This window comes from Lycorma delicatula, chromosome 10, assembly GCF_047948215.1.
Source record: "Lycorma delicatula isolate Av1 chromosome 10, ASM4794821v1, whole genome shotgun sequence".
Taxonomy (NCBI): Eukaryota; Metazoa; Arthropoda; class Insecta; order Hemiptera; family Fulgoridae; genus Lycorma; species Lycorma delicatula.
The window spans coordinates 23,729,747-23,873,925 of record NC_134464.1 but is presented as its reverse complement, the minus strand read 5'-3'; the positions used below and the strand labels follow the sequence as shown (position 1 = coordinate 23,873,925).

The 144,179-nt window shown below is 31.2% G+C and overlaps 1 protein-coding gene across 1 annotated transcript; it reads left to right on the top strand.

The window, feature by feature from the left end:
* The first annotated feature begins 33,384 nt into the window (after positions 1–33,384).
* LOC142331346 (uncharacterized) lies at positions 33,385–126,340 on the top strand. The gene is made up of 4 exons (XM_075377180.1): positions 33,385–33,980; positions 107,321–107,385; positions 118,564–118,794; positions 124,202–126,340. The coding sequence occupies exons 2-4, from the start codon at positions 107,335–107,337 to the stop codon at positions 124,619–124,621; spliced, it is 702 nt and encodes a 233-aa protein (XP_075233295.1). The 5' UTR covers positions 33,385–33,980; positions 107,321–107,334; the 3' UTR covers positions 124,622–126,340.
* The last annotated feature ends 17,839 nt before the right edge of the window (positions 126,341–144,179 follow it).

Sequence of the window (144,179 nt, the reverse complement as noted above, 5' to 3'; positions counted from 1 at the left end):
CGAAGTTACATACGTGCACCAAATTTCATTGATTTTCATACGATAGATCAAAAGATATAGCAGTTGAAAGATTTGATTATAACTAAAGCAAGTTAAATAAAAGCTTATAAAATAAAAAGTAACGGGTATTTATTGAAACCTATAGAAACCGATCAAATGATGCAATCAATATTTCATTTTAGGGATACATTCGATTACAATGATGTAGCATGAAGTAAGAGACTGCCAAATCAACATCTGACAAGGAAAATTCTTTGGATGTTCTATTTTATACCGTAACAAAAATCGAATCAAATAATTACAGAGTACCTCCTATATTAATCCTTGTTCGTATATTGCATTAAATATGTAATGCGTTTGATATACACCCGCAGAAAAAGGTAATAGATGATAAAATGGTGGCAACAAACAAGACTTTAAGGAAATAGTTATTGACTGTGATGAGACTGTGATATATGAGACGACAGATTACAGTAAACAAGCATTTGAGATAGGTGAACTTTCCAGACTCTTCGATAACTACTTTTCCCGTACATCATTCCTTGTTCGGCCGATGTCTGTTTACGATATCTTTTTTACACCATATTTTTTGTAATATATTTTTTATTTCTAAAAATATATATAAGAATTTTTGACCTTAGAATATTTGACCTAAGATTTAATTCTTGCCTTGACGTAGACAGGAAATATTATTTCAAAGAAAGTTTTTTTTTTAAGGTTGATGATTAATTAATCACAGAAAGCTATTCATAAACCTCTTCAAACAACTATTATACTGTAATTGTTTGTTATCTTATTATTTTTTTTTTTTTGTTAGATCCGAAAATCCTTTCGTTGAGTATTTTATTTTGCGTAATCCTTCTAAAAAATTTTCTTGTTATATATTTTTTTCTAATGAACTTTAAAAAAATCTGATGTGGTCACAACATGATTTCCTTGTACGCCTATTAAATTATATATACACAATTTTTTTTTTTTTAATGAAAAGTACATAAAATTTTATTTCACTAATAACTTCTGAAATATAATTTTTTATTGTTTTAAGTGAATTATTACTTATTGTAAAACTTTTTTACCATCAGACTAACAATTATTAATAAATCAATATATTTAAATTAAAAAATAAAGTTAAAAAAAGGAGATGAAGTCGGATTTGAACGGATGTGCGTTCCCCTTGTAAGATCCAACTATTTCATTAATTAAAATTTTATTTGGCTATAACTCTGGAACCGATGAAATTAAATACCACTTATGATATATGGTTAAAAAGCTCTCAATGAGGGCTTATTACTGTAGTTAAGAAAAAGTCCAAAATTCAAATTTGTTTGGATTATGGGCTTTTTTGGGAACTTTTGGTTCAGTCAATTGCAATCAAAAGGGGAAGTACACAACTAGATGTCACAACCGTCCTAAATCTAAAATTTCAACATCCTACGGCTAATCGTTTTTGAGTTATGCGAGATACATACTTACGTAAGACGTCACATCGGAACTAGTCAAAATAGATTCAGGATGGTCAAAATGGATATTTCCATTGAAATTTTTCGCGATCACAATACTTCCTTTACTTCGTACAAGGAAGTAAACAAAGAAGTTTTCAATTCAGTTCGTATATGTATTTTAATATAAGGATTATGCGTTTACTAAATGCACAATTTTGATGTTTTTTATTTATTTTATTATTACATTATTTTTTTTAGAGAAAATTCATGTGATGTTTTCGTAGTAATTTTATTTTATATATATGTATATATATAAATCTAGTAGTTTCTGTGGGTCTGTTACGCCTTCACACAAAAACTACTCAACCAGTTAAGCTGGAAATTTGCATGAACATAGTTTTTATATTTTGGAAGAACACAGGACTATTGCTCGTTACGAAATATTTCACAATTTCAAGATGATGCCCTTTTTAATGCTTGCGGTAACAGTCGGATTATGTTCGTTGCCGATATTCAAGTTTATTATGGCCAAACCGTTGATCAAATCGAATTTATAAATCACTTGCAGCATTTGAAATTAATTTTTCAAAAAAAAACCTTTTCGATACTATTTCGGTTACCGAGTAGATACTTTTAAAGGTGTGACGGTGTATGGCGTACATCGCTTAAGACTTACCGTTCACTTTCAAGCGTGTCCACTTAAAGTCGCTTTTTTTATGACAATAAAAAAGTAAGAAGGGTAGACGTTTCAAGGCTGATCTTCGCTTGGGCACGGGGAACTGTATGTTGTTTGCTCCAGAATCTCCTGTGGGAACAGTCAATATATATACACTACAAAGAGAAAATATGTAAATATTGTATACAAGTTCCTTCTTTAGATTATGCTATTCACAAACTGTTCTACAAAAAAAAAAAAAAAAAAAAAAAACGAATAAAAGATGGGAAGGCGAGCGAAGCGGCCCTGGTCGGTTGGTTATAGATAACATAAGAGAAAGATTTTATTTTTCAAATGAATACGTTGTCACAAAGATATTCTTTTATTTATTTGTCGTCATCATTAGATCAGTGTCGGGTCAGGCTATTTACTCGGTATTTTTCTGCATCTCTTGTTATTTTATTTAAGATGTAGATTTCTGGCTTTTTATATTTCTTGCAAAAGGTTTTTTGTACATACAGAGGTTTCAGTAAGCCATTACAAATGTCATTATCATATCTGGCATGATAAAAATTTTGAATTTTTTTTATAAAAATACAAGAAATTCGATAGGAAAACTTAATATAAAAATAAGGTAATATATAATTAATTTCACGTTACTTAAACTTTAGCAAAAGCTCGGTGGTATAATACAGGTTCATAAACGAAAGCTCCAAAAATTGGTAGCTGAAGGACGATTCTCTGGATTTCTTCTCTTACATTTATCAACATGCGATTTAAAAAAGTAACAGATAATTTTCAATTCCTTAAAATTAAATCAAATTAGTGATTACGAAGTTGTCAGTAGTTATTTACAATTTGGCACCGATTTAAAGATGTCGAAATTTGAAGACTTTTTAAAGTATTGTTTTTTTTTTTTAAATGGGGTTTTTTAAAAGACGGTTTTATAATTTTTTTTTATTGTTGCGGTATTGAATAGAAACCGAAATTGTTAAAATAATAAATAAAGAATTATTCACAACTAATTATAATAAATTTAAATATTTTCATAGAAATAACTTCGAGAAAGAAAAACACGTCTAAAAATCATGGAAAAAGAAACGTGCTCCTTATTAAATTTCTGATCAATATTTTGTTTTTGTTTATGGGGGGGTAGGATGGGAGGGAATTATTTTATAAATTTACAGAACAAGATTAAATAATCTTCAAAATCGATGTTTAATTCGAAAGCGAAAATAAATAAATTAATATATAGATAAAATTTGTTTACATCGTAAAGAACAAAGAAATGTAATAAGTCGAGGAAAATTTAACTTAATATAACAGAGGATTATTTGCATTCTGGTTGGCGAAAATATAGATGTCAAATTGTAATGTTGGGAGGGGCTAAAGGTCACTAGTTTTTTTAATAAATATAATAGCGAGCGTGTGTGTATATTTGTATGTATGTCGGTCTGCCTACTCGTTTTATAAAGTATATTACTCGCGTTTCACCTACTTAAATAAAACAAAAAAAATTTAATTAAGCAGTTTTGAAGAGATATTGTATACGAAAATCTTTTACGATTCAACTTCTCCGTGTTTGATGCTAGGCCAGATAAATTCTTTTGAAAAATTTCAGAGCTAGGCGGTCATAAATTACTTACATTACTAAATAAAGTAAAAATATTAAAAAAAAATAAAAATAAAAACAATAAAATCAACTTAAACAAATATCAAAGTGAGGCTTTAAATATCTTTTCTAAGCAGATAAATGAGCTCAGCCAATTTTTTAATGCTTAGTTTGAACAGGAGCGTGAACAGAATCCGCTCTGTTGTCATACAGGAGGTAATTAATTAATGGATTAATTTGCAACAGACGGAACATATTCTTTTCAGTTGTCCATTATTTTATGAATTTTGTGTTAAAAGACATTTTTACTTTTTTCGTCTTGAATGTGTTTTAATAAAAACAGTAAGAACAATGAAACCACTTTAAATAATACTAGAACTGATAACAAAATTCAACTCTCTAAAATGTTCCAGAAAAGTTGCATTCACAATGGACGTTTAATAGTTTCCCGGAATAGCGATGAAAAACGTTTTTTCGACATAATATCAGTTTTGCATGATATGCTTAATTCAGTATAATTGGAGTTTAAGATTTTGATACTTTAGGAAAATACGTTAGGAAAATTCAAATAGTAGAAACCTGCAAGATATAAGTTTGTTTCATCGATTACCTTATTGTTTAGTGCAAATATCTTTTCAGCAAGCCATTTTTTTCATGTTCATTAGCCGATAAATTTGGAAATATGGATACGTAAAGAAATTCGTAGCATAATTCAAGCAATTTCGATTTTATAATTTCTGCTGTTTGAAGTGGTGCATCTTCATGATTACAAAGTACTTTTTTTTATCAAATACGGTCGTCTTTCTTGATATCATCGTTCAACAGATTTAATCAAGACACATAATATTCTCCTGTGATAACTTTACCTCTTTCTAGAATAATTCATAGATTAATAATGTATCAGAAAAAACACTCCCCGTATCGATTTCAGCCGATTCAATCATTTTTATCTTCTTCGGAATATTTCTACTCGTTTTTATTTATCGTTTCGATATATTTCTCTGCATTTTTGAAGTTTAAAGATGAATTTGTTCCATCGAGGTTACGAATCAACGCAGAACTTCATTTACATTACGTTTAAACATCTTCAAACGATGCCTAGAAGAATCAAAACGATCGCATTTTTGATCGATTGTCGCGGTATCGGTCTTGCCGATACCTTTTTCATATACAGATGTTTATATAAGGTAAGTAGACATTCAGTCGAGATGTTCACGGTTTCGGGGATTCGCCTTTATTCGATAGTTTTCCAAAAGGATATCGTGGATTTTTCAACGATTTCTGTTGTCGTTATCCCATTCGGATATTTTTTTGTGCTTTACCTCTTTCAAATCACCTATCCAAGTTTTTTGGTGGTTTAAAATAACTATAAAGATTATTGAGCTTTGTAATGATTTATCAAACGTTAAGCCTAAAGGCGTTTAAGCCGTAAAAGGCTTAAACGTTAAGCCTTTTCAAAATCGCTACAAGATATTCGTAATTTAAATTTAAAAAGTCGTTTAGTTTGATAATATATATAGACAGATAATATAGCCGTTAATGTCATGAAAGTTTTAAATCCGAAATTAAACTATGTTTGGTACTTAGTGCTGTTGTTTTGGGATTTAGATTATCTACTCTCCTCTCCCGTAGCATTGGGCCTAATGCTATACGACACCATTGCCGATGAAATAACAAATATTTCTTCATCTCTTTTTAAGAGAAAATTTCAAGCGTTCTAAGTCGATTTAGAAGATCTTGAAAAGATGTTTAAATCTCTTCAATTGTCCCATCGCTGGTTAAATATAAATATTTTTCCGTTAGTGTTTTGGATCATATTTATCAGCAATATATTTTTCTTCCCTCCTATTGGAAATGGCTCCTCTTTAATTTGTGTCGATCGGTTTTGGATTGATTATCGAGTTGAACTAAACTGAGTCATGCTAATTATATGACTTTTTATTTATTATTTTGTATATCATTATTGTTATTCATACGTGTATATATATATATATATATATATATGTATGTGTGTGTGTGTGTGTGTTTTCTTTATGTGAGTTTATCTTGTTGTGATTATTTATGTTTATATATATATATATATATATATATATATATATTAATACATATTTTTTTCGTTCTTTCTTTGTATCTTTATGTATTTATTACTATTATACCTATTCTTTTAAATTGTACTATAAATCTGATCATTCCTCCCGGCGAATGGGAATTAATGTAAATGTAATTTCCCTTACCGAGGAGTTTGTTCTCACTTACACGTCTTTCCCTTTTACTTTTTTATTGTTATGTACAGTAATTTTTTATTAAGTGTATATATTACTATATTGTGTAAGCGATGTAGTAAGCATTGTACTGAATATATGTGTTTATTGAATAAGAATAATAAATAAATTCTTCTTTAGACGCCAAATTAAGGGTTAGAAAGTTTTCTTATAGTTATTTTAAATTGTACTGATTTCTATAAGTAAAAAAATTAAGAAAAAAACAAATTGAAACAGTCTTCAGATGTATTTTATTTTCTTAATGTGTATGTTGCTATCATAGCTAGTGAACAGCAAGCAACCTACCCCCTTTCTCCGGTCCATTAAGATGAAGATGATATGTATCACATATGACATGTAATTGCGGTGTAGTCTTGTACAGACTCAAGCCGACATTTTCTGAGACATGTGGTTAATTGAACCCCAGCCACCAAAATATACCGGTATCCATAGTTTAATATTCTAATCCGTATAAAAGCGACTAACTTTTACTAGGATTTGAACCTTTGACTTCAGCTGTTAAACAACTTGTTTGCAACCAGTTAACTATTAGACCAGCCCGGTGGGCTTGTGTTTAAATTTGAATGATTTTAAATTTAAAAGTAAATAACAAAGAGAAAAAGTCAAAAGTCGTTCTATATAGTCACTTAATTTTTTTTTAATATGGGTAGGCCTATAGGAAGCAAACTGGTTTTCAAGAAAACCAAAAGCGATAAACCTGCGTCTTAATAAAAATAAGAAAAGGCATAAAAAAATGAATCTACGGACAGAACATGAGTTAAGCTCTAAAGAACACAACAAAAATATCTTTACTTCGGCAAAAAAATCTGATGTGGATACCACATGACTTCCTTGTACGCCTATTAAATTACTTACACACATTTTTTTCAAATGAAAAGTACATAAAATTTTATTTCATTACTAACTTCTGATATTTTTTCATATTTTTTTTTAATTGTTATTATTGAATTATTATTTAACGTAAACATTTTCTTACAATCAGAGGTTAATTCATAAATCAATATATTTAATTAAAAAAAAAAAAAGTTAAAAAAAGAGTATGAAGTCTGATTCGAACAGATGTGCCTTCCCCTTCTAAGATCCAAATATTTCGTTAATTAAAATTTTAATTGGCTATAACTCAGGAACCAATGAAAATAAGTACCACTTATTATAATATGTCGTTGAAAAGCTCTCAATGAGGGCTTATTACTGCACATAAGAAAAAGTCCAAAATCCAGATTGTTTTGGATTATGGGCTTTTTTGGACACTTATGGTTCAGTCGATTGCAATCAAAGGGGAGGTGCACAACTAGATGTTACAACAGTCCTAAATCCAAAATTTTAACATCCTACGGCTAATAATTTTTGAGTTATGCGAGATAAATACGTAGGTACAGTGGTCACGCCGAAACTAGTCAAAATGGATTCAGGGATGGTCAAAATGGATATTTCCGTTGAAATCTGAAAACCGAAATTTTTCGCGATCAGAATACTTCCTTTACTTCGTACAAGGAAGTAAAAAATAAAAAAATAAAATAAAATCGGGTTGAATCGAGAACCCTGTTCATTTATGAAGTCGATTCAAAACTAGTTTATTTAAAAAAAAAAAAAACAAAAAAAAAAACAACGTGAACTGATGAATATTCTTTAAAAATCTGAAACCAGACAATTCATTAAACAGAATGACGTGTCGTAAATAAAATTAAGTTCCGCATTATTGTAAATAAAGATAATTTATTGTCGCATCTGTTGTTTTATGTAGAGAATAGACGAGTTTCATACCGCTTGAATACATTACAGAATTATTTCTTTCGTCCTCCTAATTCAATAACGACTTTGATCGGCGATTATCTGAAGGGAAAACATAAGAATGAAACGGTTGAAATTACTATTTCCTAGCCGAAAAATCCAAATCGTTTGAAACTCATGAGTCAGGGTAGCAAATAAAATCGGATTTCCGGGAAAAACAATTATGCGTTACAGCTATTTATAAAAAATAATAAAAAAATAAAAAAATATATTTTATTAGGAATGATAATTAAAAAAATATAATACATCCGAATTAAATGTTATGTAATAAATCAAATTATGAAAATTTATATATATAAAAAGGTTATACGCCAGGAAAAAAAAACTTGAATCCTTAAACTCGTTTGAAATTACTAACCAGAAAAAAACCAAAAATAGAATTATAAATTAAATAAATAAAAATTTATAATTGAAATATTGTTTGAGATTGTTTATCAAAATTTGAATTTTCATTTGACTACGACATCGAAAACTTAGTTTATGTTATAAATAAAACACCGGGTAGACGCCATTTTGGAAAAAAGGTGTACGTCTTTAAAAGTAAAGGCTACGATAAATATATATATCCGAATAGCCATTTCTGGGATAGAGAAACCTGTAATTATAAATATACGGCTATCTTCCGTTTCTTTTATAAAAAAAAATAATTTACTTGTATTTTTGTTAGATATATCGATATACATAAATAAGATTGAGCATATTTTAGGAAGAATTTAATAAATTAACTTCAGTCGATATTTAGTGTAACACAGGAACAAACTCCCTGCGTCATTTTGCAGGATTTCTCCACCGAATCACACCGAGAACGGACTTTACATACCCTGGCACGTTTGGAAGAGTAGATCTAATAGGTCCGAAGAATATCTAGGGAACACAAAATAGATAAAAAGGATTCCAAGGATAAGGAGTGAACGAGAAGAACGACAATCTATCGACGAAGGAATCACCGTACGAAACAAATAACAGTATCCAGAAGAAAGTCTAATTCGGGGAAGGGGATATAACCAGCGCCCATATCCCCCTCAAATTCTATCGGAAGAGCGAGGAATTTTTACTCGGATACTATTAACTGATCAAGCTAGGTGGCTGAAATATGAATTGTTTTTCTTTCAGAAAATTAACGGCCGACCGAGGGAGGGGCAGAATTTGAAACGTGACGACTTTCAGAATTGTGTGATGTATGAAACTATCAGAGCGAATTAAATATTTTTCACCCGTATATCCCAGCGGAGGTAAAATATAAAAATATCGGATTTATTATACACACACACACACACACACACACACACACACACACACACACACACACACACACACACACACACACACACACACACACACACACACACGCGTGTTATCCAAAATAATAATGATCCACAATGCAATATAATAATATTACATTATTATATAATATATACATTATTTGATCATTCTGGTATATATTATCAATTATCTGGATAATAAAATTAAGAAAAATAATTTTAAAAATCCAACAAAAAATATTATTTATTTAATTTCTCTCATTACTGATTTATATAATGACAATCATACTCAAAAATCATTTATTTATTGATAAAATAAACGAAATCCTTCTTTTGTTTTCTTGAAGCCGTTAAACATTCATTCTTATTGATTTAATTAATATATATATATAGTGTGTCTGTGTGTATGCTCACACACACACACACACACGCCATATACACACCAATATAGAGCGCTATATTGGTGTGTGCTCTATCTCTCTCTCTCTCACTTTCCTTAATTAAAAGGTATGAATTTTATTTAAAAATCAAATAGGGAAAGTTAGTCAGAATGAATGTGATGGCATTTAATTTTGGAGAGTGCCTTGATTACATTTGAGGTTTTAGTAAGTTGAACAAGTGGTGACGTCTCTTTATAGGTGTGTCTTTTTAATTTCATCAGCTTCTATCCACTTTTTAATAATAATAATAGTAATAAAAAAAAAATAATAATAATAAAGAATATTCCAGATTATACCAGGTAGTATTAATAATAGTAGGAGTTGGTCGGTCGTCTTTAGGTAGATGCGCGTGCGTCAGTCATCTTCGTCGTCGACGACGACGTCGACGTCGAAGTAGTCGTCACGATGGTCGTCGGTAGTCACGCCCTGATGTCCTTGACATTTCCACAACGATCCTCTCTCGGGCGGATTCGGAACAAGTCTTGACTTATTGCTCCCGTTTCAAATAAAATTATTCGGCAAGTTTCGCGGCTCGGTTGCCTACACCTTAACAAAATTCTACGACCGAGTGTGAAATATCTATACCGACCTGTTCGATACTGTTTGGTGGCGTGTGCCGTAACGGTCACTGTGTGTCGTTTTTATTGCGGTCAATTAAATAAACGTCGGGCCGAGAAACGATTTATCTACCTGAACCGTCACGCTGTAATGCGTATTTGATAAGTTACGTTATCGTAATTTTATATTGTTTTAACATTCATTTGTGTACTCAATAAATTTTCCAAAAAATCATGAATGTGAATATAAAAAAATTGTTTATTTACAACGATGAGAATAATGATAAGGTGTAATAAATAACATATATTTTATACGATCTCCAAACAACTTTATAAATTGATTTACGATTCTACATTCGGTTACAATAAAAACAGCCTTTTGATGCATAATATACTGATATTAAAAGATTGAATATAACAATTTGAAAGAAAGACTGGAAACGGAGCGACAATAAAATAATAATAACCCAAAATAATAATAATAATAATAATAATAATTAAGTAAACAAATTAAATAATAGTCAACATAAAACAAAAGAAACTAATTACCGTAAACCGCACAGTTTGAAAAAAACTGAAAAAATGACAATACACCGAGCATAAATGTTGATAAAGTTGAATTTTTAAGTTATTGTTCGGTCTTTTCCTTTTTTTTTGTAGAGGTAGGGAATCAATTTTGCAGACGCTATATGGCAGTGTCGGGGTCTCGCTAACAGGTTCCGCAAGATGTTGTTAAATGCGTATGTGGACCTGCGCACTACCGACTTAACCTACACCTCTGGCTACTCGCCCTACCTGGAATTGCTTAAAGAAGCATTACTTTAGGAAAGGGTATGATCCGCCAACACACACATTCATACACCACAATGCAATACATCACCGTCCAAACAATACATAGCAATAACATTACGTCAAGAAAACGCATCGGACGACAGACGACAGACAATATAAATCATGATCAAACAAAATCAAATCAAAACAAAACATATATTCATATTTATATACAACAAATCTAACAAAGAAAACTCAGACTAGTTCATATCAAACACACATGAACAAAGAACATAATTGCAGACAGTACATCAAAACTTATCAAATAAGCTCCTTTCAGAGGTACAAAGTCCCTCTTAAGTATATGTACAAAGTCCCACGATTATCCAAACAGATTACAATAAGGTTCGGTACAAAGAAAAAAAAAGATAACGTAATACATCAAAATAACATAATACATTAGCATAATACATCGTCATAGTACATCAACATTAATTAATTAATTTTGATGTATTAACATCAAAAGGGATATGTCAATCAGATCAATCAGTGTTCGGTCTACCTAACCAGTAAAGATTTTATTCTCTTTGTTTGAATAAGGATACGAAATACAATGCTATTCATAAAAGGGAAGTCGGAAGTAAATAATTTATTATTTCCTAATTTTATCGATTACTTTTTAATTAATTACATGTTAGATAAAGTTTCCTCGACCGATAGAAAAAATTAATTAATCTTCACCGAGGACTATATATTAATTTATACCTTTGTATCATCCCTTACAATATTTCTTATAACTAACGCATATTCGAGTATTACAAACCTCAGGTTTGAGAGGAAATAGTTAACCAAAATAGCTTTCTATGAGAGTGATGACGTTCATATCGTGGTGTATTGAACGAAGAATATCACTTACAGCGCTGAAATTCACCTTTTTTTTACCTCCAGGACCACCGTTAGGTGTTGCTTCAGAGGATGAGATAAGTAGCGTGTTAAAATGCCATGCCTGACCGGGATTCGAACCCGGGACCACCGGATGAAAGGCCGAGACGCTACCACTTGCGCCACGAAGGCCGGCGCCTCCGAAATTCACTTTTTTTTCTTTCTTTTTTTCTCTGCTCTTCTGGGTCGGTATAACTCCATCCAGAGGAGTGTCTGTTACTCAAACGAGCCTCCCCACCTACCGGCTTTAAGTCCGGCATGGCAGGTCCGGTCGAAATTCACCTTCTTCTTTCTTTTCCTGTTTAACTTCCGGGAATTACCGTTCAGGTAGTACTTCAGAGTATGATTGAGGATGATATGTATGAGTGTAAATGAAGTATAGTCTTGTACAGTCTCAGTTCGACTATTCCTGAGATGTGTGGTTAATTGAAACCCAACCACCAAAGAACACCGGTATCCACGATCTATTATTCAAATCCATATAAAATTAACTGCCTTTACTAGGACTTGAACGCTGTAACTCTCGACTTCCAAATCAGCTGATTTGGGAAGACGCGTTAACCACTAGACCAACCCGGTGGGTTGGCCGAAATTCACCTGATTTCCTCCAACCTTACGTTACCGAAGAGCGATTATATATTCGGCTCATCGAAGAAAACGTTAAGAAACCACTTAATTCTTCGTTATCTGAATAAGATTGGCACGAGATAATAGCTATTTTTTGAGAACAGCTATATCATTTTTAGGATTAAATTTTGCCTCGACTCTGATGACCGACAACTATCAATACGTTTAAGTCAGCTGACATTATTCAAACAGTAAATAAAGATAGCTAAATTATCTTATTACACGTAATTTTATGAAAAAGGATCTATATATATCTTGACTTTAATAAATTTATGAACATTTTAATTACTTAATAAACATATGAAAAAAATATCACAAAATAAAATGTACTTGAAAAGTTAATGATAAAACTAATTATTAAAAGACTAACTAAAAAAGTAAAAAAAAAAAACTTAGTAGTAATTTAAATACTGTACTTCAAATTTCATTTGAAGCCACCAAAACCAAATTCATTGGTGTTGTGGTCGACGCAAATTGATAAAAAAAGATTTACGAATAATTAATTTTCACTTAATTAAGCGTTAATTCTTTTTTTTTTTTTTAATTTATTTTATTTTATATTTTCTGTTTCTATTCTCATTTAAAATACGGCTGGACAATATGATGACCCTGACGATAGGAAGAAAAAAAATTTTCATCAGAATCACTAAAGGCGAGAAAGCTGTTTCTTGATGTAAACTAGAAAATTAATGCAGAGTAAGAAACAAATTTACGTAAATAGAATTACGAGTTCCACTTGCACACTACTTCAGAATGTGAGCTTAGACTAAACTATTTTAAATAATCTATATAAACTATGTAATTTTTCTTTAAAAAATTACCTTCTCATGTTTTATAGAAAAAAATTTGCTGCTGGACCAGCAGAAATATTTCTTTACAACCAAAATTATATATACATAATAAAATTTCATCAAAAATAATATATATATGTTATCGTGAAAAATAAATATCTCGCAAATGTCGATATTCTCCGGTGAATGTCGACACATTCGATAAAATACCGAAATATTTGCTTATTCGGAATTCACCGGTATATATCGACAAACAGAGATAATCTCTGGTGGGGGTCGAAACCATAACTGGAAATTAAAAAAAAAAAAATCACACGATACCAATCTCTAAGTTAATAGATTATGAGAAACCCTCGTAAAAAAAGGAAGTTTAAATTTAAGCTAGACATAACCTACGCTCGCTAGCCTCGTCTAATTAATTAGATATAAAAATTATATATATTATTCTCCAATACTGGGGGCGATTAATCAAATTACCGCATTTATAAAAAAAACTTATCATATTTCCATCATTCTATAAATTGAAAGGCCAATTAGGATATACAGAATATATTTAACTACATGGATGAACGATAATGATACAAATAAATGGTTTGCTCTTTTTCATTTCTTTTTATATCTTTTTTTTTCTTAATCAACTTTCACTATCAGTGCATGCTGATGCAGTGAATTTGGTTAATCGCCTTCAGTGTTTGAGAATAACTTTATAATTTGTATATTTAACGTTAATTAAACGTCGTTAGCGAGGGAAGGTTATGTTTGATTTAAATGTACGTTTCCTTTTCTTATGAGGGTTTCTCGTAATCTATTTACTTATTGGTATTGGATGATTTTTTTTAAATTTTTAGTTATCGCTTCGACTTCCACCAGCGCTTACTTGTGTTTGTCGACATATACCGGTGAAGGTCCGAACAAGCAAATATTTCAGTCTTTCACCGGCGTATTTGGTAACTGTCGACATTCACCGGAGAATATCGATATTCTCTAATTTCAGTCTTTCACGGTAACATACGAGGGTAAGTCAATTATTATCCGCAATGAAGTTATAAATTTTATTTAGACTCATCATCATGTGGTATTCTGCCTGTTGGCAGGTCCCTGGCACCACTGTTCTTTCCATCTGTTTCTGTCCCACGCTTTTCTTTTCGTCACATCATAATCTTTACTACCTTGTACCGTATTAATAAAGTATGTTCAAAATATTTTAAAATTTACGATCATTGTGGAATTCCCGTAATTAATAAAAAGAGGTAATAAATAAATATTGTGTTCCTAACCTGACATAATATAAACATCGTACTTCTTTTTTTAAATTATTTAAAAATGATTAATACATGTGTAACAAAAGAGTGAAATTCTTTGTTACAAAAAATTAAGTTTCTGTGCGTGCGTGCACGCGCGCGCGCGTAACACTAATACGAGATCGAGCAAAACAATTTTTATATTCCAATAGATGACTAAAAATGACATGATGACACCAATTGGCACTTTGCACCAAACTTGTTAGTTTTTGAAATTATCGAAGAGGGTGGTATCAGATCATCACGGGAGAACCAATCGATCGATTGCTTTCAAATTTTCAGAAACATTCATATTATCCCAAGGGAGATTTTAATCCATAGATCGAGGCCCTAGCCTCCTTAGGAGGGGGGCGTGAGGGAGGTATCAGAGCTCTATGTAAAGAACAAGGGAAACGTTGGAAGAAAGACAGCTTTTCAGGCTTTGTTATTTATTATTATTATTCTTACAACCATGAGGGTTACGAACACAACGGGGGTCCAACTGGCTAGACGGAAGGGCGAGCAAAGCAAGCCCTACCGAGTATTATAATTTAACAAATTTTAATTAATAAAAATAACATTTATATATAATTCATAAATTATTACTTAAAAATTTCAACATGAAATTACAAACGATCAACTGTAACATTTTTTAACGAGTAGTAAATTACCTTCGGTTTCTATGGACATTAACGATCTAGAAGCATGTTTATGTACTCGCTTTACGCGGTATATCGAAAGAATTAATACTAAAATTTATATTTTATTTTAATTATTTTCATAAACCTGTTTTTAGTATAAAAAAAAATATGCATTAAAATTTAAAAAGGTTCTATAACGCAAAACTAAATTAAAGAGATATTTATTTTTATAATGTTAATACACCCACTATGATATATTCCACGTTTAATAAAATTCTATAAGAACTTTGTTTTAAATTGATTAGTTGATGAATAAAGAAATTTCATCTATAAGTTTTATATCATATTTCTCTGAAGAAGGTATGCAGGTAAATTAATCATTTAAAAAAAACCATTAATCTTATATAGCACTGAAACATTACACCTAACCGACCTCGGAAAATTACTCAAGATCAAAAGAAGTTTACTAAGGTTAAACAGAGAAAGAATACAGACTGAAATCTAACAAGAAGATCTAGAAAAATCAAAAATTCCTAGAAACAGCTATAAGGAAAAGAAAGTTAAATCTTCTATAGCATTTGATCAGGATGGATTCCAACAGATTAAATTTACAAATCTTTGCCGAGCTGAGGAACATGAAAAGCAAATAAAATTACCTGAAGTAAAGGACTTCCAAAAGATTGTCTTGAAAAAAGAGGGCTGTTGAAATAGAGATAACTTCCGGAATATAATTTACTGTAAAAGGTTATTGTTGCAGAACAAAGGAGAGGAAGAAAATGGATAAATGAACAAAAACAAAGCTATGCCGAAAAAATAAGAACTCGTGGAAGAAGATAAAAGAAGATAGAAAGAAGAGATATTATGTGTGATCCTAATTTGTCCTAAATTCACAAATAACTTTCTATTTACTACGGTCTGCCTAAAAAAATTTTTTAAATTTTCTACGGCCTCAAAACTTAATTCATCATATTTCAGCTACTTAGAAACAAAATATTTTTTTTTTTGTACAGCACCTTATTACTTATATGCGACGACACCTTAAACATTGGTTCAAATCTTTTATCTTTGTTTTAATTCTAAATCAATAATACTAAAAATACAAATAAAGTAAAAAAAGTTTTAAAAATTAAAAAAAAATATCTATATTTTTAAACTTTGAATGGCTTCCCAATTTCTAATATTGCCTCCGAAGTATTTTTTTTTTTGGGGAGGGTGGGTCACTTGGACTACTACTATTCCTATGAAGACAAAAAAAAGTCGGTTAAAATTATGGACTAAATAAAAAGATAATTTTTTTGGGAGATGGAATTTTGGGGCAAAATTCTTTTTTAAATGATAATATGAGCATGCACGCCTGAGCTTAATACAAAGTAGGGTTATGGTTGCAAAATTTTGAAAAAATTAACCCCAAGAAACTATCTACCTCACCCCCTGGAGATACTGATTCCAAAACCTTACCGTCAAATTGTCCTACCTACACGAGTTTCTGTATAAAGTTTCATCAAAATCGGTTTGTCCAGTAAAAAATTACTAAATTTCAAACACCTCAACACACATACGTACGTAAGTACGAACATTACTCTCCCGCATTTTTTTGTTTTTTTAGATCTGTGGATCATGAAACATTGAGAAATGTAGAAAAACCCCATATACCCCGTTTTTGAAGTTATACTTCTTTTTGCGCATTAGGAGAAACTGAAATCAGAGTGCATTTTCAGCAAGTTACGGAAGTTGCATGCGTCGACGTAACACACCATGAAGATTTGCGCAGGCCCAAGTGGATTACTTTCCACGCACATGGGTGTAGTGTCTAATTCAGTCAGTCGTCCAATGCAATTAAGTGATTCGCACGCGTTGTAAACATAACAGACATTGAGTTGTAATAAATATATACTTACATACACGGATTTCTGAAGACGGATATTATAAACTGTGAATATTGCTGTTCATATTCATAAAATTTTATTTATATTGCAGCGTACATTTATTTTTTGTGAAAATTGTGTTTCAAGATTTGAGGTTATATTTATTTAAGTATTGTTTTTTATGAGTAAAATTATATTTTTTAATGACACAGAAAATAGCACACATCAGATAAATCTTGATTTTGCATAAATAATTTTAAATTTACCAAAAACAACATTTTTGATAAAATACACTATTATACAATAAAACTATTTGTATTATATTTTTCATATCATAAGCCGCTGATAACCCTCGTGCCTATTCAATCGTCATCCAAAGAATTAATAGAACTAAACTAATCGAATATATTCGATGAACTTTGTTTTATATGACAATGAATACTACAATACGTTTTAAACTGTATAAAATAAATATTTAATTTAATTAAAGTATTATTTATTCAAACTTTTATTCACGGTATTTAATGTGGTCTATCGATCGTTTGACTCAGTTCAAATTTGTTTGAATGGGTAAAAACATTCTTTTTTTATTCACGCCAAAGAAGTATAACTTCTTACGTGCGTACATAAGTACACACGAGTTTTTTTTATTGATACCATACTTTCTTTCTTGGAGCGAAGCTGTATAGCTATGATACAGAAAAGTAACATAAATTTTGAGATAATTTAATTAACCAATAAATGTAAAAATTAATAAGAATGAATGAATGAAATGTTAAATAATTTTTAAACCGAACTGTTTCGTTTCGCTTTGAGGCTGCTTAATAAAAACACTAAACGTGTCACCATTATTATTTATTATGCTTATATATGAGTATATTCCCTTCTGAAGTATGTCAACTCTTTTGGCTTCCCAAAAATTCAGGAGTTTTCAAGAGATAAAAACGCTTCATTCTTCTATCACTTGTTGACGCGTTTAGGAACCACTCCATTGTCAAAACTTATTGTATTAGTGCTTTTAAATTTTTGTTAAACTTTATATAGCCTTTAGTCAACGCCCCTCCCTATATTTGACGTCATGCCTTATCTGGCCTCCTTGTTATGTGTTATTACTGTATTTATTTATTGTTTATTTGTTATGGTTGTATTTATCTTGTGTGTGCGCGTGCGCTACATGTATTTGCAAACACGTCGCTCATCAAATCGCGCTAAAACTTGTTGGAGGATGAATGCTCCATCAAAATATAGCAGAGACCTTGGGACCTTTCTTCCGGTTAGGCATTGACTCCTTAGCCCAGCGAGCTGATCTCATGGTTAACTCGTCATCGCAAATCAGCTGATTTCGAAGTCAAGAGTTCTGAGGTTCAAATCCTAGTAAAGGCAGTTACTTTTATACGGATTTGAATACTAGATTGTGAATACCGGTGTTCTTTGATGGCTGGGTTTCAATTAACCACATTTCTCAGAAGTAGTTGAACTGAGACTGTACAAAGACTGCACTTCATTTACATTCATACATATCATCCTCATTAATTCTCTGAAGTAATACCTTACGGTGGTTCAGGAGGTTAAAAAGAAAAAAAGAGAAGAGGCATTGATTGATTCCTTGTACATTATCTGCTAGCGGACCCGTAGGCGAAATCTAGTGATTCGGATTCACTGGAACACTCTGGATTCGGTTGACCGTGAGTGTATCTGATGGATATAAAAGTTAGATTTCAACCTACTAACATACTCCGTTTGAATCATGAAAATCGGACGAATGGTTGCGGATATATTATAAGAGTACTCTCCCCAAAACAGCGTCTTAGAGGTACCTAGATGTTACCAGTTAATCGTAGATAAGAAGATCGAACGGATTTTCAAAAGAGAGTCGAATTTTTTTTCTAAGCGCTAGGATCAACCGTTTTTGAGATATATGCAATTTTTGAAAAAATATAACCGATTGAACTCCCGGTGTAAAGGACTTGTGAGAGGCTTCAATCAGGTGCAGTGAGTACGATTAGGATTTATTTAGGTATTTAACAACTCTGATTTTATTATTTTCTCCGTTATTTTCGACCAACTACTTAGCTAATAGGACGGTATTTGGAAGGTATCTTTCTGTCGCCAAATTTGAATAAAGGAATCCCATTTGGAACTTTAAAATCAGATAGCCAATTTCAAAACTTTTTTTATATTGTATACATTAAAGGTTTTGCAATAAAAGGCGATTTTTTCAAACATACATTGTTTATTTTATCAATACCTTAAGCCGATTGTTTTTTAGTGACTCAATTATTTGAATTATTTCATTTGTATTCGTAGGTTTCATATAAAACGAGTGAGCGAAATTAATTTTTGGATCTAAGTGGGTGGATTTAACAGATAACTTAAATCCTTATTTGAAAGTTTCTCAGCATTTGCATTCCCCACCTCTAAAAATGTTCATTTAAAACATCAGGATCAACTTCATTACGATATGTGGTATGTTTAATATCTAGCATCTCATTTATATAATCCAAAGTTTTGTTACCTTTACATCATAAAATTTTTTTATCGTAATAATCCAATTTAGATATTTTAATGAGTATATTAAAAAAATCTCTAAATTTATTTTCTCTTTCTTTGAGTGTAATAAAAGGTTGACTTTTTTAAAAGTTTTTGTGCCTTTTGTCTTGTTTCCGTTTTGATCTAATTAAATCAGAAATTTTCCAAGTTTTTAAAGGTTTTTATTTTATTAGACAGAATTATTACGTATGACGCGGTTTTTGTATGGTTTTGGTAAAAGAGGTTATAGCCAATTCTAAATATGAAATGTCATCATACAAATTGGGCATTCTTAGTTTATCAGTTTTTAACTGTTTAGTTAGCTTAGTTTATTTTATTTTTTAAATAAACCATTAACTAATTTTTTCAATAACCGTTGCTGAGGTATAGCCTTTTAAAACTTCAGTTTTTTAGTGGGGGTGGACGGAATTATGATGGCGGAAGGGTGGGTGCAAAGTGGCAAAGTAACGAGGATAAAATAGTGGCAGGGGGTAGTAAGATGGCGGAGGGGCGGGGTCAGCGTCACGTGACCAATTTGACCATTTTTTAATTTTAAACTTTTATAACGACAAACTGAAGCTTATTGTATAATGAGAAATTTATATCAAAAATTAATTTCAAAACATTTCGATCTCCTTTGCGAACATCCTCGGCGACTCAAACATCATCTGAATAATCTTGTGGAGGCTGCAAAAACTGGTGAAAAAGTTTTACAATTTTGTAAAACTTTTGTTTGTCGTCATAAAATATAAATTAATATCCCGATCGTCGTATAAAAGAGCGTAACAGATATCAGAAAAGTATTTTAACAACTAAGGAGAGTTATTGTGAAGAAAGAAATCTTCTAATATCAAAGATAGAAAGTAGATAAATTAGGTAAAAAAAATTGTATAAAATGAAAAAAACGATTTTTTTATAGCAAAACATGGTGGTTGGGAAGTCAGGACAAAAAAAATGACTAAAAATGTTGCTACAAGAGAATGTTGACAGTTAGGTGCATCAATGAAGGTTTTAACACGAACATTAAGGGAAGAATCTTGTAAAAAGAACAAGGTTAGTGGGCCATATATGAAGGTATCCAAAAACAATATAAAACAAGAAGAAAGCTTTAAAAATAAAAATTGTAAACGTAAATAAAGAATCTGATAATTAAGGGTCAAAGATGTAAGAATTATGTCGAATATAAATTACAGGCACAGGATAGAAAGAAATGGAGTAGTGCAAAACACCAGTCGAACGACTGAATAGCCAACTACCATCACCCAAAAAAGGATAAAAACTTGATGCATTTTAAAAATAAAATTCTTTTCTAATACCTTGTATTAGAAAAGATCCGGTGTAAAACAACAAGGTGAAAAGATAAAGATGCTACGATTTACTGATGATACAGTAATTCTAGCTGAGAGTAAAAAGGATTTAGAAGACACATTGAACGACATGGATGAAGTCCTAGGCAAGAACTACCGCATGAAAATAAACAAGCACAAAACGAAAGTAATGAAATGTAGTAGAAATAACAAAGATGGACCACTGAATGTGAAAATAGTTGGAGAAAAGATTATGGAGGTAGAAGAATTTTATTATTTGGGGAGTAGAATTACTAAAGATGGATGAAGCAGGAGCGATATAAAATGCCAAATAGCACAGGCGAAACGAGTCTTTAGTCAGAAATATAATTTGTTTACATCAAAAATTAATTTAAACGTCAGGAAAAAATGTTTGAAAGTATATGTTTCAAGTGTCGCTTTATATGGAAGTGAAACTTGGACGATCGGAGTATCTGAGAAGAAAATATTAGAAGCTTTTGAAATGCGATGCTATAGAAGAATGTTAAAAATCAGATGGGTGGATAAAGTGACAAATGAAGAGGTGCTGCGGCAAATAGATGAAGAAAGAAGCATTTGGAAAAATATTGTTAAAAGAAGAGACAGACTTATATGCCACATATTACGGCATCCTGGAATAGTCGCTTTAATATTGGAGGAACAGGTAGAAGGAAAAAAAATTGTAGGCAGGCAACGTTTGAAATACGTAAAACAAATTGTTAGGGATGTAGGATGTACCGAAATGAAACGACTAGCAATAGATAGAGAATCTTGAAAAGCTGCATCAAACCAGTCAAATGACTGAAGACAAAAATAAAATTGTCAATAACTTATGAAACTGGAGGAAGCAATCAAAGAAAACGGTCAGAATTGGCAAATTGGAAGGGAGTCATGTTCCAGCAAGGCCTCAGTCATAACTTGTGAAATATTATTGGAGCTTAGTTGAGGAATGATGTTTCATCCCCAATAGAGTCCTGATCCTTAACCATCAAGTTACCATTTATTTCGAAGTTTACAAAACGATAGTAAAACTTTCATTAATAATGATGACCTGAAATCGCAATCGATTCAGTTTTTTGTTGCTAAGAACCAAGAGTTCTGTGAATGCGTTATATTTAAGTTACCAGATAGATGACAAAAGCTTATCGGACAAAATGGAAAATATATGATCGATTAAATTTCATTTTTTATATAAAAATATTGAATTCACATTACAAAACGGAAATTAGTTTCTTCCCAAACAGATTTTTAATATTGTTTAATAAAATGATTAACAATAAAAATAAAAATAATAATGGAAATAGATACTATAGAATATATTTAAATTGACACACTGAAAATTTTTTAGACAAATATTTCAAAATTAATAATAAAACTAAAACTTAATTATCTTTCTAAAAAGACAGAGGTTAAGCGGGTGAAAACTGTAGATGAAGGTAAAGATTAAATATATGTAAAACAGATAGTTTATTACAAAGCACAAGTGCTAAAATTAAAAGATCAGGGCCGAATATAAAGAAATGGATATTTGCATTTTATTGATCGAAAAAATTCTTTCTCTACTCTCACGTAATGTGTATGCATGAATATTAAAATGGTGCGGAACGAAGTCCTCAGGTCCTCCGGTCTATGCCCAACTAAGTAAGCATCATTAGATTTATAGTACAAAAAAATTATATACATAAATTATAAGAAATAAATAAATTAAAGTGAAATTGATTTCACTGTTGAACGATGTCGGTTCAAATAACATTTTGCTAAAAGTCGTATGACAGGGTGTAATGGTTTTTTTTTATTAAAATTCTAAAGATAATAGTAATAATAAACTTGTTTACGACCGGATTATCGGTGGATAAGTGAAGATAAATGAAAGGAACATCTAGTTTCGGTTGCAGTAACATGCGCATCTCGATCGCACGATATCCGTGCTCCTCTTCATATCGATTCGGTTATCCGATGTTAACCGGTTATTATGTAATCGGTAAATAAAAATCTTCTGATGTCCTTGTTTGTTACACTGTCGACACATCTCATCAGCGATGTTGTTTCTGCGGAAAGGTCATCGGCTCGGTCGGATGGATCCCATGCGTTACAGATGGAGTAATACTCGAAAACTCCTCATCTGTCGTCCCGGCCGCTCGACAGACCGCTTATCACAAACCCGTCGCTAAGCATTTGTCCATCGATATCTGTGTTAATAAGTCGAGGATTCCTCTTATTTCTTAATGTGAAGAACCCGACTCGTCTCATTCGAGTTAACTTTTTATAAGCTATTGCTAATCAACCTCTCCGTAATTATTTCACTGATTCACCATTAAGTATAGATCGATGATTTCATATATTTATTAAGCGTGTTAATGTACATTACATTAGCATAATATATAATATATATATATATATATTATTTTTAATAAATATTTGTCGAGATTTATCATAGCTGTAGAATATAAATAAATTGTTAATCACTTATTTCAATTACAAATATGCTTTTTTTTAGGCTTTCTTTTTCTTTCTCAATAACGCTTTCGCAATATCAACTACATCATACGAATAGAATCAATGAATTTTTTTCTATTTTGTGGTTGGAAAATGTTTTTCTTTTACATTTAAAACTAACTTTTACTCAATTGGACGTGTATTTATTCATCTGATTAAACGATAATAACTGCGAAGAATTATTGAAGATTAAGTTTTTCAATGGTTCTTCAATTTTTAAATAAAAGGCAGTAAGTGAAATAATTTATTAATAACATGCATATCCTCCATTTTAAAACGTGACAAATGAATAAATTCTATAACTAATTAGTATAATTATACAAATGTGGACGTGTCTAGTTTTATAAATATAAAATGAACAAGTGAGCAATTTGTCACAGATAGATCCAAAACTGATATTAATAAAGTGATATTATGATAAACTGAGATTAGAAACTGATATCATATTAAAAAGAGTAGAGGGATTAAGGCTTTAGTTCACAGATAATATATATATATATCATATATTTAATCCTATTCTTTGCTCTTCTTTTATGGAAAAATATAAAAAGTTTTTTCCACCAGTTTTTTCTTTATTATGAGTTCAAAAGTTTGAAGAAGAAAAAGATTAAAGTCGTAGTATTTAAAATGAACGATTTTTGTCAAGAAATTCTTTTTTTAATATGTTGTTTTAATATCGACTCCGAAATTGGTCATTTTTATCATAGAAAAATGGTTTTACATTCATATATATAGTGTTGAATCAAAAACCTTTATAAGGATTAAATTTATAGAACACCGAATAAATTTTAACAATCCAAATATTTTAAATACAATTTGTTTAAAAGAATTAAAATTTTAGGCCGTTTTTGTGATCAGACGTAAAGTATATCTCTTGTTAACCGGTTCTAAATAAAGTTAACTGTTCACTATGTTTTAATTGACGGCTGTTTTTTTTTAATAAAAATCGATTGTTTTACTATTTCAAGAAGATATATATGAAATCATATTCAAAGATGCGAATGTAATTCATAATAAACTTTTTTCTTTGCGCAGGGAGGTGGAAATGCATTTACGCACGGAGTGGCGGGCTCCCACTGTTAGTTTTATCCAATCACCATCAGCAGACTACCGACTAAAACCACCCCTCCAACTCGACCCGGAACCGTTTAACACATTACTTCCGGTCGAGTCCTCAACTAATAATCAATAATAATAATACCAATTAATATGATATGGTATTTAAATAAATAAATTTGTGCAATTTAAGAAGGTATCTAACAACGGTAGTCTATATATTAAAAACAAAAGATAATGAAAAAAGTGAAATTAGATTTTTCACGTTAAAAAGAGTTTATACTGTCATCTGCTGTAGATAGACGAAAAGTAAGATACTTCATTCATGAAAATTATAAAAAAATTAAATCTATGTTCAAACTGTACTTATAAGTTAAAATGTACAAAAAATAATATCGGTATTTTAAAGCTAACTTAATACAGTTTTTCTCTTACAAGAGTTTAATGTGAGCGAACACCTTTCCCGATGCGGCACACGTCCAGCCGATAGGAAAGTTTATCCGATATTTTAACCAGCCTATCTGGAGTATTGGAAGGGACAGCTGTTCCAATCCTGTGCATCAAATTGGATAGATCAGTAAGTAGCAGTGACACATACAAAAAATCCTTTATAAAACCCAAAAGAAAAAAAAATTACACGGGATAGGAGGCCACCGGAAAGAAGCTCTAGTATCGGATCCATGCCGATCATCCAGCGGTCAGAGAAAACGCCATTCAATCGATCCTGTACATAGTTATGCAAATAAGGAGGCGCACCAACTTGTTACCAAATAAAATTCTCTGTTCCATCTTGCAGCCGAGGAAAGAGCCAATATATCCGAATAAGTAACTACTGTTACTCTCGCTTCAGCGAAAAAGAACGGCCCGTAAACTTACCATCGGGATATAGCATAGAAAATATTTAATTTAGGGATGTACCTTTCGCAAAAACGTTTCCTTAAAACATTCCACATTTTCATCTTCGGCATCGCTAGTTCGCGGTTGGCCGTCCTGACACAATTTTTAGGACTACCAAGGAAAGATTAATGCGCTCAACATTTTCTTCAAACACTCTCGATTGTTCCGTACTTTTCCCTTTATAAAGATATGCGGTCGTTTTAAACCGATTATGGCATCGACAAACGATAGTATCGATTTATTCGGAGGATGGCAATTAAACGTTTTACGAAATGCACTTCATATTGTAACTAGAGTTTCATATTTATCAAATTGCAAAAACACAGGAGACTTTCTGTTTAGAAGCTTCCATATTTTCTAGTGGCGTTGTCAAACAGAAAGATAAGGAATTAATCTACGACCATGCAGGCAACTAAAACTGTCCATTTCGCTCTTTGATTCTTGCCTTAAGTCAATAATTTACATCTCATTAAAGAAATATAACAAGTTAAAACCTCGATACTCTTTTTTGTACATTCCGTATATCTCGTACTGATTCAAGCAGTAGAGAACGGTGTCAGTGATGTTTACATCATTTGAAGGCAGCAATAAGTTTGCATTGTTAGTTCTGGTCTTTGTTATAGTTGTGAACGCATGTAAAGCGTTTGACGTACAAGAAGCTCTAGTTAGTGTCGTTGTCTCCACGAATTAATTTACATTTTAAGAGCGGTCTATGCAGCGAGCAGAATGAAGATATCACCAGTAAAGCTGAGAATAACCTGTATTTCGGTGAATTCAGCACATCGATACGTAACCGTATGTTTGATTAAAAGAAGGAAAAATCAACGCTTTATTCTAAATAATTTTATTTTTAAAATATAACACACAAACTACGTAGGCTGTTGTGCAAGCAAATTTTAAGACGGATTTAAATTACAGAATTCTGTAATATTTTATTTGATTTTTGTCCATCATTAATGCCGGAATAGTAGCATCTCTGGCTTTGATACGGTAGATATCGAGTTCGAATCCCAGTCAGACTAGGCATTTTTTATACGCTACACAAATTCATCTTTCACCAGTAGGTGTAACTGGGCAGTTAACGTGTAGTTATTTTAAAAAAATAATAAATATTTTATTTTATACTATTAAATTTAAATCTAAATATTTTATTTATTTTTTATTTAAATATTTTATTTTATTTTTTATTTTAAATATTTTTATTTATTTTATTAAATTTAAATTTTTTATTTTATATTATCTCAATATTATACTGTTAATGATAATTAGCCTGATGTCTTTCTGTTGTTATTTAAGTTAATTCAACAGAATATTCAACAAAATTGGTAACTGTACTAGTGGTTAAAAATAATTTCCCGTATTCCAACCACAGATATAGACATAATCTGTGTTAACTTTTCTCAGTAAAGTTACAGAAACATCCACTCATTATTAAACACAAAATTATCCGGTAGGCTTCAAAACCTGCAACAGCTGTAAACGACCATTTTTTAAGGTTTACCTAAAATTTAAATAAAATAAAAAAGTAAACGAATAAATAAATAAAACCGTCTTCAAAAAAAATTGTTTAGATTTTTCTTTGAATTTCTACTTTTTAAATAAAAATAAAGTAAAAAATAGAAATAAAGTAATTTCTTGGAAGGTGTTTATTTTTAATTCGACCAACTTCAAAGAGTTAATATTTAAGAAAGAAATTAAAATAATTAATTAAAAGATTTATTTTAATATTTAAAAAGTTATTAAAGCCGGTTTTATTGATTTGTTTTTTAAAGTTTATATATTCGAATTTCACTTTTTCTTTTGAAGGAAAGATATAAGAGTTTCAGTTGAGGCTGAACATTTTAATACGTGATCATGTTTAAATTAATTCGTGCATAAATTAGACAAATCAAACGATGCATGACACAATAAACTACGTTTTATATATTTAGTATTTCATTCGATTAATGAATTATATGATTTTTTTTTAATTTGAATTACAAAAGAAATAAAAAGAATTCCATGTTACGATAAGATTAAAAAGGATTAGTATCTGTCTTAATATTTAAAATAAAACTTTATATATAATATATAAAATAGAAAATAACATAAGGAAGTTGGATATCAACATTGGGTGGTCTGAACCGTTTGTAGTTCAATGGTATACTTCCTGGTATGATAGAACTTCAGGGACGATCGATGTTTCTTTCAGTAATCTAAGTCTGCTACTGTACATCTCTTCAATCTCTATAAGAAAAGCAAATTTTGTCTCGGTATTTTTAACTCAAAGAGCAGTGTCGTATGCGTGGATAAAAACGCCTCGATTTCTTCACGGATTTTTGTACAGGACAATAAACCACGCGTGTTCATTTGTTTCACGCGCTACCGTTCTCTCGCGAATCAATCGTTCTTTCCTGAAATCCAATACCTTTCCCTGTGATTGATTCATTTTTCCCGTTTCCGGTTTTTTTAGTTTAGGTTAGATCTCGTTAGTTCCATCGTGAAGATTTTAAGTTTCGTAAACAACAACAACCCTTGTTCTCTTGTCGGCAACCGATAACTCGTGGAAGAAGAAACTGCAGATCTGCTGTGACCGGACATTATTAAAGATTAACGACGTTTTGATTAATGACAAAGTGATTATCTTCGATTTATCGGGGGAAACAGCCGGGATAACACTTAAGAAGTCGTCCTAAATAAAAACAAAAGTAAATGTAACTATAGAGAAAAATTATAAAAATATTTTGTTTATTTCAATTTTGTTTAACCTCCGGGACCATCGCTAAGTATTGCTTCAGAGGATGAGATGAATAATTTGTAGCGTGTGTGAAAATGCCATGTCTGACTGGGATTCGAACCCAGGACCTCCGGATGAAAGGCCGAAATGCTACCACGGAGGCCGGCTGTTTATTTCAGTTAACAAACTTCAGAGATTATCTTGGAACATTTTAGATTTATCCGAATTTATTCCTAATAAACGGTATTTCAGTACCATTTACTCACGTTTATGATAGTTTCATCGATCTTTATATAATATCGAATTAATTTACCTTCAAAGAGAAAAATTGAAAATTAAATTAAATTTTTACAATACAATTTTTTTCGATAGAATGAAATCGATTTAGTAAGAAGATCCTCTCCCGGAAATGGAGTTAATGAATTCCAATTCATCGAAATAAAATGAAGAAAAAAACGGTAAAATCCAGAATTCTATTCCTTCTTTTAATTTAACTTACAAACAAGAGAGGCGATTTTACTAGGCCTTTTTAAGCGAGTCTCTTCGAGATGAAAGCGCATTCACCGTTCATACAACTAGGTCCCCATTATATACTTTCCTGCCAGACTGAAAAGTACTGGCACCGAAAGGCAGACGGTAATTGTACCAGGAGAAAACGCAATATTTTTGCAATTTCTCCCAATGTTAATCCTAGTATAATATTAAAGACCCATGATCTAAAAGCATCGAAACGCAATAAAAATCCACCCGTTTTAAAACAAACAACTCTAATAGATATCTATAGATAAAAATAAACTACCTTTCCCCTATTTAGAAAGATCCAACAACATGAGATAAATTTCTAGGCTCTGTAAAAATAGCAGGAGAATAAATCTTCAACCGATATATTAGCGATCCGTTCCGAAATCCATTTGTTATGACATGGTACGCAGCCAGCCCTATCGTGATTATTTTGGTCGGTCATTGTTTTTGGATTATTTCTGCTTTTATGAATTTGCCTTAAATAAGATAGGCTTACTCTTCGGCGAATTCGTCTCAGAGACAATTCGGGGGGAAAAAAACGGATTCGAATGAAATTAAAAATAAATATTTTTCTACCTAAGGTGATTGGTTAACTGGAATTTCACCCGCCACCACTCCATTCGGTCGCCCTAGAGCATAGACCAAATGTCCGTGCCAAGAAACGGCTACTGTAACTCTAAAACAGTTTAGCGACCTCGTTACCTACAAGCTCCTAGTGAGCTACCTATCAGCGTGAGCGGAATAAGCTGGGTGCTATACACCACCCGCTTATGTGTCCCAACCGCTCACTTGTCAAATATAAAACTAGATCGGGGAGACGCACCCCTTGTTACTAATAAAACTAATGTAATGTAATGTCGTGGTGTGCCATTCAAGCTGCCATGCCTCCATTGCGAGGCTCCATAGCCTCTTCCGCAGACCTGAAATGGGCACCTGATCGAAATTTAGATCCGGTGCATTGTGATCGCCGTTCCGCTCCGGTTCTGGCCCGGCTCGAAACCGCATCCCAAATGCCTCGGCTTCCCGACCTCTTCGCAACTTCCACATGGCTGCCCGAACTTTCACCACTAAATCGATTGGGAGAGCCTTTCCCAATACGGTGGTAGCCTCGTAAGAGGTTGTTTTAAAAACACCAGTGCATACTATTAAGGCTCTACGCTGGGCACTCCTTAAATTTTGAAGCAGTGCTCTATTTCTATCCAACCTATGCGCCCAAATTGGCGCCGGGTATGCGATCATGCTCTCGAAGACACCTCGGTACACCAAGTACATTTGACGGCCCGACAGCCCGTAATCCTTCCGAGCAATCCTTCTAAGTTTGTGCATCACAGAGACAGCGTCCGCCGCAACTTGCTTAATGTGGTTACTAAAAAGCAACTTTTTATCAAACAAAACACCTAGGTACTTATGCCTTTATACTTAATGTGGGGTTTACGACTTCTTGATAATTTGTCTGCACCCTTCAGAAGCATAAACTTCGTCTTGGGCACAGAAATCTTTATATTTTGCATGTCCATCCAGCCCTCGGCGGTTGACAAAGCCGCCTGCGCCCTATTCTCTAGCTGCGGTCGTGAATTACCACGAACTAAAAGGAGATAGTCATCGGCGAAAGCCTGGGCCGTAACCCCTTCTGGGAATGTCAACCCCAGAAATCCATCAAACACCAGGTTCCACAGCAGGGGACCGAGAATGGAACCCTGCGGGCTTCCCCTGGTTACGAATTTTTCCACAACTAGGTGCGCATCCTTAACAGAGCCGTGCGATTAGACAAATAGTCCCTTACCACGGCCTGCTGGGCTTCGGGAACATTGCGGCGTTCCAATTCATAGAGGACAGAACTCCAACACAAGGAAGGAAATGCTGCCTCTATGTCAATAAAAATTTCCAAAACGTATTTGCAGTCGGTATTACTACCTAAGGTGATGGCCAAATTAAGTTTCAAACTAGATCAATTCAAAGTGGAACTTACATGATAAAATTAAAATCTTTTTTTTCTTTTTCCTGTTTCGCCTCCGGTAATTACCGTTCAGGTATTACTTCAGAGGATGAATGAGGATGATATGTATGAGTGCAAATGAAGTGTATTCTTGTACAGTCTCAGTTCAACCATTCGTGAGATGTGTGGTTCATTGAAACTCAATCAACAAAGAACACCGGTATCCACGATCTAGTATTGAAATCCGTATAAAAGTAACTGCATTTATTAGGACTTAAACGTTGGAACTCTCGACTTCCAAATCAGCTGAAGACGCGTTCACCACTAGACTAACCCGGTGTGTAAAATTAAAATCTGAATTTTTATAATAATTATAATAGTAATTCGGACTAATAGCTGTAGAAGCCCGCTCTTTCATAAAAAAAAATCCATTATTGAAAATGAGAAAGATGATATTAATTGTATCTGAAATTTCTAAATATTAACTTTTCATGTCAGAAATGTAATTTTTACTAAAGAACGGCTAGCGAATTCAAAGATTAAAAAGTGCTTATATACTCGTACTTTAATCGGGTAATTGTATTCTACTCTTGTTGGAAGCGATGACAAGGGCTAACAATACGACTTCTATTGAGTAACATAAGCGATAATGAATAATATTACCGTTGATAAAATATGAACGATGCAATCCGTACACCGAGATATGTACAGATGTAAGTACGTGCGGGACTTAAAAAATAATCTGAAGGAAACAATTAGGAGGAAATGTCACCCGTCGTAAAGTATTTTATAACTAGCACTTCTCTGAACGGTAGATCTCGCTCTTTTTGCAGCGAATTTAACAAATCGGCGATAAACTTTTAATTTAAGGTAAAATTAATAAAAAATAAAATTTTAAATTTAAAAAACCCACGATGAAAAGGTGGTTTTCTAAAAAGATTGAAATAATTAAATAACTGTATTTTTACCTTATTGTCCTCTGTGACGTGATATTGTTTTTAAAACAATAAAATTTAAGATTTTGATTGACCGTCGTGCGTGACTGCATAGATACATTTCAGTTATCATCATAATCATGTACGACGGTTAATCAAAATTTTTAATATTATTGTTTTAAAAACATTATCACAATATCACGGAGGATTACAAGGTAAAAATACAGTTATTTAATTATTTCACTGTTTTTAGGGGACTACCTTTTCGTCGTGGTTTATTAAAATTTTAAATTTTATTTTTTTAGAGATTGGTAGACCTGTGTCCAACAGTGGGACGTTTATAGGCTGATGGTGATGATGATTAAGAAAGTTTAATGTACTTGACCAGCGCAAATTATTTAATAATTCACTTAGAAAAACGTTTTTTCTCCTGTTTAGCCTCCGGGAATCACCGTCAGGTATTACTTCAGAAAATGAATGAGAATGATATACACGTATGAGTGTAAGTGAAGAGTAGTTTTGTACAGTCTCAGGTCGATAATTTCTGAGACGTGTGGTTAATTGAAACCCAACCACCAAAGAACACCGGTATCCACGACCTAGTATTAAAATCCGTATAAAAGTAAGCCTTTACTAGGATTTAGAAAGACTTTTTTTTTAGAACATTCAAACGTCGTTATGAAGAAACACATCTATTTCAGCGCCCCCTGATGGCCTATAACCATAAAACTAATCTGCAAACCTGCTTTGAGGTTATACCTACGTAATGTAAAAAAATCGCATAAAAATCGGCCTAGCAGTTTTAGAGAAATAAATCTAATGCAGTGCCCCCTGGCGGCTTATAACCGTAAAAAATCTAAGAACCTGCTCTGAGGTCACCCACGCGCGCGCGCGCGCGCACACACACACATACACACAATCTCTTATCCCAAACGCATATACTGTCTCCTTTCCATCGTGGGTCAAATAAGTAAAAGAACGGAACTTTCGGTTGTAATTGAATGCCGATGGGTGTTTTCGGGAATACCAGATATCACACTGATCGATGATCGTCGAAAATTTACTTTCGCTAAATTCGCATTTATTTTTTTAAAAGTAAAGTATAAGAGGAAAACGATAAATACTTTCGAAAAAAAAAGTTATTAGTATCACTGAACTACGAGAAAATACGGTTTCAAAGACAAAGGTTAGACTTTGACGATAAGATGGAATAAAATGTAAAAACTGAAATGCTTATGCAGTAGACGCTGAAAGACAGACTTGAAATTGTGGGTGACAATAAATCACTGAAACAAAAAGAGAACGAAAGAAGAGGAAGACAACTTTTTGATTACCCTCCCCCTACGCGTCACTTCGTTTTTTTAAAGAAAAATAGCGGTCACTAATATGAAACTTAACGTTTACAAAAAATCGTAACACTTCGATTTCAATATAAACGACTTTCAGCGACGATGTACTTTATTACAAAATTTAATCAAATCAGAAATCCCATTTAGTGTCATAAACATGCGCAGATAATTGTCATAAGATCGAGTTGAAAAAAATTAATCGATTCAATTAAAAAAAATTCGCTGTTTAAATTATTTGTTTATAGATTTCAAGTGGAAAGTAATAAGATTTTTAATTTTTACTCCTCTTCGGAGACGCTAGGTTTCGATTATTCGGTATTTCGAAATATTTCCGGTAACAGGACAAAAAACAATATATTTTCGGACCACGAATTAAGTCTAATGGATGAGGATAACTTGTTTTGAAGACGGTCGAGGTCGATATAAGAGATAAACACAAATTACAGGTGATATTTACGATAAGTTATTAAAGCGAATAATATCGTTGTAAATTATTTTCCGAGAGAAATAATTTAATAAAGAACAATAAGAAGACGTAGGAGGAGGGAAACCGAAGAAGCGTGAAGGGGTGGTGATATACGAAGATGAGTAGGGGTTATACAAATAACGAAGAAGTGGGGGAAATGGGAATTTGTGATAGCCAGGAGATCGAACGGACAGTTTTATTGTGTGTGCGGTTCACGCGTCGATAAATCACATTCTATTTATCGTCGGATGAGTATAAAGCGATAATTATTATTTTAAATCTGAGATTGTCTTTTTACAGCGAAAGCCGAAGGTCGCTGTATTTAAGAAAAATTATACGAGACAGAGAACATACAACAACACCTAAATATCGCATGCTCTCGATAGAACCGTGAGTCCGGTAGCCTCCAACTTCTTCGTACCGAGACGACTGCGGTCGTGGATGTTCTAAGTCGTGAGTTCAGCGAAGGTACTGCGGTGGAAGGAGACGGAGAGTGGGTCGAACTGTGGGTGATCATCTCATCACACACAAACACACGCACACACATACACGATACCAGCTGTACGACCGACCTGGCTCATTGTCAGTGTCCCTTGTGCCGTCTCTCGGTCCGCCGCTGAGTCGCGTTTCTAGTCACACCGGTTCATCTGATTCTATCGTCAGCAACCAGTCGCGCATACGGCACGACTACTTGACGTTTGTTTTTATTTTGAAATCATTTTTATAATAATACATTTTATGTTCATAGTTCTGGCAGTTACAAAATTTTATTCGTATACGACGTTTACACCCGCAGTAAGTTTATTTATTATTTATATTTTATCTTATTTTTTTACTCTAAATCATAAAAAAAAATATTTCGGCTAAGCTGAAATTTTGTATGAAATATAATTTATTAAACAAATAATTATAAAAACGAAAAAAATACTGTATTTATTATATGACAAGATCTAAATCTTCGTCATAATTTTTTTAATTATTTTTATTTTATACCCCTCGTTGACAAATTTTTTAAGACACGTTTTAGGATAAAGGATAGATTTAAGATGACTTTTAACTGGTAATTATAGTCGTTAAACATTTTTTAGTATATTAAACAGTTTTCTTTTTGTACTCTTTCTTTTTTCAGCAAAACAGAAAAAAGGGGAAAATCATTTATTCGCTGATTGTATTTTTTTTTGACGTCGGTTTATTATATTAACTTCATTATTTTACAATTTCGTTCGGCTTTCTATTATTGTTTAAAAAACTTTTATTTATATTCTATTTAAAATTTAAGGAGTGCCATCTTAGCGAATGACCTTAAATCATAGTTTAAAGAATGTTATTTATAATTTTATTAATATTCATTTTTATTTACATTTTGTTGTTAAATTTAGCATTTAATTAACATTTTTTATTTTGTCAATAACTTTAGTATTAGTTGGATTTTTAATTTAATTTTACAACCGCTTATCGTATTATCAAATAAGAAATAATACTATCATTTATCCGTTGTGTGAAAATTTGTTAACGTTCGAAACATGTGAAATACGATTCTCAATAATACATCGACTTTAAAGATTATTGAATGAACAGGCTATAATAAAATTATAAAAATATGATGCATAAAATATATATATATTTAGTGTGTGCGTGTGTGTCAATTGAGTTCTTTATAATTCCATCAGGATTACTCTTGGTTAATGTCTTTATATATTTTCTTACAGCTTATTATTTAAATTACTTTATTTTTAAAAATATATATTTGTTTCGTATCTTTTTCTTTAATTAATTAACTTTTATGAGATGGATTTTTTTACACTCATTTCTACTTTTCTTCTGTTATGGTAGTAGTATCCTTTACATTTCCTTAGATTTTTATCGTTATTTCTGCATAATTGGACGATTATTTTAATTAAATTCTAGAGTTTTACTCTTTGTGATAACAATCTTAAAGACAGGTAAATTTTACAAAAAAAAAAAACTTACTTAATCATTACAATATAAACAAAAACTCCTTTCTAGAAACGTATTTAATAAGTAAATTTTGTATTGTGTATGTAATTTAGCTCGTCTAAGTGGTATCCGCGGTATGTAAATACAGGTAGCATGATTGCCTGCTACCCGATTTCCCCCGTTCAATTCCCGGTTAGGACAAAAATTCATAACATATCAATCTTGACGTTCCAAACTCATAGCTGACGACATTATTAGTTAATGGTACTTAAAATATATATATATATTTATATATAAAATATGTATATCTTGGGTCAAATTTATTTGCTTATAACGGTTGGGATATGTAAATTCTTCTACTTTCTATAACAAACTTACTGCAGAATAGATCGATTTGTTATCGTCTTGAATAATTAACATCGGGATTACTATATTATGTTATCAGTTTGAACACGTGTTTTCCATAATTTACAGGTCGCTGTAAATTCTTCATCAAAATGTATGATCTTTTTTAAGAATAAATATCTATTATTATTTGATAGTAATAAGATAAGGTAATTATTTTATTACAACATTTGATATATTTAATATCTATCCCTGGTATAATATATTTTAAGTGTTGTCTGGAGGATAACTTGTTACAAGGCAGACATAATTGATCGAAGATATTTTTGTGTAATAGAGGTAGAATTAAGTCCAAGTCTATGAAAGGTCATATAAAATAATAATAAAAACCAGATGAAAGCATGTATTGGTTTTTTTAATTACATTCTCTTCGTGCATTCTCATTTTATATAAAATATCATTAATCGAATTAAAATCAGAAAGTTGAAAAAACGATTCAACTCAGTAATGCGTCAGGATTACTAATCCTGACGGATGCCATCAGTAAGTTTTCAAAATGAAATACTGAAATTTTGGGATATGTAAAACCACCTTTTTTACTTTCATACAAATATGATTTTAGCCTTTTACACCACTGTGATTTCATATTTTTAGAAATAGAAATTTTCTAATAGAAGACTACAGTTTACACAGTCAAATGGTCACACATACACACACACACGCGCGCGCGCGCGTAAGTAAGCTAACAGCTTCTCAGAGAAAAAGGTATAAGCTACTTCCTTGGAATGTTTTAACAAAATTTACGAGATTAAGTCATCGATGTTAGCCTACAAAAAAAATTCTTAAATACCTATAAAAAATGTCTACGCTTTTATAATTTTTGGAGTTTTTGATCACTTAATCAAAAATAAGAGGTCAAAATCTAGTATTCAAATCCATATAAAAGGCACGTCTAGTGCTAGTCGTTTCATTTCAGTATACCCTCTACATCCTACATCCCTAACAATTTGTTTCACATATTCCAAACGTGGCCTGCCTACACAATTTTTTCCTTCTACCTGTCCTTCCAATATTAAAGCGACTATTCCAGGATGCCTTAGTATGTAGCCTATTTGAATACTAGATCGTCGATACCGGTATTCTTTGATGGTTGGGTTTCAATTAACCGCACATCTCAGGAATGGTCAAACTGAGACTGTACAAGACTGACTGCACTTCATTTATACTCATACATATCATCCTCGTTCATCCCCTGAAGTAATACCTGAGCGGTAGGTAATTTCCGGAGGCAAAACAGGAAAAAGAAAGTGGTCGAAATCTAATTTTTTACAGAAATAAATTTTTCCTGCTAATAATCGATAAACTGCACCGACATCGACTTCGTAAAATGAACTGTAAAATAATTATTTTATTGTTCATTTATTTATTTATTGTTCGTAAATTTAATAATCTTTTCAAAGGTAAGATGACACTACTAAAAAAGTTTGACAATAAATGAGTTGAATGTGGTTTTTGTATACGTACGACGTATAATGGAGACCTATAAATTTTCAACCACGACCTTCAAATCAATTCATAAGAAATGAACGCAAAGATTATTTTAAATCTTTTTTATTTTTATATTTATTCACCTAAAACGTATTTTACATGTTATTAATAAAACTTTTATCTGTTACTAAAAAAAAAGTGTACTTCAATTTTAAATCTTTTCAAACAGGCCATATTAAAAGTTGTCCTTCGAAGAAAATATTTGTTCACTTTAATTTTTGAGTACAGTGGTAAATATTAAACTTCAAGTATAAGATGATCAAAAGTTACATATTAAAAAAAGCAAAATATTTCCGTTGACAAAATAATTTACACAGGTAATACGAAATGAAATATCATGAACATTTCTTGAACCGATTTATTCACAAGAAATGAATATTTATCGCGATAAGCGAAATTTGTACGGGACTGTTTAGCCACGGAGACGCCCTTCCTCATTAATCACTCACCATTGCGAACGATTATACTCGTAGGATAATCTTAGTTTACAACAAACGTGATTCACCGATTGCGAAACAAGCCTCGAACATTTATTTATTTATTTAATATCCTAAGAAAAAATTGGTGGTTACAAAAAATTTCTCTTTCAAGCTGTTTATAAAGTAAACATTCCATAATTCTAGTGGTTATTTGATGCTTTATTACGACGATAAGAATTATTTTTTAATTAAGGAAAGGCTAACTATCGAGGAGAAGGAATTAAGCCCTTGAATTTATTACTACTATTACAATCTGAAAATACTGAAGAGGAAGTAGGCTTGTACCATACACAATACGTGACTTTATTTGCGGAAATTCAATACACCAGCACACACTCTCTCTCGCATGCGGGCGCACAAATTAGTCGGTGGATAGTTAATTTTATGAATAACCCTCATAAAATGTTCATCTATACATTCGAGTTGTACTATTTATTGACATATGATAAAAAAATATTATACTGGTATATACATTGTAATTAATTTTGAAATTTTGCATTGTTCGCAGTCTAACTATTTGCAATCTCTAAAAATTTCATTATTTTTCAATCTGATTTTTTATATTGTTATATTTTCAAAATTATATTTATAGAAGAGTGAGCAAATTTAATTTCACAATTTGTTATTTAAAGGCACCACTCGATCTCGGTCGTTTATGAAGTAAAATAATTGTAACCATACGACCACGTTACATCGGATTTTTAGCCGTTAAAATTATATTTAAGCGACTACAATGGGCTACTAGACTCGAACTAGGATCCTACGACATTAAAGAAGAATCGACTTATGAGAAGCCGTTTTTTCGTTTCTTGGATTATTTAAATAATAATTCTCCGGGAGAAAAATTAAAATTTATTAATTTTTTCAGTAAATTTAGTTAAATTTTTTTTTCAATTTTTAAGAGAATATTCGTTTAAAATTTGAATCGATTGCTTTCCTTTATGGTCTAATATGAAATATAATACATACATTTTAGAAATAAGATAAAGAAACGGGTTCTAAAAGAAAAGTATTTAAGACTTATATAAACTTACGCTCCTGTCACCATAGGTGGCCATATGTCGAGTTTCCGACTTATCCACTCGCCTGCCCGCGTCCAGTACCTGTCACCACCATAGGCGCGACCACGTAACACGAATTAGTTCTTTTAACTCAAATATTATTTGATTTTATATTATAAATATAAATATCATTTATTAAAATTAAACATAAATTTGGAAGTTCAACTTTAATTAGAAACAAAACAGACAAATTGGATCGGAAAAGTGATACGATTTTAAACAGAACCATTTGCATACAAATGCTAAAAACTACAAAAATAAATTTGAAAGATATCGTTCTAAAACATTAAACAATTTTTAACTTTTCATAGGTTGGCAATAACAGATGATCACCAATTAAGTTTACAGTCTAGCATTTGAATAATATTTTTGCTGTTATTGTTGGGTCAGTCGTTCACAATGGGTGATACCACAAATTTGTTTTCATTTGGAGAGTTGACGGAAATGTTGTTAGTTTATGGTAAAATAAATAAAAATTATTTGGCTGCTGTGCGTGAATACCAGGAAAAAAATTATCCAGATCGAAGATTACCGGATCGTAAAACATTTGAGGCTTTGAAGACGCGAGTTGGAGAAACAGATATGCTTAAATTACAACGATTCATTACTGGTCGTGAACGTTTTGTGAGAAATGTCAACGCTGAAAAAGCAATATTGAATGCAGTATCTTCCACCTCAAGCACTAGAAGGTTGTCACATCGCTTTCATGCTTCGCAATCAAGTGTGTGACGAACGTTACAAAAGCAACAATTATACCTTCCATACAACACGTGTACAAGAATTATTATCACTTGAATCTGATAAACTGATGAAATTCTGTCTGTGGTTAATTAGAGAATGTGAACATCATCCCGGATTTACTAAGTAACATTCTAATTACTGATGAATCCTGTTTTATAAGAAATGGCATTGTAAATTATCGAAACACTAATACTTGGGCAGAATAAAATCCCCATGAGACTGCTACAAGTCATTTCCATCACACGTTTTCATCTAATGTATGATATTCTCTTCTTGGTGATATAGGCTTTTTTTTCTTACCTCCAAGACTCAATGGAGAGTGGTACGTGCATTTTTCAAACATTTCTGATGGAACTGTGGGAAGTTATTTCTCTTGCAGGTAGAATGCACATGTGGTTTTACAGTATTGGCGCACTATTCAGTACTGTCGTGACGTAATGAGTCATTTAAATAACAAATTTTCGTGTTTAAAACCGTTTCGTGCTTACTCAGTTTTTTCTTAAAACCTAAGTGATGTGGTCTGGGACCAGCTTTATTCAATTTCTTAGATCAAAAACCATAAAATGTACCAAATTTACTCCTCGATTTGTACCTCTAGAATTTTAATACTTTTACGATCACAGAGGGAGCAGAAAGCAGGGCTAAATATTTTGCCAGCCGAAACCCGTCAACTAACCGTTTTCTGACTTATATTTATATGAATATTTTAAAAAATTTTTGACTATAGAATCACCTTCCGATAGTTCGTCGTAGAAATATAATTTGTTTACATCAAAAATTAAATTAAACGTCAGGAAAAAATTTTTGAAAGTATATGTTTGGAGATATGTTAGAAACTTTTGAAATGTGGTGCTATAGGAGAATGTTAAAAATAAGATGGGTTGATAAAATGACAAATGAAGAAGATGTCGCGGCAAATTGATGAAGAAAGAAGAATTTGGTAAAATATAATTAAAAGAAGAGACAGACTTAAAGGCCACATATTAAGGCATCCTGAAATAGTCACATTAATATTGGAGGGACAGATATAATAGAAAACTTTTGCAGACATGCAAGGTTTGGAATAAGTAAAAAAAAATTGTTAGGCAGGTAGGATGTAGGGGGTGTACTGAAATGAAACGATTAGCATTAGATAGGGAATCTTGGAGAGATGCATTAAACTAATCAAATTGGACTGAAGACCAATATATATATATATATATATATATATATATATATATATATATATACTGAATATACTGTATATATATATATATATATATACTGAATATATGCTGGTCCCAGACCACATTATATATATATATATATATATATATATATATGTTACTCTTTCTTTTTCTGTTTAGCCTCCGGAACCACCGTAACTTCACCGTACTTCAGAGGATGATATGTATGTAAATATAGTAATCTTATACAGTCTCAGGTCGATAATTCCTGAGATGTGTGGCTAATTGAAACCCAACTACCAAAGAAGAAGGAGAAGGTCCGTTCTACCCATTTATTATTATGTACGTTTTTTAACCTTTTTTTATGAACTTTGATCTGCTTTCCACTGAAAGCACTGATTTCGATAATATTTACTTGATTTTAAAGAGGAAGTTTTAGTCTGGCCGTCATATTACAATTTCATTCCACAAAAAAGCTGATAACAAATTTGTTATAATTTCATGGTCTTGGGGACTTATTCTTATGTAGTGGAAAAATAATGATTCGTGAAAAATTTTTAAAAAATCCAAAACATCTCTGTTTAATTTTTTCTCCACTACATAAGAATTTAAATTCCAAATTTAAATTTGGAGGAGGTTCCTCCACCTCCAAAGAAATTAGTTTGATATGTTAAATGGAAGTAAGTAAAAAATATTCCACTGATAAATGTAAAACCAATAAAAAATTACTTAAGATTTACTTTTTTGGTGGTGAGGGTGAATTACGATAAAATTTTATGTAATATTATTATTAAAAGTTTGACAAACCAACAAATTTTTTGAAATTCCAAAAAAATTGGTATTCTTAAACTTTGATCGTCTCCCCCACCAACTTCATTACTCCCGAATTTTTTTTGAGCCATCTGCACTACTACTATGATTAGAAAAATATAAAAAAATTTCGGTTAAAAAATATGTAATAAATAAAAAGATAGCTTTTTTGATTTTTGGGAAAGGGGAGAATGTGGGGGGATACTTTTTTTAAATTGGTAAGATAAGCGTGTATGGGTGTAAAATAAAGCTTTATATAAAAAGTAGGATTATATTTGCAAAATTTGAGAAAATTCTTCCCAAAGAAACTATCTACCACACCCGGTAAAAGTATTGACCTCAAACTTTTTCCAACGAATTGCCCCACTTACACGAGCCTCTGTACCAAATTTCATCAAAATTAGTTCATCCAGTCAAAAGTTATTAAACTTCAAACAGGCCAACACACACGTACATAAGAACATTACCCCCATTTCAGTTTTGGGGTCCCAGGGTCATGGAACATCGAAAAATGCAAAAATGTCACACCCGTTTTTTTGACTGTACCTTCCTTCTTGAGCATAGCTTTACAGGTATGATGGTAGGAAAGTAAAAGTGATAATTTAGAAAATATTTTTTGAATTATGAAATACGGTAGCCATTTTTCAGGCTAAGTAATCCCACCAATAAAAATCAAACTTTTTCTATTCTCCTTTTTTTCATTAATAATTAGTTTACTCCATCGATGTAATTTATGAAGTAATACTGATTTTTAATATACCTATATCAAAATAGAAAAAAAAAAATTATATACATACGTACGTAGGAACATTATTCCTCCCCACTTTGTTTTTTGTTTATTAGGATCCCTGGGTTATGAAACCTCACAAACTGTATAAGAGTATATACCCAATTTTTTTATGATTACCGTACCTTTTTTCTTACAGCGTAGCTCTAGCGGTATGATGCCAAGAAAGTAAAAATAATGGAAGATTTATTTAAAAAAAATTAAATCTTTTCAGTAGACGATTTGAAAATGTTTTTCATTATTTTATGGTCATAAATGGTTCTTGTTATAAAATCTGGTATGGTTCGAATATAAGAAATTTTTTGAAAAATTTAGATAAAAAAGTTTTATATTCTCACATTCCAATCTGCCTAATCTCACTCTCAGTGCCACGTCTCTTTATCTCTTAATTTATTTTTTTATTTTTATCCAAACACAGGTTTTTTTTAACCTCCGGATCACCGTTAGATATTGCTTCAGAAGATGAGACGAACGATTTGTAGCGTGTGTGAAAATGCCATGCCTGACCGGGATTTGAACCCAGGACCTCTGGTGGAAAGGCCGAGACGCTACCACTCGCGCCAAGGAGGCCGGCAGGTTTTTTGTCTTATTATGAGCAGCCAACCTTACCTATCCTAAGAGCGTGTCGCCTAGCCGACCGAAATCTTAATTGCTTTAAGTAATACATTTGTATAAACTAGCAATATAACTTTTTGTCGTTTTGAAACTTTAATTGTAAATATGTATTCGTAAAGATACTATTAAATGTATAGTTATGTATTCGTCTGTATTTACATCCATTCATTCGGGAAGAAGTTATACTTTTTATGTAGTTTAAACTAAAATAATCGCTGAATTTTAGTTTAAACTTATGAATCATGATTTGAAGTACAACGAAAAAAAGTCTTTACGTCGACGAATGGCCATCAATATTTTTTTGTCTCTGTGACTTTATATATATATACGCTACAGTAGTTTTATGTACACTACACTTCCCTGCAAGTGAATAATGTAAAAGGTGCAAAATAATAATTACTTCAATAACAATAAAAATAGGAACATTGTTATTTTAAATTATTATTTTTATTGTATGTATATTTTTAACTATTGTTGTTATAAGCCTATCTAGCATAGATTAATTTCACACATTGCTACAGCAATATTACGCGTGCAGTCAGACACACACGCACACACACAACCACACACACACACTCACTCACTCACTCACTCACATACATACACACACGTACAGTATAGACTAAAACGACGAAGTTATTAGTTGTCTACTCTGCTATCCGTTATCCATTCATAACATGAATAGTAACCACATTTTTTATAACACCTAAAGTATTTAATAACACCCATTCCATTATTACTATTATTATTATTATTATTATTTTGTAGTTGTTTTGATAATATTTCGACACGTGATATGTTTGTAAGTTATTTAAAAATATTTACCATTATTTATGCACGATGTAGAAAATAAAATTATTTTATTGTTATTATTGTTAACAATATATATTCGTCTAAGAAAAGAAGAAACTTCGCAAAAGAGCGAAGTTTTTGTGGTAATTACATTTTTATGTAATTTTAATTATTAAAAAGTTACTTTGGATGTTCTCAAATTTCAAATTATTGTTTTCATGTGATTACTTTTCAACTGGTAATTAAAAATCGTTGAAATTTTTTACTGTCATTTTTATTATAAGAAAAATAACAAAATTGTAGATAGATATGCGTTTTCTATTAAGCGTTTCAAATCAAAAAAAGGTTTTTTCCATAACATTTTGAATAATATTCGAATTCACATCGAAATGTATTATTACAAATGTTTCGGTGTAGTTTTTATACAGTCGCTACAATAAAAGTATAATGAGATAAAAATTATTTTAAAAAAAACCGTTCCAATCCGTCAGTTCACCGGGCTGGTCTAGTAGTAAAACTCGTCATTGCAAATCAGTTGTTTATCAGCTGATTTTCGTAGTCGAAGGGTCTCATATTCGAATCCTAGTAAACGTTGGTTGCTTTTATATGTCTTTGAATATTGGACAGTGGATACCTGTGTACTTTGGTAGTTGGGGTTTATTTAAACAATCACACATCTCAGGAACGGTCGACCTGAGTCTATACAAGACTACACCTCAATTACATGTCATACATATTCTCATCTCGTTGGGCCATGAGAGGGGTTTCTTATTGTTCATTAGTTGAACAGATTGCAACGTACAGATTAGGATTAATATTGTGTGTTTCCAAATGAATATCGGGGTTTAAAAGCTATGTAATTATTCTCAAGTTTTACGTATATAAATTATTTATACATGACATAAAAGAGCAACTTAAACAGTTTTAGCTGTGTCTAAGCTCTAAAATCTACAGATTATAGTTTGTGTGCTCGTTTTGCAAATGAAATGATGCACCGTGACAATGAAAACTTTCTTTATCGTGTCGTATTCACTGATGAATCAACATTTCATGTTAATGGAAAAGTCAATACCAATAATGTGCGTATATGAGGATAAGAAAATCCTCACGAAATATTGCAGTGTAACCGAGACTCCCCAAAACAAAATGCTTTTGTGCTTTTGTATACGGACCGCCTAGGAAGTTTGATCGGTCGGAGGTAGGCGCAATGGCATCGATCCACGGTTAGATAGTATTAGTGGGTGACTATTTTTGATTGTTTAGCTGTCGGCGGAACGGCGACTGCACTGTCTAGGGCATGGGGTACCATGCAGCCGAGAGGTGCAGCGGCGTTTTGATGGGGGCAGTTTTGAATGAGCACAAGACACTGTCGGCGGGATGGCGACTGCACTACCGAGGGCATGGATCCCATGCAGCCGTGTAGTATAGCGGCATCTCGACGATGGTTGAAAGCAAGTAAATATCACGCGGGACTCTGCGATGGGCTGAGTGGAATTAGGAGGTCTATCCGTCTCTCCCTTGTAGACCAGACCGGAGTCCATAAATTAACCTAAGTCTGGGGTATGAACTAAAGTTGAGTTCATTAAGGGAATTAAGACTAAATTTCGTTGTTGCGAACAACATTTTTGGTGGTATGTTGTTATTATGTATTAATTTTGATAAAACTTAATAAATATTACGTAACTTTAAAACCCCGATATTCATTTTGAAACATACAGCGGCCGTGTTCATCCGGCGGTTCATATACTGATTTATGATTTTCCTGTAGCTTTTTGCGGGCTATATTATTTAATTTTGCAGTTTAAAGTTTTTATTGTTACATTAAACGATAAAACGACTATCTAAATTTAATTTTAAATTCTACTAATCTTCAATGAACATATATGTTTCTAAAAAGGGTTACATTTTATTATTATTAGTCTCTGTAAGGAAAACTATGTTACGTTAAATGTAACATCTGAAAGCGGCACACACATTTTCAAGAATAATCGGCATCCCGTTCCAGGCTTACAAGGGAAAATAAGGAATGAGGCGGTTTCCTGTCCTCTTTTCACTGAACCTAATTTACTATCAAATATCGGTACGCCAAACCCATTGAAATGCAGGTAGTACTCAGCCCTATAATTAATATCTTCAAGCTGTACACCAGGCCGTGTAATTTTTTACGTCATTACTCTTAGAGAAGGACATTCAGATTGTGTATCGGATATTTTACGAGTATCGCAGCAATGAGAAAGATCTAGCCGAACACTATAAAAAAAAGAATTACAGTTACATGTTCTAATAAATAATGCATTATATTATTATATAAACTGCCACAACATTTTTTTTTAATATATCTATAAAACAAAAAGATTGTGTGAGATGTTTCTTATAAAACATTTTTTAAAGAAGGGAGTGACTTCATTTGAGTGAGTCATTTCAAGTATTTATATTTAAAATATTTATTCAGTTATTTATTATAACAGTATTATTTATTATTAAGACAGATTATAAATTAAAATTTTCCTTTTAGATAATAATGAATTTTATTCCACATAATGAAGAACTTAAATTTTTTTATTTTTTAAGAGGGGAATTTACAGAAAATTCTCCACAATTTTCCTGAAAATCTTTTAATTACTTATTTATAGATGCAACTTACTTAACTTTAAAAAAATATAAAACAGAAACAAAAAAGTAGTTATTTTAATCCGGGAAGAGCCTCTTAAGATTTTGAAATAAAAAACCTTATCATTCTCAGTAATTTCCTTCTTTTACCAAAAAGGTGGTCCTAAAATTTTCCGAGCGACACAATTATCAAAACTAAAATTAAATTAACCTGTTTTTTGACACATATTCCTTTTTATCGCCCACATTTTTTCCTCGGTTAAATATAGATTATTTGTCATACATCAGTAAATTATGTACTCTTACATTAATATATATTTAATATATCGTTATCTTCTTTTTCGTTACAATAAATTACATCTATTTTATTTTTAAATTAAATTTGTTTTCTAGGAATTAATTTTTTCGTGATAATTAGTTAACTTTCAGCAAAAATTAAATCCGATTATGAAACCAATAAAACATAACATTTTTTTTTATTAAAAGTAAAATTCTAAACAGTCTCACACAAACTCACAAAATAAATAAAATCGGTCTTTAAAAAACAGGCTAAAAAGGAAGAAAAAATAATACAATTCAATTGCTTTTAGTATTTTTTTAATTTAGAGCCGCTGACAAATTAACTAATAAATAATTATCAAGGACTCGGTCTTAATTTGTCATCGAATAAATAGAATTTTTTTACTTTTTTACTTCATTTTTGTTTGGAGACATTTTTTAACGTTTAGGATTTTAAAAAAATATATACATCTATACTATTATAAAAAGACGAAGAGGGTTTTTGTTTGTTCGGGATAAACAAAAAAAAACTACTTGATCAATCGAAACCAAATTTTTACCCTTGTTTTTTTGGCATAACTGATAAGGATTTTAGATATATATTTTATCTCGAAGAACCAACCGATCGATTGCTTTCAAATTTTCATACCGTAGAAGATTATTTCGTATTATTCCATAGCAGGTTTTAAACCACAGACCGAGGTCATACCTTCGTTTAAGGTTAAAATATTAAAGATATTGATTATTACCTCACCTCCAACGAGTGTGAAGTTCTAAATTAAAGATATTAAGGGAAAAGATTAACCCTTTTATTACTTCATTTTCATTTTTCTGTCTCCATGGCAAACAAATAAGTTATGAATTTTTCAGCGTCAAAGATTTGAGTACTTTCGTTACCATAGTTACTATTATTCTGTCTTTTGTAAACCTGAATAGTGTATTGTTATTTATCAGTATTATTCTCACAATTATGAGGATAACGAACAGTGCAGGGATCCAAGAGGCGTAGCCCTCTGGTAGACGTGAATGGCGGCCGAAGCGAGCTCTGTGGGTGTCCAAGGCGCCGAACCCCTGCAACACAGGAATGACGAGCCATGCGAGCTCTGCAGCCCTTGGGTAGGCCTCGAGGAGCCCCTGAATTGGCTCCGGGGTTCGCTTGGTGGGCTGACCTGGGCTCTGAGGGTCCAGGCTCTGGCTAGACGGGCTTGAACATATATATATATATATTTAATTCTGAGAGAAAGATTTTTAAAATTTTAAGGTTACAAATTAATGCAAATAAAAGCTTTTTAGAAGCTTTTATGTAAGATAAAATATACTTTTTGTTTTCTTTAACCAATTTTCCAACTATTGCCGGGTCTGGGTGTGTGTGTATAGGCAAATACAATTACCGCTAAGCTTGCCAGGCCTGACGTAGTTGGGTAAGTGCTTACCGGTAAACATGTAGTTGAAACAGACTCCGGTCGACTATTCCTGAGACGTGTGGTTAATTGAAATCCAATCACCAAAAACACGGATATCCACAATCTAGTATTGAAATCCACCCACATAAAGCAACTGTCTTAACAAGGACTTGAACCTTTGAACTCTCAACTTTTAAAATCAGCTATTTTGCGATGACGAGTTTAACCACTAGACTAACCCGGTGGGTTAATATAAAATATATTATACAGATTTATTTATTTTTTGTAATGGGTTACAGATCTTCAATTTACAATTGAGAGTTTTATATATATATTTTTTTACATTCTTTGAGAATACATTTTCTCTAAACACTGCAAGGATTAAAGGAAATAAAAATTAAACTGACTTTTATAGGTGATATTTTTCAGGATTACAATTATGTATTCTTTTCTAGGTATTTTAAGAAATATGCAGGATAATTGGATTAGAATAATATAAAGTTAAAAACAAAATAGGCTACGAAAACGCGAATTTTAAAATACGAAACCTAGCTGTCTGTGGGACCGTACAATACAGCCTACATATTAATTTTTCAAAAAAATTAATCTTTTTTTTCTTTTTTAATAAAAAAAGTGAGTTTTGTAAAATTTTATCGTCCGTTCTTTCCAGTTTCTGAATTAGGCATTCTTTCCAGTTATAAATCGTTATAACTACAATTGGACGTACTTATTTTGAGTAATTAATTTCACGAATTAATCGTTGAAGGTTGAGATGACCTCTCCGCTTAATTAACGGTAGATATGACTATTGTCCTTCCTGCATTGTACCGAGGTGTTTTTTATTCGTGATGTTCTCGGTACGCTTCGGCTACTCGTTTGACCTCGATCGCAATTTTCTACTTCCTTATTTGTAAGCTTGTTTATGTCTACATTCTTGCGAGGAGTTTTTGTCTTTCTTGTTTGTCCTCCGTTAATTGCCGTTGTCCATCGCGACCGTCCATCTATACGTTATTTATTATAATATCTGACAATAACATTACGAGATCGACATCATTGTCACCGCCAGAAACCTAATTGCAGTCGGCATTGTTCGTTCGAAATGTATTCATTATTAACTATGCTTTTGGTAATTATAATATTTGTAGTCGTACATAAAGATTGCGCGCTCGCGTGCGGTTTTTCATCGGTCGATGATTTCATTAACAGTGTTGTTTTATCGTAAAACGTCGAGGTTAAAGATGAGAGGAGGGGCGCGTGTTTCAGACCTTGTGTCACTTTGCAATCTGATGCGCTGTGTGCGTCGGTTATCGGACTCCGAGCGCGATCATCAGAAGCGTACGAAGGCCGGCCGAACGTAATTCTTCATCGGCCAAATTTTAAATAATATTCTTCTGTAATAAACAGACTTTTGCTTTGTAAAACCTTCATTACTACCGTATATAATTACTAAAAACATACGTAACGCATTCATGTTTAGTTCGGCGAAGGAGTATTAAAATTTGAACAATTATTCCTCTATTTAAACAGCGGTTTTTAAGAATAAAATTTTATTTATAAGTAATTACAATTATTTTGTAAATAATAGGCCATCGATTAAAAATTGTTTGAAAATTACTGATCTTAATATGAAATGAAATTTTCAATTTATAAGCAATAAAAATAATAAATAAGAAAATTCGTAAGAACGTTACCGTATAAATATTTTTAACTTAACGTTTTGGAGAAAAGGTACAAATTTAGACGTTTTATTCAAAAACTGGGAAAGTCTGATAATATTGTTGCCAGCTCATATATATATATATATATATTTTTTTCCGTTATGGCCTCTTTGGATCGCGTTGAACGTTTTGCACAACAGATGTCTTCCGTCTGTTTTCCCAGTACAATTTCATTTCGTCTCGTTTAATTTGTTTCTGTTCATCAGTCCACTGCCTTCCAGTTCTTGTCTTATCTGCAAGTTTCCGGAAAATGTGTTTATTAATTTTATCTCTAAACTCAGTTCTGTTATACTCATCGCCTTCGTTCAATTGTAGTTCGGTGAGATCCTTCTTAACTTCGACGACCCAATCCGTAGTCGCTTTCATATTTGTTGAAAAACTAAAGACGTGCTTCGTTAACCTATCATCCGTCATCCTGAGTATATGACCGTAGTACTTCACCCTTCGTTTTCTCATCGTCGACGATAGCGGTTCGTTGTTCCCTTTATAAAGTTCTTCGTTACTTCTTAGTCTGTAAGATCCGTCTTCTAATTTTCATGGTCCCAATATTTTCCTCAAGATTCTTCTTTCACGTATTTCCATTTCCTTCAGTTCATTTTTTTTCCTGAGTATCAAACATTCTGATGCGTATCAAACACTCTACTCCGAATTCCAGCTCATATATATATATATATATATATATATATATATATATATATATATATATATAATAAACTCCGCACCACCGTTAGATATTACATCAGAGGATGATATGAATGACAAGTAGCGTATGAAAATGCCATGCCTGACCCGGATTCGAACCCGGGACCTCCGAATGAAAGGCCGATGATACGCTACCACTCGCGCCACGGAGGTCGGCTGCCAGCTCTTATTTGAATTATAAAAACTAAACTTCACTTCAACCTAACGTAACTCCATTTTTTTTAATCTGTCGTAGATAAGCCTTGCGGAAAGAGATTGTCCAGTAATATATGCGATTTTTAGAATAGAAAAATATATAATTTTAAATCGATTATTTATTTTTAGCTTTATGGTTTGCGGTTATCGAGATAAATACATTTAAAATTATATTCTACGAGACAAGATAGGATTATTAACAAGATAGGATCGAATAGATCTCTGGATTTATATAATAAAATTGTTATAAAAATAATATTACAAAACATATTATTTAGGCTGTGATTATCGTTTCGCATAGCGATATAATTTATAAATTACGGATAGGTAGATGTTGATGTTAAACCAGGTAATGTTATGAGTTTATATTCTCGGCGAGGTTAGTAGTGATTCATGTTATTATGATGGCATTTTTAAAAGCTTCTTAATTCTTAACCCGGTTCGTCTATTCGCTTCATTTAACGACCGCTCTCCAATTCTAGACTCATGTTATATCACAGTATTTATTACGCACTGCTTCAATTATTTCTCGATGTTCAGCTCTTCGCTATTCAGTAATCTGTAATACTCCATTCTCTTAATAGAAAAATTGTATCTATATCCTAATAATAGTAATCTTCAATTTGGAAAAATCATTCGTAAAGATTAATTTTAAGTTAAACATTTTTGTAGAACTCTAGGGTTTTGTAAAATATATTTTCTTGGATATATATTTTTTAATATAACTTCAGAAATGCAGAATATATTCTCAGAACAGTCCAAATTCCATGTAGTCCTGCTAGAATAACCAAAATAATCAGTGACGATCTCAGAAAAACAGCCATACCCAAGGGAGCGTTCTAGCACATCTTCTTTTGTACATTTTTACCGATGATCAGCCCATCAGTCAAGAAACAAAACACTTTATCTATGCCAATGATAAATGTATTGGCAGCACAAGAACACACCTTTGACTAAATAGAGAATAAGTTTAATAGGTCAATGAAAGGATTTGCTCTATACTAAGACTTAAACCATCTCAAGCTGAATCCTAGCGTAACACAGGTGTGTTCTTTTACCTAAGAAATAAGTAGCGAACAGAAAGCTGCGAGTAACACGGAAAGGAAATGATCTGGAAGACTATACTTCGTCATAATATCTGAGCCTGAAATTCGACAGAATTTTTATTCAAGCGACAAGCAGGGATACGAAGCTCAAAGTCTGAGCAAGAAACATCATCAAGAATTGTCAGTAAAATCAGAGTTACCCAGCCAGGCGTCCTCCAAATCTCAGTCATGGTTCTATTTCTATCAGCCGCGGAACAAGAAACGCCAGTGTTTCAAAATTCGATCCGCACAAACAAGTGGATGTGGCAATTAATGAAACGATTCGGATCGTTTGCTGATGCCTTATACCTACGCTTGTTGGCAAAATCTACCCTCTCGAAGGAATCGACCTGCCACAAATACGAAAAGATATAGCCACAGAAGGTGAACAGTTAGTTAATTTCCGTATACAGAGCGCTTTAGATTTGATTCTTCCAATACTCGTCTACGTAGATACCTTTATCGTTGCTCGATATCAGGTCGTCACGGACAAGAGTAAATCATCAGAGGGCGTGCTAGGAGGTGTTTGCAGTCCTGGATTGATCGGCAGCGCCATACATACGTACATACGTATGTATCTGGTCACATAACACAAAAACGATTAGCCATAGGATGTTGAAATTTTGGATTTAGGACTATTGTAACATCTAGTTGTGCACTTCCCCTTTTGATTGCAATCGACTGAACCATAAGTATCCAAAAAACTTCATAATCCAAAACAATCTGGATTTTGGACTTTTTCTTAACTGCAATAATAAGCCCTCATTGAGAGATTTTCAAAGATATATCATAAGTGGTACTTATTTTCATTGGTTCCAGAGTTAAAGACAAATAAAATTTTAATTAATAAAATATTTCAATCTTGCAAGAAGAACGCACATTGGGTCGATTCAGACTTCATCTCCTTTTTTTATGTTTTGTGTTCGGTATTAGGTGTCGCAATCTAAATCACTTTACTTCTTCAGAACTACTCGACCGATTTTGAATAAAGTTGGGCAGATTACTTCTGGGGCATTGATGCCATTAAATTTTCAACTGAAAATGTCAAGAAGATGAGGCTGTACAGCAAGGTCATTCTTGGTATCTCGAGATTTCGCCTAATTAATATCTTTTTTTCTTAGATACATTTGTTAACAATTAAAACATAATAATATTTGGAAAAAAAACTTTTGCAAAATTAAATTCCCACCCCAAAAATGCTCTAGATAAACTAGTGGCTAAGTGGTTATAATGCTTCATTAGTACCCCCTCTCACCACAAGGAGCAGCCCATGTAGCCAACTGTTGTAGTCGGCCGCTATGTTCTAACGTCACAGTTGAGCTGTATAATTAAATATATGAATAATATTTGAAGTGAAAAAAATTTTTAAAGTGGCTGCTAGTACCGCCACACCCGTGCGAATTAAATAAGGTATGCGCGCGCGTTTTAGTTAGAATCAATGAATTAAATAAACAAAAAATATTATATTTAAATAAAATTATATAAATTTAAAATTATGTGTGTGTGTGTGTGCGCGCGCGCGTGTGTGTGTAAGCGTGCATCAGAAAAAAGCCGCGTGGCAGGTAATTCCTACAACTGTGTTGTCAGCTTTTTTTAATATGGAGATTACAAATTTTAAATACAAACCGATTAAATATATATACATTCAAATATTCTACTTTGAATACAAATTTCCGTGATGCTATTTCTTTTTTTTAATTGAGATATTTTTCATCCGATTAAACAATATAAAAATATATTTTTTAATTTGTTCTGTAACATGTTTTCCTTTTTTAAAAGGTTACAGGTAAACCGTAGATTGCATGTTATTATAAGATTAGTTACATTAACGAACGAATGTATCCGTAAATAAAAATACACACACATATATATATATTTAAATTTAATTACGGATTATATAATTATAATTGCAACTATGCAATATAGGAATTAATAATCTCGAAGGGAAACCCAGATATTTCTATTCCCATATTTTAACAATGGTGAGTATAAATCTTATATTTTATTCCACGTACCGTTGTTTTTATTTGTAATTGTTTTAAACCTCAATTTATTTTATTTATTTATAATAGGTTGAATAACATCTGGTTTTCTTTTGGGTAATATCTGTTATTGATTTACCTATAAAGAAACATTTACTTAAAATTCCAAAGAATATTTCATACGAAAAAGCTTTTTCTATTTTATAAATTTCAAGATTAATTTAATAAAATGTATCTGCTTCAAAGTAAATTATATATATATATATATATATATATATATATATATATATATATAATTTACTTAAGAAACTTTATTATTACAACAAGAAATTTTTATTACAGTCGCATAAAAACTGACTTCAAAAAATGATCAAAATATTAAAGAAAATTTAAAATTTGATTTTATAAAATCAATCCCAATTAAAAGCTCAACAATTAACCTTTAGTTGATTTCAGATTTCAAAGGATTGAAATTTAAAGAGGAATTAAATTGTATTTTTTAGTACATTTTTGAACTCGGTATGAATTAAATTTTTTTTTTTAGAACACTACTATAGAACGTGAGTTAAAATCCATTATCTGACTCTAAACTGTTATTTCTATACTCAAGTCTTGAAAGAAATTTTCCTTAAAAAATACTTTTAATATCAAAATGAGTTCAAGCTATGTATTTGGTAGTAAATAACAATTATGACAAAAAAATTTTTAAATCCGTCTATGTAAATTGATAAAAATTTTTGTTTGTAAAATTCTCTATGTATTTCTGAAAAAAATCTATTAGTAACACTTCTATTTAAAAAAAAAAAAAAAAAAAAAAAAATCAAAATCGGTGAATTTGATTGTGACAAGGCATCTTTTCATTATACAAAGTATCTTTTTATTACACATGAAATAAAAACATAGACATGTGGGTCAAATTAGAAACCGTCTATTTTCAAAAAAAATATATATATATATTTTTATTAAATTATTTAAATTTTTTTTTCAAATTTTCGACCTCGTTTTTTAAAAAAAAATTCATTCACATTGATTAAATTATAAAAAAATATTTAACTGGGTTTAATTCTCGATCGAAATTGTCGAAAAAACACCTTTATAAGAAAGTCATTTGAAGTATTTTTTCTTTTCTTCATTAAAGGTTTTTCAATGAAGGTACCCTAAAATAAAATTACAAAGAAGGAGACGTTTGAAATCAAAAAAAAGTTTCCTATGAATGTTCCTGAAATTTAAAACAAAAATCTTATTTACATCTATTCTTATTTCAGAAAATGTTTTATACGCATCATCTGTGAGTAAAAACATTTCATTTCAGATGGTAAGTTTTAATGCTGCGTTCTCTTTTATAGTGGAAATTGATGGAAACTTTACTGGCGTCAATTAATTTTTCTTTTTTTTGAAAATTAAATTTTTACGAAAAATGATATATATATATATATATATGCTAAAAACCCCCGTATCTTTGCGGGAAATAAATATTTTTCCTGTAAAATGTTTTGAATTTCAAAAATAAATAAATATTTTTGAATTTTTTGAAATTTCAAACGTGTTTTTTTCCTCTTTGTAAAAATTATCTCAGGGTATCATCATTCAGAAATATTTAAAACTGAATTGTTTTATTGTAATGTACATAGCTTGAAGTCATTCTGATATTCAAAGTAAATATTAAAATATTAAAAAATATTTTGAATATATATTTTTTTGTATTTTTTAAAGAGCATTCAACAAGGTTTCTTTCAAAACTTGAGTAGAGAAATAACAACCTAGAATCCAGGCATTTAAAATAAATATTCATTATTATAAGTAAATTGTACTTTTGACATTAAAATTTGAATTAGAAAATATTACGGTAAGCTGTTGTGAAATTAAACGTAACCATACAAACTGGCAGAAATCGTGTTAATTTGATAGTTTGTTTTATGGATCGTAGACAAAAAATCAATGTCATCGAAAAAGGTTGCAGCAATTTAAAAAAATCGTATCTCAGAAACTACAAGAGATAATCAAACGAGCATTTTTTAAAAAAAAATCACCAACTCAAAAAGGTTTTTACATATCTTAGAATGTTTCAATATGAGCTCCTTTGCGCGATCGTTGGTTGCGCGTCGAACGCCTAGGCTAAGATTTGGGGGCGCCAAATGAACAAGAAAGTAACGTTGCTTTAATGTTTCTACAAGATGGAGCGCCCCAATACTAGGCGCGCTCCATAGTCTAGGTGTTCGATGCGATCTCAATGAAAGATTCCCTAATCGTTGGATAGGTAGGGTCGGTCCTGTGCTTTAGCCTCCGTGAAGCCCATACTTGACACCCTTAGACGTTTTTCTGTGGAGCTACGTTAAAAACATTGTCTACATTAAAAAAAATCAGGGATGTACAACATTAAGACAACGCCACAGTTACGCCTGCGATGATCCAGCGGACCTGGGCAGAAGTCGATTGTCGGCTGGATGTTGTCGACCAACATTCTAAGTATGAAAATAAACCTTCTGAGTTAGTGAATTTAAAAAAAATATATACTCTTTTGATTATATCTAGTAGTTCTGTGAGACACGATTTTTTTAAGTTGCTGTAACCTTTTACGATGACTGTATAATTAAAAACGTATTCCGCATATTCCGTACTACAACTAACAGTTGTATAAACATGCATTTTAATATAGATGATTTATGACTATTCTCTTTATTCAATTATTTGCGTTGCAATTTTCTACTGCTTTTATATGCGTACGCTTTGTCGTCTTGTAAAAATCTATAGTTACAAAAAGGTAAGTTGTTTATGAATCAGTTTCTTTTACAGACTAGTATTTATGAGTATTGCAGGTTCTTCCATTGTTATTGCTCTCTCCACCTGGATTCAATGTTTTCACATGACTGTTATTAATCGCAAAAGAATGTCTGACATTTTCATTGTCCATGTACAACTAATTGTGCTCCTAAACTATTATTTACGGCTTATTAGTCCTTTGTTTATTTATTTATACTGGTGTTTTTTTTTTATATAGATTTATTCACAGATAATATTTTATTTTTACAAAACAAGATTTAATTTTACGATGCTCTTTTTATGAATTAAGTAACTATTCATGACGGTAAAAAGATCGACGTTGAAATTTCGATATATTTAAACCTTTTGAAAATGTCAGAATCGATCCGTACTAGAACCTAGTTAAACAGAAAGTTAATTTAAACAAAAGCGATATGTTCTCATCGAATACAATAAATTTAAATGACTCAGTTGAAATGAAAATAGGTTAAATTCTAAGTTCTGAAATGAAAGACATTTATTTTGTCAAGTCACCGACCTCTGTGACGGAGTGGTAACGTATCTTCTTTTAATCCGAAAGGTTCTGGGTTAGAATCCTGGGCAAGTTTGGCATTTTCTTCAGACACTACAATTATAATTCTTTGTATAATTTTTTTCGATATCGATATTTTTAGTATTTTTTAAACACACGAGTCAGATTTAAAAATTTACAGTAAATCATTTTTCTCTTCGCGTAGGATCTAATCTGATTGGAAATTAATCTTTTATCATAAAAGAGAAGTTAAGATGACTGTAATCTGGTATAGATTTTCAGATGTTAAAGTGAGAATAAATAAATGATATTTTACAATAATCGATATCGACATCACTGATATTAATAAAAATTTATCAGTATTATGAATAATTAATATAGTACACTACACATAATGTGAAATGGAGACGGTTCATGATAAGCGCTATTATATTACGTTCAGGATGTTTATTGTTAAACAATTTCATTTTTAACGATCTCTATTTTATATATATATATACATATTTTGCTCGAATGAAGGACCTAAAATCGGCTAGAATTTAAACTTTGCGTAAATTATTTACAGCATGCCAAGTAAAAATGTCTATTTATAAAGTTAAACGATTTGTAGGCATTTGTATTTAATTAAAAAATTTTTTCACTTAACGATTTGATCTAAAATAGATTTTTTACTCGACCCAAAATTTACGTGATACTTGAAAAATTTAACTCAGAGTAACTCAGAAGATCTGCCTTAACATTAAGGGATAAAGCTATTCTCAAAAAGAAGATAAAATTGTTTTTGTAATTTTCTTTGATATTTACATTTTTATAGTATTTTCGAAATACACGAGCCAGATTTAAAATAATTATAACAATAATTTATAAATTATTTTTCTGTTCGCTTGAAATGTAATCTATTGAATTACACGCCTGTATTTTCCTAGGATCTCGACTTTGGTATGTGTAATAGTTTTACAAAAGTTAAAATCAATTTTATTCAAATTTTGTTCGCGTAAAAAATGAACCGTTCAACAATTTGAGTACTTAAAAAAGATAATTTCAAAGAAATCCACTTAAATTTTTTCTTTTAGTTTTATATTAAAATTTCGGGCGCGAACTTTTAACATTTTTTATGTCTTACACTGATAAAACTAAATTACTTTTTCTTATTAATCATGATTTTTCAAGCATATAATAATAATAATAACAATTTTTTTTCGTTTTGTTGTTCTATCGCAAAATTTAAAAAGAAATGAATGATAGTTTGAAATATTTTTCCGTGAACTGAAAAATTCTTGTAAAATTCAGATTTTCAACTTTCACATTTAGAAGAAAACGTTTATAACGGGTGATTAAAAAATGACTTTACAACTTTAAAAGTATATAAAAATTTATTTAGATAACTTACTGATTCGGTTGAGGTGTCATTTCATAGCAAAATCATCAAGTTTTGACTCACGTAGTTCATTAGTACTGAATTCGGGTACCAGACCTGTCACCAGTATTGTTAAAAATGAATACATTTATTGGTGCCGAACGTGCTTGCTGAATGTGTTGATTTCATAATTTTCAGTCAGCAACTGCAGATCAAAGTAATTTCGTAAAGAGTTCTGTTGGCAGTCTGCTAGTAGGCATAAAATTTACTCTTGGCACAGAAGCTTCGTTGAAACAGGTTGTTCTGTTAAAAATACAAAATCACCAGGACGCTTACGCGTCCCAGAAGCGGCTGTAGAACAACTCGGAGAAAGCTTTGCAAGTAATCTGAAGAAATCAACTCGACGTGCGTCACATAAGACTGACATTCCACAAACGACTGTTTGACGCGTATTATGTAAACGATTGCACTTGAAGCCGTATAAAATAACCGAGGTTCAACACATTACAGATGACGACAAAGTTGCTCGGCAGCAGTTTTGTTTGGAAATGATGAATAAAATTGCAGTAAACAATACATTTTTATCCAATGTAATCTTTAGTATGAGTCTTCCTTTCACATCAGTGGCAGGTGAACAGCCATAACTGTTAAATAACGGATAGCAATAACCCTCATGAAACTTTGCAGAGCATTCAAGATAGTTAAGGTCAATGTTTTTTGTGCCCTAAGCAAACAAAAACTGTAAGACCCGTTCTTCTTCCAGGAAGGAACCTTAAATGGTATCGTTTATCTGGGCGTGCTTCCACATTTTCAAAATTCCTCACTTACACAATGATGACCAAAATGGACGCCATTACTATCAGCAATACGGAGCACTACCGCCTAAAGTCTACCACCTAGAAGTCCGAGATTTTCTTAATATTCGATTTCCAGGTCGGTGAATCGGTCGTGAGGTCCAATCGCATGGCCACCTCGCTCTCCAGATTTGACCCCGCTAGATTTTTTCTTGTGGAGTTTCATTAAAAATCGGGTTTATGTACCGCCTTTGTCTGCCGATCTTGTTGAGCTAAGACTACGAATTAACGCCGCAGCTGCAGAGGTAACGCCCGACTTGATGGCTATAATCTAGAATAAAATCGACTTTAGGTGGGATGTATGTCGCATTACAATTACAAGCCATGTCAAACCAAAGTGAATGTTGAGTGACAAACTTGATGTGTTTTTCTATGAAATGAGATCTCAACCGAATCTGTAAGTTATTTCAATAAATTTTTATATAATTTTAAAGTTATGAAGTCCTTTTTGAATCACCCGGCTTATTTAATAGAAGTAACCGATTAAATCAATTAAACTTAGTTGTAATAAATTATAAATGAAAATAGAGATAAAGGTATATATTAATGTATAAAATAATACAATATATATCACCATCATAAAAAAAGGTAAATAAGAACATTAAAAAGATAAATTGTAATATTAAAATTAAATGAGAATGATTTCATTGTAATAGAACTGCGGAATAACTGACATAAAAGAACAAACATAATATTAAAAAATAAAGCGACTTCGAAAGCTTATTTATTATAAAATGAAATAAAACGTAACAAAAAACTTATCACGCCTTAAGAGGACAGACTGCTTAATAATTCAATAAACGAACCACAGTTACAAGAAATATGCGATCTATTTATATGTAAACGATACAGTATAAATTTCATTCTATACTTGTTTACTTACTTGATAGAACTTTCGTTATTTCCGATGCAAATCGATTGATAAAATAAAAATGTTAATATTAGAAAAGGAATTTTAATAGGTTTTTGCAAACGTAAACACTAAATATAAGAATCATCAAAAAAATATGCCTTTTATGAAAATCAAGAAGACATAACCAATGTAATTACCCAAAAATACAAAATAAATCCTTATTTCAATTTTTTTAAATAACAGCTACCTTAAAAAGTTATGGAAATTTAGTAATATATACCTTGTTAATTGGACTCTTCATTTTTTGGAATGAAATCGAGATAGATCCTTTTAAAAGCTGATATTCAGCTTTTATAAAGCGGTCAAAAAATTCACCTTTTATAAAGCTGAAACAAGTTGTACATTTCAACATTTCCATGAAAGGCAATGAAGAACATAAGTTACTTTTATTGACGGGAATTTTCATGACTAAATATACTCGCCTTGAGACCGATCGTATAAATTTAATTCGAACCTTGACAACGGTATATAAATATTTAAATCAGCCAAAACTTCTGATGAGTCATTAATACCATTAAAAATGATTTTAAATAGAAAAGAAAAGAGAAAGAGTGGATATTTTATCTGGAATTAAGGATAAGTATTATCAACATTAAAAACAAAACTTTTCATCACTTTAAAATGTTAATAATTTACTCTGTGCACATTTATTTTATTATATTTTCACAGCAAAATGTGGATTATGGATGACGGAGCATTGTATGACTGACATACAGAGAGACAGGACGCCCTAACTGCTCCGGTCAAACGATCCAATTTAATAACGTCATCTCGTAACATTATTTCTAAGATTGCGTTGTTTGTATTCTAAAACTGTTTAATAGCTTTTCTATAGATTGTTCCGGGAAATCCACCGGGTTGGTCTAATGGTGAACGCGTCTTCCCAAATCAGCTGATTTGGAAGTCGAGAGTTCCAGCGTTCAAGTCCTAGTAAAGTCAGTTATTTTAACACGGATTTGAATACTAGATCGTTCTTTGAATACCGGTGTTCTTTGGTGGTTGGGTTTCAATTAACCACACATCTCAGGAATGGTCGAACTGAGACTTTACAAGAGACTTCACTTCATTTACACGCATACATATCATCCTCATTCATTCTCTGAAGTATTATCTGAAAGGTAGTTACCGGAGGCTAAACAGAAAAAAGAAAGAAAGATTGTTCCGGGAGATGCTGACCAAATTTAAAGGATTGATTTAGGACATAAAAATAAAAAAAAGTGTTCATGTAGAAAATTTCCTATTTCATTTCATTTTTTTCTGTACGCCATTTTGTTTTTTTTTTCAATAAATATTTATTTGTATGTTTTTTTTCTTCAGTAATTGAATTAACTTCTATAGATTGTTCAAAGACTGACGCAACGTTATAGGGAAATAAGCAAGTAGAAGTAGTTGTTGGAAGTGGTCTCCATTATGCGATTCACATAGTTGAATACGATGTTGCATGCTAGTAATCACATGTTATAACATTTATTGAGGAATTACAACGACGCACAGTTTAATTTTGTTCTGCAATTCGGAGAAGGGGTGAGGATGAGGTATCCCCATAAGAAAAATTCAGGTAGAGTTAAATCAGGAGACCGAGGGGCCACAACCACCTCCGAAAACACTTGTCCATGAAAACATGATCCAAGAAAGCCATAGGTTGTATGAGCCGTAGCATCATCCTATTGAAACCACGTTTACTCTAGCCGGTCTGCAGGTGTAGTATTTACAAATTGTTGCACCGTCTGTATGTAGCCTCCACTATTCACTGCGCCGTAAAAGAATGTCATGAAGATTCGCCTATGTGACATCACACACTAAACACCCACTATTTGTCCGCGCAGAGGAGACTCGTGCAGCTGATGTAAATTTTTCGTGCTCCAAATGCGTGAATTCAGTTCATACAAGTATCCATCAAGGTGGAACCATGCCCCGTCAGACCGAAACCTATCATCGAGTTCATTCCCGACTGGCGTTACAGAAGTTATAAACCGCTGACAGAAAGCTACACGTTTTCCATTGTCTACAGGTAACAACTCGTGAACAACACGAATTCTGTACAAATGCATTTTTAAAGACTTGCGCGATGACTTGTGGGCGCTACCGACACAGAGACCAGACCGACTAGACGGGCGTGGCACAGACTTTCGGTCGACCGCGTTTGGCTGTATGCAACATTCTTTGCCTCTTGGAACTTGTTGTACAGCCGCTTGATGGAGGACTAGTTTAGTGCATTCACACCGTACTTTTCTGTGAAGGCATTCTGGGTCTGGGCATAACTGGCACATCTATATCAAGATAATGAATATTCTTTGCAGCATTGTGTAACTCATTTTTTCCTCAATTAAACCTGCAACCAAACAAGGAATCATTCTTCCATAACGTTGCGTCACTTTTTGAACACTCTGTATTATTAATAATACTGGAACATAAACTGTCAGAATGCATAATTTTTAACGATCCATTTTAACAATTTCAGCCATATCACATCTGTTTATTACTCGATTTAAACAAATGACGTGTCATTTTTTTCTCAGTAAAAGGATTCAACATTAAACAAAATTCAGTATAATTAATATTAACGAAGCTTCTAGCGATTAAAAAAAAATAATAATGGCCGTCATTTTGGAATTTTCAAAGGTAAAATTTTTAAATTTATTTATTTTTTAAATTATATTGTCGGATAAATACACAAAATTTCACTTGACTGTTCTTAAGATATAAATTTTTATTGAAAAAGAAACCAAAAAAATGGCGATAAGAGGGAAAATAAAGCGACCTTTTGCTCGCATGGATTTTTAAAAAATTTATTTTGATGCTCTGAATTAAATTTGGCCAACACCTACCGGGAAATTCAGTTCTATAGTTAGGCTGTATTTTTACACCAGAGTTAAGAATTTATTTTGTTATTTACGAGTATAATGAACAGAAATATTCTTGTAAGATCGTAGGAATTCTTTTTTCTTTTTTATATCTTTAAAAATACCAGAAGCGTGCCAAGAAATAATATTTTTTGTTTGCTTTTTATTTATAAAAATAAAATCCAGTCTGTGATTTAATAATCAGTAGTATTTTATATTATATATGTAAAATATACGACCGAATCGTGATTCGATTGCCGGTGAGGATATATACACAATGAGAAAATAGCCTTTCGAAGTCTCTCTAACAATAAAAATCATTATATTAAAATTAAGATATAAGAACCATATGTTTTAGTTGTAGCGTAGTAGTATGCGGTTCGGTCTAAAAATTGAACACTGAATATTAAAAAGAGGCTCGGCTGCCATCTTATAATGACCTTGACTTGGCCTTGGTATGTCGTATGATGCGATTCGATCGACAACTTTCATGTTGTAAGGCTATATATTATATTTCTGTACATAAAAAATGACAGGTAAAACGAAGTAAATCTCCTTTTATTAAAACGTATTCTATTATTGTGACACCTAGCTATGTTATTTTAAATGGTCGTTTTAAACGAGGATGATCTGTTTTTTTATAAGAAATATCTTATTTGGACACCGTATGATTTACTTGTACGCGTATTAAATTACATATAACCATTTTTTTTTAAAATGAAAAGTCATAAAATTTTATTTCATTAATAACTTCTGATATTTTTTTCATTTTTTATTGTTATTATTGAATTATTATTTATCGTATTATTTTTTTTTACTATCACAGGTTAATTATTAATAAATCAATATATTTAAATTAAAAAAAAGTTAAAAAAGGAGATGAAGACTGATTCGAACATGTACCTGTCCTTGAAAGATCCAAATATTTTATTAATTAAAATTTTATTTGGCTATAACTCTGGAACCAATGAAAATAAGTACTACTTATGATATATCGTTGAAAAGCTCTCAATGAGGGCTTATTACTGCAGTTAAGAAAAAGTCGAAAATCCATTTTTTTTTATTTTGGGCTTTTTTGAACACTTTTGTTTCAGTCGATTGCAATCAAAAGGGAACGTGCACAACTAGATGTTATAACAGTTCTAAATCCAAAATTTCAACATCCTACGGCTAATCATTTTTGAGTTATGCGAGATAAATACATACGTACAGACATCACGCCGTAACTAGTCAAAATGAATTCAGGGATGGTCAAAATAGATATTTTCGTTGAGATCTGGGAACCGAAATTTTTCGCGATCACAGTACTTCCTTTACTTTTTACAAGGAAGTAAAAATCTTACTATTCTTCAATTATGTGAATTATATAATATAGTCCTGCTAATTAATATATTATTAAATAACAAGTATTATTTTTATAAATAATAGGCATTGTAATTAATAAAACAATGAATTTATTTTTATACCAGTTATCATATACATATTATCATTGTTAATTAAAAGTAAGCGGATAGTTAAACTCGCTTACTAACAAATTAAATTTTCAGTAATATTTTTAAATTTAATTTACTCCAAATTATTCATTAAAAAAAATCCGGCAGATCCTTTTTATGCTCGATTATTTTCCTAAGTTGTGTTTATAGACCGGGTTGGTCTAGTGGTGAACTCATTGCAAATCAGCTGTTTTCGAAATCGAGAGTTCTAAGGTTAAAAAAACTTCTTTCTGAAATAACATTTAGCTAGTTATTTTTTTTTTTTTTTTTTTGAGAGGGGGTGAATATTAAATTTTTTTGAAAAACAAAACATATTTCGGCCAAAAAAAACCCCATCCTAATTTTTGCAAAAATTTAATATTCTTCCCTGAAGATTTCTACCTTACAAATTTTGAAGAAAATCGGTTCGACGGAGCTTAGAGTTAAAAGATCAAATTCAGGCCAACATACGTATACCAAACGTCCGTCTGAGAAATTATTTTTTGCACTTCGGAACATTGAATATTTCCTCTTTTTTCGCAGATTTACAATTTAAATCTATTTTTTTTTTGTTTTGTTTTAAGAAACATCAGGAAAGTATTCTTTTACCCGTTCCCCGTCGGGGAAATTCTTTTGTAAATACCTGAAAGGAATAATTTTATTTGATTACTTAGTAGAGTAGGTGATCTTTCGTATAAATGAAAACTCAGTTTATTTTTTTAATGCATTATTTAAGGTAAAGGTGTTATTGAAAAAAAAATAAAAGAAACAAACATAACAGAAAATAACATTAAAATAAATCCTCGCTTTGGTAAGAGGGGATCCCCTGACTGTAGGTACTGTAGTATGTTAGACACACCTGAACATATTTTTTTTCGGTGCAATAGTGAGTGTGACGTTATCCGACAGAGTTTAGGGCTGAGTTGGCTCACCCCTGAATTGACCTGTAAATACATATGCTAACTGGAAGAAGACAGTGGGAGTCGGTTGTGAAGTTAACTACGTGGATTTTTGAGACTAAAAATCGGGATGCAAGAGAGTGGGACGACGTTTAAAAGGTAGGGACTTTGAGGGTAGCCTTGCTCGGGAGAACGCTACGGCTGGCTGACGTGGCCGTCTTTGATGAGCGACCGATCAAAGTTTTGCATACATTTTATTATAGAATTATAATTTAGCCTTAACTTCATCATAGTTTTTATGCCATTTTAGAAAAATGTAACTTTTTTCAATTAGTCAAAGTTCGTAAACTCTTTTATAATCTGATAGCAATATATGAGCATTTAAATCATCCGATTCAGTTTTAAAATACTAATGTTCCCCCTAATTCTGCTAATATATAGGGTTTCTACTTTAGGGTTTAGGGTTTACTACTTTTAGGGTTTCTACTTTTTGTCCTTAGAAGAGAATTTTTATCATTGAGTACAAATACAAGGTGTTCATTTGAAGCCCATAATAATATTTTAGTCCGTAAACCTCTAAATTAAAATTTGTTAAATTTTTTTTTAAGCAGAAATTTTTATTGAGCACTAATTAGCTTTGTCTTCAACGCTTCATGCATTTTCGATCGCTTCCTTAGCGATTCACACTCAGACGAAAGATCCTGGTAGTAAACCATCTTTCTTTTCGAGAGAAAATAACACTACAACATTTAACACTACACTACAATATTTCTAGTACACGATAAAAAAAAAACAGTTACTACACTTAAGATTCAATTCTTCTAAATTGTGTAACGATCTGAAAAATTTTCCACAGATTGATTTAAAGCCCTTTTATAAAAATATGATCTACCGACAAATTTTTAAATGAAACTAATAACCTAAACCAGAATTTTCAGCATATTCCTTTAATGTTATGTAGGTAGTGCTCAAATCTATTCCTGAGGTGATCTAAATAATGTATACCAAATAAAGGATTTTCTCATTTAGTGCGTGGAATTGTGTTCCTAATTTTTAAAAAATTATTATTCCACTCCCGCTATAGATTTGGAAGTTTATAATAATAACTATGAAAAAATCTGAAAACAACGCTTCCCACAGTGAGAAATCTAGAAATCTAATTCCTTAAAGATTTATTTACAATAAGTAATTATTATAATGATTTTTTAATTATTTTTTTAAGAATAACAATACTGTGACAGGAGCCGTACCTACTATAACAGTGGTGGGTCTGGCCACCATCAGGCAGACTGTAAGGAGAAATCAAGGTGTGTTTAACGTGGCAAAGCCGGTCACAGGATGGGTAATCGGGAGTGTTTATAATGAAGTGTTTATATATATGAATGCAAATAGGTGCTCAGCTGCTCATGATTTGATTTGGACGGCGACAGTGAAGTCTGGAATAAACTTTTTCCTGGTATCAGAACCGAATAATAGAGTGGTTGTTCACAATTATTGGTATGTAGATAAATGCCAGGAATAAGACCTCCAAGGCTGAGGAGAAGAAATCGACTGGTGAGCGACAGGGTGACAGACAGCCTCCTGTGGAGCCGTCGCGCATCCGCGCTTGCATGGATGGACGACAGTGATGATGCACGGGGACTCTCAATTCCCTGAGCACAAAGGCACCTCCTGATGCAGAGTTATGCTTAATTGCGGGTCCGGCCCCGGGAGGGGAGTTGATGAGGTAGGAGGTTTAGTCGGTAGGGCGCAGGCACACATACGCATTTCAACAACATTTGGCGGAACCTGTTAGTGAGCCCAACAATTCGCCCGTAACTGGAGTTCCTCCGACTCACGCCCCCACCCCCAAAAAAAAGAATTAACAATACTGAAAATATTGACTTTAAAAAAAAATTCTGTTTTTTTTTTTGTATTTTTCCTAAGATTAACATCGGATTTGGTTAAAATCTATATGGGATTATCCCAAAAGTATCAAAATCGTCTTACTAACGTCGGAGATAATGGGTAAAGTACATTTAAAAAAATACAGTCTAATTGTGATAACCTTCCTCGTTTTTTGAAGTCGGTTAATATGCAATAAATAGTTGACTCTTCTTCGTATATTTAGCCGATGCGGTGAGAAAGTTACTCTTACGTTTCGTTTGACAAACGTTTGTATGTTAAACTGACATGATGACCATGACTGTCTAGACTTTCATTCCGTAAGAAATCGACTGTTGTACGTTCTCATTTGTCAGAGTCTAATTCTCGTTATTGAGAAGTGATTAATAAACGATCATTCTTTTCTAGGCAACTTCTTTTGAGCAGTACGTTTAGTAGGTATATTCATATTTTAATTAATATATATATATCAATATATATTGATAGATCAACCGCAAACAAAAAATTTTTACCCATGTTTCTTGGCATAAATGAGAAGGTTTTTAGATACCTTTCCTCTCGGGAGAAAAAATATATGTAGTTATGGAGATTTTCCGGATGAAGCACAAAGTTTAATGAATTGAATTAATCTACTATAAACCGTGAGTCTCTAGGTGATAATTACTATGCGAGCTGGGTCTGAACTGAATGATTCCAATCAGTCGAATGAATAATATTACAAAACTCATTCTAAGTTCTAAGGCCCAAATAATTTGGTGGTTGGCTTTCAATTAATCACAAATCTCAGGAATGGTCGACTTGAGACTGTACAGGACTGCATTTCATTTACATTCATACATATACTCTGACACGGTGGGAACCACCGTGTCATAAATACCTTACGATGATTCCGAACGGTAAACAGAAAAAAAAAGTTGTATTTATAGAAATTTTTTTGATCTAAATAGATTTCGATTTTTTAACGACATTAAATAAAATACACAGAAGTGGAACTACTTGTATTAGTGTTTCTAAAAAGTTCGAGTAAAGAAATTTTATTTCGATTAGTAAAAAAAAAAAACAAAAAACTGAAAACAAAGTTGTAATACTTTACTGGCATTGTTTATTTATTCGTATTTAGTGGAAAAATAATTATACATGAAAATAAACCAAAAAAATATTTTAAAAAGTTCAAAAATTGACATTTTTATACTTTGATCGGCTCCCCCACTCACAATATTGATCCCATAAAAAATATTTTTTTATGGTCACTTGCACTACTAGTTTGCCTAGGAAGGCATAAAAAAATTGGTTAAAGATATCAGTAAATAAAAAGATCGTTTTTTCGATTTTTGTGGAAAGGGGAATTTTGGGACAATATATTTTTTTTGAATGGTAAGATATGCATGCACGCATTTACTGAGCTTAATATAAAATGAGTTTTTTTTTGCAAAATTCTGAGAAAATTTACTCCAAAATTTTATCAACAATTTTTCCCCGTATACACAAGTCTACAAAATTTCACCAAAATCGATTTGTCCAATCAAAAGTAATTGAACTTCAAACTCGCCAAAACACGTATATATATATAAGTACGTACGAACGTTCGTTCGTACGTGCTTATATATACGTGCTTATATATATATTACCCCGCTTACTTTTTTTTTGTTTCTGGGATCTTTAGGTCATGAAAGGTTGAGAAATGTATAAAACCCATACCCCACTTTTTGACCGTTACCATACTTTCTTTCTTGCAGCGTAGCTCTACAGCTATAATGCAAGAAAATAAAAAACTACATTAATTATTTGCAAAGGTAGACTATACAGAGTTAAAATTCATTTATAGGGAAATGCGATGCACCAATTGTTTTAACCAAATTTTTAATGTAGATATCGCTTACCAAAATTTCTGAAAATAATCTAGGCTAGCCCTTCAGAATCGCCTAAAATCAAACACTCAAAGATTGTTTCTAGGAACTTTACTAATTTTAATATTAATTAGAAATAATTTTATTATTGTAATTAAATTTAAAATTTGTACTATGTTAAAGTACACAGTAAGTTAGAAGTTGGATACGGTCTACTAAGATCTATCGTAAAAATAAGAATTACTATAATACCAGTATTAACTGTCCTTGTTAGACGGTTAGGCCGGTTTGCAAGTACCGAGCCTTATTTTAACCCATCGGGTTGGTCTAGTGGTGAACGCGTCTTCCTAAATCAGCTGATAGTTCCAGCGTTCAAGTCCTAGTAAAGTCAGTTATTTTTACACGAATTTGAATACTATATCGTGGATACCGGTGTTCTTTGGTGGTTGGGTTTCAATTAACGACAGATCTCAGGAATGGTCGAACTGAGACTGTACAAGACTACACTTCATTTACACTCATACATATCATCCTCTGAACGGTAGTTACCGGAAGCTAAAACAGGAAAAAACGGAGCCTTATTTTAAATACACGTTCGTTTGTGTCTGGTTGGTGTCTGTACACTACTACCGTCAATGATACTCAAATAAAGCGGCTTCATTGAGGAACTCTCATACAACCCTGCGGTACGGTTCGCGGCACAAAGCCTCACTGTTAATGAGAGGAAATTCTCCCGTCTTTAAATTCTATGATATAGAAAATTATTAAAGCGATATATTTATTCAATTCACATGATAAAAAATTGATGACAGTCATTGGATATCATATACAAATCTAGCATCTTATAAAAGGTTAACCAAATTCAGCGACCCTTGTTGTCGACGGGTGAAATGAGTGATCTCTGGCTTTGAAAATTAAACTTATGTCGTATATAGTGACAATATAAGCAATGTAAGGTGGTTATATTAAGAAATGTGTTTCAATATATATATATATATATATTTAGGTGTATTTCCGTTGTACTTGTGTAGATTGATTTCTTTAAACAAAATTTATAGTTACGTATAGGTTAATCTGAAGTTGAACTCACTTCAGTATCGAAGTAAACATTACCAGGCCATGGCCTACCATCAGTCTTCATAATCTTATAGTAACATGCAAAAATTAAAACGTCATGTTTTTTAAAAAGCCAGTTATGTTTATTACTCTGTCAATTGTTTATCCCTCGCCGTGCCTAGTTAACCATTCTATTTCATCGTTTCCAATTTAATAAGTTCATCCTGTACAAAATTATTTTTAATATATTATTTTTTCTTTAATTTATAAATACAGTATAATATTTTCCCCAACTGTTCTAATTTCATGCTGTTGCGGAAGCTAATTATTATTTTTCTAATTTTTTTTTCTCAAAATATTGGTAGAATTTCTTTCTCAATATTATTGTTTTATATATATAATTAATTAATTAAAACATTTTCTCACTTACTGTTTTTTTTGTGATCTCCGTTGAGTATTTTCTGCTTCGGATAAGAAAATTCTGCTTTTTAGAACGATTTTTATAATATAATAAATCAATAAAGAACATAATTAAATTTTAAAAGGATAAAAAGAAAAATAATTACAATTTTAAAATCTCGTTCTGAAGGCAGAAATCTCTAAAAGTACTCAACGAAGATTATAAAAAAGAATAAATTGAGAAAATTGCTTTAATTCATTTTAATAAATTAAATGATTCGGGTTCCATTCCAAATATTTTACGAAAAGCAGAATGGTTCACATATAGCAAAAATAAAACAATAAAAATCTCAAAAGAAGAACAATTAAAAGAATCCAAAAATTTAAATACCTGCGAGAAATTGTAACACCAAATTAAGAAAAAACAAGGATGAAATCTTGAGTAAAGAGAATGGAAATAACTTATCATTTACTGAATGATATATAAGATATAAAACAAGACGTTTCTTTCCATTTCAAAATTACAGAACTCAGGGATTACAAGACAGTAATACATCCATGGAAGACTGTCTTGAATGTCACTGTGTTTCATGGAAAGGTTACCATTGAAATATTAAACTTCTGGGACACACACACACACACACACACAAATATATATATATATATATATATATAGATATGGGGAGAGAGAGAGAGAGAGAGATAGAGAGTTAGAGAAAGAGAGAGCGTCTGGGGTAGAAAATTAAACAAAAATTTTCAGAAAAAGAGATCAGCAAAACGAAAAATAAATTTTTAATAAGAAGACGGTTCAAAATATGAAAAAATGAACGGTTCAAAATACGAATATTTATAAATTAATAAAAAAAGGGAAAACCTATAAAAATTTTGAGAAAATAGTACAGTGAGGGAAAGAAAGATTACAATTTTACGGGCACCTGTATAGAATGAATGCGAGCAGATTCTAAACTAATTTTTTTTCTGAACCCACCGGTTTGGTATAGTAGTGAACATGTCATCGAAAATCAGCTGATTTTTAGGATTTGAACTTTAAAAGTGTCGAAGGCGACACTTCTAAGGTTCAAATCCTATAAAGGTATAGACGTATAAACTTTTATACGGATTTTGAATACTAGATGGTGGACACCGGTGTTCTTTGGTGGTTGGGTTTCATTTAACCACACATCTCAGGAATGGTCGAACTGAGATTGTAAAAGACTATATTTCATTTACATTCATTCATATCTTCATTCATCCTCTGAAGTAATACCTTACGGTGGTTCCGGAGGCTAAAGAGAAAAAATGAAGAAATTTTCTGATAAAATAAAAACAAAAATAAGGTGGTTTAGAGAAGAAGAAAATGATTTGAAAATACTAAATATGACAAAAAGCAGAATTTTAACAAATAAAATTTCAGAAAAAGGATAGATGAATCTGAATTTTCAAAACAGCAGAAGAAAAAGTAAAACTGTAAATGGAGTGAAGGGTTGAAAAGAAAGAAGAGTGAAAAATAAAAGGTTTTTTGGAAAAGAAAAAAGTCTGAGGTATACAAATGTGATCCTTAGGTATCATATCGAAAGAAAAACAAAATATGTTTATTTATACACGCACACTTCATTAAACTATTTATTATATATATATATATATATATATATTGTTCCAGAAATACTCGGAGAAACTTATGGAGTAGATTTCTTAAATCAAAATACGAATTATAGTTCCTGATATGCCCCGAAACGCTGGGCCTACCGACCACTTAAATTTAAATTCATATTTCAAGAACGGATTGATTGATATTTTCACAAAATTTGGTACACACATGTTTAAAATTCTGCTTTCTTAATGAAAAAAAATAGAACTTTATTGATTAGTAGATTTCATAACGGCAGACATTCATTTTTACTTACTAGTATCTTTGCAATTACTTTTTTTTAATTTTGTTTATAAGAAATCTTAAATACTTTATTACGAAAAAATGTCTGAATGGTATAAACGTGATAAAAACATGACTTAAGCAGAAATCGTTTGGAGTTGTTCTGAAGTAGGAGCCAATTTCTATTTTTATTTTTTGTAAAATTTGATTGACCGTATTAGTGTTCTGACCTTTTGTACTCTTATAAATAAATAAATCTATAATGTTTTTTATTTCTGCTTTGATTACCTTAAAATTTTTTTATGGAAATTATTTTTTTGCAATGATTTTTCCAAAATCTAAGTTATACGAGACAATGTCTTTTGAGTAATGGATTTTTAAATGAATGGCCAATATTCTAGCGTCTTCAAATTAATTTAATCGACATTTTCGAATTGACTTATAAGTGTTCCGATGAAATACGTAATGTTCTATTTTTAATCCCAACATCACGTATATTTATCTCACCGTTTTCTTAGAAAAGAATAAATACTATCATAAATTTATTTACAGATATATTGCAATAATAACGTTTAAGCCTGTATGTAAATCATTTGAGTTTCCCGAAAATTGAGTGGTCACAGATAGCAAAGATACCGTTGGAAGGGGGGGGGGGAATAAAAATTCAAAACGTTAAAATGTAAAAACATTTTCTTCGGGAAAGAAAACTATTAAAGGATAATTAGAGAGAAAAGGTCTGTTATTATTTCTTTCGTGTTAAACTGACTCTTTGATGAAATTAAAATGGATAAAGAAGGTGAAATTCTAACTTTTTTAGTTATAGCATTAATAATGCTTATACAACGTCGGAAATTTTATTATAAGCAATGTACTTATTCTAAAATGAGTGAAATAATTACTTCCCTGTACGAAGTAAAGGAAGAATTGTGATCGCAAAAAATTTGGTTTTCATATCCCAACGGAAATGTCCATTTTCTCCATCCCTGAATCCATTATGACTAGTTTCGACGTGAGATCTGTACGTACGTATGTATCTCCAATAACTCAAAAATGATTAGCGATAGGATCTTGAAATTTTAGATTTAGGACAGTTGCAACATTTAGTGGTGTACCTTCCCCTTTTAACTGGAAACGACTGGACCAAAAGAATCCAAAATTCAAACAAATTGTGGACTTTCTCTTAACTGCAGTCTAAGTTCACATTGACGGATTTACAACGATATATCATAAGTGGTACTTATTTTCTATGTTCCAGAGTGATAGCCAAATAAAACTGACAATACAAATTCACAAGTCAGTATCCCAGAATGCACTTAAAATTAACGCTTTCAAAGATTACTTAAGTAACTACCCAATCAAAAGAGGAAAACCGACAAAAATTGGAAAAATTACCGCAAACATACAACCTTCAATATCACAAATTACACTCAACATTGAGCGCTCTCAAAGATTACTTCAGTTACTATCCAATCACAAGACGAAAACCGATAAAAGTTAAACAAATGACAGTACACATTCACCCTTCCATATCTCAGAATTCACTTAACACTGTCCGCCGTCGAAGATTACTTCAGTAACTACCCAATCAGAAGACGAAAGCCGATAAAAATTGAACCAATGACCATACACATTCATTCTTCACTATTGCAGAAAACACTTAACATTGACCGCCGTGAAAGATTACTTTAGTAACTACCCAATCAGAAGACGAAAGCCGATAAAAATTGAACCAATGACCATGCATATTTATCATTCTATATCTCGGAATACATTTAACATTGACCGTCCTCAGTGATTAATAATTACTATCCAATCAGAAGATGAAAGCTGATACAAATTAAGCCAATGACGACACACATTCACCCTTTAATGTCACAATTTACACTTAATATTAACCTCTTTCAAAGATTACTTCAGTAACTACACAATCAGAAGAGGAAAGCCGATAAGAATTAAACCTATTAAACCTAACAACACACATTCATCTTTCAGTATTCCTGTATACGCTTAACATTCACGGCACTAACAGATTATTATAATAATTCTCTTTTCAGTACAGGAAAGCCGATAACAACACTGATAAACATAATTTTTGTTTCCTAACATGTGATACATGATTTTAATCTGTATTTTTGGTACTGAAGACGACTATGAACTCAGAATGGTTCTATCACGCACACATTTTGAAACATTTTAAAATTTTTATTAAAGTATTTTTTTTAAATTTTCAACGTATATTATTTAACATTTTAACCTCATATATTGTATTTTATTAGTCCAGTTTTTATTGTTTAACTTTGTTTTATTGATTTTTACGCCATAAATAAACAATATTATACAAAGAATTAAATCATATCATAGTCGCATTTTACAACATCATATCTGATATTGAAGAGTAAGCGCCTTCATGGACAAAATTAATCACATCTGAGCTGGGTAAAACATGTAACTGGAAGCACAGTTGTGTATCTTGTTTTAAGCACTGGATTTAGGAATGAATTAATTTTGTTAAGTCTTAAATTTGTTAATAGTGCAGCGTCATAACGCCTAGAAATTGTGTAATTGATGTTGATGCCTTTTGTTATGTATGTGGTAAGTTTACTAAATCTAATAGAAAAAACATTACACCTTTAATTAAAAAACTATATGATTTGCACTTTCAGTGTAAGATTGGTGATCAGGGTAAGACGTGGGCTCCTCGTATGGTATGCACTAATTTTTCTGAATATTAAAGAGGATGGCTGAAAGGTACACGGAAGTCTTTGCCATTTGGTGATCCTATGGTTTGGCGTAAACCAAAGGATCATGTAATCGATTGTTATTTTTGTTTAACAAATGCGTCTTGAATTTCTAAAATATGTAAATATACTGTAAAATATCCTTCATTCCAATCTGCAATGAAGCCTGTATCTCACAGTGAAATTATTCCAGTTCCTGAGACACCTGTGAATGTACGTTTCGAAAGCAGCGTTGAAGAATCAGGCATAACTGAAGAAGAAAACAATGATTTTGATTTTGAATTATCTTTCAATAAGCCATATCTTATATCACAAGTTGAATTAAATAGCTTGGTTAGGGATTTAAATTTTGGAAAGTCGAGAGTTACAGCGTTCAAATCCTAGTAAAGCCAGTTATTTTTACACGGATTTGAATACTAGATCGTGGATACCGGTGTTCTTTGGTGGTTGGGTTTAATTAACCACACATCTCAGGAATGGTCGAACTGAGAATGTACAAGACTATACACTACATTTACACTCATACATATCATCCTCATTCATCCTCTGAAGAATTACCTAAACGGTAGTTACCGGAGGCTAAACAGGAAAAGAGAGAGAGAGAGAGAGAGAAGGATTTAAATTTACGAAAAGTATCAAGCTGAACTGTTAGGATCAAGACTGCAAGGTTGGAATTTCCTTCTAAAATATACAAACATTTCGGGCTTTCGAAGCCGACAAAAAAACCTTTTTCAGTTCGTTATTGATGAAAATAATTTGGTATATTGCAAAAATATTGATAAGCTTATGTTGCACTTAGGACAAGTTCATAAACCTGAGGACTGGCATTTTTTCATAGATTCGTGCAAGTACAGTTTACAAGTGGTTCTACTACACAGCGGTAACAAATATCCTTCGATCCCAATCGCTTATGGTATTAATTTGAGGAGCCATACGATGAGATGAAAGACGTTCTTGAAAATAATTAATTATAAAAACATAGCTGGAACGTGTGTGGTGATTTGAAAGTTATAGCTATTTTGTTAGGCATGCAGTTAGGCTATACTAAATACATGTGTTTTCTTCGCGAATGGGACAGTCGAGCTAGGGATAAACATTATGTTAACAAAGAGTGGAAGAAACGAGACAACGTAACTCCAAATGGGAAAAATATTATTCAGGAGCCCTTAGTAGAACTCAAACAAATATTTTTACTCCCTCCCCATATCAAGCTAGGACTAATGAAAAATTTTGTAAAAGCAATGAAGAACGATAGTCCCGGATTTTTGTACATCAGGCAGAAATTTCTGAATGTAAGTGAAGGAAAAATTAAAGAAGGAATATTTGCTGGTCCTCAAATAAGAGAGTTGGTCAAACGTTATGAATTTAAGACAATGTTAAATAATGTAAAAAGTGGAGCTTAGTCTTCATTTAAAGACGTTTGCAAAACTTTTTTTCGGATACAAAAATCCGACAATTACCACGATATTATTACTCAATTTCTTACTTCATACAGAACTATGGGATGTAATATGTCTTTGAAAATACATTTCCTCCACTCTTATCTGGATTTTTCCCGGACAACCTCGGAGACGTAAGTGACGAACACGGTGAATGTTTTGACAAAGATATTTCGGTGATAAAAAGCCGCTATAAAGGGAAATGGAATACTAACATGCTAGCCGATCGCGGTTGAACGTTATTCGAGATGTTACTGAGGCTTTTTATAAAAGAAAAGCATAAGCGAAATCATTCAAAAACATGTATGGCTTTTTAATATTTATAATTTTGCACGGCCATACCATAAATTTACCATAAACCATAAATACCATACATTTATAATTTTTCTAAATATTTTTCCTTAATTTTTTTAAGCGCAATTTATTTAAAAACAAGGGCAATAGAAAAATTTTATATACAATGTATATTTAATGTAATGTTTGACTTAACTGTGATTTAACTGTAATGTTTGTAAAAAGCAATTCAATAAATGATATCTCGCTTAGAGAAACATAAAAACCTTTTTTTTGTTAATCAGTGTTATTTTTTAAAAACGCAAGAAAATAAAGAATAAATCTATTATTCGACCGATCGATAAATTAATCAATCTGTTACGTTATATTTTAATATTCTTTGGCTTCAATAGGTCCTTATATTTATTTATCAGGAAAAAAATCAAAAACAAAGCGACTGTCACGAATAGAATGCACGAGTACTACGCATACCGATGAGGCATTATTATATTCATTACATAAAAATTACGTCCGTTCGTCTTCGACCTAAATTTATTACCAATATTACGATATATTGATGTAAGGAGAGGTTAGGTATCGGAAAGTGCACGTGTCCAACACGAGCCTATACACCGCATATATAAACGCATCTTAGTATGTACGGGCGACTCTTTGTAGAACGGGAACTCTTCATTTGTCGGGTGGAAAGTATAGTACTGCATAATTTATGGTACATTAACTTTTTATTACAGTTCACGTGCTCTCACGCATCAATTTACGCAAACTCAATATTTGGTCGTAGTTGGTTGCATAATAACCGATGTTATAATAACATTATGCACATTGGATGTTGGCGATCACGCACTCATTTATATATATATATATATATATATATATATATATATATATATATATATATATATATTTATTTATTTTTTACTGTGATCAGTTATATAGCTAGTAATTTGCTTTAGAATTTCTTCAATGAATATTAGATTTTACATAACGCTCCAAAATATTTCGCTACATCTAAGGTTACATCATCAAACAAATCCAGTAAATTAATTACGGAATAGATCTTTTTAATGTAGAATATAAGGTACATACTTGATTAATAAACATAAAATTAATATATTTTTTCTTAGTTTTTTAACAGAGGAGATGATAGATTTTATAAAAGTTAGCTTGGCACAGACCCGGTATTTACCTTGAAGTAGATTGTAGAAAAGCACAGAAAATTTTAATAGTGAAAGTCATAAATATAACATTTACATACCGGATAAAGATATTTAATATTATTTCGTGACCGCTGTTATGGAACATAATGTTAAAACTCGAATATTCGAGCACGGAATTACTGTAATCCTCCGATTAAATTGTGATATTTCTATCGTCATTTCTTTTGGGTATTTTTTTTTTCAGCCTATATACAAAAGAGATGAAGATGAATAATGGCTACGATAAGGCTACGATGTTGTTATCTGTCTTCGACCTTTTACAATATTGTATAAATGAATATCTTTCTCTGATCACGAAAAACTATATTCGTTGTGAATCTGAATCTAGAAGTATCTTTTAATTACGTAACATATGTAAAAGATAAGATCATGTTGGTTGTTATGAAACTTTATAAGGAAAAATTATGTTATTCGTCGGTATGAAAATTTCGGTAGAAAGATCCAAGGTGGTAATTTTTAAAGTACTTACACGATAACTTGAAAAAATAAAACGGGTTCCCTTCGCATTTTTCAACGAACACAATTAATGCCACATATTGATATACAAGTCCGCTTAAATATTGGTGATATTCAGCCCTGAAAGTGATATAGTCACTATAGGTGACTATATCACTTTAGTCACCTAAGTTATTAAAGAATTGGGTGTACGATAAACATCAGAGAAGGTGACCCTATACCGTAAATGTTTTATATATATATATATTTTACAGCCGTATGAAAGGCTGGAAGCGATAGTGTAAAGCGAAAAAAATTTTTCTGTGGTAAAAAATGGATGATTATAGATGATGCTGTCTCCACTCAGTAAAGGAAAAAATGTGTCTTTATTATAGCACTAATTATCAAAGCTATTTTCCTGCAATTTGAATTCCAGTTGTACAGAATTCGAGATAGATAAAAAGTTATCTTTCCAAGACGACGTATATAATATTCATTAATAACCTTTTTTTTTCTTGTTCATCTTAACTGAAATAATTGTTTGAATTCTTACATATTTCAGTATTTTTCCATATTTTATTTTATGTTGATAAAATAAAGTGAATTTCTTCTTGTACTGATTGAACTTGATCAATTTTGTATGATGTTTTAATGATTAGTAGCCTAAGGGCATCTGCGTCCCTTATAGAGTGTACTTTAGTTCGTTACCTTTTTGGATCACCGAATCTGAATATATCTATAATTAGAGCCCGGCAACAGAACGGTGATCTCAAACTGATAATCGGGACTCGACCAGTTAAAAAATAACATGATTCAGCACAGGCTACTGTCGCGCAGAAAACTAAGCCCATCTCAACACATTGTTCTTATATTAATTTACAATTCGTTTAATAATAAATAGTAACCCTAACTATTCTACTTTATAAAATATTTAAATCTAAAATTATTTACTGGCAAATGACTTCTTAATATTAGATTATCATAAAAAAAATATGAAAGATTTTAAATCGTTAATAATGTATATTTTATTTTACTTATTTACGGGAAAATATAACTAAGGAACTGGGGAGGGCTTTTTTCATCTTTAACGACCATTATTTCCAGGTTTTCATGGGATTTATTTGTATTTTTACGGCCGTTTATCTTCCAGGTTGATACACTTTTATCATATTTAAATATAATTTAGTAATTATACTGAAATAAGTGTTTGTTTATTTAATAATCTTAATATATCTTAAGGTATAACTTAACGGTTTTAAACGATCTAACACGAGAAATAAAAAAAATCCCTTTCGGCACGCCGAAAAGCGGACGTAAATTTCACCGATACTAAGTAGGGGATAAAAAATATTTCCACCTTAAAATTAAGAAAAACTTCAAATTTACTCAATACGATAATGGTTGCATGTGAAAAAAGTTTCATATGTTTAGCATACGACAAGCCCATCTTACAATTCCAGCAAAACTATGGTCATCCATTGCCGTAAGAATTAGTAATATGCCGTAAGTTTTAGGTAATGTTTAGAGGACTAAAACCACTTTAAACCGATTCGATACTGGGCCTATTAAGGGAGTATGATTTTTTATCTTCGAAACCCCATTTTTCCACCTCCTGGGCCAATGGTTGGTGATATAAAAAACTTTACTTACATAAGTTTTAGAGCCTTATCCAAAAAATAGGTGGAACTTTAAACGAAATTGATATTTTACTTAATAAGAAAGTTATAGCGATATTTTGTTTTTTCGAAAATCCCCCCCCATTTCCATTCCCATTGTCCGATTTTTAACCGTTAACAAAACCAAAATTTTCGGACGAATTATTTTTAAGGAACAATTTGAAAGTGATTGGCGCAAAATTACGGCAGTTATCGTGTCCACAAGAAAGTGAAATATATATAAACTTTAGAACTGACAGCGGTTTTGGGATCTGGGGTGTGAAACGCTAAGATATGTCGATTTAATGTATTATAGCTTTCTTGTATATGTAGCTTATGAAATCTACCTAAAACATTAGTTTGTCCAAAAGTATTACGAAATAAACTATTTTATAATTTGGGGATTTGTAAATGGGTAAAACCCCCCAAAATTAAAATTGGATAATTCATTCGGTTTGAAAATTAGAAATTTTATCTAAAAATAAAAACAATAATTTATTTTTAATTAAAGATCTTTTACTGAGTTTGAATAAAAGTCCATTTAAAACCATGACCTCGTTTATATTAAACGTTGGACCTTTAATTATTAAATATCACGTCATTATTTTCAAGCCATTTAAATATAAAGTGATGCGTTGATATTAAAGTGTAAGCTGCCCTATCCTATTCGAATTGTATTATAATATAATATTAAATTTAACATGTTTTTCATATTAAAGTTATTATAAGCGTGTCATTACATGAATGTTATTCATATTTTTTTTATAAATTTTGTTCTTATAAGATAGGCATTTTTAATATTATTACGTTCTATCTCTGTTTTATCTCCTTAATTTTTTAAATAGATAATTTAATTTTTAAATAGCAAATGTAATAAAATTTTTTATTACTTTAGACCGGAACACCCGTTTACAATTTTATTTTATAATATGTCGACGTTAGAATATAAACAACATATAAATATAAACAATACATATACGTAACCTTTTACTTCAGGGTTATTTATTTTTTTCTGTTTACCACCGTAATTACCGTAAGGTATTACTTCAGAGGATGAATGAGGATGATATGTATGAATGTAAATGAAGTGTAATCTTGTACAGTTTCAGGTCGACCATTCCTGAGATGTGTGGTTAATTGAATCCCAACCACCAAAGAATACTGGTATCCACTATCTAGTATTCAAATCCGTAAAAATGTTATTCTTGCCTTTGCTAGGATTTGAATCTTAGAACTCTCAACTTGAAATCAGCTGATTTGTGATGACGAGTTAACCACTAGACCAACCCGGTGGGTTTACCAATTAAGCCTGCTACTTTTCAAGATCTGCGAAATCGAATTGTTACAGCAGTGAATTCAATAAATAGGACTAGTTACCAATAAAAATAATTTGGGACAAATTAAAATAATTAATTGTTACTTATAAATATCGGTTTTTACATCCTAGTATGAATTAAAGGAAGTATTGTAATCGCGAAAAATTACGGTTTCCAGATTTCAACGGAAATTTCCATTTTACCATCTCTGAATCCATTTTGACTATTTTCGGCGTGACGTCTGTACGTACGTATGTGCGTATGTATCTCGCATAACTCAAAAACAATTAGGCGTAGAATGTTGAAATTTTGGATTTAGGACTGTTGTAACATCTAATTGTTTGCCTCCTCTTTTAAATGCAATCGACTTGACCAAAAGTGTTCAGAAAAGCCAAAAAATTCAATTTTGGAGTTTTTCTTAACTGCAGTAATAAACCCTCATCGAGAGCTTTTCAACGATATGTCATAAGTGGTACTTATTTTCATTGGTTCCAGAGTTATAGCCAAATAAAATTTTAATTAATGAAAATTTGGCTCTTACAAGTGAAAGGTACATCGGTTTGAATCCGACTTAATTTCCTTTTTTTTTACTTTAAATAAAAAGTATATAAAATTATATTTCACTAATAGCTTCTGATTTTTTTCCATATATATATATATATTTTTTTTTATTGTTATCATTGAATTATTATTTATTGTAAAACTTTTTTTTACAAACAGAGGTTAATAATTATTAATAAATCAGTATAACTAAATTTTAAAAAAAAAATTGAAAAAAAAAGATTTCATCGATGCTAAGAATAGGATAAAAAGATTTCCACCTTAAAGCTAAGAAAAACTTCAAATTTATTCAATACGACAATGGTTGCATGTGAAAAAAAGTTTCATATGTTTAGCATACGACAAGCCCCATCTTACAATTCCAGCAACATTTTGGTCACCCTTGCAGAAGGGTTGGTAATGTCAAAAATTGTTACAGACAAAAGTTTTAGGTAATGTTTAGAGGACTAAAACCACTTTAAACCGATTCGATACTATACCTATTAAGGTAGGTATGATATTTTTTTGTCTTAGAAACCGCATTTTTTCCACCCCCTGAGCCAATGGTTGGTGATATCAAAAAACTTTACATACATAAGTTTTAGGCCGTTATCCGAAAAATCGTAGAAACTTTAAACGAATTCGATATTTTACTTAATAAAAAGGTTATATCATTATTTAGTTTTTTCGAACAAAAGTTGATAAGCATCAAACCAGTCTTATCTCTCAAAATAATTTATTCTTAAAACTATTTTTTTTAAATCTGAAAAAATGTCTCCCAGTAGAACGAAAAAAATATGAAAATGTATTCAAAACCCTCGTTTTTTGGTTCTAACGCTGATTCTTGTGAACCGATTTGCTTGAAAATCAATAGAGCTCTATTTCCAATATGTTTACTCCACATTACTCCACAAAGTTTTATCAAAACGGTTAAGATTTGTGTACGGTTGAGAGCGGATGAAAAATTATTATATGTCATACATACATGTTTACATACGTGTACGTGCCTGTACGTATATAAATATGACCGAGCGCAGTAGTGATTTCCAAATATTTTAGAAATAAAACTGGTAAGCAAATTTCTAATTAACAATGTCTGGTTTTCGATTGATTCTGCAGATACCGAATGGTTATATAAGCTAATCGTAGTTTACAGTAATCACACCGCAAATTGTTATTTTTTTATCGATTGAAGATGCCTTCCTTGTTCTTCGTGTTTACGTGACAGTAATTTTTTATTTGGGATAAATTATTGAATCATATTTTGTTAAGTTAAATATATTCTTCTCTCGAGTGTGTAATATTTCTGTGAATGGCGTTCGTGTAATTCCCATTTTCTTCAACCGTTACCTAGTTACTAAAATGCTTATGTCGGATCTATCGACTTATTTTTCGGTAGAATACCTGCATTGAAATATAAGTCCGTTCAGCTTATATATCTTTTTTCCAACGGGTTACGATTATTTAAATGTGCTTTTCGTTTTAAAATTTGATTGTTTTAATTAATATTAAAAAGATTTAAATTTAAAAACAAATAATCTTTTAAAAGCGGTGTCAAAAATTCAGGATTCCAGAGGTTTTATCTGACTATGAAATGCGCTAAGATCGGTTACGCTACCGGTAGTGTAAATTTAATGGACCTGAACGTATAATTGACGGTGTAGAGCCTCGAGCGATTAAATTCGCTCGGTGAAAGTATCATCATCCTAAATATGAATTTTGATAGAAAAAATAATTAAAGTTTCACAGATTATACTGTATATAATTCTATAATTAATTTTGTATAATTTTAATTAAAAATAGATTTCTTAATAATTAATCTGACTTCCACGAATTGTTCGTTTTAATTAGCGGTTCTGGAATTGAATACCTCACGGAAAACTACACTCCGGGTGGTATTTGTGAACACTTTTTCACAAATGCTTAATAATTTTTTTCGGTCGGTATTTAAAAAGTAATAAGGAAGTCGGATTCTGCTTGCAGATAAACCTATAAACGATTTATGATAAAGAATTTCATAATACGTAATAAATTTTATCGGAAATACAATCTCCAAACTATTAGATCGACCGTAGCGGATAAACAAATTAATTTATTTTATACCTCGTTTGCATTTCCATAAAATAAACTACTATAAATAACTTCGTACTTTTTTGACACCGGCATCGATTGAAATTTATTACTTCTCTAGGCAATTAAAAATTATTATTCAGCCTTTTGATAGTAGTTATTTTTTATCTAATTCTCTATTTTCTCATAAATAAAAAACGAATAAATAAAAAACCGAATTCTGAATAACTTTTTAAACTAGTAAAAGTTATAAGTAATTACAAATTATCTTTATTTCTCTTTTTTCTGTTTAGCCTCCGGAACCACAGTAAGGTATTACTTCAGAGGATGAATAAGGATGATATTTACGAGTATAAATGAAATGTAGTCTTGTACAGTCTCAAGTCGACCATTACTGAAATGTGTGGTTAATTGCAAATTCTACCTTATCTTAAAGTGTCATGAACTTAATGAAAAAAAAAAAAACTTCAACCGACTATATTTTGGGCTTTTTAAATAAAATTTTAACTTTTATAAACAATCCAAAAATGTTTCTCTACTCTAACAGAACCATACAGTTAAACTTAGATTATGTTAAAACCATAAGATTAAAAATAGTAAAATTAAAATTATTAGATTAAAAAAAATTTAAATCACTAGATTAAAAGAAGTTAAAAAATATCTGATGTGGACACCACATAACTTCCTTGTATGCCTATTAAATTATATATATTTTTATTTTTTATTAAATTTTTTTTGTTATTTAATTATTATTTATCATAAATTTTTTTTACAATACGACGTTAATAATTATTAATAAAGCAATATATTTAAATTACAGAAAAAAGTTAAAAAAAAGGACATGAAGTCAGATTCTAACCCATGTGCCTTCTTTCCCTTGTAAGATCCATATATTTCATTAATTACATTTTCCAAAAGTTCAAAATTGAATTTTTTGGATTTTGGGATTTTTTGGTCCAGTCGATTGCAATAAAAAGGGTAGGTGTACAGCTAGATGTTACAACAGTCCTAAATCCAAAATTTCAACATTCTACGGCTAATCGTTTTTGAGATTTGTAAGATATACGTACGTACAGATTTCACGCCAAAAACTAGTCAAAATGGATTCAGGGATGGTCAAAATGGATATTTCCGTTGAAATCTGAAAACCGAAATTTTTCACGTTACAATACTTCCGTGTACTTCATACAAGGAAGTAAAAAGATAACATCAAAATCCGTTAACAAATATTTTACTTAAAATGTAAAATACATAGCCATTTCGATTATTAAATCATCATATGTAGAAACAGAAGTAAATATAACAGAGGTAAAAAGTAAGTGAATTAATTATTAATTGAATCAAAAAACCCAACAAATATGTTGGCCTATAAATCCTCATTTATAGAATGAGGATTTTTAACAAAAATGTTTTTAGAAAAAAAGAGTAAAAGAAAACTGGCAACGGAATTGCTATACTTTCCCGGCACTGAGAAACTGAAGCTGTACTTTGAAAAATTGGTTTTCGAACGATTTCAAGATTTTTCGTTTCAGCTGTTTACGATTAAATGTTATTAAAAAAAAAAAATATATATATGTACTACCTCAGCGCTTACATTTTTTGCTATGAAAGCTTTTTTCTAAATCGCTTAAATAAAAAGTACAAAACAAAAAATTCGTAAATTTCTTCCGCTGTTCTCAGAAAATTTATTCAAACTGTTAACACGATAAATGCCTCGTATATTTCATATTCGGTTCGTCTGGTCTGAAGATGTTTAGCGAAAAGCAGTACGATAAACGAACGAGCATATCCATCCGGAATTTATTTTTTTTTAATGGATTCCTTAGGCTATGAAACTTCAACATTTCTTAAAGACGTGGTAGATAATATTTTTTTTTTGTCTGATCACCATACTAACCTGGAAACAGTTGTCGTTTCAGACGGTCTATTATAAATCTATTACAAATTAGCATCCCCGTCGTGGCTTTGCTGCGTTATATGGTGACGTGCGTTTCCCGCTACGGTCAGGGGATATTTAGCAGGTCAGGGCTCTGCCCCATGGATTGCTCTGTATTACTAAACTCATGCCTGTGATAAATATAATGATAAATAAAAATTAAAACCTGTTCAAGTTTTATAAAAACTATCAGTGTACTGTAATTTCTTCGGAGTAACAGTTTGGTCAGTACAGGACAAACTCGAAAATTTTAGTAATCTGAAGTATACGGGTTTCAAAATATTCGGCCTCCATTTTAAAAATAGAAGTTATAGCTGGTTGTCCGTCCTTCGTACGGGTAAAAATGTAATTTGCACGGTTCTTAGGGTCTTAGGGTTCTTTGCTTTTTATGCTGCGTCCGTTTGAGCGCATAGGTTGGACAAAAATCGAGCATTTATTCAGAATTTAAGGAGTGGCCAGCGCAGACTATAAATAGTATGCACTGGTGTTTTTAAAACCTCCTACGAGGCTATCACCGTATTGGGAAAGGCTCTCCCAATCGATTTAGTGGTGAAAGTTCGGGCGGGCATGTGAAAGTTGCGAAAAGGCAGGAAGGTCGAGATATTTGAGATGCGGTTTCGAGCCGGGTCTGTACCGGAGCGGAACGGTGATCACAATGCACCGGTTCTAAAGTTCGTTCAGTTGCCCATCTCCCGCTTGAGGAGGAGGCTTTACAGCTTCGCGATGGATGCATGGCAGCAAGAATGGCACATCACGGCTAAGGGAAGGTCGTTGTATAGATTTATACAGGACTTGGAGGGGGGTGTTATGCCTCTCCTTCGTTTTTGAGGGTAACGGGTGCCCAGGTGCTCTCCAACCATGTGTACTTGAACCAACATTTGTTTCGGTTCCGTCTGGCAGCTGATGAGCTGTGCGTCTGCGGGGAGGTCCAGTCGAACGAACATATGATATTCGACTACCCAGCTTTTGGAGGGGCCAGAACTCAGGCCACCCTGGAACTTAGAGGTCATGGGGAAAATTGGTCACTCATAAGTGGCGAGTCAATGTGGCGTGAGCCGCATTGTCGGACCGTATGGGTGTTTCTTGATGGCGTTGATTTGTTCAACCGGCATCAGTAGTTTGTTTTAGGGAAAGACTCCTACCTTGCTGGTGTGGGAAGCTACCCGAGAGTTATGGCTGGCCATCAGCCAATTAAAGCTCCAAGCGCTTTAATATTGGTAGACAGGTACTTGCTGGCATTCAGTGACCTAGGCGTGGCAACGAATTCTGTCTTGACGACATAAACTTAATTTATTGAATGTTATAACCCATTTTAGAATATATGATAAGTGAGCTGTTGGACATGAAGCAATTGGTGTGTGGCACCATGCTTAATTCACTCAAGCAATTAGGTTAGCTCTAGGAGCTAGTTAGGACACTGGTCGCTAACCTGATTCAAGGCTCAGTAGCCGTTTGTGGCACAGACATTCGGTCTTATGCTTTAGGGCGACCGAATACACACATCAAAATTCAAGTTGATAACTTCGTTTATTACAGAGAAGTTAAAAAAAATAGTAAATCTCATTGTTAAAAATAGTAAATCCATTTTAACCTTTAAACTTGGAATTTCAAAAAATCCTTTCTTAGTAAATGCAACCCCGTAAGAAGAAAATGTATACAAATTTTCATCAATTTATCTTCTTCTGTGGTTCTTGCTGAGGGTTAATTATGAATCATTCACGACATGTTCTTATATACATATTTAGTTAAAAAAAACCACCACATCTTAACGCAAGCTTCCTTATTTAAATCGAAAAAATAAAATTTTATTTCGAGGAAGATAAAGGCGGTATATATCTTAAACCGATCAAAGAGATATTCCTTCTCGTGAACAAAATTATGGGAGGAGTTATTATTTAACGTGCTTCCAATTTAAAACTTTCATAAAATGATTTTTAAAATTCTATTTTATCTAAAATTAAAAAAAGATTAATAGATATCAGTCTGCTATCATTGTTTAACAAATAATTTTCTACATCGCTATTTATTAAATAAGTGTCCTTATCATATGCTTTCGATAGGAAAAATTTTAGAATGTTCCTTTGAAATGAAGCATCTCCGATAAATATCTTCCCACTTTCTCTTCCGATTTTGTAAAAATTTAATAGAATTAATTCTCTTAACAATCAACTATCAAGTCAACTTTCATATTGTAGATTAAAACAATTTTAAACCTAATAAAGGCCGACGTACACATCATATACATGCATACGTACACGCAATTTTTTAACCGAGATTATATATTTTTTGAAACCAGGAACTTTAAAATGTTGAAAAATATAAAAATCCGTGATTAATTTTTAACTGGTATCAAAATTCTTCTTTTTCTATATATACTATAAGCTGAATTAAAATCTTCAGATCATACCAAATATCCAGAAGGAACTGTCATTCATAATTTAAAAGTTTTTTTGAATTTTAACATGTTTTTTTCTTTGCGCGTGAAACCTTTTACTAAAATATAAACCGGGCTAGTAAATTATAGAAAAGTATTCCTGTAAAACTGGAGAACCATGATTTAAATAAAGTTTTATTAAACTAGTTGAAAATTCTATTCGTTATAATTTTCATTTTGATTTTTAAAACAAATCTGATGTGGACGCCACATGACTTCCTTGTACGCCTATTAAATTACATATGTGTATACACATTTTTTGCTACACTTCATTTAAACTATTTCATTGGAAAGTGAGATACGATCCTCCAATTTTTTAATAAAGTGGACAGTTACACAATTACTGAAATATTAGTTTTTGTTAACATCAAATATTTATACAACAATTATTATTTTAACAATCTTACATGAAATATTAGGATGGAGTAAAATTTCCTTTATTACTCGTATTACTAGATAAGTATTATCCGTATCTGCGTGAGTTGCTGATAAACAAAAGTTTCAGATTTCTGGTGTGTCGTATAAATAAAAGTTAATAATAATTAAATTATTCCGTTTAGTGAACTCCTGTATACTGGTTACAAATATTAATTTCAACCTTACGGTGTAAAATATCCAGTTTTTATTATTTGATTATTTGGTGAATAATCAAAAAAAAAGATAACATGAAGACATATATCTCAAAAAAAAAAAAACGACAAGAAGCTGAATATGAAGAGGAGGAAAATGTTAAGAACAAGGGAAGAATAAAAATATTAAGAGAAGATGATAAATATAAAGAGGAAGAAAATGTTAAGATCAAGAAAATAATAAAAAGATTAAGATATGATAAATATAAAGAGAGAGAAAATTTGAAAACTTGAGAACGCGTAAACAAATTAAGATAAGAAGAATTACATCACACCAAAGAGCGATTAAATGATTGGCAACAAAAACCAAATAAACGAAATGATGATGAATTCCACTTAGGGAGAATATTGTTTGACAATATCAGAGGAGTAATGAACTAAAAGATAAGAATTTTTTGCAATAAAGATCGGGCATATATGCCTCAGTGTATACCGTATGTTGCTCTTGTGAGGGTCTATTTTTTAGTCACTTAACCTTAATAGACCTTAATTAAACCTTAATGTAGATAAAATTATACAGAAACTCTAGAATAATTAAATAAAATTAAACAGAAATTAAATTAGAAAATCCAAAAATAATACGATTCTATATTATAATTTTCAATTAATATTAAATAATCAGATGTTTCACCAAATCTATTATACAGAGAGCGGCAGAAATAACTCCCCAGTTTGAAGGGCTAATAAAAAAATACGTAATAGATTTTAGTCAAACTTTTATTATACCATAATTAGAATTATCATTCCCATTTATTGTATATCTAAATGATTAAAGTTTCAGTTACTTAAAAATAATACCATTTAAATGGCGACCTTTAAATGGCGACATTGTCTATACACGACTGAAGCCTCACTCGGAAATTGTGCATTACTCTCGTCGTCATCGCTTGTGGAATTTCCGCGATTTCGTGTCAGATAGCAGCTTTGAGTTCGTCGGTTGTCCTCGGTTTGTTTTTGAAGACTTTACTCTTTAAGTAGCCCCATAGAAAGAAGTCACAAGCAGCAAGATCGGGTGAACGAGCTGGCCACGGCATGTTACCTCGCAGTGAGATTAAACGCCCTGGAAACATTTGTCTTAGGACTTCCATAGAATATCTTGCTGTGTGAGCGGTTGCACCATCCTGTTGATACCGTACAACACGATTTCCAATTTCATTCAGTTTCGGCTTCAGGAAGTTGTTTAGCACGTGTACATAACGTTGAGACGTAACTGTAACTGTTCGCCCTTCCTCCTCAAAAAAATACGGACCTATGATTCCAAAGTCTGCTACAGCACACCAAACAGTAATGTTGGCTATGGAGAGGTCGCTCATGCAGTTGTCTAGGATTATTTTCTGCCCGATAACGAAAATTTTGCTTATTGACATAACCTGATAAATGAAAATGCGCTTCGTCAGATGAGAGTACGACTGCATTGTTTGGAACATTTTCAAGGATAGCGTGACAAGATGCAACACGACTGGCCCGATCACGTTCACTAAGTTCCTGCACAACCATTATTTTATACGGGTGGAAGTGCAGGTCTTGGTGTAAAATTCTTCTCACTGTTCGATCAGATATTCCCAAGTTGGCACGTGCCTTCGGGCTGGACGCCTTGGAGATCGTGTAACTGCTTGCTGGAGTAGTTGAACGTTCTGTGGAGTTCGAACGCTGCGAGGTCTACCAGGCGGTGGTTTTTTCATAGCCGAACTCGTAACTCTAAAATTTCTAACCCATGTTAGAATGGTTTTCCTGTCAGGGATTGCACCGTGTCGACTTATCCTGAAGTGTGTACGAATAATCGCTGAGTACAGATTACAGAATCACCTTTTTTAAAATAAGTTTCGATGACGAACGGACGACGTTCACCGCTCTACGCCATGTTAGCGACTGAAAATTGCAACACCCGACCTGCACTATGGAACCAGCCCGGACCCGCCTACTACCACTAGCGCTGAGCTACGACGGTGGCAAATTCGGGAATTTGCCACTGTCGGAATTTTCTGCCGCTCTCTGTATATACACATGTAATAATTGTATTAAATTACATTCACACATATTTAAAAGTACATAAAATTTTATTTCACTAATAACTTTTTCATATTTTATTATTATTATTTTTTATTGTAAAACGTTTTTTACAATCATAGGTTAATAATTATTAGTAAATCAATATATTTAAATTAAAAAAAAAAAAGTTAAAAAAAGAGACGAAGTCTGATTCGAACCGATACGCCTTCCCTTGTAAGATCCCAATATTTCATTAATTAAAATTTTATTTGGCTATAACTCTGGAACCAATGAAAATACGTATCATTTATGATATCGTTGAAACGCTCTCAATGAGGGCTTATTATTGCAGTTAAGAAAAAATACAAAATCCAAATTTTTTGGATTTTGTACACTTTTGGTACAGCCGATTGCAATCAAAAGGGGAAGGTGCACAACTAAATGTTACAACAGTCCTAAATCCAGAATTTCAACATTTTATGGCTAATTGTTTTTGAGTTATGCGAGATATATATGTACATACGTGACGCCGAAACTAGTCAAAATGGATTCAGCAATGGTCAAAATGGATATTTCCGTTGAAATCCGAAATTTTTTGCGATCACAATACTTTCTTTACTTCGTACAAGGAAGTAAAAAGATATAAATTAATTCTGGAAGTTCTTTTAACGTATTTTTTTCCGTTTTTAAGAGTTATTTTGTAAAACTAATTACAAAACGAAATAGGAGGCACAAATTAAATTAATAGACTTCTCCTTCATTTTTCTTATGAACCGATAAGATAATTTGATAACAAAAAGCGATTAAGTAATTTATAATATACGGTAGTTTGTCTAAAACATAACGCTACTAATCTACGAAAGACAGGAAGCGTTAAAAGATTCCTTAATTTTTTTTTCTGACTGATGAACTAATTCACCACAGAAGCTTTCAAACAAGTTTCTTTGTGGGAATATGAAAATGCAAATTTGTAGAATATGAAAGATGCAACGCATATTCACACTGTTTATTTACACTAAAAACTTTTCTAATAATTTAATAAACAAAATGATAACAGAATCATTCGGATCGGCACATCGGTTTCTGAGTTTTGGGTAACCAACAATACATACAAACACATAAGTACGATTTGAATACGGGATATTTTAATTTTTACATGAAGGTAACACCTGAAAAGCATCAAAATCGTACATTTTTTCAACTGGTCTCTACTTTATGTAAAAAAAGTAAATCTTTTATGGACCGGCGGGTTTCGTAAATGGGCCGCGAAAATGTGTTTAGAATTTCTTTCCCCAATTCTTTACCTGTTATCGTGATTTTTTCCGAATTATTTGTATATTTCTCAATTCATAGCCTAAATGCATCGAATCTTCCTACCAGAATAAAATTGGAAAAAATTCTCTATTAAATCGCTTTTACTCTGGAGTCGATGTAGATATAAATTTCCGTTTTGCCTACTGGTTACGAACAATTGACAATGATCATTTTTGGAAGAGTTGTAAGAACATTAGAAATGTTATTTTCACTTGGTACGGTAAAAATTAGAATAATAGTCGTTAGATCTACAAAAAATATATAATTTAAATGATGAATTAACGGACCTAATTTTCCTTATCTTTTCAAAAATAAATTAGCAAGCGTATAAACATATTAATAATAGATAAATCTATCAGTATAGATTTACTAATAGATAAATCCATTAAAATAATAACAGATAAATCTGTTAGTTTAATTGTTAGACTAGAAATCATAAGTATTTTGACAGTAATACATTTTTTTATTACTATTGAATTTTTGTTTAAGTATTGGTATATGTAGCAATAAAATGTCGCATACTTCTGGTAACAGTAAATACGAGTATTCGCCTAAAGTTACACCCATATACATGATCAGAATGTTCGTTTTTAAGTGTGTCATCATTACAATTTCTGAAACTGTAACAGCTACAAAAAATTTTAATTGAGGAATTTAATTTACTCTTTTTTTCATATCGGTTCTATTTTCCCCTTTATAAAAAAAAAAACTTACATAAAAAAAAAAAAAAAAATTGATAGCCGTAATTCTTTTGGCCAGTTTGCGAAATTCTATTTATATTTTATTTATATTTCTATTATATTTTTTCCCTAAATGGCAACCGTTAAAATAATAATAGAAGAATAAATTTACAACGCTATAGGGTCAAAGTAAGACTGTTTACATAGGTAAAACTGGAAATCAGGTGTAGTTCAATGTTTGCGTTTAGGTAAAAATATGCAAAAGTTAAAAAATGTTTTAATTGAAAACTAGCAAAAAATTATGAATTCTTTTTTTAAACAAATATTGTTTACTCCATACCACAGATAGATATATATATATATATATATATATATATATGTGTGTGTGTGTGTGTGTGTGTGTGTGTGTGTGTGTTTGTGTGCGTGCGCGCGTGTTTTAAGGTGGCATCATTTAAAGCTTAATGGTATGCTTTCAGTTGATACATTTTTGTAAAATATACCTGCAATATTTATAGTTTTATTTTACAATTCAAATCTGCTAAAAAGTTAGATGCTGGATAAAATATAACTTTAAAATATGTAATAATTATTGTTGATTCAAACTGCATCTTATCTTTAAAAAAAAAAATTAATAGCTTATTATTATAGAACCCAGACTATTCAAAATAATGTACCAACCAGTATGAAAACTACTTTATCGATAACTACCTCAGTTGTTGATTATTGTGTGATTTTTATAGTTTCTAAAGTGGGGGATTTAAATTTGAATTAACTTTTAGTATTATCACAATTTATTATTTACCTGATATTATTTTGTCGGTTGTTTATTTCATAATAAATAATGATTTTTTTTTTACGTTTCACTATTAATTCAGTTCATGTATGTATGTATTGAATTCAAGTAGGCTAATCCGATATATTTATGTACAAAAAAACAACAAAAAAAATAATTAGGTGACCTCAAGTGATGAGTGAATGGTTTTGAATACGTACGTATACCTTCACTAGGAATGGACCGGTCATGTAGTAATTAACTACAGTCGACTAAAAACGAAGATGAGTAAACGTTTTGGACTGACGTCACTATCAATTATAAAATAAATAAATGGTGAAAGGCATAACCCATACGATTCACAGCCATAATTCGATTTAAGAGAAATATAGAAGGTAGTTTTTAACGTATAATATAGCATACAGTTCAAAAAAATACGATATAAAAACCGTTTAAGAATTTATATTGAAATATATATTGCCGGAGTATGACTGTTTTACTGATCTAAATTTTGTTTTAAAATAATAATAATATTATAATTGTCTGTGTCCTCGTTAAATAAATGAGATAGCAAGAGAGCATTGTACAAACATTTGTTAACGGATTCGAGCACGATGTAAAATATTACGATAGATCTTCATGATAGTCATATATATCCATTTTTCTTACTGAAGGTTTTAGGTTGAAATATCGATCATCTTTCATATTATATAAAACTTTAATGCGTAATTCACAACCACAAAATTAATAAACCTAGCCTTAAGTAGTGATTTAACCTTTTTCATGAAAATTCAAAATATTTTAACGTTAAAATATTTGATATCTAAAAAGAATATTTATATCATTTCTAATGGTTAACTCATCATCGCAAATCAGTTGTTTAACCGCTGATTTTTGAAGTTGAAGGATCTAAGGTTCAAATCCTAGTAAAAGTTAGTTTTTTTAATACGGATTTGGATACTAGACATTGGATACCGGTGTACTTCGGTGGTTGGGATTCAATTGACCTCACGTCTCAGGAATGGTCGGCCTGAATCTGTACAAAACTACACCTTATTTACTTGTTATACATATTCTTATCTCAGTGGGCCGTGGCGGGATTGCTTGTTGTTCACCAGTTGAACAGACTGCAACGTATACATTATGAAAATAATAATAATATCAAATCGTTTAAAAATTTACCTTACAACATGAGTTATTTTTAACAGACTTTTTTAAAAAAAACGAAGAGGTTCACAATTCGACCTATAAGTATTTTTTTCTTATACTATTTTCAAATCTTACTCTTCCTCAAAATGCTCTGATTTCGATGATTATTTTTTGTTTGTAGAGGAAGTTCATCTAGCGATCATGTTGTAAGTTTTTTCCATAACTTAAGGGGAAAATGCTAAATAAAAAATTACATCGTTTAACATAGATAATTAAAAATAATTTTCATTAACAGAATCGTGTTTTGTAGACCCATCTCTTAATACAATTTAAATAGAAACAAACTACAACTGAAAAATAATTTAAAAAGGAACTATTATGTCGTACAGTGAATTAAGTATAAAGAATATAGTTAAAGTCCCGTCAACGAAGATATTCCTTACATAGATTTTCTACCGGAGTTAATAAGCAATTCGATAACCGAAAGTAAAAGTAATCTATAGGTGAAAATATATCTAACTGAATCTGTGAACTTAACAAAAAATTCATTTTATCGAATTATTTAGAAATCTTCATAACGTATAACACTGCTATAATCGATTTATTTTATAATAAAAACAAATACATCTTCCTAAGTGGAACAGGAAAAGACGATCGTTAAATAAATGAAAATGTTGATAGTGCATAAACGAAAACCCGCTGAGGTTCCCTTTAGTACAAGTTGATGTGACAAACATTCAGTCAATTTTCCGCTATTGTGAGGAGTAAAAGGTCTTTTTATTTACACGACAAAACGCTTGTATTATGATGTACCAATCTTTTGCTGATAAATTAAAAAGAACAAACGAATTATTGACCGTGAGAGAAGGAGAACGCTTAGACGGACTTTTGTTCTAATTCATCGATATAGCCTACGTACGTACGCATTTTAAAGAATAAAAGACATCATAAAACAAAGGTTGCATTGCCGGTGACCTCTTTGAGATAATAGTATTGTATTTCTACCCACCAGATGGATAGTAATTTATACAATAATGACTGTTATTATTATTACTCGATGAGTAACAATAAACAACAGGAACACATCGATCGGTTTCCTTCGTTAAAGTGATTATCTCGCCTCCTGGCGTTTTCCATCTTAAAAATTATAATTTCATTTACTTGACTACTATTTTTTGGGCTTAACCTAAAAGTCGTTATTTTAAGTAAGGCCACCTCGTCGGCGGATTTATGGGTATGAATAACAGACTGATCACCCAAAATTTAAGTAACATCAAGCTTAAGTTAGTATGCAAATGAGCGACCGTTAATTAAATACATCATAAGCTGCCAGCACCCTACTGTCGATTGATGTAAGAAAGAGGAGTAAAAATTCTGGTAAATAACTTCACTATACCATTACAAAAATACCTTGAAAAATTAACTTAAAAAAACTATAATTTTACGAACTGAAACCTTCAAAAAAATCAGTTACAAAGGATTCAATTGTCGACAGTGAATATTAAATAGTAATTCAGAATGTAGGCAAACCGACTCCCAAGTTTGTAGCTTATAGTGTGATGAGAAGATGACAACCGTATAAATATAAAATATGCCGAAACGAATTTTCAAATAAAGAATTTATAATCATGCGAGAGCGGTACCATTTTTGTATTTCACATGAAGGTCCCGTGTTAGGCTCGACATTTTTCACGTAATAAAAAATTCCTTATCATAAAAAAAGCGTGTAATGAATTCGGGAGTAGACCTACAGTTATCGGAGATATTAATTAAATAAATAATATTTATGTTTTCATTAAATAGATAGCATGGAAAATTATATAACTTACATATGTATCTATTACATATGTATATGTATTAATCGGGTTTCCGGTAAACGATTTCATTCACTAGATATTTGTACAACCACCCGATTAGGCAAAAAAAGTCACTGATGCGGAAGAAAAAAGACTTCGCCGTGAGCGGAGTCGCCGATGCCGAAACACAAGTATGTGCTGCAATAGGTCTCTGGATTTTTTTTTTAATTGAGATGTGGAATCCTATTATAGACATCCTGACCCCATAGAGTAAGACACCCTCCATATGACGGTTTCGGTCGCCACGCCACCCTTTTCGTACTTGGCCCTTATGGGCTTTACCGGAGATCATTTTCAGTACCTCAATGACGTCTTTCAGTCTAGCCTCAGCCAGGATGCCACCGATGCGAATGCCACAAGCGACATTCCCATCGGTGTCCTACGAACTACCATAAACTCCAAACAAAACGCATCTAGCTAAGTCTCAAACAAGACTGAATGACTTTCTAAGAACGAAGAAACTGAACCCTACCTATTCGAAAGGTAAAAATGAGTTCGATACACAACGAATCGTAAAATGCAGAACAAAAACACTAACAAAACATAACAATAAAAATAAATAATATACCATAACAGTAACATAACTAACGAAGAACAAACAAATTTATAAGCAAACCGAACAAAAACAACAGCAGTTTAGCATACCATAAAATAAAATAACAATAAAACCAAACACAAAGAAAGAAAGTCAAAGCGGAATATCACACCCCTTCAGCGATCTTTCTTTCCCAAATATGTAATAAAACTTTCTATGATCTTCCATTCGACCCGGCTTTTCCAATTAACACGGAGATCAAGTGTCGACCCGATAATATCAAGCCGAAAAATGCGCATTAAGTCAAACCTAACACATTCATATATCACAAGATAAGCATCGTCTAATAATCCGCATTGCGGACACATACCAGAGTTCCCTAGGCCGAATTCCTGTAGTCTGTTCCGAAAAGCGCCATGCCCTGAAAGAAATTGCTTCACATACTTGTTCGGGTGTACCCAAGAGGCGTCCTACAAATCAACAACATTAGGGAAAAGATCATGCGTATAACTCCCACACTCTGTCTCATCCCATCTGGCTTGCCATAGGGCGACACCATGCTGTTCTATTTCCTTTATTTTCTCCGAAGTCAATTCACCTGACTTCTTAGCAACGTAACGCTGTTGCCTACCAGACGCAATCAAGTCTATCGGCTTTACACCTGCGATCACCAAGATCGCGTCCCATGAAATTGTAAGGTAATCACCTGTTACCGTTAGCAATATAAGGCGTTGAACCCGTAACAAAATATCTTTTAAATAATAATAGCTTCTAATAATAATAATAGCTTTTAAATTTTAGCCTATCCGCCCAAACCGGCGCCGCATATAGCATAATTGCCTCGCAGGCGCCCTTATACAAGATTCTCATAGTTTTAAAATTATTCATAGAGTAACTGATAGAAATGAGGTACTCATAGTCCCAATCAGGATTGACCACATATCGAATTCCAAAGAAGACATTACAGGTCTTCCCCGCGACATATTGAAGGTGCTTCTTAAACTGTAATTTCTCATTAAGAAACACCCTGAGATATTTTTGAACCTGAACCTATCTAATACGTTGACTTGACATCGATACGTGGACTCGCGCCTCACAGCCAAACGGCTTATAAAGAGCATTATCGTGGTCTTCTCCGGGCTAAACGTCATCTTATGTTGATGACTCCATAGTTCGAGTATCCTGCATGCCTGAGTGGCTTCGAATTAAGACATTTATCGTAGCTATACACCAGCTTTTTTGATTTCATTATCGACGCGTTTCAACAAGTCCTCCGTGATTATCGAGGGCCTCACCGAACTTTCTTCATCGTGCACATTAATTCTGTTATTTCTAAACCTTTTACACCATTTTCATGTTTCTTTCACTCATTACACAACAACCAACTGCCTATGAATTTCAGCCGGCTTAACGTTTTGATGATTTAAAAAAACTAAGACTCCACGTATTTCACAGCCGGCGGCAACATCGATTTTCCTATTCATTTTATAACACAGATAATCAAAGATACTGCAACGCGTCAACTTACAGACAAAAATGTAGTGCGTACATTACTAGCGTACCCATGAACGACAAAGGTTTTTTCAACCTTAAAGAGAGAAATTTCCCAGCTATCTTTACGTTAACGATATCACTCTTAATTTATTTATTTGTACAGTAAAAATAGGCTTACGTCCACTTACAGATCTCCTCCTAACCGGGATTCGAACCCGAGACCTCTACATTAAAGGCCGAGGCGCTACCACTCCGCCACGGAGATCGGCCGAATTATAATAATAAACAATAAAAAATAAGTAAAACTTACAATAATAATATTAACATTTTATTTATTATTTAAATTTACTAATTAATGGTATTATTAAAAAAAAAATGTTAACAAGCAGAAAATAGAATAGATAAGTATAATAATCATCTGTAATTAATTAATTATAAATAATTAAAATAATAAAAAATCAATCGACTATTTAAAAAATTTCCTTAAATGTTTTAATATGTAATATTTGGGATTTAATAATATTGCCAATACTTCGTTATTAATAGTGTAATAATATTTCTACATGGAAAATATTTTACTAACAGGTGTTATTTGAGTTACTTGTAGTGGTTATTTTCATCATTTAAGTATCCTGATATCTTTGTGTTTAATTCAATACTATATCATACGTGCTTGTATTAACCGGTTGTATGCCGATTTATTTTTTCTACCTCTTTATTCAATCCAGCGCGCATCGCATAAGAACAGGTTCAATTTTTTTTTTTAATTGTTTTGTCCTCGAAAATGCTACGCACTTATTTTAAAGATAAAGACAAAGTTAATGAAACTATAAGTAAAAAATACTAAATCTTTGCCAAAAATCGAATACGAGATCAGAATGCCTAGAAGGTATTCCTTCTAAACACCGAATGGAATCTATTAATTGCCAATAAATGTAGCAATATGAATTATCGTGTCTGAAATACGCTTGATTCAAATCGAAATTTATTCCACTTTAACTTAAAATATTTGTATTGGGATTGAAAAAAGCATTGTTTTTCATTTTTCTTTATTAAAGATGCATTTAAAAAATCTGATGTAGACACCACATGACTTTCTTACACGTCTATTAAATTACATGTGCACATTTTTATGAAATGAAAAGTACGTACATAAAATTTTATTTCATTAATAACTTGTGATATTTTTTCTTATTTCTTTTGTCTATCGTTATTATTGAATTATTATTTATTGTAAATTTTTTTTACAATCAGAGGTAAATAATTATTAATAAATCAATATATTTAAATTAAAAACAAAGTTAATAAAAGAGATGAAGTCGAATTCGAACCGATGTACCTTCCTTCCCCTTGTAAGATCCAAATATTTCATTAATTAAAATTTTATTTGGCTATAACTCTGGAACCAATGAAGATAACTACCACTTATGATATTTCGTTGAAAAATGACGGCTTATTACTGCAGTTAAGAAAAAGTCCATAATCCAAATTTATTAGATTTTGGTCTTTTTTGGACACTTTTCGTTCAATCGATTGCAATCAAAAGGGGAGGTGCACAACTAGATGTTACAACAGTTCTCAATCCAAAATTTTCAAATCCTACGGCTAATCGTTTTTGAGTTATTTGAGATAAAGCGTGAACGTCGTCACGCCGAAACTGGTCAAAATGGATTCAGGGATGCTCAAAAATGGATATTACCGTTGAAATCTGAAAACCGAAATTTTTCGCGATCACAATAATTCCTTTTTATAGTACAAGGAAAAAAACAGTTCAATCTTACTTATTATATTTTCAATAAATCTTGTAATTTTTAAAAATTTCAAACAAGGATCGGCCCACCGAAAGAAAAATTGATTTTTTGTGATTTATTGGCTGTGGATGTATCAGAGCCGGCCAGAGTTACCGGTCTTGTGGACCGGTTATCCTGCCACTGGAGTGGATCGAATTATACTATAGTAACGGTTAACGTATCCGCGTCATTATTATAATAATATCATCCGGCATACTGGTCTCAGGATTTGAATGCAGGAAATCGGTAGTAAATCTTGTTACTCATGAATGTCAATTTTATTTAATTCATAATCCCAATTAAACTGCTATATATCGGAAAGATCTGCCTAAAAAAATATTATTAAATATGTAAATCAGTAACTCTGTCAGAAAATCAATAAACATTTAACGATTTAGAGTTAATTTGTAAGACATAAAATTCCCGTATTGAAGAAGAAGTTAAAACAATGTATTTTAAATAGCTAAATATGATTGCTCTCCCGTTACATATCTAAACATAATTTAAAGAAATAACAATAATAACAGGTACAATGGAAACCAAACGTTTGAGTACCCATAAAAATTAGCAATCCGAAATTTTCATATATATATTGTTTTCAACACAGAGACGCGCACGCACACACACACACACACACACACACAGAGAGAGATAGAGATAGTGTGTATTCCACGAAGAAATGGAGAAACTTTCAGAACATGTAATACTGGTGAAAATAATGAAAAAAGTTCATAATAACCACAAGCCTGGAAACATTTGTTTTCGAGTTACGATTAGCGAAAGATTTCGCCCGGATTCAGCTCTTCTAATAAAATGAAATCATACTGTAATTTTTGGGACCCAAATTAAGGAGTAAAGTTGGTGGTTTCTTATGTAATTTGAGCTGGAAAATAGGATAAAATGATCCTAGAACTGTAACTTCAGTAGTTTTTATGATATCCGACGTAAAACACAAAATTCATGTCGAAAAACAAGTTGTTTTTTATTTTTATTTATGGTACAATAACTTTGTTAAATGACTAATAAAATGCGGAAGATTTATTAACAAGAGAATTTAATTATGAGAAAATTAATGTAAATACAATAAAAAGTAAATAAAAATGATTAAAATTCGGTTTTTTATTGTAAAACCGACAACATAATAGACATAAAATCGTATTATCAGTGTGAAAATTATATTTATTTGATGGAATATTTTATTTTTAAATATTTTAAAAAATCAGGTGCATGATATAAGAGATGGCGTGAATTACGCGAGGAAATACAGTAATTAGTACAATAAAAAGTTTTAATCTAAAAAATAAACAAGGGGATTGAATGAAACCTGTGCTTAAAATTGTTAAAAGTTTAATTTTTATGGTTGATAAATAAACTACGAGTACATCGTATTAATGTACACCACAAGGAAACGTTTTTTGTAAAAAAAAAAAACGGTCTCATGCAACCCAACTTAAAACTTAATTTTCATAATTTTTCATAATTTATGATGTTTTACCTTTTTTTTAAAGCTGTTATTTAAAATGTTGTATGAGGTAGCTATCGAACAAGGGGGTCAAATCAAACCCAATTTTTTTTGTATTTACGCAATTACATTTTAAATATTATAATATTAAAAGACCTATGGTGTATTTGAAATAAAAATCTGTCGCCGGGAACGTTACGCAACCCTTTGTCGGTTTTTATAACGCAATTAAGAAACGATTAGAGCCCTAATGTACACCGATTACTAAGTTTTTTGCGATGCTGAAACAGTTTATTTCCACAGGTAATCCGAACAAAAAAAATTTAAAAAAAATCAACACATTTTAGGCCAAATCAAGAATTTTAGTGATAAAAATATAATACACTTTATAAATTCATAAGCTTAATTATGTACGAAATAAAAAGAATCGTAGATTGAATTTTAAATTACGAACGGCAAAATGTAAGGAAATTGTTACGATCGATTCTGGATGCCTTTTAGCTTGCAATATATCGAAGAACAATAAAAAAATAAATAATTTTAAAAATTTCATAGAATTATTTTTTTTGGGATTTTTAATCGATGGGGTGGGTGTACTCCCTTTTAATAATAAACGAGAATATATAAAAGGAAGAACGCATGATAGTTCTTAATGTAATTTGAATTATGGCTTCTAGTCCGAAAATTGCTGAGACGTAGCGTATCGGCCTTTAATCCGGAGGAACCGGGTTCGAATCCCGGTCAGACATAGAATTTTTCATACGCTAAAAAATTTCCATTTCATATTCCCATGCATAAACTTCGAAGTTGTATGGTGAATTAATCATAAAAAAACAGTTTAACCTCCGGCCGATCCGGAGGACACCGTTGACTGTGTAACAAGGTAATTTTACTTACCTTTTTTACTGATATACCTTTCCACAAGGTTTGTCCTTCTGTAGTTCAGGGGAAAATTACTAGTTAAAACTGTTAATAATTAATTACCTACATATACTTTATGTTAAAATAAATATGGAATTACTTAAAAATATGCCTAAACTGATTTTAACCGTAATGAAAACGGAGTGATTAATAAAGTACTTGTCTGAGACATTGCTATTAATTATACAATAATAGCTACCGATCTCGATGGCAGAGCGGTAGCGTCTCGGCATTTCATCCGAAGGTCCCGGGTTCCAAACCCGGTTAGGCATGTCATTTTTCATACGCTACATATTTGGGATAAATGACCACAGCAGCCGATTCTCGTACATCCCAGAAAAAAGTACCATAATAGTTAAAACAGTTTAAATCAAATATTTGAGTCAACATGTTGAACTCTCAATCATCTTTTTGTTTTAGATGTGAATTTTCTTTAAATCACACAAATATCACCTTGCTATTCAAAAATAATTATTAATATATAGCCGGTGAAAGTTTTTTTACATGAATGAATGTATGTCAACATAAATTATCGTAGCAATAACTAACAAAAACTTTTCATTTCTAAAGGAGAATGCTATTTCAAAGTGATGTAAAACTGTTGCGTTATTTGTGAGCAGTGCTCTTTTGTAAATTTCATTGCTTATGGTATTTATTAGTTTTATGATTGTTATTAATTCAAATGATAAACGAATGTACATGATTTTCAAAATAACTATCTTGTTTTATCCTTTAGTGATGTTAAATGTAGGTGTTGTTAAATGCATTGTGTGTGTGTGTACGCGCGCGCTCGTGCGTGTATTTGAAGTTTAATATTACTGTGTAATATTTTTACTTCCTGGATTTTGTGCCAACTTAGCTGGATGGTCAATATTAAATTTATTTTCAAGTAAATCCTGATAATATTGTTTTAACATTGATAAGGAAGTGCCAAAATTGGTGTAGTTTAACTAATCAACCAACCAGTGGGCTTTAATAATACTGCCAAAATAAGTTTCTCTTTACAGTTTTTAATTAAAGATTAATTACTATAAAGTGTTTTCATTTCTCTTACAGTATTAGGCTGTTAGTTATTCACTAGCTGACTTTTTTTCTTTTTAAATCAATAAATTTTGATACGTTGACATTAATTAAACAATAACGACTTCAATACACCTGTAATAAAGACATCCAAATCCAATTAATAGTAATTAATCATTCGTTTGTATTTGAGCCTATTTCTTTTTGTGTCACTTAAAAATATTTGTACAAATTAAGTAAGTTTCTTTCTTTTCTTTAACTGGATGTTGCATAATATTTTGTAATACAAGAAGATAATTATTGTTTTTGAGAGTTTTATTTATTTATAAAGTTACACATCGTATAAAAAAAAAGCGAAAGCAGGTTTTATATTCAAATATCTGTAATCAATATATGAATTCGGTAAGAGAAATAAATAAATAAAATAATTTTTTTCTCTTAAAAGAAGAGAAAAGCTTTTTTTGTGAACTGTAGTAGCATTTTTATAGTTGGATGATTTTCCTAACGGTCATTCTACTACAAGGAATATAAAATGGAAATTTTTAGCGTATAAAACACGTCAATTATAACCGACATATGAACCCACAATCATTCGGATGAAAGACAAAGACGCCAACACTTCCCATGGAGGTCGGTGGTGGAGTAAAAGTTTTAATGAAGGAAAAAAATTGGTATATATAGGTAGGATAGTTGAAAATATAGGAATTGAACGCCATGTGAGATTTGGAAAGCGCAAGGAAATAAAATTTTTTATTATAAACATTTAAGATTAGATTTAATTTAACCACATAATAATTTGGTATTTATTGATCGATTTCAAGTTTACAATCTTGTATCATTAAGAATGACAACTATGTACATACATATATATATATATTAGCGGGGGTGCTGCTCCAGAAATTTTTTTTTGGCCCTTTTAAGGCCACGGTTAAAGTTTTCTGTAAAATAAAAGAACGGAAAAAAATGAATTAAATAGAATAGCTGAAAGCAGGATATAATCTAACTCTGCACTTTATCACATTCAGGAATATGGTACACGGTTTTTAAGCACATATGCTTAAAAATCCGGTTTAACCGAATAAATAATAAAATGACAATACAGATAATATTTTTTAGTGTTATTAGATAACTTAATAAAATGCCCACTTAAAAATGTACTAAAGTCCAACGGTGCTTAATTTAAATTTCTATGTACAGAAAAACAAATATATAATTGGTTTTTACTAATGTGAGAACTGTGAAGCTCACAGTTCCATACAAACATTTTTGTATCTTTTTCATAAACTGGGGGATGGCTATTGACATTAAGCTTAGGATTATATATTGTACACGTATAAACAAAAGAATTAAAGAAAAAAGGGCTTATTATATTAAACGTTATCGATAATATCAAGTGGAAATAGGGATGCTGCAGTTCCACAGTGCCTATACACGAGCCGCCGCCATTGGGCGAAATGGATGGCCACTGGAAAAGAAGGAGACCTTGAGCCGTTGTTTCGATAAAGTTATTCATCTTGTTTTATGAACCTAAGGATCGAAAAAACGAGAATCTTCAAACCATGGATATAACAATATTCAAAACGAGAATATTCATCCCTTCCCTTCCTTTATTCTTCATCCTTCTCCTCGGCGGGGTCCCGTAAATTTCCATTGCACGCCTGTTGAAGCTACCTGTTTGAATCATAGATTTCTGTGGTTTTGGTACGAAACTTCGCCGATGAACATGTTTGGTATTCGATATAATTGATTGGGTTGTTACAATACAACCAACTCGAACCGAAATAGTCAATGTGATGCCTTATAATCGTTCCTAATGCAAACATACATGCTAGCAAATACCTAAAAAGAATAATTTTCATCGATATGTGACTTTCCCCACCAGAGGCAGTATACAAACCTTTTTTTTGCGATATAAAAAAATAAATATTTTTTAATCCTAACTACAATAAATTTGAATATTTTTATTGTTTTGCACTATTTGTTCCAGTCTTTCATATGGTTACGATAAGTTTAAACGAATGCGCATTTATACATTACTCTAAGTAAGTTGGTAATTTTTCTCTAAGATTAATAGTTCTCACTAAATACCCAATCTGTATGGTGAATGAAATGAAGGTAGACCAATTGGCCGGCTAAGTAGTGCATGCTGGCTTCTAGATCATTTCATTTGGTTTCGGGTTCGATTTTCCGGTAAGGGTTTGACATTTTTTCACCTATCATTTCATTTACATCTTCCTTGTTAAAATACATGCACCAATTGCATGTGTAAGCCATATAATATAATACATAAAAATGTCATATGTAGAGCTGAATATTGCTTGCTATCTAAGGTCTTGCTTGCTATACTGATGTGCAACAGTTTATTTGGCTCAATAAAGAAGAATATGGAAAATCATTCCAATCCTCACAATCACTAGCATTCCTGGTGCATCTTGGTCAAGCAGCATAAAAATCATCTACTAGCTAACTGTTCTGAAATAGTTTTTCTGTCAGTTGCCTCCTTTTTCCTCAACTTCTTTTTTTAATATCTGATTTCTTCTTTGTTGATTTATTACCACTGAAATTGTGATAAAGGCTAACTACATTTCTCCCTAATACATCCAGTACTCAGTGAGTCAATATTATTTTTTGTTTGCTTATTTCTTTGTGAGGTGTCTACATAGGTACTCAATCTGAAATAACTGAACTGAGATTTTTTAGGCTATTGAATATTGTAATCAGAAATTTTGAATCTCAACTTTATCTGACAGGCAGCTTGGAAAATATGAGCTTCCAATCCCAAGGTGCCTATTCCAGCTTGGGATTGGGATTAAACTCAATCCCAACCTGCAATAGGCAACTTGGGATTGAGTTTATTGTACAGCCCCTGGATAATAACAGAGTTCAAAGAAGCTATTTTCAACCTACATAAAGTCACAGCAAGTTCTACTATGTAAGCTTTGATCGAGTTGAGTTTGACTTCATCAGTAACAATCTAAATGGAAAGAAAGAAATAGGAATAAATAAACAAAGCTAGGTAAAATATACACATAGCCATATTGCCTGTATATATATATATATATACATACAGGCAATATGGCTAGGAAGGAAGATTTACCCATGCACTATGGTATAAACCAGTTCTAGGTTCCATCTGGGCTTCGGATATCTACAACTCCTCAAGAAATCAGGCCAATTTACTCAGAGTGGAAAAGCCGAATAATAGTAAATAATGTTTGTGCATTTACAAACCTACATAAGCTGTAAGATTTTTTTCTCTTACAGATAAAGCTGTTGATCTTGAAAATAGTTTTCATTTTCAGAAGCATCCATGCTTCATTACAGGTCACTTACAACCATTAGGGTATTGGGATTTACAGAAAATAAACAACATTGTTGAAATAAGAAATAGCATTAATTCCTTATTTCAGTTGGTAGAGCGTACTATCTACTGAAATAAACAATATATCTTTGTTCTTTGCTATTGAATAATATCTAATGTACATTTGTTTTATTTATTCTGTTCTAGAGGGATGCGTCAAAATGCCACCATATATACAACATTATATAAGAGCTTTGCTCCTGTTATTCGCTGTAAGTATTCATGCATTTACTCATCATGTTTTTGTTTTCAAATTTCTACAAATGAATTCTCTTGATCCAGAAATAAACTGCGGTAATCTGATGCATTTTTCCAAAAAAAAACTTTAATTGAAATTAGTTTTTAGTTTCGATATATCTCTTTATTGTCAACTACAATATATATGCTGGTCTGAAACAAGTCAATATCTGTTTCTAAATGATCCTTGAATTGACCCAAACTCCACATTTTTTGACTAAGTGATAGAGTATCATTGTTAAAACAGAATCAATCTTGTGTGTTTAGGAAGAGACTTACCCTCTACCACTTCTTACTAAAACAACCTGAATTTTTCCGTAACTTAGTTACGAAAATTATACCCTAATTTAGTAGACTGGTTTTTGAAATACAGTAACAAAAAGCTTGTATGAAATTTAGTTCTTAGTATAATTCATTTTTTTAGATTTATTTATTCTTCCCACAGACTTTACACTCCTTAAAAATTCTATAATATAATTTTATATATGTAAATATTTATTTATTATTATTAACATATTTAATTACTTCTTTTTATACCATTATCACCTCCTAGTTAATCCAGACTGAATGTACAATGTGTCAAGAATAAATAACTATATATTATTTGGGAGAGAAACAATATTTTACAGTAATAATATTTTTCGAATAAAAACTAGCTTTAAATTTTCTGTAAGATAATTGTTTAATATGCAATAATTCCATTTTATTTTTTGTTCATGAAACTGACTTTATGTTAGCAAGTTTATGTTTAAATAATGTTCTACTGATTCATATAAAATGATGTTCCTTTGTTATGAGTATTTAAATTTAAAAAAAAATCTATTTTAACAATAATTATTTCATAAATAAATAATGTAAAAACTGTTAATTAACTGCATTTATTAAAAAAAAAAAAAAAAAAAAAAAAAAAATGCCTATATGTTTCATTTCTGAATTTTTTACCACTATTAAATTGTTTTCTTCTATAGATTAGAAACTCTTTCTAAATTTTTGGATCTGATCCCTTTCTTTTTCCTGTTTAGCCTCCGGTAACTACCGTTTAGATAATTCTTCAGAGGATGATATGTATGAGTGTGAATGAAATGTAGTCTTGTACATTCTCAGTTCGACCATTCCTGAGATATGTGGTTAATTGAAACCCAACCACCAAAGAACACCGGTATCTACGATCGACAGTATTCAAATCCCTGTAAAAATAACTGGCTTTACTAGGACTTGAATGCTGGAACTCTCAACTTCCACTGAAAATATATTACGTATTTTACAACAAAAACTTTCAATCTGTGATACATAGCTCTTAATTTGATCGTTCGCATAAAAATTTCACTTGACTGCATAGGTTCTAGGGAAATCTAATCACTATTTGGTTAATGGGTTCTATTTGTGTTTGTATCATTCTACTGTCATGTTACCTATTATGGTATTAACATTATTTTCTCACTTGCTTTATTTATTTTAAAAATTTTATAAAATCTGATTCATTTACATTTATTATGGATCACACAGCAGCATTTAAAATAAATCAAACAGCAGAGCATGATCTATAAAAATAGTTGTTCTTTTGTGGTAATGGTGAATCATACTGCTATTATATCATTTATAATTATATGATATTATTTCAGTTTTTTAATTGCTAATGGTAGAAGATTGATTTTATTAAAAGCAGATGGGGATCTGATATTAAATCAGTAGGATTTCATTTTGTTGGAGGTTTATTACTACATAAACCTCCAACAAAATGTAACTGATAATTTTTTTCTAATCCTTATAGTTACTGCTTTATTTATACATACTGAATAACACCTGTGTGATATGATCTAAAAATTATTATTTTTTTGTTGTTGAGGTTTTAGGGCAACTGCTGTGGCAATTAGGCCCTTTTCACATAAAAAAAAAGAAAATATTACTTTCTCCCCTTGATAGAAATACTAGCAACGTAGTTAGAAGACTAGTCTTGTCAAAATAGATCCTCTAATAAATAGACTTGTCAAAGGTTTTTAAAACCTCAAAGAAACTCAAAATGTCATGGGTGTAAAGGGTCTTTGCCATTTAAAACTAAGACATAAAAATGCTTTAAAACTTGTGAAAAACACTAAAAATACACAAAACCATTTCTATCGAAATGATGCCAAAACATCTTCCCTTATCCCATCCTTTCTTTTTTCTCTTTTCCGTCTTCCTGAAATCCTTGATGTTGAACTCCAGCGTATCTGAGGGTTGGAGATGAATTCTTCTCACCCTCTGCAGTAAATTATGAAGGATCTCCTGTTGCTAGCATTGGATGACACCAGCTTTGATTGTGAGGTCAGTGTATCAGAACTAACTCGACCCTCCCTGCTAGAGCATGTGGGACGGCAGAAGGCCTTAAGGCCTTCATGCTTTTGAAGGCTCCATTGATGGTCTTTCAAAATTTTTTTCTTCTAACATCTTTATTTCCGACTTCTTAGAAAACTGAATGGGGATGTTATCGATCTAAACTTTAATTTATGTTGTAATTAACTCAGATTTCTCTGAGATTTCACTTTCTGAGATTGAATTGGTCAAAGGCCAATTTTTTGTGGAGAGGAAATCTTTGTTTTAGTAACATCTGCTACCAGCGGTTTATGACGCATTTCATTAACTGGTTTGGTTTTCAATTTCTAATTAATGATGTGTTTGACCATCTTGATTAATGCTGGTGCCAGTTCAGATATCACGTCTCCTTTTTTAAAGGGTGCTGCAGCAACCTAAGCAAAGGACACAGTCTGGCGATCTACAAGTCACAATTTTCTTTGTATCATAGTCACTGCCCTTTGTATGGTTTTCACTTTCTGTATGGTTTACACTTCCTGGATTACTATTTCTTGTTTATAAACTGGATAGTTACGAGATCTTGCTGAGTGGTGTTTATGGCAATTGACAAGGTGGATCCCTACATAGGTCAACAGGTGCAATAGCTCACCACACACATAGATTTGTTTCCTTGTACATTGTGCTGCTGTTGTCCAAATTTCTGACACCCAAAACACCACAACAGAGTTGGGATGAATGGATGAACATCTAATTGATGAAAACAAGCCTTTATCTTCTCTGTACTCTTGAGTCGGTTGAAAGTCAGGAGATATGACATAGAGTGTACAACTTTTCCATTGCATCGCATGTTCAAACTACGATCTGTATGACTCCTTGTGGGAGTTATTATTATTACCTGCTATTTTGATATATAAATTATTCCACTTCCTTAATATAACATTCCATTTCCTCTAACCACATGTCCTAACCAGTTTAATAAATTATGGTAATCCTTAAATAACTTTTCATCTATTAATGTATAAAAAAAAATAAAATTTAGCATTGCTCAAATCTCAAAGATATATTTATAGGTATGAGGCAATCTCACAACAATTAACCAGAGGATTTCTATCGAGGGTGACGAGTCAAACATTTTTAAAAGAAAGTATAGGATTGTGAGATATTTTAAAGGGCATTGAAAAAGAAAGCTTTTGACATAATAAACCTTGGGCTGCAATAACTCTAACCAAAATGGTGATCATTTAATGTCTTTCATTGATAGTTTCAAAAGTGGTCTATTATACCAATTACTACTTAACACTTAAAAAAAAAAAATATTTATGGAATGCTCTTTTTTCGAAATGATCTATTTTTCTGTTGTACAGAGGCAGCTTTTGAAACTAGTTATAGAGAATATTAAATAACTTCCATTTTGGTTAAGATTGTTATAGCCCCAAGTTTGTCACTTTGAAAGTTTTTTTTAACCTCCGGGACCACCGTTGGGTATTGCTTCAGAGGATGAGATGAATGATTTGTAGCGTGTGTGAAAATGCCATGCTTGACCGAGATTCGAACCCGGGACTTCTGGATGAAAGGCCGAGACGTTACCATTCGTGCCACGGAGGCTGGCTTTCAAAAAGCTTTAAAATTAAGTATCCCAACTCTACTCTTTCCATTTAAAATTTTTGAATTCCTCCCCTATGGTGGCTCGCGGATATAATGATACCATATAGAAAAATAGATAGTTTTGAGGTAGGAGAATTGGTAAATATAATTTTTCTATATTTAACTTTTGAAAAGTTATTTAAGATTTACCATACTTTATTAACATTATATTCGTTAAAGTTTTATTAGGAGCTTAAGTTTACCGAATAAAAACTTTACTAAGATAATCGGTATACTTAATCCTTCTTCCCTCCAAGGCTATTAATGTTATTTGTCACTCTTCCTACAGGAATTAAACTGTCTCACTTATAATACAATTAATTCGTTTGCTTTGATTGTATCATTCAATTATAATGCAAGAAAGAAAAGTTTGCAAAATTATTTATGTACATGTATTGGAGAAAATAGTAATTTAAAAAATATATAAATCATAATCATAATATACTAAAAACAAAAAAAAAGAAGAAAATAATAATATGAAAATGGAAGAAATCATCCCAGAAGAATTTTATTAAATCTTTATTCGCTTTTAGCGATTATTTTATTGAAACTTGTTTTTTAATCAGCAAAATACGATCTACATAAGAAAAATATTATGCTTGTAGTAATAATTTTCAGTTTATTTATATGCGGCAGTTTACTAGCGATTATGCGGATGCGTGCGGTGTGTTGTGTATAAAGAAGGATGTTTACATATGTTGTTGACCTTTGTTTATGTCAGTCGCTTTGCTTAAGCTGTAAATACTAGTTTTCTTACAAGTCTATTTTTTATTTATATTCAGTATTCGTTAAACTGCTATACTACATTATTTTCCATCCTCGTCTACTAGCAGAGTACATCTTTTATAATTCTTATAATAGCTGAAGACCGTTTAAAAAGCATAATTGTTCTTAAATAATTCCCCATAAATTTAAACCGAATTATGATTTGTGGCGTTTAGTTATTGCGCTCTGCAGGACAGAATAAATCATCGTAAACTTACGTTTCACATACGAGTAATATATTTTAGTGGTCACAGCGAAACGTGTTTCTATGACCGTTGTAAACATCTATTATGCAAGTGAGGTCGCTTGAACGATTAGTACTCGTCATTTTGTGCGGCCGGAATGTTGCAGAGGCGCTGCCATTAAAAACTTGTATTTTCTATTTCTCTATTTATCATCGTACGACCTACATATTTTATTATGACCGCCCCCTAATCTTTAAACTCGTGTTCGTCCATCCAAACTAAATAAAACGACGAATAGTATATTTCTTCATATATTCCGTAAGATTACGAATAAATACGATCTTAATATCTATCGATCCAATATTTTATTTTTTAAACTGCCGGATCATATATAAATACGTATACATATTTAATTAATGGAGAAGCGAATACTTGAAATCTCCAAAAACGCCTATATATGGATTTATTATTTAATGAATCTATGAATATGTAAATGATTAATGCCATTTTTATTATTGTTTTTATCACATTTTTGTTTTTCTTGACACGAAGGTACGCTACTTTTCACAACGGAAATTAATGCGCATAATAAATGACACAAACTTAAAACCGGTACAATTATTTACAGAAAGGCCTCGATTTCTGAATCATTACAATCAAGGAAAATAGGGAGAAGTCACCAGAACATGGAATTAACACACCGAATCCAGATCTTTATATATATATATATATATATATGTAAACAAAAAACACAAATCCGAAATTTAACATGTCCTTGACATCGCATGGTAAAACCGTGAGCTACTTTACATTCTCTGATTATTTCATTACTGGTTATTTATTTAGTTATTTCATTACCTGGTTTTCTTTTCGCGTTTACATCCTTTCCATTTATTTTACTATGCGATCAGATATCCTTTCTTTATCCTCGATAATTTTGTCGGTTTCGTCTTTTCTATATCGATTATTATTCCGTATTCTTTAATTATATCATTAATGAACGACCTCGGACGAACATTCCATAAACGATAGATGAAATGACCTTTACGAGGGTCAATTGATTTGATTATTAAACACCGTTCCTTTCTGTTCTGCGCCGGTTTTTAGATTTCAATATATTTATTTCTTCTCTTCTTCCCTTATAGTTTTTACATATTCCATTACCGGAATAACAAAACGCGGATGAATAAATATATGGTATATAGAAGTTCAATAAAGAGATTCTACTGAAATTTTTACATTTTATTATATTCTTAAAAAATATAAATACAACATTTTTGTAATATTTATGTTCTCTGTCTAAATTAAAATGAACATATATTTTACATTATTCTCCTTAATTTCTATATAATTACTAGATTTAAAACTTCGGGAATTTGAGCTGTGTTTACGTAACAAATTCGTATTTGTACGTATGAAATAGAAAGTAGTCTTACCTGGACAACGATAAATGTCCACGTGGTCATAATACATAATACATTCTCTGTTGTAATTATTTTGTATTTAAAAAATGATTACATTTAGATTCGGTACGGGTATCCGAACACATATCGATCGTAATGAAAATTTATTTTTCAACATTATCTCGTAAACATCTCGATTCTAGAACGAAATACCTTGTCCCTGAATTCAAGAGGGATTTTTAAATATATATGTTACGGTGAAAGACCGAAATTAAAGAATGTCAATATTCTCCGGTGAATGTTGACACATTCGATAAATTACCGAAATATTTGCTTATTCGAACCTTCGCCGGTATATGTCGACAAACACAGATAAGTTCTGGAGGGGATTGAAACGATAACGATAGAAATTAAAAAAAAAGACACCCGATACCAATCTCTTAGGTTAATAGATTAGAGAAACCATCGTAAAAAAAGGAAGTTTAAATTTAAGCCAAACATAACCTATGCTTTTTTCGTTCGATATCCTCGTCTAATTAACGTTAAACATTCAAATTATATGTTATTCTCCAAAATTATAGGCGATTAATCCAAATTCACCGTATTCAGCATGAAATGATGGTGAAAGTTAAATAAAAATATTTCTATAAAGAAAATTGAATGAAGATCAACCATCTGACCATTTATTTGTATCGCTATCGTTCATCCATGTAATTAATATATTCTGTATATCCTGATTGGCTCTTTCAATTTATAAAATGCTGAAAATTTGATTTGATATTTTCATAAATACGGTGAATTTGATTAATCACCTCCAGTTTTGGAGAATAACATATATAATTTGCATATTTCACGTTAATTAGACCAAGTTAGCAAACGAAGAGAGCATAGATTATGTTTGGCTTACATATAAACTTCCTTTTTTTTACGACGGTTTCTCGTAATCTATTTACCTTAGAGGTTGGTATTGGGTGTAATTTCTAGTTATCGTTTCGGCCCTCTCCAGAGCTTATCTGTGTTTGTCGACATATACCGGCGAAGGTCCGAATAAGTAAATATTTTGGTCTTTAAGCGCCGTAATTGTTACGTATCGATATCTGTCTTTCATGGTAACGTGTACATACGTAAAGTATGGTGGTCCATAAGTAACCTTTCAGCGTTAAACACCGAAAAATGAAATTAGGGTAATACTTCCTCGAAACGATCTACTTTTCTGTATGAAACCATCACACTCCCAGGAAACATTCACAAGGAGGGAGCAACTCAAAAGTTTTTAATGGAAAGGATAGAGTGTGACGTATTACTTTAAAGGTCGCTGAAAGACAAAAATTTTGATATAAAATAAAATTTCAAGGTTCAATAATCGTAACCAAAATTATGGTCATTTAATATTTTTCACAGCTAGTTTCAAAAGTAGCCTATATTTTCGGTTTCTTATCCCAAAATAGATCATTTTGAGGTATGAACATTTACTAAATTTCTTTTTTGATTGTTTAACGGTTGAAAATGTATGTAATCCGTGAAAATGTATATATAAAAGTATGAATTTCTTTCTAAGATTAAATAGAAAATTTTGGTTTCCTTCGCTAAGCTCTAAAGACCGAATTTTAAGTGTACGGTTTGACATAGTTTCTGTTTTCTTTGTATTTATTTTGAGCTTTATTTCCATTTGTAATAGTGTAGTTATTTTGTAATGATAAGTTCGGTGTGCTCTTCAGATGACATGGGTGTGTCGAACAGACTACGTATCATATTTATCAAAGCAGATATATAATTAATTATATGTAGTCTATCATTAATGCTTTTCTGTATATTTGAAAGTGTGTTCTTTGTCTATCGCGTTTTGTGATAATGAAGTAAAGAATATTTCTGTTTTGTTTATTCTGTTCCAAAAAGTTTAATTTATGTTTAAATAAACATAAATTGTTTTTAGAGTGTTTTTACAGTAATAATAATAATTATTCATATCATTTTGATTCATCTCGAAACAATAAAATAGCGGGTCATTACCGTATTGATGCTAGTACCGTATATACCCATGTACCACACAAACTCAGGCTTGGAAAACTGAAAGAAGTAAAAAATATTGTTCTTTTTTACATTTTATTAACAAAAATCATCATAAAAAATTGAACGTATAACAGCATTTGTTATTAGGATAATATCAGTCTATACTACAAATATTTAATTAAAAACATAAAAATTATAGTAGGCATTTATTTTAATTATCCTCATCAGTGCTCGAGTTTCCAACGTCTTTAGAATTCATAATCTTCGTAGATTCTTCGTAATCACTTAATCACAAATAATCGTTCTCACTTCCAACCAGAGCGTTTGAAATACAACGTTTCTTGAACGATTGTTTAATCTAATCATTCTGAAAAAATTTCTAACCAAGCCGCAATGGCTCATTTATAAATCTGTATCAAAGACGGTTAATTTTACCAGATGATGTAGTTTGTGCCATGTTGCCGTCCGGTTTCTGTAGTGTTTACAAAGTTCGATTTTAAATGATCGTTTTACGCGAATATCTAGAGGTTGAATAATAAATATTCCACCAGGAATAATAACCTGATCACACTTTCCAGCAATTAGTCTTCGCTTTACATTATTGGTCCATTACTAAAACTACACACGGAATTTTGGTCCATTACAATTACAGAAGTTTTCTTTATAAAGGGCCCGATCGACACTCCGAAACGCATTTAATTCGGTCCAATACTAAATCATTATTCATCCATTCCTTTTCTTCTCCGCGTACGACAAGATCGGGTAGACATTTTTCCATTTCTATAAATATTTTCTTTTAAAAAATATAAAGAGGCTAATTTTTTCACTTCCAAAAGTATTTTCAACAATGTTGTTTTTCATTAACGGCAGTTCGTTCCTGAACACTTTTTGCACTTATACTGTCAATTGTTGTTGTCGAAGGCTTTTCGAAAGTTGCTGGTGTCTGGCTCGCATTACCGATTTGATCTAGGGAATATTTATTACTTTTTCGTAAATTTACGATATATCTTTGAAATTTGTCAGTTTATTTTCGTATGCTTCTCGTAGCCGTTGTGATATTGTCATCTTTCTTCGAATAGAAAAACTATGTCGGTAAAGAAATAGGCGTATTCAGTTAAGACTAGCTTTAAATTCATCCGTAATGATATTTAATTCATCGGCGATTTCCAGAGCTTTCATCCAAACATTTCTGTAGAAATCGCCTATCCAAACTGCCTTACATTCCATTTAGGCGGTGAAAGTTCTTCCTTTAATTTCGAATATTTTGCGTTTTTCTACCAAAATGCTCTTGTTTATATCGGTTTAACGATATAAACCGACAAATTCGTTCTTTTTCTTTCACCACTCACGAATGTAGCTCTTAATAAGAGTAATATAAAAATTACATATAAAAATCAAAATTTCTATATATCTGCTATATCAAAATTTCTGCCTGCAGTACGACTACAATAAATGTTTGTGTTATTGGAATTTTATCGTGTAAGCATTCTTTATCGAATGACGCTAACTACGTTAATGGGTTTTCCGTGTTGCAGCTATGAAAAATAAGATTGGTATGCAATACTTTAATTCTTTATTTACAAGTTAAGATGTAATACCATTTACTGTGTTTTACATTATCTTACATTTAAATAAAAAAAACTATTTAAAAAAAAATCAAATCTCCCTGATCTTAAAGTATTTACCCCGATAAGAAACAGACATAGACGCTTAAGTTTTCACTGAATAGAACTTCTTCATTTGGAAAAATACAATGTAGCACAAGTCTGCTCGTCGCATGAGCATCTATTAGAAAAAAGTGTATAAAATTTCCTAAAGCTAAGCAATATTTTAAAAAAGAATAAAAAAAATCTAAAAGTTAATCAAGTTTAGTTAATCCTTAATATAAAGTTAAGCAATATTTTTACATCTGATTAATCAATTTTATTACACTGTAGAAGAATTCCCATGAATAATTGATTCGTATCCAAAATCAAATTTCTGGGCGGATGTTATATGTACTAGCATTAATAATAAAAAACATATAACATCGTTTAAAATGTTAAAACATGTTATGTCTCGTGTACGTTTGGATACATTTTACAAGTATTGCAGGGTTATTTACATTTTTTCGTTTAGTGTTACGATTTGAAGATTTTAATTAATGATTTAACATGAAATTATTGAATTTTTTATATGTGTGATTATAATTAAAGGCTGCGATATTATTTACAAACTGTGATGTATAATATACGGTTATTAAAATAAAATAGAAAGGTGAAAACACACAAAAAAGAATTATAGAAAGAAAAATCATCTATAACTACTACGGACGTGTTACCAGACAGGGGAGAGATACGTACTTTAGATTTTATGTCAGCTAATGTTTCATTTTAACTTGGATTGTCTAAGCGACATTTTATCATTTTTTTTTTAAATTCTTTTTTAAATTTATTGATTATATTTATTTAAGTTTTCCTTAATATTTATAATTACTTTTACTAATTATGTTGTATTTAAAATGGATAATAATTCGAAATTTGCATTTAGTTCTCGATTTTTATTATTTACAAACAGTTTTGATAGCTTTCTTTTTTCGATTTTTAATTTGCTATACGCACGAGAAAAGAGGAGTTACGCTGTTTCCTATCCGTATCGATTTATTCGATGAAATAAATAAATACATTCTCGGGTTTAGTAAATAAAACTCACTCGCGAATGTAAATTTTTAATATTAAAAAAATTCTTATGTGGCTCGACTAGGCGAGCCGTAGCGATTTAAAAAGTTCATCTGTTTTTTTTCGAATACACCGATGGATTTAATTACTTATTTAAGAAAATTAATTAAAAACTGTTTTCTTTTTCTTTGTTTCAGTGGTTGTCCTGTACGGCCGAAAGCATTATAGTGCCATCTGGTAAAGTGGGTCCGATCACACCGTACCGCACGACGCCTAAGCCTACGTCAGCGCCCGGATATCAAGCGAGGGATCCGGCACCCGTAGTTGAATACAGCCCAGAAAATCCGGAGCCTCCACCGTTAGATCCGGCATACGTCCCTACTTCCTACAAAACGCTTTCCGCTCTTTCTGGAAACTCAATATTTTATGTAAGTGATTTTAAAAATCCGTGTTATATTCTTTCGGACGATATAAAACCTAATCTCTCATCCGAACTCTGAGCATATAATAAAGAATTGTTGTATTTACAGATTCACAGTCGACGGTTAAAAATAAAAGACAGTTTGTTTATTTATTTAATTATTTTGTAAATTAAATCAATACCAAACTATATTTACCCACAATAACGTAAATATTTTAAAATGAATAATTTATCCTCACTATTATCCGAATATTTGATCGTAATTAATTCGGAAAGTTGTGTTACGATTGCTGTTTAACAGAAAAACACGGTCATAATTGTTTCAATGGAACCTTAATTAGAATGTGAAACGAGTAATGAATTACTCGTTTAACAGAATTTGTCTGGAATGTATTCAAGTATAAAGAATGATGTCTTTGTGCATATATGTTTATCTGTAAGAATACGAGTAAATACGTATGAACAGACATATGCAGTTGTAGTTATAAAACAGTTGTAGTTGTCGACGGCTTATGAATTATAATTTGTTATTTATAAATAAAGAATTAAGGAAATGTAAAAGAATAAAATCCGATCGATCTTTTATTTAGTTCATTAGCCTGTAAATTAACATTTTAACGTTATGTTTTTATATTATTAAGTTGTAATAAATAAGTTAATTAATATCTGAAAATTATCTTCCGGTTGATTCTTTAACTGGACACTCCCTGGTACGTTAAAAGCGGTAATGTCAAAAAATTTACACCTTCGAACTCTTCTCATAAGAAATTATTTCTGCGAGAATAATTTTCCCGGGGATATTTGTACATACTGTCATCTATGTCAGCTTCTAGGTAAATATAATTATAATTAATTAACTACATCGAGAGTTTAATGAAATTACCGAAGTAAGTGAATAATATCTAATGACTTACTGAAATAAAACAAAATTGATAATTTTTTAAAATTTCTATATGAAAGAAAATATTGATTGTTCTATCCTTAGCCATGATTTTAAACTATTTAACATTAAACCAGGATAAAATAACTTAAAAAATATAACTAAAAAAAATTATTGATTTTTTTTTAGTTTATTTATCGGCTGGTAATTTAAAATATTTATTAATAATTTTTTTTGTGTTTAACCTCCGGGTCCACCATTACGTATTGCTTCAGAGGATGAGATGATTTGTAGCGTGTGTGAAAATACCATGCCTGATCGGGGATTCGAACCCATGACCTCCGGATGAAGGGTGAAACGCTACCACTCGCGCCACGGAGGCCGGCTATTAATAATAAATAAATTAACTCTGTACGTTACATACGTCAAATCTGGACTCTATACCTTATAAGAAATTAATAAAGCCTAATTACTATAGTAATAGGATATAGTGTGTGATCAACGTTTAAAATTTAATATCACATTAAAAAAAAAAAAAATATTAGAAAAAATTAATAGAGAATGAAAACAAAAATTGATCGAAAATAACTTTTCAGAATGTAAAAGGCTTTATTCGTATCTTATAAAATGTAGCGTCAAGATTTGTTGTATCTATTCAATCCAGTTAATTAATATATTATTAAAATATTAATAAATAATAAAAATTTATGATTACCCATCTATAATTAAAATAAAAAATTCCATCACTGAATTCAACCGAAATAAATAAATCTTAGTGCTGATTTCGTTTAAAAAATCTGTAAAAAAAGAAAAATAATTTATTTTGTTAAAAAAGCAGGATACAATACATTTTTACTATCACGGTATACCCTTATAACACTCGTAAATCATTTTACTTATTATCTTAAACGGTTCGGCTATCCTTTTGGATATATAAGATGATGAAAATAAATTAAATAAAAGATGACGACGAGGTAAAAGTGACGGTTTACCAAATAAGGTGTAGCGGTAGAAAAAAAGAATGTCGAAGGCGCACGGTAAGGTAAACGAAGGCTGAAGATGCGCAGGGGCCGCAGTGAATGTGGTATAACAACATTTCTTGTTTATGCGGCCATGAGGTCGAACGACGACTGTTATAAACTAAATTATTGTGTAACTTGTAATCGATGTACGTTATATAAACATTAAAAACGAGTATTCAAAACTTCTATGAGAATATTCTAAAACCGGCCATAATGGCAAATTTTATCATAAACGTCACTCTGTTAACCGGATACGCGCAGATATTTCATTGTTAGCCGTTAAATGACGTAACAATACGATAAAATTATTGTTTTCATTATAAAATACATAATAAATAAGAGCACAAGTTATAATGATTTTTAATCCGATATCGTCTAGTACTTTAAAATATTAAACATTTTGCCTAGGAGGCATGAGTCTCAGGACCGTATTTAAGCGATATTTAATTTTACCAACATTAAATATTGCCTAAAATAAATTTAATGATTACTAGTAAATGGCAACAATTAGATATTTCATTTTATTACATTTACATAAACTCATTAATTCACTGACAAATACTCGTGTATTTCACACAAAGTAATTCCACGATTTACTCATTCGTTACCATCTGTGGTCATGTTACAAAGTGAAAAAATCTATACTTTTATTATCGGGTCATATAAAAAAAATCTTTACCGTAATCGGCGTGGGAAACTAAAATAAAATGCAATACGCGTAACGGATAATTTTTTCATACTTTCTGCTTAATACAGTAAAAGTTGAAAAATATCGGTAAATAATTCTCATTTTAAAACTATTTTTTTTTTTTTACCTTCTACTCCGTAGCGTAACTGGGCTTTATACGTAAGAGGAGGGGAATATTGCATAAGACATCCAGCGGCCTGTGCTGCCGGACGGCCGGAGATTCCTACCCGATAAACCAACCCTCTCGTCATCACTCACTGGAACTACGTACAGGCATTACTTCAGGGGGATGCAGGCACCCAGTCATCCTTTCACAACACACAATATTCATCCATCTCGTTCATTTCCACTCCGGTATTCGAATCGATTTCACATCTAACAGCATCCATGCAGCCATTCACCTATATGTACACAATAACCTTCTTCTCCAATCCCGTAAATTTTTCTTCTTGAAGTCCTGCATGCCTTGTCAACTATGGGCGACCCACCAGGGGTCCTCCATACATAGACACGCAGACTATCCTAGCTCTATTATCAGCGATTCCGTTGTCTTCTTTCTTCGACTGCTCTTAGGATATCCATTATAATCTTCACAAATCCCACCACGAAACTACAGTTGACCTGGGTCTCTAACATACGCATACCGAGACTCTGGTGTAAGCTTTCCATCACCTAACTGACTTCTAAGCTATCTCTCTTTTTTCTGGAATCTAAGGCAGGAAAAAAAGACATGCAATACGTCCTCTTCAAGATCAAGGCAGTGGACAATATCGGGAATCAAATCACATTGCAGTTATCTACCCGAAAGCAGGTTCTTTGTGTCATATCCATTTCCGTTATCCTCCATTTCTAAATATTCGGGTTCCTTGTAGGTAAGTTCCTGTTTTCTTCTAGTGACTCTAAAAGGTTTATTCTTTTTCAGGTCTTCTACTGATCCTTTTAGCACTGTTTCAATTAATCCTTCTCTTCTGATATGTCCCAACCGGTTGGCTTTCCTATTTTATTTGTTTCATTAAGTTTCAATTATCGTTCTCTCTCTTCAAAAACCTGTTTATTTCTCATTCTGTCTTTTCATTTAATCGTTCATAGTCTTTATTTTTTTCCTTTTTGGGAGACGAACACGTAAGTGTTATCATCGCCCGCGATTAAAAGCTTACGTTTACATTAAAATAAATAATTCATCATAAACATATAATATATCTATAATAGAAACAAAAATTTCACGGATAACAACTTAAACTAAAAATCTTTTTCTGCTCTCTTGCTGCAACCTTACTTTTAGTGTGTCCTCAACTGCGAGACGCACAAAATTATCTAGTACCTCTCGATACTTTACTCCGGAGACGGTTTGTGTTTCCTGCCTCATCTTCAAAGAAATAAGGATCAAAGAATCCTATCAAAGGATCAAAGAAGTATATATACGAATATAAAAATATCAAAAAAAACATAATATATTTCAATTAAAAATAAAAAAGGAATTGTCTTCCTAATGCTTTAATTATAATTTCATTTTAAAATTTCAAGTTCATTAATGTTATAGTAATTTAAAACTGTGATCGTGTCAAATAGTTTATTTAGTTATTTAAAATATAACAGGTAAGTATTTTAATGATTTTATTTGTATGGATCTAGGTTCTGACTAGAGATTCTCTCAATATATAGAAAAGACACATTATTTTTGTCCAAATTACAATACTTATTCTACATGGTAAAATTAATTAAAATTTAATAAAATATCATAAAAATCCTTGTCAAAGTTGGTTAATTACTGGATTATCCTGAATTCATGATAGGTAAAATATATCTTTGTAAAGATCAGCCAATAAAAATTATATATATATATATTGACACACATATTGACATATTGTACTGCGCTGTATTTCATAATATTATCCAAATCATGAATTGAGCTAGGCAGTAGAAATAATAGTAATTTCTTATGTTACATTAATAAACGTGTTTTTGGAGGTCCGCCATCCATCATCAGCTCTTCTATAAAAAAAAACTTAAAATTTGTTAAATTAAAAGTGAAAATAATAAAATAAAAATGACGAATTACATTTTTAAAGTTTACTTGTATTTGAATTATGTTAGCCTTATTTATTACGAATAGTATAGCCGGAATAAAGATCTATTATTCTTTCTCTGGCTGGTTGAAATGAAATGAGTTTTCCCTCTAGATTCGTTAAAGTTTGTTCATTTTTTAAAGGTAAATGCTTTAGTTATCTTTTTTTAATTCATTTATTAGTTAATTCTAAAATTTCCAATTATTTGTATAATTTATAGTGTATTTTGTGAGGGGTCATTTAGGTTAGATGTATTATATTATTTTTTCTGTTACGTTTTTATGTTTCAAAAATCTTGTTTTAAATGACTTATTATTGGTTTTTATCCGATTTTAGTATATCCAATGATTACGTTTAATTTTATAAATATCGCATTTCGAATTTATTTTATATAAAATATTATTCAACATCACAGATTAGTTTTTAATGTCATAAAATAATATTCTTTATTATGTTGTTATAAATTTCCTATTTAGGTTTTGCTTTTGTATTTATACTTAAAATATCTTTAATTTCTCGTCCTTTTTTCCATACTTTTTTCATACAGCATACATATACAATGAATTCAGAAATACAACATAAATAAATATTTTAAAAAATAACGATTAGTAACGGTAATAAATAGTAAATAGAAAATATATGTAGAAAAATGTAATAAATATAATGTTAGGTTAAGGTAACGTTAAGGTAAGTTAAAATAGGAGACAAATAGTTATTTATTTAGTTTTTAATTTAATTTTAATTTTCTTTTGTTACAGATTCCATATAGAATAAAGAACATACATTCGTTTCAAAGTAACAGTTTCACATACGTATCGCCCACGACTTCACCTTCGACATCGGCTCCACAGAGCCAGTCGAAATTTGTGACGTGGAAAGGTACGTATTACGGCACACCGGGCGATAAAACGGTTCGAGTCAAGATACCGGTACCGATTCAAGAGATCGATTACACCTTTCCTATGAAACGCCCACAACCGATGAGACCGATTGTGGTTCTACCAATTACACAAAACGACGACTACAATAAATGGAAACAACCACCGTCTACGGAACCCAGCGACGCGAAGAATAATCAAGAAAACAAGCCTCATCACAACAACCATTATCCGAAGAAATATTCCGGTGAAGGATCCACCTCTAAATATGTTTACTACATAAAACACAACAGGCGATAAAAACAATTTGTACATAGGCGGATATGTGTAATTATTTTTAAGATAAGTATTATTTAATATATTTGCCGAAAGAAGAGGGCGGTCGGCTCACACATCCATTGGATTACAAATTTCAATCTACTTTAACTTGTAATAATCTAAACGTTAGACACCCGCTTTAAACACGTACAAGTCCGCAATATATTTCGCATTAATAAACCCCTTTTAAATTTTAAATATAAAATGTTTAAATTTTAAATGCTCTAAAACCCTTTATAATAACTCGCGTCTCGTTTTAAAAATTTCTTTATTTGTCATATCGCATTTTAAATCCCAAGAATATCACCACGTAAATATTATATTCCTTTAAGAGATTATATAATTATAAAAAAAAGTATATACTGTAATCGTGAATACAAAAAAACCTGAGCCAATGACGCCAGGGTAAAATATTAAACCACCAATATTTTCGTTTCACCTTGGCCGCTCTTTTCATTCGGTAATTACGATATAGTTTAATTATTTAAATTCAATCCGTAATATCTTCAGAAGACCCGATAACTCCCTCTGTGCGAACCGAAGTGGTCATAAAATATTCATTAATCGATGGTAGTAATTATTATTATAATGGAATCGAATTGCGTGTGACCACACCTCTTATCTTTTCTGGATTATGAATTTTTATATTCATCGATAAATAACTAACGCTGATGAATTATTTAGCGGTATAATATTAAACGTGCCGTCAATTGCAACTCGATTATAAAAATACCACGACAGCTTATCTGTTTTTAAAATTGTTTCTAAATTTGCATATCTTAATAGCATTGTACCGTTTCACTCGAGAAATGTTTAATGATGTTGAGCAATCTATCCAGTAAGTTGTATTGCGAAGAGGCGCTTAAATAACGTTATTAAAAGCTATATATCTTTATCGCGTATGATGGAGTGTTGTCAAAAGATTTTGTCGAAAAGTATTTTTTTTAAAATTAATAATATTATTTATTAACTGACCTGTTATTGTTTCTACTCTTAATGTCATTAAAAAAAATTGGAGTAATTTGCAAAAATAGAAAAATTATTGTAAAAATTATTCCCAAATATGATCTGTTTTATAAATTTTAATTTTTACTCGTTTTTTTTTTTTTAATTTTATTTATTAAATTTTAACTCCTTTTATTATAACTACCAAACAAAATATTTTGCAGAGTAATGTTGGAAAAATGTTTAGGAAAATGGAGTTTCTTTTTTAATAAGGATCCACCAAGCAAGCAAGGGATAGAATTTTCAACAAACTAGGTCAATACGCGTTTTTTAATAATAATGAAAACTGTTTATTCATTCCTCAGTACGACACGAGAAAAAGTTACGCGTTTTTCTTCTTGAGATATTACGAAAACATTTTGTCCTTTTCAAATCGTTATTTTTAATAATCCGTATCTTTCATAAAAAGTTTTTTTGTTATTCAACCCACTAAATAAAAATGCAATTAATTTAAATCCGGGTAAAACTTATTTTTTAATATTTAGAAAAGAAAAAAACATAGGTGGTAAAATTACTATGAATCTGTTATTTTTTCTTATTTTCTTTCTTTTTTCCTTTTTGTGCTGTAAATAAATGGTCCAATTCGATCTCAAAACTAGTAATACTATTATTTCTTTCTATTTTCTTTCGTCATATCTTATTCGATAAAAGAAGTTTGCTCTCTACAAAAAAAGAAAGAATATATATATATATATATATATATATACATATATATATACATTTTGGCGACCGGTATATATATATATATATATATATACCGGTCGCCACCCACCCTCTCCGTTCTTAACCCAGAGGTCTTTACCTGAGGTCGTCTTTTGACCCTCTAAACCTGATAACACATTACAGATAGCATTTTGGCCTCTGCAAATGAATGACTTGGAAGACATTTCCGTTATCAGTGTATTTACACATTTATTATCACCTTCATTTCGGTTTTTTTCCAACCAAAAACATCTATTACAATGTTATTTTGCATCACATTATTTTGCACCTTTCATAAACGGTTTTAGAGGAAATATAATGGCCGTCTCTGAACATCAAGCAATACTCACGTAATCTTTATGAAAAATTAATAATTATGAAAAAGAAAATTAATTTTGATAATTAAAATAAACATTTAACCGGATCAAGATTCATCTGAAATTCTAACTTATTATTTTGTTTAGTCGAATAATGTTTAAATATGACTTTTTTTGGGGAGGGGAGAAGAAAAGGGAGATTCTAATCTCCCGTTATTTTGGCTGTAAGAAATATATATCTACTATATAAATTTTTGATTTCATTAGTGAATTAAATCTGTGTTTTTTTTTTTGTTTTCAGAAGTATTATCACTATTTGTACTTGTGTTCAATAATAAATTCATTCTGTTTAAAAATTTATTATTATTATTATTGTACATATATTTTTTCAGTTGAGTTTATGTTCTGATAGTCACTGAATTGTAATTACAGGAGTGTTGTGTTGTGTTGTATATTTTATTGTATAATGTGTTAATAAACTGATCAGATCTAAATATTAGAATAAATATTCAATACTGAATCTATCCTATTTATCTTTTATTTGTAACCAAGTACAAATGGATAATTGAGCGTGTATGTTGAAATTTTATTGATTTTTTTTTAGTGGAATAAACACGAGTGAACAAAATATTTCACAATAAAAAATAATAATATAAAAATATATTGTGTAATTTTAATAAATTTTACTGTAAACTAGTATTTTGAATTCATTTATTTTGCTTTGATAACCTCTTTTAGTTCTTTAGTCTTGGGAATGATGTTATAAAAACTGTTAATATACTTTTTTTTTTGCTGTCCTAAGCAGAAAAAATTTTAATCCGATTATTATATCATAAGTAGTAAATGTTATACATTATTATCATTATTTAAAAATATAGTTCTGATGATTCATCGCTAGAGAAAACTGCAAACAATAAAAATTATCTACAATTTTTTTAAAGGAGTTCTAATAGGCCTACTGCCAAATGATGGTGAGCTGTTTTGTAAAGGGCCCTTCGCTTTATTATTTTTAATGTTTACAGTACCATTTTTACGGAAAAATAAGTGCAACCTACAATGAAAAATTACTTATGAGTGTTTTTTAAAAAATGAGTAAAAAAATAGTGAAAATTTATTTTGTTATTATTTATATTTTTCTGCAAGGACAGCCTAAAAATCACTTCTATTTCAGTTTTTATGGAACTTATTAGATATTTTCCCAGGACTATTCCAAATTTTTATCCAATCCTTTTTCCAAACCAAAAAGTAAAAACCTTGAATTTTGATAATATCTCAATGATAATAATAATAACGAAATTGGAAAATTGTTTCTTTTTAACATTTGAAATGTAAAACTTGATGTCATAGAGATTACACAAGACAATTGACCGTAATCTTCAGTGAATTATTTACGAACGACGACATCCGTGAAATAATGCTACGATCTAAACCATTCGCCCGGAAGTTTCCGAGCTCGATTTCGGCTTGGTATTTTTCTCACGCTAAAATAACTTCCAAACAATATTCCTGTCTTTCCAAAATTCATATTCCGCCTACACTGAGATTAATCATCTAAAAAAATGTAGGCCGTGGAGTCGGTTAAATTTTATAAATGCACGTTAACGTTTGTACCCGTAGCTTATTTCACAATAAAATCATCGCTTTACCGTCGATCTGACTAATTGAAAACAGGTATTAATTTATAACAAAGACCGTGACATCATTTCCGATAGGTAGATGATACAAGTGTGCAAGAAAATCGACAAATTTATGCGTTAAAAATCCTCTAATAAATTTTAGCAAGCACGATTAATGAAACTATCGAGTTTATAAATTAATTAATTACTACCAGTCGAGCTAAAAAAACAGATCGCTTTAGCGGGTTTCTACATGTAATAAGATTTATTTTGCTCTATAGGAAGAGGGTAAATAAATCTCAATTAAACGGAAAAAACCATCTCGACAAACTTTAAGTAAAAAAAGGTCTGAATTATGTCACGGCCGCTAAAAACTTTTATTTTAACTTATTCCCAGAATCAACATCGATGACTTTATAAATGTTTAACATCCTAGAACATATTAATTAAAAAAAAAAATTAAAGTAATTTACATAAAGCGACCTTAAAAAATGATAAAAAGCGATAAGCAAACAGATAGGAAATTTCGATATCGACACAACTCATACCGTTCGATATAAGGACGATGATGATTCATTAATCTTATTATTTGTATGAATTCAAAACTTCTATCGTTGCTCTTAATATTAGACTAAAAATTTTCTATACGACTAAAAAAATAAACATTATTTTAATTTTCAAACGAGCTATTAAGGACAAAGTTGTTCATTATAATTTAGATAAAGGTTTTTACGATCACAGCAGCTCTTTATAGTTTCCCATCTGCAGCTCTATTGCTGCTCATCAGCGTAGCTATATATTTTGAAAGTAGAGCGATCGGCCAAAATTTTACATAGATGTTTTAGAAATGTCAATGTTTCAAATCCTCCCTTACTTCAAAAAATACAAAAAGAGTTATAAAGATTTCCAAAAAAGATGAAAAATTTTTTATTTTTTTTGATGACGCCACATAAGCTTGAATCTTGTGCATAGGATATAGAAATTAAATTTTTTAGCGTATGAAAAATTCCATGCCTGATCGCCAGAATTCAAACCCGGGACTTACAGATGAAAGACCGAGACACTACCGCCACGGAGATCGGCTTTTGTTGAGTTATTTTAAATTCCAAAGTTTTAAATCGATCGGATGTCGGGAATGGGTGGATATTGGACGTTATTTCTAAGCAAATTTTACCTCATATTTCGAAAATCCGTAAACCAAAAAATTTTGGTCACATATTTCGTTATATACTTTGGATATATATATATCCAAAAAGTTTGCTGGAGTTTTGATCCCACAGGATAAGGGAGCATCTCGGTACCCAACTTTTTTTTAGTAAACTACAGTTTTTTTTTTTGCATTATTGAATAAAATTGCACCAAATCGTGCCGTCTTATTTCAGTAAATAATTATTCCGATAAATAGACTTTTAAGTCCCTAAATCAAGTGAGCTGAATTGGATCAACTTAAAATATTAATTATTTAAACTTCAATTTTCAAGACTAAAAAGTTTTCAACAAACAAGAAATGGGAACCGTTTGGCGGGTAGCCAAATAAATAAAAACATTATTTTCACTATTATTAATAATGATAGTTATTATTTATTTGTTTTCATAAATTTTACAACATTGGATCGCGCTAAGACATAAGTCTTACCACCAGGTTCACGTATTAACATAATTTGAATACAAGTTATTCACACAGTACAACACAAAAAATACAATGAAAGATTTACTTATATCTTTAAGTAAGACTTAAAATGTTAATTAAATATTTTATCTGTAAAAAAATTAGAATAAGTTTAATAAAGGTAATTTTTAATACATTCATACGTCTAAATTAAGGTGTTCTTGCAGCTTTCAGATTATAATGGCTCCTCTACACCCAATATTGTCCCCCAAAGTATTTTTTTTTTTTGGATCACTTGCACTATTATTATGCCAAGGAAAACATAAAAAAATCTATTAAAAAATATGCAACAAATAAAACGATAACTTTTATAGATTTTTGGGGAAGGGGGAATTTTGGTGAAAATGTTTTTAAAAAATGGTATGATAAGCATGCACCCATGTACTGAGCTTAATATGAAATGGCGTTATATTTGCAAAATCTTTAGAAAATTGACCCCGAAGAAACTATCTACTCCACCACCTAGCCTATTGATCACAACCTTTAACCAATAAATATACACGAGACTATGTACAAAATTTCATCAAAATCGGTTTATCAAGACAAAAGTTATTAAGCTTCAAATAAGCCGACACGCGTACATAAGTACGAACATTAACTCCCACTTTTTTTTGGTGTTTTGGGGTCCATGAGTTATGAACGTCGAGAAATGCAGAAAAAAACCTTATACCCAATTTTTTGACTGATTACCATACTTTCCTTTTTGCAGCATACCTCTAGAGCTATGTTAACAGGAAAGTAAAAAGGGAATATGATTCAAATTTAAGAAAAAAAAAGGATCAAATCCCTTTCTTTTTATTTGTAACGTTGATACAACTTTTTACGTTCGTTTAATTTTAAATAAAATCTTTCCTAAATGTTTTTTTCATTTTATGAAATTTCATAAAAAAACATCTCACCTTTGTACCTAATATTGAATATTGAAAATGGTGGTAAATTTTGTTTCGAAAAATTACAATCGTACCAGTAGTTTTGAAAGAAACAAATTTTGTAGCAGTATTTTATCTATGAAAAATAAACTTGATTATCTGCCGTACTTTTTTTTTGGATGTGAAATATTTTTTTTGGATTTGAATTTTTTACCTCTGTTAAAATACCAAATCTCATCGGTATTTAAACCCAGAATCTTTTCGATTAAAAGCGATACCGCTCCGGTAGTCATAAAAGTAGTATAGATATTAAACTGAAACGTATACTGCAGTAGTTAATAATCTTAAATTGCATATATTTTACTATTAAAAATTATTAGCTTACATTATCTGATTCGCCTGTTTTTAATATATAGATGCAATTATAATAATAAAATGAATATATCACACCATTGACAGCCCCCATATACGTTCTGATTAACAATCCTTACGGCCAAGCGTACAAGATTGCAGCCAAGCAAAACCAGTGATCAAGGCCAAGACGGTGACAGGTGTACACATAACAATACGTAGAGTATTGTTTATACTGAAATACCACTGTGAGAACAATCATTGCCTTGTATCCTCATCACACAAACACAGATGCACACGCACACGCACACGCGCGTGCGGTAATAATTTTTCCATTTCTTTGATAACGGAAATGACCAATATTAAAATGTTACAAGGCAATAAAATTTAAGATCCAAATTTTACAATAAAAAAAATAATAAAAAAATTCTAAAACAGATCGTAATTAAGCAGGAACAGTAATTTATGAAAAGGGACATTTTTATAATCGCAAAACAATCTTTTGAGACCGTTACCTGTACATATCATATTATAATTGTAGCAAAAAGGCAGCATCGGATAAACCAAAATTCATAAAAGGATCGGAAAGAAAGTTATGAAATTGGATTTGTCCTCTGAAGGGTCATAATTTTTATCTTGGACAAATGAAATCGGGAAGCCCGGCTTTTAACAGATAGGCACATATGACGATCGAGATAACTGTGCGGCCACCGGTCACGAAAGAGTCCTCGGATCAGTTCACGACCAGCATTCCATGACGGATCAAGAGAAAGCTATGATTTAACTGAACCTGGCTTCTTCGGTGTATATTAGCAGAGTATGACCTGCAAACAGAGAATAAAAAATAGGATTAAACAAAAGAAAAAGAGGTAAACATGAGAAAAGTCCATCTATCGACAGAAATGTAATACTAGGCAAAAATTCACTCGGATGAAAACTCAAAGCCCACTCCAGCCCGCGAGTGACCATTTCAATAACAATCTTTCAAGGAAGATCATAAAATAACACGGAGGTAATGTCATTTTTACTTCGATGCCAGCTAAACTCTATTGTCAATCTGTAATCGTTGCGTTGACCGGCCTTTAACATGTGCCTGAACAAAAACTGTTTTTACTGCAGAAATCAAAAAGCCACTCAAAATAATTTTTTCTCCCCTGCCTCCCAGAACCAGATCCCAATTAAGCATGAACACGGTTCCGGGAGGTGCCTTTGCCTCTAGTCGCCAGACGAGGGAAATGCCAGGCCTGGGTACGCCGTTTCCGGCGTCCATCACCCAGCAACCGGGACTCGGTCCCTTGTGCTTCGCCTCTAACGCGGACAACCCCGGAGGGACGGCCCCGCCGGGACTCAGCCTATTAGCTCAGGAGCTCGAGAGTCCTCGCACTTCATCACCACCGTCCACCCGTACAAGCAAGGGCGAACGGAGCTGCCTCTCACCTCCTCGCTTCTCGATATTTCATTTGCAGTATTCCCGACAAAAATCCCGTCACAGTGTCGAAGTCCACCAATCTGCGTAACATCGTTCCAACGATGGTCCCCACCTCGAGATGCTCAGTTACGGCGGTACAGTCGCGGCGTTCCTCGTCCCACCGCGAGCACTGGAATATCACGTGTTCCGGCGTGTCTAACTCCCGACAGTAGGGGTAGAAGGAGTCTTCAGCTCTTCTTTGTCCACACAGGTATGAACGAAAGACCCCATGGCCGGTCAGGAATTGTATCAGCCAGAATCCCAGGAATCACCCAAAAATAAGTTAAGTGATCCTTACGTAACGATCGTATCTGTACCCGGAATTGTATGACGGAAGCATTCGACTGAACTGTAACTAATTCGGCATAATCCTTCCGCTTGGATTTATGAAAATAATTTTTGATTAAAAATTATAAATTTCGGTTTCCATTTACGATTTGAAAACTTATATAAGGAAACAGAATTTACAGATTTGATGTTGAACAGTTCATTAAAAAAAAATTAGACTATCAAAAATGCTTTTATCTAGATCGGCAGAAGTGCTTTTAAACTGTAAACTCTACAACCGTTACTTGTAATTAATGCCGTTAGACATTTAATTAATGTAGATGAATTTCGATGTCAATTTCTGATTTAAAAGTGAAATTTCATTTAATTATATATTCTATTCACTCTGGTTACGTCGATATTACGTGATGACAATTTTTAGAATTTTGTATGATTATACATGTTTAATCGGAAAGTATTTTTAAGTTAAAATATATTGGTTTAGAAACTTCCTTTAAAAGTAAAGTCGTATAATATAACTCAAAAAAGTTACATTTTCCGAAAATCTAAGATGCGGCTCGTTGAAAAGTAATCGATAATTAAAATTTTGAGCATAAACGTAAAAGAAATTTAAACATTTATTTTAAATGGAACATAAAGAGATCCGTTTTCAGGTTTTGTGTTGAGTAATTGTACAAAAATTTACCTTATCTTTATCAATCGCACCTACGTCTGCAAGCGCTTTAACCTTCATCTCGTACGTGTCTCTCAGTTATTAAAAATGTCTATCCATAAAAAATTAATTTATAAAAATAGAAGTTACTTTTATAAAAACGTAGAAAACAGAATTTATTGTAAATTTATCAAAAATTTATCAAATAATAATTGAGATAGAACTATGGTGGTACCTTTTTAATTTCTATAATTTAAATTTTGCTTAATCCTTAAAAATTTTTAATTTAATCCAATACAGAAAAAATAAATAAATTACTGTTCAAGTGTTCATCAATTTATTTTTATTTTTTTTTAGATTTTGTTTTATAAAATGTATACCTGAAGTACATTTACCTTTTGAGAAGCATTCTATTAAAAATGAGTAATATTGGTTATAATATTAAATATAAATTAAAACAAAAAAAAAAGTAAAAAAGATGGCAGTTCATTTTTTCAATTTAAACAATATAAGCTCTATTTGTATCTTTATTATAAAACGCACCTGTTTATTGAGAAACAATAACCAAAATTGTGAATTCTTTTTAAGTAGTATAATGTGTTACAAAATATAAAAAAAAAATATTTAATTTTAAAAAAATAATAAAATATATTGAAAAAAAATTTATCGTAATAAATTTTAATGTTAGATTTAGCAAAAAAAAATTATTAAATATAAAATTACTTTTTTGATTATATTAAAATATTTTAATTTTAATTTTTGATACCAATATGCTCAACAAAATATAGTAACCCACCGGTTTTGCCTAGTGATAAACGCGTCATCTCAAATCAACTGATTTCAAAGCCGAGAGTTCTAAGGTTCAAATCCTAATAAAGCTGCTTTTATATATTTCAATACTAGATTGTGATACCGGTGTTCTTTGATCGTTGGGATTCAATTACCACATATCTCAAGAATGGTCGGCCTGAGTTTATTCAAGGCTATACATTTACCGGTACAGTTACACTACACTAATACGTCGCAAATGACTTTAATTGTTGAGGTGATTATAAATAAAAGTTTTACAAAAAAAGAAGAAAATAAAGTAATAACAAAAATGTTTTAAATTTCTAGCATCACAATTTTTAAATCTGTTTTCAACTTTTTGAAAATTTTGAGGCTCATGCATCAAGGGAGCTTTTTAATGATTAAAATATTCATTCACTAAAATTGATTTTAAATAGATTAAAATCGAAATTAGAAAAAAAATTTAGATTTTTCTTTTTAAATTTGGGAGCTCCTCATCAGGGAAAGTGTATAAAGTTATTTTAGTTACTTTATTGTGTAATAAAATAAGTTTTTAAAAATAAAAATATGAAATTTTCTGAAATTTTATTTTCATTTCGGGAAACCCCATACTCAAGGAAAAAATTCGAGTAAAATTAATTTTTAAGAAATTAATAATCCAAAAGTGGTGATAATAAATCTAAAAAAAACTCTTTAAAATTGTTTTAAATATAAAGATACAACCGTAATTCTAAATAAATGAAGTTTTAATTTTCTAGGAAGGGGGTAAAAACTTTTGGCTAATTTTTTTTTTTCAAGAAATACTCAAGAGTAAGGACTATAAAAAAGATTAAGATTGTTACATTTTAAATGCAATGGGTAACTTCTAATAGATAGATTTCAATTTAAACTAAAAAAAAAATTGTTACCACAGTTGATTATAGTGGATGGGGTAAAACGTTTTATACTGGTTTGAAGGCTTATTAATGTAGAAAATGTATTTGGAAAAATCTCTTATTAACTACTTTTCTAAAGCAAGATGTAGCTAAAAAAAGAGAAATATATGACATTTTTTTGGGGAGGGGTGAATAATAGATACAAATTTTCGGTAAAATTTGTGATTTCTATAAAAAAAATTTGTAAGAACAAATTTTTTTGTTAAACTGACCCATAAGAATTAACTTTTGTCAAAATACCCTTTTTGCAAAAATTTAATACATTCTTTCTTTCTGATGGTTGTACATATCTACCAAGTTTGAAGAAAATCGGTCAACGAGGTCCATATCTATAAGACCAACCTATCTTTTTTCCTGTTTAGCCTCCGGGAATTACCGTTCAGGTATTACTTCAGAGGATGAATGAGAATGAAATGTATGAATGAGTGTAAATGAAGTTTAGTGTTGTACAGTCCAGTTCGAACATTCCTAAGATGTGTGGTTAATTGAAACCCAACCACCAAAAGAACACCGGTATTTACGATCTAGTATTTAAATCCGTATAAAAGTAACTGCTTTTACTAGGACTTGAACACTGGAACAATCGACTTCAAAATCAGCTGATTTGAGAATATGCGTTCACCACTAGACCAACCCGGTGGATTAAAGAAGACCGATCTACAAGCCAAACTACGGATGTTCATACGCATAAACGTCCGTCAGACAAAAATACATTTTTTGGACTTATGAACATTGGAATAAAAAATTTTTTCGCATATAATTTATTTAAATCTATTATTTTGTTGAACTTTTTTTTTAAATGTCTTCTTAAGGTACAAAACTTAAAAATAACACCATTTTTTTTCTGTTTATCCGATCTGTATACTTTCGTGTTATAGTTAAAGCTGCTATAGCAGCATCTCTGTAGTTGGGAAAGTAATAAAGAAAATTGTAAGAGGAATTAAGAGATCATTACTTAATAATTGAAGTAATAATGAAGCATTGTTCTTATTTAAGACTAATAAAAGACAAAGTGTAACAAACAATCTCATCAGAAGTGTATTACATTATTACCACAATATCAAGAAATATCTTATTGTATTAAATATTATTTTATACGATGTAAAATTTTAATGATGCTCTAATTTTTTTTACATACAAAACATATACTGACGATAATATCAAAATTCAAAACCTAGTATTTTTAATATTATTTCATAACAAAAGGATTTTTGATATTTATATGTATATGATAGATAGATAGATAGATAGAGAGATAGAGAGAGAGAGAGAGAGTGAGAGAGAGAGAGAGAGAGAGAGAGAGAGAGAGAGAGAGAGAGAGAGAGAGAGAGAGAGCGAGAGCGAGAGCGAGAGAGAGAGAGAGCGAGAGCGAGAGAGAGAGAGAGAGTGAGAGAGAGAGAGAGACTATTAGGATTCACAGGAGACCGTGCCAATTATTCTGACCCCCACGAAATCATTCTATTTTCAGCTAATATTTTCCTAAGTGACAACAGATTTTGTCAACGAAGCATAAATCATTTTTGAAGAATCCTTTTAATCGTAGAAAAATGTTAATTTAATCGGTTCTACGATCTCAAGTTATGAAATCAAAATCTAAAAAAAAACTGGTCTATCATAAAAAGAGTCTCTAATCCGAGTTTTATTTGTTAAATAAAATAAAAACTACAATCTGTTTTAAATTATTTCAAAAGGTTTTGCTGACTAGGTTAAAGTAATGTTTACATTAAAGTATTTATACTGACATGACCTATATAATTACAGAAAAATAAATAGATATAATTTTATTACAAGAATATCGATAGATGTTCAACGTAAGGCTATTTAAATTATCGCTTTGCTACTATAATGCCGAACAAAGCGATAATAAGCAAATATAATATATAAACATTCTCATTGATAGCCTATTACTTGACAAAGCCGACCGTTAAACCGGCTCTATGAAGAATTAAACATGTTTATAAGAATCTTACAAATTCTCATCGTAGATAATTTACGCTATGACATTTTTTGTATGCGATTTTTTCAATCTTATTTGCACGTTTTTGAGTATCTTATTAATTTATATTTATTATCATTTTCAAAAACATCACGTATCAATTATATAATTTACGAAGTAACTTTTTCGTACGATTATTGAAGGAAAAAATATACTAATGAATTTTAGTTTTGTATAACAGGGTTTTATGTTTAAACGATTTAAACTGAAATCATTTCTCATAAATAAAATTTAACGGCTGGATTTCTTCTGGTTATAAAAAAATGGGTTTGTCATCACTATAATTACAACAAAGAAAATTCGGGTAAACGTACCGTGTTTTAAAATACAATCATTTTGAGCTATTACATGTATAAGTAGTTGTTATTAAACAAACATAAATTAAAATTTTATCGATGCGTTTAAAGTTTCGTGTAATGCAGTCCGAGGAAGAAAATGGCAATCTAATGGGGAAAAAATAATGACATCTTTGTTAGGGCTCTTTTTATAGATAAACAGGCTTTACGGGGATAGGAAAATTTTAAATATTCCCAAATTACACAAAAAAATTGAAAAATATGTTCAATAATAGCAAAACGAATGTTACGCTATTACTCATAAACTTTAAACTGTTTAGTGCAGAACTTTAGAAAGTGTCAAATTATAAAACTTCCTTCATAGACTTTAAAATAAGTTGAGGGTGGTTTATAGAATTTATGAAACGAAATAACTTTTTACTAAAAAAGGTAAGATGAACATTTCTTTGTCAAAGACTACCTACGGATTGCTGTTTTTACAAATTCATATCCATTAAATATAATATAACTCATATTCGACAAGCCAAATCATCTGATTTATTAAAAACCGACAACGCTGATTGATCATTCATTTTCCCCCGATATTTTCCAGATCCTAACCGGGAATCGTACCCGGAACCTTCAGGGTTAAAGCCAAGCATAACATCCATTGTACCAACAAAGAAGTCTTATTTATTTTAGTAATATCAAAATGTTTAAATGTAAAAACTTATTAAAAAATAACAACCTTTGTTAATGTAAATCATTAAAACCAGATTACAAATTTTTAATTTAAGTCTAAAAGTAGACGGTTATTTTGCTTATTAAACATCATCAGTATACACCGGGGACATAATACGTAAAAGCAAATGGGTAAATGAGAAATAAAGAAATAGCAATTAATATTAATTGGCAAATGAGAAATATTTACGAAAGATGAGTATTTTTATCCCTTTAGAAATATACGTTTTATTTTCTTACGTAAACTGATAATGACGGTTGATAACTGAAATAACCATTTAATTTTAGATTTTAAGATAATGTTTGTAAACATTTTTTTCTTGAGCGTTTTCTTGATTTGCAATTTATTTCAATAATGGTTTAGGATAGCTCTTTATTTGTATTTTATTTCACATAATGTATAGGAGTTTTATGAAATTTTTAAAAGAATTGCATAAACTAGACAAGTACGTAAAGCTTTTTAATTTAGAAACGTAATTATCCATTTTTTATACACATAACTATAATTACACATAATAACCTTTTATATAACCTCTGTTTTATGATGAAATGAATATTTTACTTACGTTTAATGATATTGAGCACGTTACAATTTATTAATCATTAACTCAAATAAAATAAAGCAAGTCGGTATGAAAGATACAAATGTATATAAAATGACAAATAAAGACTACACTTATTTCAATAATATTAATAGTCTGTTATGTATAATAACGTATTAGATATAACCTAATTATATACATATATAATAAAACCGACTGCACTAGTTTTTGTAGGACAATCTCTCTCTTATGAGGATAACGTAAACATAACTAGTGCTTCTCCCTTCATCGGTTAAACAATTTTTGTAATCGAGTAATAATAATACCTTATATTTACATAAAATACATTTACATTATGTGAATAATACGTTGAGTATGTTATTGTTATTAATAAATAATACAGACTAGTATAGCCAGTACGCAAGCACGATCGTTATAGGACAAAGAAGAAATAAATAGAAGATGGCATGATGAGACGCGTGGTCGTATGTTATCTGCTTTACTCGTCTCTCGTTAGTAGTTTGTAGTGTAGTATGCGGGGCCATTCTTTAACCTACCTTTCACCGCTCAAGGCCGTACCTCGTTCAACTTCATCGCATCACATCTCACGATAATAAATTGACAGAATGACGTAACGTTACAACTTTACTAAAGTAGCCGGTCCAGAAAAGATGGTAGTCGATTTGCTACTTGTAACGTTAATCAAACGTTCGTACGCTGTTTAATTTAATAACTTACGCCTAAATATAATGAATGTGGCTTAACACGATTTTAGTGGGGGGTAAATTTGTAACCTAGTTAGATAATATACAGGTGGAATTTCTGATGATGAGTACTAATGGACGATTTTGACCTTTTTAATAATCCTTTCCTAACATTAAAATGAATTTTACTGAATCAAACTTCTCTCCTTTGCCTCGCTAGCAAACACTGATTACTAAACTGTGTATTCATTAATGTTATAGAAATTTGAATTTCTTGCAAAATAAAAACGTGACAAACATATGAACAATGTTAGCACACACACACACACACACACACACACACACACACACACACACACACCGCGCCCGCACTTTCACGTACCTTTTTTTTGTTAATGTGAATTAAGAGTTCTTCGTCAACTTCAGTTTTTAATCATCATTAAAAATATATCTATCAATTATTTATTAATAATATTCATAATTATTTTATAGCTTATAAAAATACAGTATAGCTGATAAAACGATTTTTGATTACGTAAATTCTGAGAAAAAATAAAGCCCAATTGAAGTGAATTTATAATTTAACGTTTTTGTCAAAACTGAAAAATAAACGTTATTTTCGAAAATTTCATTAAAATCATGAGTTAAATAGAGAAGATAGAGAATTACAGAATGATTGAAAATTGGATGACAATGCTTCAAAAGCTGATTTGAATGAATTTTCTTAATTTATATCATTTTTTTCAGAATTAAACTCTTTGAAAATCTTATTTACAAATATTTCTATTTGTACGTAGGAAATTTAGCAAAGTTAATTTACAGTAAATTTAAAAAAGCCAGCAAAGTGTTGTGTAACTTTCTCGGTTTTGCCCTTGATAAATTTTTATTTCAAGTACGACAAAGGGATTTTAAATGTTAATAACTACAATAATTTAAATAATACAAAAATTTTTAGAGTAATATTGCGAAAAACATCAAAATATTCAGAAAAATATTTAGATCCCTTCGGACCCCCTTGCTGGACATCTACCTGGGATAATATTTTAATAGCCGTAACTTGAAAAGATGGGTACAGTACCAGAAATTATAAAAAAAAAATTAAAAAAGTCTAAACAGTTTAAGTCGGATTCCATTATTTTAAGTTGTCATCTTTTGTATATTAGTTCTAGATAAAGTTTGAGAATTTTCAATCTTGAAAATGTAAATTTTAAGTGCAGGTACCATTCAGCCCTTTTGTTTTTTGAGGCTTAAAAGTCTATTTATTGGAGAAATTATTTACATCAATAAGTTGACCTGATTTGTAGAAATTCTTTTTAAGATTAATAATATTATATTTTACTATAAAATAATATTGTTTACCGGAATTTTCCCTTGTCTAATAAGGTAAAAAATCCGGCCAAAGTTTTGGATATATATATATATATATATATATATAATAATCCAAATTTTTGGTCAACAAGTTTTCTAGATAAATGGTAAAAACTGTTTAGAAATAATGTTGAATATCCCCTTACACGGAAATCCGATCGACTCCAAAGTTTTATGGAATCTTATACGTATAACTAAATAATTACTTTCATTAATTTTCTACGATTACTATACAAAAAGTAAAACAATTAAAAATAGCGGAAACTAACCGTTTCCCTTTTATTAATTTTATCAAAAATTAATGCTATCAACGCCCTAAACATAAAAATCTTTTGAGAAACCTTTGGAGAATTTACGTTGAGCCAATCCGAAAATATTAATCAAGTACAAGTCAACACGAACGTACATACCTGTTTCGGATTTTTGTATACTTATTAGGTGTTTTTAGTCTAAAGGGGTCTTGAAACGTCGGCATTTGCAAAGCGCACATACCGAAAATTCTGGTCAATCACTGTATTATGGCCTTTATAGCTTGCTATAAAGGATACAACAATAGAACTATAACCGGAAAAGTGTGTTTTTACTTCCTTGTACAAAATTAAGAAGTATTGTGATCGCGAAAAATGTCAGTTTCCAGATTTCAACGGAAATATTCATTTTGACCATCCCTGAATCCATTTTGACTAGTTTTGGCGTGACGTCTGTACATACGTACGTATGTGCGTATGTATCTCGCATAAGTCAAAAACGATTAGCTGTAGGATGTTGAAATTTTGGATTTAGGACTGTTGTAATATCTAGTTGCACACCTCCCCTTTTGATTGCTAATGACTGAACCAAAAGTATCCAAAAAAAGCCCAAAATAAAAAAAAATCTGGATTTGGACTTTTTCTTAACTGGAGTAATAAGCCCTCATTGAGAGCTTTTCAACGATATATCATAAGTGGTAATTATATCATTGGTTCCAGAGTTATAGCCAAATAAAATTTTAATTAATGAAATATTTGGATCTTACAAGGGGAAGGCACATCGGTTCGAATTTAAAAAAAAATTTAAATATGTAGATTTATAAATAATTATTAACCTCTGATTGTAAAAAAAATACAATAAATAATAATTCAATAATAAAAACCAAAAAAGAAAAAAATACCAGAAGTTATTAATGAAATAAAATATTTTGTATTTTTCATTTAAAAAAAAAATGTATATATAATTTAATAGGCGTACAAGAAAGTCATGTGGCATCCAGATCAGGTTTTTTCGTTTTAATTCAATTGTTTTTGGGCTTTGGAACAATTTTCTCGAAAATTATTAGATACGATTTTCCGACCATTTTTTATTTAATTTTCAGGAAAAAAAAATATATAATAAAACTATCAAATTTGATCTTTAAGAAATTCAATTCGATTTCTCTTACAATTTAAACACAATTAGAACAAAATATTTCGCTAGTTATAATTAGAAATTATAGAACTTTAAGAAATATGTTTATAGTAATTTTTTTGCCTATAAAATGTTCTGAACTGATCCCCGAAGTATTACTTTGTAATTTTGAATCACTCTATAATTTTTTCTGAATTTCTGCTACCATCATTGAACGCAATTATCAATAAAATAATTAACAATCTTGAGTACAGCATTTTTAATCGGATTTAATAAAACTTTTACTGATTTTAATGATGAATTTTTTTAACAGTTGAAATGAATAGTACTTTCATTTATGATTATTTATTTACTCAATCATTAGCTTATATGATGTAATTATTATCTGATCTTACAATTTAAATTAAAATTCAAAATCTCTACAATAAAAAAAGAAGTGTGCCAACTAGTGTTTTTTTAGGCACATATCATATTATTGTATATTTAAATACAAATTTTTAATATGATAATTTTGTTTTTCATATGATTTTGATTTTCTAATGAAAACACCAATTTATTTTTCTTCTTCCATAAAATACCGATATCACAAAGAGATTATATGATGGCCTTTAATGTTCGGATCTCCTACTGAATAAAAGCCAGCGTACCTACAGCGTTTTTTTCTTGTATCCGGTCGACTATTTTAAAATTATGTTCCTTTCTTGCTCCAGTATTCGACGAATTTGATCACCTATTCTTCCATGATTCTATACAATTTGCTGTTATCACATTTGTCAGAAAGTTCGCAATCGAGTGGATGTTCTACATTTTGTATTTTGCAGCATCTATCCGTTAGTCATTTCGAAGTTTCTATTAGATAGTCGTTTTTCGAAGGTTGTGTTTGAGTTGTCCACGCTCCTTCTTAATCTGTTCAGTGTTTTCCATTGCTCGTAGTTAAGGTGGTTACCACGAGGAAGCGACTGCATCTATCTCCGGTGTTTGAGGATGCTTTCGATATGGGGTTTTGTTTGGCTTCCGCAGGTCCGCGTAGTTCTTTGACTGTTCTCATGAAGCTGTGCCTGGATTTTAGATGATACTTTGCTAGCTCCCTGTAACCAAATAATGGGTGCAAAACGTTGTTCATAGCTTTCAGCGACGAAGTTTGGTGCCGAAAATCCACCGAATAACCTTATAGCGTTATTTTATTACAGAAAAGGATACATTAATTTATTGCTTTATAGTGCCTGCTCCAGTCTTTTATACGGCTCTGGAGCGTGTAAAATGACCGAGGTACAAATAACTCTACGCTGAATTGCTTTCTCTGCGAGTAAAAATGTTAATAAACAAGGTGAAAGTATCGTTGTGTAAAATTTAGGTGATTTTTGGCTTATTAACTTCCAGTCGTCTCAACGAATAAGACGACGGGTAACCACAATACTGCTCATTTTTCCTACTGAAACCGGTGAGGGATGCTTTTAATTTTAAAGAATCATGGTTACAACCGTTTCAGAAACGATTTATCTTACGAGTCAGATCGCCTAAACCCAGACCAAATTATTATTGAAACTTCTAATCGTTTCAAAGATAGATCATAACAAGGATTATTCATTAACGGATGAGTGAACGTTTATTTATATCACATGATGTTCGCAACTTTAGTTTAAGTTGAAATCAAACGAAAATACTGCCGAAAAAATCCACCCGTCTAATGAAAGAATCTGAAAAAATACAAATGTAAATGAAAAAACCATTAACTTCACTAAGAAAATATTTGTTAAAATGTGTACGAGTCAGTTTCCATATCCAAACCGTAATAATTGACCAGGTATGAATCACTAATTAATTGTTGTTCGCGTTACTAAAGATCTTTTAGTACAGTAAAACTCTGTTA

What these genes read in the sequence shown, in the direction of transcription:
- LOC142331346 (XM_075377180.1), top strand. Translation starts at nt 107,335, where the DNA reads ATGCCACCATATATACAACATTATATAAGAGCTTTGCTCCTGTTATTC. An exon ending in CTTTGCTCCTGTTATTCGCT is followed by an intron (nt 107,386 to 118,563) that starts GTAAGTATTCAT and finishes TCTTTGTTTCAG; the next exon opens with TGGTTGTCCTGTACGGCCGA. An exon ending in CTGGAAACTCAATATTTTAT is followed by an intron (nt 118,795 to 124,201) that starts GTAAGTGATTTT and finishes CTTTTGTTACAG; the next exon opens with ATTCCATATAGAATAAAGAA.